Source organism: Salmo salar, chromosome 22, assembly GCF_965601325.2.
Source record: "Salmo salar chromosome 22, fSalSal1, whole genome shotgun sequence".
In the NCBI taxonomy this organism is placed as follows: Eukaryota; Metazoa; Chordata; class Actinopteri; order Salmoniformes; family Salmonidae; genus Salmo; species Salmo salar.
Window position 1 is genome coordinate 14,952,124 of NC_138312.1, and position 108,479 is coordinate 15,060,602.

A 108,479-nucleotide genomic window follows, 5' to 3' on the forward strand; every position below is an offset into this window, starting at 1 on the left:
TCTGGAGGAAACCTGGCACCATCCCTAAGGTGAAGCATGGTGGTGGCAGCATAATGCTGTGGGGATGTTTTTCAGCATCAGGGACTGGGAGACTAGTCAAGATTGAGGGAAAGATGAACAGAGCAAAGTACAGAGAGATCCTTGACGAGAACCTGCTCCAGAGCACTCAGGACCTCAGACTGGGGCGAAGGTTCACCTTCCAACAGGACAATGACCCTAAGCACACAGGCAAGACAATGCAGGAGTGGCTTCGGGACAAGTCTCTGAATGTCCTTGAGTGGCCCAGCCAGATCCCGGACCTGAACCCTATCTAACATCTCTGCAGAGACCTGAAAATAGCTGTCCAACTAGACAGAGCTTGAGAGGATCTGCAGAGAAGAATTTGAGAAACTCCCCAAATACAGGTTTGTCAAGCTTGTTGTCATACCCAAGAAAACTTGGGGTCTGAATACTTATGTAAATGTAATATTTCAATGTATTTTTTTATACATTTGCAAAAATGTCTAAAAACCTGTTTTTGCTTTGTCATTATGGGGTATTGTGTGTAGATTGATGAGGAAAATTAACAATTTAATTCAGTTTAGAATAAGTCTGTAACGTAACAAAATGTGCAACAAGTTAAGGGGTCTGTGTGGTGATTGAGGCTCGAAACAAATTCGACAGTCACAAGAGGGGGACTTTAAATAGGCCTAATGGACATCAAGGGAACTGTAGCCTACTGCTCAGATGGGTTAAAATGGAAACTGAAATCTAAACACTGACTGCAGGTCTATTACCTCTCTCACAGCCTTAATATTAACTCCTGCAGAATTAAGCATTTCTTGCAGTAAAAGGATACACCAAACGTAGGCAAAATGTTCACTTGGGAACAGGAGTGGAGAAATGATTTCTTTCAGCATCTTGAGAGAATGCAAATGCTGTTTGAAACCTTCCTTTGAAATCTTATCAGAAACCTGTTTTGTTGTTTTCACAGCTTTCTATTTTCTTACAAACATCAAACTGATGTAATTTGGAAATTTTGAACAGAAAATCTTTCCTGTTTTTTTTGTTATTGCATTTTCTCCCCAGTCCCTAAATTCCTGGCAAAGATGACAGAGAACGTTACAGATGTCAACTTGATTTATGACATTATTCTGGTTTATTTTGTCTTGTAGGGCAACATATAATGACAGAAGAGAAGCTGCATGTAATTGATTATAGACAAGCCGACTAACAAATAGCCTCGAAAATTATAAGCAGAAATCAAACAACAACAAAAAACCTGCACCCAATGTCAAAAATCGTTCTGCTGTCTTTGATTGTAGCCTACAGCTCATTTTCTATATTAACGGTTTAGGGTTGGGTGCAGGCTTCAGATGTTTTCTTTATCACATAGTCGGGTGGACCTGATGGGTTATTAGCAATTGCGGGCGGGTGCGGTTGAACAAACAGCTGAGTCGCGCACCACTAACGTCTACCGCTGAGTCCAGGTTGAATAGATTGACATACTTTCAAGTTATAGGCCTACAGAACAAACCATTTTATTTGACCTTTTTAATCAATTAGAACAGGATAGGGTTCTTGTTTAACCAAGAAGGAAAACTATAAATGCATGTTCTCACTAAGTAGTGCTACCATAGTTTACACATAGGTGGTAATCTATGTCGCATGTATAAGCCATTCATAAAGAAAAGGCCCTGACTTGATGTACCAATTTCACTATGCCTGGTATCGTCTTCTATATGCAAAATGAGACTGTTTCATCGCATATTCTAGACTCCCTCAATAGGGGTTTGTGTTATGCCAATGATATAAATCAAAGTCTTTGCAGTGCCAAAGAAGTGAAGGCCGTTCTCTGCGTTGGGGGGAAAAGACTTGCGCGTCTTTCTCTACCTCACAGTCTCTGTCCCTCCCTCTTTCACTCTCCTTCTCTTCCTCATACTCACTCGAAGCTCGCTCACTCCCTCATACCACTGCTCCCTTTAAAGCAGGGAATAACGACGGGGCGGAGGCAGTATTGGATTGATTTGGCCGCGGTGCGCAACGTCAATGGTCCACACCTGGATGTGAGTTTGACGGAAAGGTAGGTAGCAACATTTTGCATTGTATTATTTACATTCCAAAGCCTACATGCGCATCCATCTCATCATAGGGAATAGTTTATTACGCTACAATCTCTCCTTACTTCTAAATAAATTGTTGCCGATGCATGAAAAAAATAATAATAATCCACTATTGTTGCTCCCGCTAACGTTGTCCACAACACACACGTCCAAAAATGTACTTATGCCTCGTTTTTTAAATATAAAATGTTGGTAGGCTATAAGGCCATTTGTAGGCTATGCTGGATTCCGTTACTTAGTGATTTTTCTTCTTCTTGATGTAGCCCTACCGCACTATTTAGTGGGATTGGCTACAATCATGTTGTGCAATGGTATTCCATGTGAAAGACACGCTAGACCGAAATGTGTTTCACTATTTTATCTTTTGTAAGGGAGACCATGTCAATGCTTGGTTATTCTGCAATAATTCCATTCCATACGATTTCCTTTATGCTCCTCGAGTATAAAGCGAATATGATTCGGAATATGTTTGGTGGAACATGCCCATAGCCTCATCATCATAACATCCCATATGCGCACACAGGAAATTATGTGAAGGCGATGTGTGGCATGAGGTGATAGGAAATAAACGTTTCATTTCCATGGCGCGTCCTATGGCTCCAGAGGCACAACTTGTAGCGTCAATGACGCGGCTATTCGCCTGACAGCCCCCGCCCTAACTCCTGACAGAATTAATAACAAACCTACTCTTCATCTAGCCATGATGTCATAAAGAGCCAGTAGACCCACACAAATAATGAAGAATAACTCCGATAGATGTCACGTATCTTAAAGGGAGAAAACTGTTTTAAGAAATAGGAGTTCCCAGTAATGAGAATAAAAAGTTGTCATCAAACACATCCGTATACGTTATCAGTATCACAGGGACCGTGTGGTGTAGTGAAGTGAGGGTAGCCTTGAGGTGACTGCCTGTTAAGCCCGAGGCTGTGTTAGCCTACTGGGAATGTTGCTGTGCAGAGGACAGAAGAGAGCACTTTCTATTCTATTCTATTATGGTATGTTCTGTTATATGACCACTCAGGTGGGTGGCATCTTGTTTAAGGCCATGTAGCGGAGTGAATTTAGATAGCTGATTACACAGTCAATCCTTGAGCACTTATGTTGAATACATTGCCAGGTATACCTGCATGCAATTGCTCACACAGTGCTTTCACCTTTTTTTATCATAACGGTTTCACCAGGCATTACAATCCATACCCAGTCAAATGCCTCCTTTTTTATCATCACGGTTTCACAATCCATACCCAGTCAAATGCCTCACCTCTACATCCCTTTGTTAAGCCTGCGTAACAGTGTGATGGCTTGAATCCCACTCACTCTTAAAACTAGCAGACTCTCACTCTCACTCACCTTCATGTTTACCCTCATGGGAGATGCTGTATAGTTTTTGTTGTTGTTTCTGTTCATTTCAGCCCTGCGCAGCTATCTCATAGTATGTCTCTGGTTGACAATTGTCAGTCTTACTGTGTTGAGTACTGCTGCTTGTAACCAATGTTAATTCACACCATCTCTCGTGACTGCAATATATCGATTTGTTTTCGTCTAGGACTTTAATTTGTCTCAGTCCTGCTGTCAAGGCAAATTGGATCTTCTATCCCAACTTAAAGTTAGCACAATCCACTTGCCTGATTTTCCCCAGACATGCCCATCTCACACAGTGCACACACACTCCGCCTGACTGATGCTTATGCACACACCCACACACAAACACACACACACACACACGCACGCGCGCACACACACACGTATGCATAACATGTTGAGACACCGATCCAAATGGCAAACATAGTCCCATTTCACACCCTCTCTGAAACACCCAAACACCGCCAGGGTGCATGTTCAGTCAGGCACTTCTAAAATGACTGTGTTTGACGTTTCTCAAAGGCATTTGTATGAACTGTGGACAGAATATTGAGTGACTGACAGCCCATCACCAATACCCAAATCACTGATTGTTGTGGCCTTTGTCCAGATAATCACACCAAAGAAGGTATTCCTACTGTCACGCTGGTATAAAGGACTTTGGAGACAGGCGCAGGAATACACCATAGGGGTTTTTAATACACCCAAAACAAACACGTCTACAAAACACTGGGCTGTACCCAAACTAAAGAGTGAGGGTAAACCTCGTTGAACTACACCCGTAATACACACTATATATAGCACGCAGCATAACAGCTGCACCAACGCATAGGTACTCACACCACCAACGGACATGGGAACAATAACCGACAAAGACAGAGGGAACATGTATAACATACTAATCAGGGGAAATGGGAACCAGGTGTGTATAATCAGACAGTCCGGGGTTGGTGGTAATGAATCCCGTTCAGTGAAGCCTAGAAAGCCGGTGACGTAGACCTCCAGAACTGGTGAACAGAATGAGCAGCAGTACCGGGGGGATCCGTGACACCGACAGATACCTCTCACTGTGAGGGAGTACAGTGGAAGCATCTGGCAGAAGTTAAATGAAATAACCATTCAGAAGACTAGGCTCTGTTGCATGCTCAGACTGGTCCATGAATGGTGGTGGTCTCACCTCTGACCATCATGCTTCTGAGGCCTTTCTGGTTTCTTTGACAGCAAATACATAAGATCTGGACAGGGTTTCCCAAAAGCATTGGTAGCTCGTCCATTTAGTTTCAATGGAATTAAGATGATCTTGTTGCTATGATGATTTTGGGAATCCCAGCCCTGTTTCAGATCAGATGCTTCAATAAAAATGTAACAACTTTAGGTTCTCATAAAAGGCAAACATCTCTTCAGTGTATTTAACCAACACAAACTACACTGAGTGTACAAAACATTAAGAACACCTGCTCTTTCCATGACAGACTGACCAGGTAAATCCAGGTGAAAGCTACGATCCCTTATTGATGTCACTTGTTAAATTCAATTCAGTCGGTGTAGATGAAGGGTAGGCGACAGGTTAAAGAAGGATTTTTAAGCCTTGAGACAATTGAGACATGGATTGTGTAAGTGTGCTATTCAAAGTTCCCTTTGAACGGTGTATGGTAGTAGATGCCAGGCGCACTGGTTTGTGTCAAGAACTGAAACATTGCTGGGTTTTTCATACTCAGTTTCCTGTGTGTATCAAGAATGGTCCACCACCCAAAGGACATCTAGCCAACTTCACACAACTGTGGGAAGCATTGGAGTCAACATGGGCCAGCATCCCTGTGGAACGATTTCGACGCCTTGTAGAATCCATGCCCTGACGAATTTAGGCAGTTCTAAGGGCAAAAGGGGGAGTGGTGCAACTCTATATTAGGAAGGTGTTCTTAATGTTTTGTACGTTCAGTGTATGTTATGTGTATCGCACTGATACAATGGACATGGTCATTGGTGAGGCTTAGTGCTTTTTTTTTTGGGGGGGGGGGGGGGGGGGGGTGTTTTGTCTTCAGTGGACAATTGACCTCTTCATGGAGCTCTACGGTACTCTTCATAGGGCTGTATTCTACATTACTGTTAACATTTGTCATGCATCATACAGTATCTGACTGTGGCAATCACATTAAGGTGAACAGCTTGCTACTGGAAGTCTTATTTTTATGGAGGCGTTTCATTTGGACAGCTTTCAAGTTGTGTTTAATTTTCGACTGAATGGAATGTTGATTTGGATAGCTGTTGTCTACCCTCCTCTTGAATTTGAACTTGGCACAGGATGGATATTTTGTTGTTATTAGATTGCATTAATGATGCTGCAACATTTACAACAAAGTAGCCATTTAATTCACCAAACCCGGCTAATTAAGCCAAGTATATAATGAAATAACTTGTGTCAATTGCCTTCCTGTGATCTAGCTATGTGAAGAATGCTTACCAAAAGCCTTATCAAATGCGTAAAACGAATACATGTGGTAAATATTTAATCGCTTGATTCAATCAGCTATCCAGCACGTGTTGGTGAAGTCACTGATGTTTAGCCACAGGACATAATCCTCTTTTTGTTTGGGTCTGAAAACTGGAACTAGGCTATGATATAAATGCTCTATTAGGCCCCATTCCCACTACGAGAGACAAAGGAGAGTCTGAGGAGCGGGGTGGCGAAAGCGATTTTTCTACTTTTCATTTCACATTACATCCATGTGTTACCTTTCGTTGTGACTGGTAATTCGTCATCCTTGGTCCGCAACTCAAATTGACCTTATATCAGTCGCCGCTAGCCAGTAAGCACAAACTATTTAACAATTCAAGCTACTTTTCTTCTAAAACATATTACAATATTGAATAATGCAACCAAACTATATTCCAGTCTTGAATAATGCAACAACCAACAAGCATGTGCATTCAATTAAAGGGTTTATTTTCTCGTCCGTACACATTAAATTGACCTACAGACAGGTAACGCCTCAAAAGTCTCAATGTACAGACATTTTCCTTCTTTTTTAAAATCTGTTTAAAAAACATTGCTATGCTATTACAATTTTTACTGTAATAGTGTTGGCTGAACAAGACAATTCTGTTTACACTGCTCTGCTGCTTAGAGGGGGCAACTGTAGGGCGAGTGTCGAGCGCAACTTCTGGAGGTAGCCGTGGAGACGTTACAAGTACACCAGTTTACATTGTAGTATGTGTAGCCGCTTAGATCCAACCTCTTCTGACATTTATGCTCAAATCATCGCTAAGTAGACCTCTATTTCTTCATCTGTATCATCATGTTCTTTCAGCAGTTTCTTCCATCCCAGCTTATTTTTATAGTTTGTTTGGGTTCGTTAAATCCCTCTCTCTTAGCCAGCGCTGTCTTTCTTCCAGCCGACACAGTCCGAGTCAGCAGCCTTACTGGGTAGAGCTGTCAGACAGTAGCTTTGTTAACATTAGGCCTGGAATACTCCTCTGCCAGTTTAGATCTCCCCTGCCCAGAGCACCACTTGCCTGCCTATACTCTTAAAAATAAAAGTGCAAGTTGGAACCAAATAAGCTTCTTGAGAGCAAAGCCATAGTGGGACCATTTTAGGGTCTCTGAAAAATTATAAATGGGATGATTCTTTGAAGAACCATACAAAAATCACAAACCATAAATGTTTTGGCCCACCAGGACTGGAATTCAATAGCCCTGCTGTAGAGTTTTAAGCCTTATTTGCATATTTCCCAGGGTGGATTTTGAGTGAATTTTAGACTTACCAGTACCACCCACGACTGTGTTTGCTAGTGACAGAGGACATGGTTGTTTTATTCATTCACTTTCAGTCTTGTGGCCTTCACCAAATGAGGTCCTAAGAGAATATGTTGTCATTAAAATTACATTCTTTAAGACAATACATATTTCATAAGACCTATTTCTTAACACAAGCCTAGTTTTATCCTAATACAGTTAGTCTGAAACTCATATTTTACAGCCTGCTAGTCATATTATGCTGGCTTGCAAAGTGATGTGTAATTCCTGTTGGAATCCAGCCGGAGTGGGGATATCCAATTTTTTTCTAATTTTTACTCACCTGCATTCAGAATGACTGCCAGGATTGGGAAGACCAAGATATGAGACTGCCTTAATCATCTAAATTGGAACAACCATTTCAGTAATAGGTGCAATAAGTCCAACTAACAGATTGGATTAGTTTAGGAAAATGTATTATTTATATTTGAGTAGCATAAGATGACTCAATCAATCAATGTACATGCAAGAAAATAGATATTGAAACAAATAATTCTAAAAATCAACCTGCAATAGAGCATGCTGGGAAATATGATATTGGTGGGTGTGGTTTTGGTTCATCTCTGGTTATTAACACCAACACTGGAGTTCATTTAACTATTTACAATGTAAAGGCAAGAGTTCTCCAAGGTACCTTACGAGCTGGGGAATAGGCATTTATGAACACTTTTTGTCATTGTACTGAGAGACTTGGATGAAAGAGAACTGCTGCCATGACATCACATCATATCACTCCCCTGACAGCTCTGTCTCTGTCTGTGTCTGTCTCTAAGCTTTTGTATGTCTGTACGGTAAACGTGTGGCACATCTGTCTCACTCTGGGGTCATGTAGATACATGAGTTGGTCGTAGTGTACGTGTGTGTGTTTTGTTAAATGCTTGAGGCTGCTGGAATTTTAGATCACAGCATGCTAACTTAAGCCACCCATAGACTGTTCACTCGACTACTGTCCGGCAAATAGTGCCTGAGCATCTGCTCAGATAGATTCTACCCCCAAGCCATAAGACTGCTAAATAACCACAAGACTGCTAAATAGTTAGTTGCACTGACTCTATGCACATTCTCAAGACTATATATACACTCACACTCACACACTACACTGACACTCACAGAAATCCCAAACACATTCACATACACTACATATGCGCACACACATACACACACATCATATGCTGCTAATCTGTCCTTTATTTGACTCTTTTTATTATCTATCCTGATGCCTAGTCACTTTACCCTGCCTTTTATGTACATATCTACCTCAAATTCCTCATACCCCTGCACAGTGATATGGTACTCTCTGTATTTTGCTTTATTCTTATTTTTTATTTTATTTTTTTAACTTGGCATCGTTGGAAAAGGCTCGTGAGCAAGTATTTCACGGTAAAGTCTACACCTGATGCATTCGGCGCATGTGACCAACAACATATTGTTTTGATTTTCCCTGATTTGCAATTCAAATGAGGAAGTATGAAGCACCCACTGGGTCTGAGGCACAAAGGCAGTGCTCCTCGCTCTGCTCAGTCTTTACCTGGAGACAACCAGCTCCTGTACCCCATGTTAACCTCATAGACTGATCCTACTGCTCATTACCACTTAACAACATGCTGCTTTCAACGTTAGAAAATAGAAGTGCATTATCTTGCTTGTGTCATTATTCATTTATTACAGTATCAAACCAGAGGACATATGAACCCAGATCTACACAGACTTTAGTACGTGGGCTTTACAGTGCGGTGTGTGTTGAGGACAGAGTGTATGCTTTAGTCAGTGTCTCCACTGAGCTGTCATTGCTGCTGGCCCTGTGGAATGTTCCCTGGCTCCGTGTTGTAGTTGGGCGAATCTGGTCACGTCTCATGCAGCGGCGCAGGGACGAGTCGGAGGGAGTCACAGAGACGAGCCACAGGCTTGGTCAGGGACACTGTACTACTGAGAACACACATAGACAGAGGAGGAGACTTTGCTTTACACTGCTCTCTGAGGTTAGGGTGGCAATGCAACGTCTATTCTGGACAGTGTCATTCATGTCGTTGTAAAGTGTGGCGTTTCAGAGTAGTGATCACGTGCTTTTGTCTTGTGAGAGTGGGTGACATAATGTTTTTATATTGTGAGGGATGTGAAAGGATATTACACTGATTGATAGTTGATGTTTTGAGAGATGCCTGTCAAACACCAGTTTGAAATGAGCGATACAGTGTACAGGATAAGACACACCTGCAACGAACGGTAAGCACAGTGTAAGTAGGAGCAATAAGAGAACTGAAAAGCAGATGAAAGGATTGTAATCTCGTTAGTGAGGAAACAATGATGCCTTTAAAAAAGGACAAGGAAAATGTTTCCATAATACCATGGCGTGGAACTGGCCAAGGGGGGAGCTGGATGTCTATTCACGTTCTTGGTTTAGAAAGCTTTCGCTCTGGGATTGAATTAGGCCTTACAAGAGGTGTAGTGGAATCCTTGTGGTCTTTTCAAAATCGTATTACCCCGCAACAGAGTAACTCCCTTGATTTAACGCACGGAGGGCTGTGTTCCCTCGTGGTCAGACTGTTGGCAAACACAGTCGATGGCTGATTTTTGAATGCGATATTAGTCCAATGTTTTATTTGTGTACCACTCCTGGACTGCAGTAATTGAGATGATTTATCTTCATGAATCCGCAACCTTGTTGGTTACTGAAGCTCTGCCATCACAGGTTTTAAGGAGAACCATAGGACTATTTGCTGTCTCTGACCGCTGGGGACAATGGGTATTGTCTTGCCATAGGAAGTCAATAAATGTCTCTTTTTAATGGGCTAGACAGACAGTGTGTTGTTGACGTTTCTAATGACTGCTGGGCAATGAGCTGTCTCTCCTCTCTATGTGTTCTCTCTGGCATCATGGCTCTTTCTCTCATTCCCTCAGTGTTGTCCCTTCACCTCCTACTACTGTCGCTCTGTCTGTCTGCTCAGGAGATATATTTTGTATCATTTTTTTTTTACGTACTGCACTAGCCTCACTGATTCACTGGCACCTCTCTCGCATCCGTCTCTGTTCCGATGAGATGGGTGTTCTACTACTGTAAATCCCAGGGAGCTGCTATTTCATTTCCTTAAGACGGTTTTAGTCCTGTCTTTTATTTCCAGCTTGCCATCATAGCTCGTTGAGTGTGATGGGAAGTGTCACTTTGTCCTTCTGAAGGGGAGGCAGAGCCAGCCCAGAGGGGGAGTGGAGCGTCTGGTCTGTTCTCCAGAGCTGCAGAAGCTCTCTGTGCTCCTGCTGATTGCAGTGAGTCAGCAGGTTCTGAGGCTGGGATGGTTTTCTCTCTCTTTTTTTTCTTACATACCTGCCTCCCCCCCCCACTCTCTCTAAAGAAATCTCCCCTCCTTTTTCAGGGATGAGTCATGTCCCATGCTCTCTCTGATCAAGTGGGATGATGATTATATGTGCATGCTTCATGCCTCATTGTCTTTCAACCCAGCTCAGACAGTGGGGGTGTGCTCTTCTCTTTGTGCTACTGTATCTTACAGCCATCCAGTATCTCAGGGATTCAGTGATGTTGATTGGTGGAGGAGTTGTGTAGCTGTCTGTAGCTCTATGCAGCCAGTGATGTTGGCAGGTAGCCTAGTGGTTAGAGTGTTGGGCCAATAACCGAAAGGTTGCTAGATCGAATCCCCGAGTTGACGAGGTAAAAATCTGTTGTTCTGCCCCTGAACGAGGCCGTTAACCCACTGTTCCTAGGCTGTCATTGTAAATAAAAATTTGTCCTTAACTGACTTGCCTAGTTAAATAAAATAAAAAATGTCACTGCAGAATGTGTTTTTCCTGTTGTCTGTCTGTGACCTCAGCGACGCTTAAACTCTCCACTGTAATAAACATCAGAGATTGTAATTAGCCTGTCAGGAGATGAAATGAGAAGAGCACGTTTAATCAGTGCTCATGTAAACTGTGACATTCGATTCATGCCACGTTTGTTTTTATTTTTTGATGACGGCGAGTTCCCATGATCTATCCACACACTGCTGCAGAAAGTATTACCATCAAACTGGATATTGCAGGGCAGACCGGTTGGATAGGGGCGACATCACATCAATTTGTTAGCTCGTGAGAAGAAAAAAAAACATGTCTTTGTTTTCACTCAATTCCCAGTGCTAGCTTCCCTGGTCAGGATGCTTGTTGATGTTTGTAGGCTAGTCGCCTAGCAGCAGAAGGTGTGTGGAATAGTTAGGGTCTGAGGAGCAGAGGAGAGGAGACTACTCCTAGTCCCGCTGGGCCTGTCTTGTGGCTCCCAAACTGGTCAGACAGGTTGGATAGGAGATCCCGGATGTGCCTCACCATACTGTACTTGGTGTATGCCTGCTGTGTGCTTAGAGATCTATAGACAATGTACAGGATTATTTACAAGCTAACCGATATCAATGTATGTGTGAATGACGTCTGGTCTCAGGTAATTGCTGGTTTGTATGTAGTGTGTGTGACTGTGACAGGGGTGAGGTGTCTGCAGCCTGTTATTATGTCACAGTGCTACTTTACCCCTGATGCCTGACACAAGGACACTCCCAGCTCCTCTATCATGACCATGAGCACAGCAACACACAGTATCTCTCTGCAATCAGCTACCAACTCTGCTCTTTCTCCCTGCAGACAGAACTACACTGCCAACTTTGGTCCTGGAATACTCAAATGGGTTAGCCATATAATTGACTCCAATATGTCAATGGGTGTGAGTGCCTCGCCCGTTAGAACTTATTAAAACCGTACATGCTTCCTATGATTTAAGATTCAGACCAGAGACTCACGTCCAGGGTGAGTTTCATAGTCACATTTCACACATTCGGTTCCTCATAAACAGGGAGATTTTACTGGGGATATTAAAGAGCTGACGTTAAGTGTCTTAGTCAGGAGGACGTTAGACCGTAACCAGTATATGACCTACCGACAGGCCTGCTGTTGAACATCTAGACTACACCACAGCTCCATCCTAAAGGACTAAAAACTGAAACCGAGTGATATGATTTGATAACGGTGTGTGTGTGTGTGTGTGTGGCAATCCCAATCTATTTATTAGTAGACTAACAATGATGTTTAAATCACTTCTCTGCATTTTCTATCAACTCAGAACTGAAACGGGTGAAATGACTTGATAACATCACTGTAGTTTAATTGTGCGACCGTATGACAATCCTGATGTGTTCAGCAGTCAACGACTAGGGGGTTTGTTTGTGTTGTTGTGCTCACTGATGCACTGTTATCAGCAGAAGGAGGAAACAGAGCTCTCAGTTCTCCTTGGCACCTGCATGCAGAGCTAACATAAACCCCTCAGTCGTGAAGAGAGCCCACACAGTGTTGTGGCACTCTCTGAACAGATCGCCGTATTTCTCAACTACAGGCTGTATTAACCGTAATAACTAGTAATTGGTAGTTGAGTCCGTTAGTTAGTGTAGATATGTTAGTACTAGTAGTCGTTAGATAAAGTGAATTTCCCCCATACAATGTAAAGCCCTTTGATCAAGACAAAAAAAAGCGTTATATTAATCGAACCCGTTAATTAGTTTTCATTGTATAGTTCCACAGTTTGAGATCCTAGCATCTGTTCTGCTCTCCACACAGATATTTCTGTGATTCTCTGTGGTACATTGATTCTCATCGTGAAAAAAGCCAAAAAGGTCCTTGATAATTCGTATCATGATGTTGAAGAGTAGCCGCCATGGTACCGCTCTGCTGCTGCATTCCTTTTGGACATTGACACTAGCACACAGCGCTGCCAACTCCTCTACAGTGCACTGATGCTTTCAGCTAGCACTCAGTAGACCTTCTATTCTGATGCACACAATGGTCTTTAAACAAGAGACTGGTTTACTGGACTGACAGTAAGTCTTAAACAGTTAGCTCTTCGGCTCAGTAGTAAAGGCATTGACTGGGTGACTCTTAGTTAGGCCTCTCTGTGTCTAGATGGCAGTAACATCGAGCTCGCCATTCGACCCCTTTACTAGCTCCCTGTCACTGACACCAATAACACACAGAGTCCCTTTAGCTTCCTTTCAGCCATGCTCTGATCCTAATAAGGAGATGAATGGCTCTATACAAACAGGAGAGTGAGCTGAGCTTGGACTGGACCCATGCCCACTGCCAGCCTCTCCTTCTAAAATGTCTGTCTCTCTCCCCCAGAGCGTCTCCTCGCAGACTCACCCGGCCTCTCTACCAGCCTCCCCTTGCTTCGCTCAGCTCTCAGCTTTTTGGGTAGAATGACCAAGTCCCATGTGGCTGGAATCAGGATGTAACAACTAGGGACATGAATGTGGTCAGACAAGAAAGGAGAGAGGGCAGTAGGAACTAATATTGCCACAAACACTTCCTCCCTTCTCCCCCTTCATGACTCTCTCCCTCCTAGGCAGGCAGACCAAAGCATGCTAAATGGGCACCAGCTGACAGAAAAAGCAGAGAATATTTTGTGTTAAAACGCATCTTTAGTGGCTGTCAGCGAATGACAAGCCCCATGTAAGAAATCATTGTTTTGGTGTTTTTAAGAAAATGGAATAGAGTTCACTGGGGCAGTATTTCCACTTGGTAACTGAGCATGTGCCAGTCAGGGATAGGATTTCCCAAGGGAGGCCTTTTCAACTAGTCTCCCATTTAATATAGCTCTGCTTCCATGGTAACTCTGTCTCCCTCATACAGAAGAGTGCTGTTCTCTTTGTTGAATGTTTTATACACTAGCGGTCTTTTGTCGGTCTTAGTTGACATCTTCATTTCTTAATAAATGTGTCAGAAAGGAGTGGTGTCGACTGAAAAGGTGTGCCTGCCACACACATTCATAGCAGAGGTGTTGAATATGAGTGTAATGGTAACACCCCAGAGAATGTACAGTACTGCACACAGAAGCAGTTCATACACTTTTGAGCTTTTCAGATTAGGTTGAAATACAGTATTTTTTTGCCACTGTCCTTGAATCTCTGGTCTTCAGCCTTTTTAAAGGACAAAACTGTAAGCCTTCATACCCACGTCTATCGACTATTGTTGTAAACAAAAAGAAAATCCTTCGTTCCCTCACATACTATGGTATGTCTTGATATGTTCTGGCTTCTCTTCTTTACACATTACTCTAACATGGCATAGGACCCACCCCCGCATGTCCTTCTCATTGGTTCCTTACAACTCCTTCAATACAGTGGCATACCGTCAGCTCAGGGACTGAATGTGTACATCAGGGTTCCCCCAACTGGCAGCCCGTGGGTGTTTTTTATTTGGCCCCCTTATATATATATTTTGTTTTTGTTTCGGACATAAAAGACTGTAAAAACACCAGCAAATCAGCTCCAACTGATTTTAATTTTGGAGATGTGTTCCAAAGTATTCCCACGCATAATAGAGAGATGTATGTGATCGTGTACAAGATTTGAAATGATTATGTTTGAGTCAAATATTATACCTGTTTGGGATTCTTGCGGTCAATTTGCAGTCTACAAAGGATTTGTGGATGCCCCCCTGATCATCCACTCAAGAGAAAATCGGTGCGCCGCTGAACCTAGTTGATGATCCACGGTGTAGATCTTCTATCTTCTATTGAGGTGATGGAGCTGATCTAAATGGACAGCCTTGAATAAGACCCCTTTAATTCCAGTCAACAGACTATCCATTAATTCCATTACCAGCCAAGACATCAGGCAGGCAGTCCTCCTGTGTTCTGTTTGTTTTCAGTGTTGGACTTAATTTTCACTAGGTAGCCTAAGGGTCCAACAGCCATTGTGTATGTAAGCAGATGCTTCAGTCAACACCTGTGGTCACTGCCCACTGTCTAGTCACACAGATGCTAGGCTTTGCCAGCAAGTTTCACAGTTAAAATGTATATAACACACGATTGGCATATTTTGTAATGATTATATGTTTGGCTGGCATTTATTGCAGTCTTTTTTGGGGGGCTACAATTTGATTTTGAGAGTCACTGACTGGAAGGAAATTCTGTGTTCTCGCCATCAATTAAATTTAATAAACTCGTATCTCTGCTTTGAGAGTGATGAAATATTTTTATAGAGTCACGAATCTTATGTTTTCACAGCAACCACAATGATTTGCAAGCAGCTTATGGTCAGTGGATTGCTATTTGCAGCATTATCGTGTGCTGATGACAGACCTACCAATGGCCGTCCAGAGTTTTGTCTGCATAGCCTTTGGCTGCATTTATTTATACAGTATCTGCCTTCTCATAATCATGGCTCAGTCAAAGTAAGACTATCATTACGATTCAGTAAAATCAATCAAACAAGACAACAAACAGATTTAGATGGCTTGAGTATATTTGTGACCGTCCGGCTCAAACAAGTCTTATGTACTGTAGCAAAATTTGAAATTGTGTTTTTTACATTGGATACAAGTACAGACTCAGAGCTACAAAATGGTATATCATACACTACAGTCGAGGAACAATTAGAAAGTAATTACACTTTGAACTACTAACTCGCTACTTCCAGACACAATTGAGAGAAGTACATTACTCAACGGCAGTCAAGCACCCAAGCTAACTGGCTAACATTGGCTAGCTTGCTAGCTACTTCCAGACACAAATGAGAGAACCCCCCCCCCCCCCCCACTCTGACCATTTTACTCGCCCTAGCAGAGCTGGTTAAGCTGTTTTCATGTTATTCAGAGCGTTGGTGACTAACTGTGGTGCTGGCAACAATTTTTTATTATGCTTTTTTGCAGAAGTTTACTGACACCAGCCATATTCAACGGGTGTTGAGCGTTCGTAAATTCATCAGTTATTTTGCACTCTGGTACACTCAGATGAGAGTGCTCTAAAATTGGAGTTGATGGCCAGACTGAATTTACGAACGCACCCGAAATGTACATTACTCAACGGCAGTCAAGCACCCAAGCTAACTGGCTAACATTGGCTAGCTTGCTAGCTACTTCCAGACACAAATGAGAGAAACCCCCCCCCCCCCCCCCCCCACTCTGACCATGTTACTCGCCCTAGCAGAGCTGGTTAAGCTGTTTTCATGTTATTCAGAGCGTTGGTGACTAACTGTGGTGCTGGCAACAATTTTTTATTATGCTTTTTTGCAGAAGTTTACTGACACCAGCCATATTCAACGGGTGTTGAGCGTTCGTAAATTCATCAGTTATTTTGCACTCTGGTACACTCAGATGAGAGTGCTCTAAAATTGGAGTTGATGGCCAGACTGAATTTACGAACGCACCCGAAATGTTTACTTGCATAGTGGAGTCTTTTGTTAAGACACGTATTTAGCTAGCTAGGTAAACAATGAACCATAATCCCAACTCATGACGTTACTACCCTGCATGAATCTGCTGGTAGCTAACCAACCAGGTTCAATGGTAGCTAGCTAACATCAGGTTATAACTAGACAAGCAAATGGCTCTGAAATATGAATAAGAAGATCATACACGTAACGTTAGCTAGAGAGCCAGCCAGCTAACGTTAGCTAGCTTGTTAACAGTACACTTTAACATGAAATGAAAATAGAAATGTGTAATATCTGAAAATATACCTAGCTAGACTATCTTACCCATATACATCATGGATGGATGTGTCTCCTGCCAGATGCCATGGTTGCCCTTAGTTTAAAGATGTAATCCGGAGACAAGTGTTTTTTCTCCTTAGCTATCATACTCGAATTCCACTGATTTTAAAACTCGGTCCTCCAGAAAGTGGAGAGCAACAGTTATGCATTTTTATTTTGCGATACATAAAAGCAGCATTAGACTGGATTACCTAAACATAGACGCGTATTATACGGCATGTCTAACCCACTCATTATCTCAGCCAATCATGGCTAGCGGGAAGATTGCTGTCTTTTTCTGTGGCTAAACCAACTAGGCTCGTAATTTAACAATTTTATTTGTATGTACAGATGGCATACACATTTGTTATTAAGGCACATAAAAGTTCACATGTTCGAGAAGGCATTTCTGCCAAAAAACACATTTAGATTTAAAAATTAGTTTACGTTCAAACGGCTCTTCTGTGAAGTAGTGACCAAACACCTAGTTTCCTGAAACGAGTCACATTTTGTAATTTCACTCGCTAGATCAATGCAGGAAAAAATATTACACGGTAACGGGATCTAGTGTGTCCAATGGACAGCCTGAAATGACCACAGGACCCGTTGATGTGTTAGACCCCTTCTCCCCATGCTTTTTCCTTAGCTGTCACAAAGGCAGTCATCTTGAGTGACCCTCTATGAATATGGTATTGACGTGAAAGGGACCCCGTGCCCAGACCTAGAGGAGACCGTTGATTATTCTAGCGACAGGCTATTCATTTTTTTGTTGTTGTTAGACCTGCACAATGCTGCTTGACTCAAAAACAAGACGTAGACACGAGATCAATTTAAGGAACATGGCAGGAACTTTCGTCTGCTCAATCGTAAATGTCCACCACTAAATCATAGCTCACACTTGGCAGCCAATCGTCAGGAAGGATGATAGGCAAGACCGTAGGAGGTGAGGGAAGCACTCACCCTCTCACAATTCCCCTTTACTAACGGCCATTCTTCCAGTGCAGGGATGGCCAGCTTTGATTGGGGTGGGGGCCACAAAAAAATCTAAACTCATCATGAGGGGCTGCAGTGGCTTGCAGGTCTGTGTACCCACATATGCAGTCTGAGCCGGCCTTTGCCTTTGGGGGCACTAAGTTAAATTATGGGGGCCCACCTTGCAAGCAAAACATTTTAGTTGCCCCCCCTCAACATTGTTTGTTTGTTTTAGGGTTAATTTCCTGCAATTCTACACATTTTGCCATGGGTGGAGAGAAGATTTTGCAATTGTTTAACTATACTGAACAAAAAATAAATGCAACAATTTCAACAATTTCACTGAATTACAGTTCATATAAGGAAATCGGTAAAATGAAAAATTAATTAGGCACAAATCTATGGATTTCACATGACTGGGCAGGGACACAGTTATGGGTGGGCCTGGGAGAGAGTAGTTCCACCCACTTGTGAGCCAGGCCCACCCACTGGGGAGACAGGCCCAGCCAATCAGAATGAGTTTTTTTCCCCCACGAAAGGGCTTTATTACAGATATAGATACTCCTCAGTTTTATCAGCTGTCCGGGTGGTTGGTCTCAGACGATCCCTCAGTTGAAGAAGCCGGATGTGGAGGTCCTGGGCTGCCATGGTTACATGTGGTATGCAGATGCACAACCAAATAAAAAAAATGTACCTTGTGTATTCTACTATTCTAACTCTCAACTGAGTCCCCCCCCTTGAAAGAAAAAAAAATGATATCATTTTCCTAGATTTTTGTGTAAATTGATCTGCGGGCCTACAAAAGGAGGGCCGCTAGTGACATGTTCTGTGGCCGGGGTTGCCATGGTAACACTGATGTAACATTAGCGACCTTTTGGTGGCATGCTGGAGCAGCTGACCTCACAGCAGGACCATGCTCACACGTTACACAATGTGCGAGCTAGTAACCCCAGCTTAGAGGTCTACTCGGCTGAGGAATGTATGAAGGAGTTAATATAACCTACTGAAGAATGAGTCTGACTGGCTTCATGCTCCTCATCGAATGTCACCAGCTCTGTCGATCTCCAAACTGCCACTGATGCAAATATTGTCTGCTGAAACGCTGACCGAACCCATAGGATTCTCTATTACACGCAGCCTTTATGGATTTTTCATTCAGATGATGGTGGAACACACACACGTACACTCCTTTTAGCCTCAGGCTGAGCGTGGGATGACTGTGTGAGCAACGCAGTACTGCTCATGTCAATCTCTTCACCGATGGACGCTGTGCGCTATGATCACTGCTGTGTCTCTCTCTCTTTCGCCTGAATGGATGCTGATCAAGTTACTCCCTGAACACCAGTCACTTTAATAATGTTTAAATATCTTGCATTTATCTCATATGTATATACTGTATTCTATACTATTCTACAGTATCTTAGTCTATGCTGCTCTGACATTGCTGGTCCATATATTTAGATATTCTTAATTCCTTTACTTAGATTTGTGTGTATTGGGTGTATGTTGTGAAATTGTTAGATATTACTTGTTAGATATTACTGCCCCGTCGGCGCTAGAAACACAAGCATTTCCCTACCCCCGCAATAACATCTGCTAAACATGTGACCAATAAAATTTGATTTGGCCAAGCCTCTGGGCCTCTGCAGAAGGACCTGGGGGATTTTCTAGGTCATTTTCAGCAGTGTGTCTTTGTGTGGGTGTGTGTGCGTGTTTGTCTAATGGCACTCTCTCCCCTCCATGGACAAGGCCAACCGGACAAATAGTGCAGTGTCAGCACAACAAGATCCTTTTATCTCAAGGGGCAGGCAGTGAGGCGTTAGAGAACTAAATGAAAGGTGTGTTTGTTTTGGTTGATTGTTGCCCTCTCTGGTTCTGTGTTTCAGCGTGTCACAGGGAGGTACAATAGTCTTTTGTTTCCAGGTGTTCCCTGAGCTGCCTGCCACTGAGTGAGGAGTGCTGAGCTGCTGCAATAGAGGTCATGTTCAGAGCCGTGTGTGTGTGTGTGTGTGTGTGTGTGTGTGTGTGTGTGTGTGTGTGTGTGTGTGTGTGTGTGTGTGTGTGTGTGTGTGTGTGTGTGTGTGTCGAGCTGCAATATAGGTCATGTTGTGAGCCACCATTGATAGTTACTTCCTTCTCATCTTGCCCAAAGCACACCTTTATCCTGGCCTTACTTGAGCCACGCATCACACACAGCCTTCAGTTATAATTCTGCATGTCCCTTAATGGGAAAAAAGCCTGTTGTGTTAAGCAGGCCGTGGTACAAAAAAAAATGTCTGAGATGATTATAGAAGACAGAAACTCAGCCCTATAAGCAAAGATCTAGATAATTAATGACGATGCAGAACGGCATAGAGAGAAGAAGCAAGTCACACCCACCACCACACAAACCCACAACTCATTTCAATATCCTCTGACATATCTCAGTGGGAGGAAACAGTAACCATCATCACTCTGAATGTGGACCATCACTACTCTACAAACATACAATTTCAGATATCAGAACATGGAAAACCCTAGTGTGTCTTGACTAGCAGTTTGTGCCCCTGAGTCAGGTCTTTGGATAATTTAGTAGAGCCTTGGTGAGGGGCATTATGGGTAGCATGTTGGCCATGACTACATGCTTGCCCTCCTTTCCCTTCCTCCACCCCTCTGTCCTCCGGTCTGTGGCTCATTCAGATCAGATTGATGGTTTTTATAACTGGCAGCATTTTTACTAAGGATTCCAATGAACTGGGATTAAGGGCCAGCATACTAAACAGGGAGGTATATATGAGAGGGCTGACTGCTATCGATTCCCTCTGCTTCGATCTGACGAGCAGCCCATGAAGGGAGGGAGTGTCCCGATGGTGACTGATGTGCAGGATCAGGATCAGTCTGAGTTGTAAGCTGTGTGTGGTGCAATAGAGCTGGTGTGGGTGTGTGTAGCTCTAAACTGAACAGGGCTTATTTTGGAGCTGGTTTGGTGTGTGTGTAGTCTGTCGCTCACTGCACAATTGGGTAGGGAGGGGTTGTTCTGGCTGACGGTCTGGAGACAGGGTCAGCCAGGCTATCAGTAAGTCCTCCTGGGGGGTGGGTACTGTCCGGTGAGTAGCGCTCTGTGGAACAGCTTGTTGGCTGTCAAGCAGTCAACTCCCTTTTCTGCCAGAAAGCTCACACACACATACACATAGGCACTCACACACATACACACACACACATGTAGTTACAGGCCCTGCACCGCAGTGACGCATAACCTCAGTGGGAGGTACAGACCACGAGAGGAGCCTCCTCTCTCACTTATAAACACACTACAACGTTGCGACAGGGTGTGTGTGTGTACTGCATGTGTCTCTCTCTTTGTGTGTGTGTATGTGTAAATTACATGGTGCCTGTTTTAGACGGCTGTACTGTTTGTGTATATTTGAGAGGTCCCATGTGAGAAGCTGCAGTACTGTAGCTGTGAGTCGTTTGAGAGGCTGTGAATCTGTTGGCTGGCCCATTGCGAACTACTCTAATGAGTCAATCTCAGTGTGAGACCATGTTATGCAACAGTGTAATGCTTCAGTATGGGCTGTATTTATCTGTCTTTGCAGTTGGGTTCTTGTAGTCTACACTGTTACAAAAAAAGGGTTCCAAACGGATAACCATTTTCGGTTCCAGGTAGAACACTTTTGGGTTCCATGTAGAGCCCTCTGTGGAAAGGGTTCTACATGAAACCAAAAAGGGTTCTTCAAAGGGTTCTCCTATGGGGACAGCCAACTAACTCTTTAAGGTTCTAGATGGCACCTTCTTTTATTAGAGTATATCTGGACAGCTTTGGTGTGTGTTTGGGTGCAACAGGGGGATTTATGCTGCTTAATAAACACATGATTAGCTGGCACTTGTGCAAAGTACAGGTAACTGTCAAAATAAAGGAAACCCCAATAAAGTGTCTTAATAGTGTGTTGGGACACCACGAGCCGCCAGAACAGCTTCGATGCGCTTTGGCATAGATTCTACAAGTGTCTTGAACTTTATTGAATGACACCATTCTTCCACGAGAAATTCTAGCATTTTGTTGATGGTGGTGGAAAACACTGTCTCAGGCACCACTCCAGAATCTCCCATAAGTGTTCAATTGGGTTGAGATCTGGTGACTGAGACACGCGCGTGTGTGTGTGTGCGCACACACACCCTGTGCTCCTTTGAGATCCCTCTTTCACAGTAACTGAGATCTCTTCTTCTGGTAGCCAAATTAATGGGCAACTTGGCATTTTTTACAAATGACCCTAAGCTTGATGGGATTGCCTAATTAACTCGGAAACCACCAGTTCGAAGCGCCTGCTATTTCATTTATCTTTATTTAACCTTTATATACAATGACAGCCTATCCCGGACGATGCTGGGCGAATTGTGCGCCGCCCTACGGAACTCACAATCACGATACAGCCTGGAATCAAACCAGGGTCTGTAGTGATGCCTCTAGCACTGAGATGCAGTGCCTTAGAGCGCTGCGCCACTCGGGAGCCCCTGAGTTTCCTTTATTTTGGCAGTTGCCTATATACTGTGAGTTCAATCGGTCTGTTGTGTGAATAGGCATGGGGACTTAAGGTGGACCAACAATCCCCTGTGGTGGGGTCTGAATATGGGGAATAGAGCCTGTTTGTTTCACACCAGCGCACAGAGCCAGTAGACATACGCTGGCAGAATGTACACATCTTTTACACTGCAGAGGATGAATGTTAATAAAAGCACAATCACTTGTTAATATATGTTCCACTGCTAGCTCAAGGACACCTGCCTCATTTCACCATGCTGCTGCTTTCTAGTGATGGATTTTTATATGTCTTCTGTGAGATACTCTGGACTGGCAGCAGTAGTGGATTTAAAAAAAAATGGCGCAGTACTGCAGTTATTTGGCACATCAATAAAATAAATGTTTTGTTATTCTGTTCAAACATGGTTTGCAGTTTGAGACATTTCAGAAGATTATACAGAACACAGATTTAAATCATTGGTTAGAAGGCATGTACAGTTTGGCTTTGCAGAAAACGATCATGCAGTCCGAACTTAATTTAAAACCTCTTAAAAGTTTGGGCTCCTGAGTGTCGCAGCGGTCTAAGGCATTGCATCTCAGTGCTAGAGGCGTCACTACAGACCCTGGTTTGATTCCAGGCTGTATCACAACTGGCTGTGATTGGGATTCCCATAGGGCAGCACACAATTGCCCCAGCGTCGTCCGGGTTAGGGTTTGGCCGGGGTAGGCCGTCATTGTAAATAAAAAATTGTTTTCTTAACTAACTTGTCTAGTGAAATTAAGGTTAAAAAAAATTATAATTGCTCCGCCATTTCCTGGTTGCTAAAATTCTAATAGTTCAACTAATTTCAGTTTGTGACAAAACAAGCAGTCATTGTGTAGAGAGGATCATTGTACCATCTAAACCGTTGTGAAGTATATTTTCCATAACCAGAAATATTGTATTTTCAGCTGTTTGAAGCTGGTGTACAAAACTGAAACTATAAGTCACAAAAAGGACATTTAAGAACGGGAAGAATAGAAATGGTGCACATAGAACAGATCTACTGCTTCTTAGACTTGCTTTCAATGAGAATTACAGATCTATAACTCAATTCCTATGTGAATTTGGTCGGTCGCCCAAAAAGTTACATATTGTAGCTTCAACAAAGACACAATCTTGTGGTTCAGTTACAGCTTAACGCCTTAAGGCAGACTGAAAACAGTCAATAACGTTCTGTAGATATGTTTATTTGCAAAGAACCCTTGGAGTGTTAACAGGCAGTGAATGACTAACCAGACAAAACAATACTGTTACCTCTGTTTCTGCTAGTCATATTAATTGAATGAGAATGCATGCAATAAGTAGTGCACTATATAGCAAATAGACAGACTTTTGTAGTGACCTTTGTAATGTAATACAGTACTGACTTTTGTAGTGTACTATATAGGGAACAGGGTATGATTTGAGACAGTTAGCTTGCACTTTACACACCTTTCTGCAACATTACCATAGCTCTGAGACAGAGAGTAGTCAAGGGCTTCTGACCTTGTTTTCACCTGCTGTTTTCTGTAAGCTCCCAGCATGCCGCAGTAATGAGAAGCCCAATGGCTGCGATTATTCATGTGAGCTTCAACCTGAGCGAAGGTCACAGGCGTGCCACATGAACGTGCGATAGTATGCCGAGGAGTCGTCCATCTCCTCATTTGAATTCCATGCTGTCACTGTCACTTGTCCGCTCAAGCTTAACATTGTTGTCATCTATCGCCCACCAGGTACCCTTGGAGAGTTCCTCAATGACCTTGGCACCTTGATAAGCTCAATTTCCTGACGATGGCTCACTGCTCTTCATACTTGGTGACTTCAACCTCCCGACGTCTGCCTTCGATTTAATTTCTTTCCAACTCTCTCTTTCCCCTCCTTGCTTCTTTTGACCTCACACTTTCCCAATCCCTCCAACTCACAAGGCAGGCAATACGCTTGCCCTCATCTTCACTAGAGTCTGCTTGCCTACTAATCTCACTGCAACCCCCTCCAGGTCTCTGATTAATTTGTTTCCTTTTCTGTCTACCTTTCCTCCAACTCTAACCACTCAGCCCCTACCCACATGGTCATGCGCCGTCGCAATCTCCACTCTCTCACTCTCTCTCTCCCACTACTCTCTTATCTCTCCATACTGCTAAATCCTTCTCTCTTCTGTCTCCTGATTCTGCTTCTTCGACCCTACTCTACTCCCTTTCTGCATCCTATGACTCGCACTGTCCCCTTTCCTTCTGGGCGGCTTGTCCCTCCCCTCCTGCTCCGTGGCTGAGTGACTCATTGCAAGCTTACAGATCGGGGCTGCGGGCAGCTGAGCGAAAATTGAGAAAAACAAAACTTCCGGAGGACCTTTCATCCTTTCAGTTCCTCCTCTCTACCTTCCTCTGTATCTGCTGCCAAAGCCACTTTCTACCACTCTAAATTTCAAGCTTCTTCCTCTAACCCTAGGAAACTCTTTTCCACTTAATCCTCCACCCCAACCCCTCTCCTCCCCCTCTGCAGACGACTTTGTCAACCACTATGAAAAAAAGGTTGACGACATCCGCTACTCATCCAGCCTATTGAGTCCACTGGTCTCACTCACACAGAACTACCCTACTCCTTGACTTCTTTCTACCCTTTCTCTCCAGATTACATCCTGTGACTAGTGAGGTCTGGCCACCCGAAAACCTGCACGCTCAACCCCATCCCCTCCTCCCTTCTCCAGACTATCTCTAGACACCTTCTCCCATTCCTCACTTCCCTCAACAAATCATCCCTGACCACTGGCTGCATCCCCTCTGACTTCAAAATGGACCGACTTGCTTCCCTCCTCAAGAAACCAACACTTGACTCCTCTGACATCAAGAACTAAAGACCTGTATCCCTTCTTTCTTCTCTTTCCAAAACACTTGAGCGTGTTGTCTCTGATGAACTTTCTCATTATCTCTATCAGAGCGATCTTCTTGACCCTAACCAGTCAGGCTTCAAGACGGGTCACTCAACTTGAGACTGCTCTTCTCTGTGTCATGGAGACTCTCCGCACTGCAAAAGCTGACTCTCTCTCCTCTTTTGTCATCCTCTTAAATCTATCTGCTGCCTTTGACACCGTGAACCATTAGATCATCCTCTCAGGGCTAGGCGTCTCAGGCTCTGCACACTGCATCCTACCTGGCAGGTCGCTCCTACCAGGTGACGTAGAGAGGATCTGTATCTGCACCACATACTCTCACTACTGGTGTCCCCCAGGGCTCGGTTCAAGGCCCTCTCCTCTTCTCTCTATACACCAGGTCACTCGGCTCTGCCATATCCTCACATGGTCTCTCCTATCATTGCTATGCAGATGACACACAACTACTTTTCTCCTTCCCTCTTCTGACACCCAGGTGGCAACACACATCTCTGCATGCCTGGCAGACATCTCAACTTGGATGTCGGACCACTACCTCACCTCGACAATATGGAACTGCTCTTCCTCCTGGGGAAGGTCTGCCCACTCAAAGACCTCTCCATCACGGTTGACAACTTCATAATGTCACCCTCCCAGAGTGCAAAGAACCTTGGCGTGACCCTGGACAACACCCTGTCTTTCTCTGCAAACATCAAAGCAGTGACTCGCTCCTGCAGTTTCATGCTCTACAACATCCGTAGAGTACAACCCTACCTCACACAGGAAGTGGCGCAGTTCCTAATCCAAGCACTTGTCCTCTCCCGTATGGACTACTGCAACTCGCTGTTGGCTGGGCTCCCTGCTTGTGCCATCAACCCCCTGCAACTTATCCAGAACGCAGCAGCCCGCCTGGTTTTCAACCTTCCCAAGTTCTCTCATGCCACCCTGCTCCTCCGCACACTCCACCTGCTTCAAGTTGAAGCTTGCATCCACTACAAGACCATGGTGCTTACCTACGGAACAGCAAGAGGAACTGCCCCTCCCTACCTTCAGACTATGCTCAAACCCTACACCCCAACCCGAACACTCCATTCTGCCACCTCAGGTCTCTTGCCCTCCAACCCCAACGGGAGGGCACCACCCAGTCCAAGCTCGTCTCTGTCCTGGCACCCCAATGGTGGAACCAGCTTCCCCCTGAAGCTAGGATACCAGAGTCCCTGCCCATCTTCTGAAAACATCTGAACCCCTACCTCTTCAAACAGTATCTTAAATAATCCTCCTCACTTCGACCCCCCCCCCCCCCCAAATAAATAAAAATAAATATAAAGAACACTTAACCAGCACTTGCACTTGATTTCCCCCCCCTACGTTATTGAGGAAAAATGTTCTTTCTATGCCTGTGATATGTGGTTGTCCCACCTAGCAATCTTAAGATGAATGCACTAACTGTAAGTCACTCTGGATAAGAGTGTCTGGTAAATGACTAAAGTGTAAATACCAGAGCTAAGCTGTGAGAATTTCTCTAGCAGTCAGGAACTTAACATTTTAGCAGATGCTCTTATCCAGAGCGACTTACAGTAGTGAGTCCATACATTTTCATTTGTAACAGTCCCCTGTGGGAATCAACCCAGAACCCTGGCACTGCAGGTGCCATGCTCAACCAACTGCGCCATACAGGACCCTGTGGCAAGCCATCAGATACAGAGACAGGCATCCACAGTGCCATAATAACAATGTCATGAGAGTATCCACCAGCCTCAATGCAATTAACTGCGTTGAGGAGACCCACTTTCCTTCTCCCATATAGATTTCACACAGCCCTAGTGAATACTACCCCTCTGTGTCAGCTCAGCTGAAGGCTGTTCAGGGTGAAGCTGTACTTTGGTAGAAATCCCCATAGACTGAAGATGATGAGTCACCATTTATAGTTTGGATGGAAATGATCCGCCGATTATGTTCAATATAAACTACATGCATAAACTACATGCATATACATGCGTAAACTACATGCATCTACATCAATCTGACTCCAATATTATGTGAATCAATGCAACAGGCACTTTACGCCTCTGTAGGAGTCTAGTCAAGCTAGCGAGCCTCACATCACCACTTAGTATGAGTATAATGAACATGTCTAACTTGCACCGTTACGCAATTATTAAGAGACCAGATACAAATAGCTAATCCTGGCGACCAATGTTCTAGCAGTAATGTATTGAGGCAAACAGATCAGAGATGTCATGGTGGTACCCGAGCATGTGTAGTATATAGTGTAAATAAGAACTACCAATATACCTACTAAATACTCTGTAAAATGAGGAATACATGTACTCAATTCAGCTAATATAATTTATTAGTCACAAAAGAATTAACACTCAAACACTTAGTGTACATGATACATTACAGAGTACTCAGAGTAAATGACGATCGACTAAATAAGATGTAACGTGCTAACATGTGTCTTCAATTCAGAATAATCTCTAAGAGAAAAAACAAAGTGTGTTATATACGCAGGAGCTTGGCAACAAGTTCTCAAAGTATGAACAAATTCACTCTTCTGTTAACCATGGCTCCCGAAGGGCGCAGCGGTCTAGGGAACTGCGTCTCGGTGCCAGAGTTGTCACTACAGACCCTGGTTCAATTCCAGGCTGTATGATTCAACCAGCTGTGATTGGGAGTCCGCACAGTAGGGTGATAGGGTGGCGCACAATTGGCTCAGGGTTGTCCAGGGTAGGCTGTCGTTGTAAATAAGAATTTGTTCTTAGCTGACTTGCCTAGTTAAATAAAATAAAAAATTCAAGCAGGAGCTTGCCCCCAACCTGAATTAACATTTCTTTGCACTTTGCTAGTAAAAAAATAACCATGAAAACACACCCAGATTATAATCTAATCAACTCAATTTAAATGATAGGAGCATACCCCTGTGTCGCTCCTCTTTGAACTGTCCTCCATCCAATGAACAAAATATGTTCCCATGTAACAATTATCAATAGTACTTACAGTGCAATGAAACATATCATAATTCATAGCTCTTTATGAACTATTGAAACAATCCAAACATGACAATTGAATTCACATAGTAACATTCATTTAGTCTATTTCACGTTTTAATACAGGCCTTGGCAATTATTTTCCATGGAGGGCCACATTAGAGTATATTTTTGCCATCACGGGCCAGAATCATATTGCAGGATTATACGTCAGGTGTATGACTGTGTTGACAGATATATCTACTGTAAATCACATCCAGATATGCTACCTATTTTACTTTTATAACATGCACAGAAATAAACCACATCCATGTTCTTCTTTTGGTAGGTATTTTCATTATTAAACATGCAATGAACTACACGGATGGAAAAGTACACTGCATTCAGCACCAAGGACAGAACTCAATCAGTGTGAGGAGTGAAGTCTCTGATGGGCATTGATTAGAGCAGTGAAGTCAGGTATAGTTTCTGACGTTGCTATGCGCAGGATTGCTGAGAGGTGAGAGTCAGTACGAGATGATCTGTGCATTGACTTGTTATATTTCATCACTGAAAATGTCTGTTCACATACATAGGTTGACCCAAACAGTACAAACATCTTCTGAGCATGACTCCTAATCTTTGGAAAGTTTTGTTCATCGAAGAGATGCATAGAACCTCGTCAGTGACATTGTTTTGAATAGTTCTCCAATCACTGCATCAGACTGAAGATCGATAAGCTGAAGTTGCAGGTCAGTGGGAGCGTTATCCACATTGAAGGTGAAGGGAGAGGAAACCAACAGCATGTCATTTTCCAACACTTTGAAATCCTCAAAACGAGGAGAAAACTCACAGTTCAAAGCACGAGGCAGTGATGTATACTTCTCCAGCCGGTCATCAGGGAACAGACTAGTAGTGTTGGAAGGTGGGTGAGATTGTTGGCTTCTACTTGGCAGGTCAGGAGGAGTAATTTTCCCTTGAAGGCTTTGACAAGGCTGTACATCTGATGTGCAAAAAGGCCCTTCCCTTGTAGTTTTGAATTCAGTTCATTCATGAGAGCCATGATGTCCACGGTGAAGGCAAAATCAGCCAACCATTCTTTATCTTGCAGCTGAGGGAAATCCACATATTTTCCTTTCATTTGCAAAAACTCAGCAATCTCCGACTTCAGGTCCCACACCATTTTTAAGCACCTTCCTCAAACTCAGCCATCTCACGTTTGTGTGGTAAGGGAGATCTGCATGACCCAACTGTCTCTTCCAACAGTGAGACAAACTGCCTGTGGTTTAAAGATTTTGCTCTTATGAAGTTTACCACTTTAGTGACTGTATCCACAACATGGCTCATTTTCAGAGCACATTTACAGAGCACGTCCTGATGAATAATGCAATGCAGGAAAATATGTTTTTATCTGGGCTCAGCTCAACTACTTGATCTTGTATCCTTTTCAAAAAGCCAACGTTTTTTCCTGTCAAGTTTGGGTACCCATCAGTGGTCACACTGGATACCTTTTCAAAACTCATTCCCAGCTTTGCCACACACTCATTAACCTCCTCCAGTCAATCTTTCCCTGTGGTTGTGCTCTTCATTGACTGCACTGACGCAAACTCCTCTGTAATTTCAAAGTCTGTGGTTATGCCTCGTAAGAATATCAACAACGGCACTGTGTCACGTGCATCACTGCTCTCATCCAGGGCCAAGGAGAAATAAGTGAAATCTTTTACCTTGTCTTTCAACTGTTGTTCCATATTCTCTGCGATGTCCTCAACACGCCGTGTTACTGATCGTCTTGATAGGGAAACATTTTCAAACAGCTCTTTCTTGTCGGGGCAAAGTATTGCTGCAGAGTCAATTAAACATTCTTTAATGAATTCGCCCTCAGCGAATAGCTTGCTATAGCTAGCTCTCCCAATTCCGTCATTTGCTGAATGCAGTTTTGTGAAAAGTCCTTGCTGCTTTTGCAACAGATAAAGCAACTCTTTTGATGCACTTGTCCTCTGCTCAGAAGACATATTCCTATATTTCTCTGCATGCTTCGTCTGGAAGTGTCGGGACAAGTTGTAGTCTTTCAAGACAGTGATGCTCTCTTTGCACACTAAGCACACAGCTTTCCCTGATACCTCAATAAAGAAATATTTTGATGTCCACTCTTGCTGGAACACCCTACATTCATTGTCCACTTTCCTTTTCTTTGAAATCTTTGAAAAACTCATTTTTGCACAATTTCGAGCTAGCTACTATTTGTAACTGTGATGTGTGTCAGTCACTGTCTCTCCTTGTGCAGTTGTTATTTATACGTGCCTTCAAAATAGATAAATAATAAATGTCCCACAAGCAGTGGGCATTAAATCATTACACAAAGGCAAGTATTAATTTGAATAACAAATACATTTTTCAAAGCTTTACTATCGCAAATTCTTTTATCTGAGCATGATTCCATGAGCCGTATTGAATCAGGTCGCGAACCGCAAATGGCCCCCGGGCCGGCCTTTGCCCAGGCCTGTTTTAATCTGTCTTCACAACTCCAACAGTGTCTGTGCTCCCAGGGTACTGTGGAAACCTCCCTCCTGGAGAAAGCCCCAGATAAGGTGTGTTTGACCTCTGTGATAGCCCACAAATGGTCAACCATCCAAAGAATGTCATAAACCGTGATTGAGACATCCCGCTGTTCTCCCACGCCAACTAGTTGCCGGGCGCGAGTATCACCTTCTCATTCTTCCACTACAAAGCTCACAAGGTCTCATCAAACACAGAGCAGAGGTTATGCTGGGCCTGAGGCGAGATCTGGCGGTGGACAACATACAAAAGCTTTGGAAATGCTTTACCACAGAAGTGTAGCCTTCAGTGTGAGTACAATAGCAGGCAATGCCTGGCTGGTAACAGATCTGTATGTGCTTGAGCCAACTGCTTTGTCATGTAGTGTTATGACATGCTTGTAGGCACTGTAATTCACATGATAGAGCAGAGGGGTAGGCTAAAGCGCAATCTACTGCCAGAATGATTGCCAATGATGGACAGAGACAGAGAGAAATACTAAGCGCTGTAAAGAGATTTGTTAAATTCTTCTGTCTCAGGGCCATTTCCCTCACTAGCCTCTTTGTCTCTGAGCCTAGTGGAGTAGCTCCCTGGATGTAAGCATGCCTGTTAGCTGTGAAATACAAAGACTTGATCCAGCATGAGTCCTCAGAAACGTCCATGGCTTTCCATGCTACATCACTATACTAGGGGTGTGCCGACCTGACTATAGTCGTACTTCAAATCAAAGCAAAATGTATATGTAACATGGGCCGAATACAACAGGTGTAGACCTTACAGTGAAATGCTTACTTACAAGCCCTTAACCAACAATGCAGTTTTAAGAAAAATACCTAAAAAAAGAAATTAAGTAACAAATTATTAAAGAGCAGCAGTAAAATAACAATTGTGAGGCTATATATAGGGGTACCTGTACAGAGTCAATGTGTAGTGGCACTGGTTAGTCAAGGTAATTGAGGTAATATATTCATGTGGGTAGAGTTATTAAAGTGATTTATGCATAGATAATAACAGTGTAAAAGAGGGGAGGGGGCAATGGAAGTAGTCTGAGTAGCCATTTGATTAGATGTTCAGTAGTCTTATGGCTTGGGGATAGAAGCTGTTTAGAAGCCTCTTGGACCTAGACTTGGTGCTCCAGTACCGCTTGCCATGTGGTAGCAGAGAGAACAGTCTATGACTAGGGTGGTTGGAGTCTTTGACAATTTTTAGAGCCTTCCTCTGACACCGCCTGGTCCTGAATGGCAGGAAGCTTGGCCCCAGTGTTGTGCTGGGCCGTATGCGCTACCCTCTGTAGTGCCTTGCGGTCGGAGGCCGAGCAGTTGCCATACCAGGCAGTGATGCAACCATGGTAAAGCTGTTGAACCTTTTGAGGATCTGAGGACCCATGCCAAATCTTTTCAGTCTCCTGAGGGGGAATAGGTTTTGTCATGCTCTCTTCACAACTGTCTTGGTGTGCTTGGGCCATGTTAGTTTGTTGGTGATGTGGACACCAAGCAACTTGAAGCTCTCAATCTGCTCCACTACAGCCCCGTCGATGAGAATGGGGGCGTGCTCGGTCCTCCTTTTCCTGTAGTTCACAATCATCTCCTTAGTCTTGATCACGTTGAGGGAGAGGTTGTTGTCCTGGCACCATATGGCCAGGTCTCTGACCTCCTCCCTATATGCTGTCTCGTCGTTGTTGATCAGGCCTACCGCTGTTGTATCATCGGCAAACTTAATGATGGTGTTGGAGTCGTGCCTGGCCGTGCTGTCATGAGTGAACAGGGAGTACAGGACGGAACGAGCACACACCCCTGAGGGGCCCCCGTATTAAGGATCAGCGTGGCGGATGTGTTGTTACCTACCCTTACCACCTGGGGGCAGCCTGTCAGGAAGTCCAGGATCCAGTTGCAGAGGGAGGTGTTTAGTACCAGGGTCCTTAGCTTAGTGATGAGCTTTGAAGGCGCTATGGTGTTGAATGCTGAGCTGTAGTCAATGAATAGCATTCTCACATAGGTGTTCCCTTTGTCCAGGTGGGAAAGGGCAGTGTGGAGTGCAATAGAGATTGCATCATCTGTGGATCTGTTGGGGCATTATGCAAATTGGAGTGGGTCTAAGATTTCTGGGATAATGTTGTTGTGAGCCATGACCAGACTTTCAAAGCACTTCATGGCTACAGACATGAGTGATATGGGTCGGTAGTAATTTATTTAACTAGGCAAGTCAGTCAAGAACAAATTCTTTACAATGACGGCCTACCAAAAGGCATCCTGCGGGGATGGGGGCTGGGATTAAAAATATAGGACAAAACACACATCACGACAAGAGACCACACAACACCACATAAAAAGACCTAAGACGACAACATAGCATGGCAGCAACACATTACAACACAGCATGGTAGCAACATGACAACACCATGGTAGAAACACAAAATGGTAGCAGCACAAAACACGGTACAAACATTGTTGGGAACAAAGGGCAAGAAGGTAGAGACAACAATACATCACTCAAAGCAGCCACAACTGCCAGTAAGAGTGTCCATGATTGAGTGTTTGAATGAAGAGATGGAGATAAAACGGTCCAGTTTGAGTGTTTGTTGCATCTCGTTCCAGTCGCTAGCTGCAGCGAACTGAACAGACGAGTGACCCAGAGATGTGTGTGCTTTGGGGACATTTAACAGAATGTGACTGGCAGAACGGGTGTTGTATGTCTCAGATAGGGGGAGTCAGGCCTAAGAAAGTTTAATAAATAAGCAACAACCAGTGGGTCTTGCAACGGGTATACCGAGATGACCAGTTTATTCAGGCAGGTTATCTTAGTGTGCTTGGGCACAGAGTGGTCTGCTTGAAACATGCTTGTATTAAGACTCTGACAGGGAGAGGTTGAAAATGTCAGTGATTACACTTGCCAGTTGGTCAGTGCATGCTCGGAGTACACGTCCTTGTAATCCGTCTGGCCCTGCGGCCTTGTGAATGTTGACCTGTTTAAAGGTCTTACTCACATCAGCTGCGGCGAGCGTGATCACACAGTCGTCCAGAACAACTGGTGCTCTCATGAATGTTTCAGTGTTACTTGCCTCGAAGCGAGCATAGAAGTAATTTAGCTCGTCTGGTAGGCTCGTGTCACTGGGCAGCTCTCAGCTGTGCTTCCCTTTGTAGTCTGTAATAGTTTGCCAGCCCCTGCCACATCCGACAAGCGTCGGAGCCGGTGTAGTACGATTCGATCTTAGTCCTGTATTGATGCTTTGCCTGTTTGATGGTTCGTCGGAGGGCATAGCGGGTTTTCTTATAAGCTTCCGGGTTACTGTGGGGACAACGTCATCGATGAAGCCAGTGACTGATATGGTGTACTCCTCAATGCCATCGGATATGTAACCATAATTGGCAGTTGATAGTCGGATCGGATGATACTCGTGATCGGAAAACACAGAAGTGTTTTAATATGCCTAAATAGATTTTGCACGTCTATAGACCAAACAAGATTCAGATTAGGAGCAGCACGGAGGGTGTGTGTGTGTGTCTGTGTCCTCAATTTGCAGCACGCAGTTTGCTGTCACTCAGTCAGAATCAACGTTTCATCTTTTCTCCCTACCCTCGCCCTGCTTGTTAGATACTATGCACTTTGAGAGCTTACGCAAACGTCTAACCCATTTGGTTGACAATAGTAGCAGGCAGAAGGCAGCATCAAGAAATGATCAGACCGAAACATGCAAGGAGAAGTGGTTGGGTGAAATTGAAGCAAAGCGAGCGGACCAATCAGAGCAGCATGATCAACGTACAGCCCACCCTTCTCTTTACAGACAGGCAAACTAGCCAGTTGAGCTATTTAGAACACGTAGCAATTTGCATTTGATTGAAAGATGTGCGCTGGCACCCAAAATAAAAACAATTCCGATCGCGGATTATAATAAAAAATACCACGCTGCACTTTGGTCCGCTCCTTTCGACAACCGTGACATCCACAGATGAAACAATAACAAAACGTTTGCCCCGCCTCTGTTTTGGTAAAAAGCTGAGGGATGGGCCTGGAGAAATGTAACCACTCTCAGGTTAATAGACAGAGCTATGGATGCAAGGACTGACTATCCATGATATCAAAATTATTGTTTTAACCATGCTATGAGGCTATACAGGGTTTGTTTGCATTCACAATGTTTACAAACATTAGAGAAAAAGAAGCTGATATTTTGAGTTTTCATGGAGTGTGACAGTTGAACTAAGCTCATGAGGCATTTATAAGTTATATTCTTCAAGATCCATTGTCTGTTGAAGAATATAACTTATAAATGCCTCATGAGCTTAGTTCAACTGTGAGAACCCAAAAAATATGCATGTTATAATCTATAAATCCAGAAATGGATGTACCAACTACAGATTGCCCCTTTAAGTCTATCAAAAGTGTTTGAGTTTGAGCATCTGTCCATTAGGCCTGTGTTTAAAAAAAATGTATCAGCATGAATTAGACTGAGCAATAAAAGCCCCACTTTTATTCCATAGGCTGGAATCTGCACTGTGCAGCTGTTGCAAGATTGCATTTTTCACTGGCTGTCCACTGGTTTCAAAAACAATGTTTGATAGGCAGTTTAAACTTCTTGAATTCAACCATTATTGGGTTCAAATACACATTTAGATTTGTGAACAGCCATCCACAACAACCACACAACATAAGGTGCAAATAGCTAAAGGAGAGAGCAGCAGTGTTATAGCCCACAGAAGCCTATTCCTGCTCTTTCCCCGCGATCCATCAAACACATTTGGTGTCATTATAGTGGTCTCTGACTTCTAGTCAGACTCGCTCAGGTGGAACAAACTTAATCTTGTGCCTTTTTTTCATTGCTGATTTAAATGTCATTGAGAAAACAGAAGTGTCAAAGATTTTTTCCAGCAAACATCCTTTCTTAATTTAAAAGTAATCCACAAAGTAATCACCTAGTTTTTTAAAAGTATCTAATCTGATTACAATATTTTTACTGGTAACGTAACGGATTACAGTTACCGTTTTACATGTAATCTGTTACTTCCCAACCTTGCATACAGTACAATATGACTTCAATTTAACACATCCTTAAAGCTGAATTAGTCCATTTAATTTAAATACAATTTTCAATGAACACGTCCACCTATAATCTGTGAGTCAAGGACAGGATGTAGGTGTATGTGTGTGGCTCCTTCCCTCCGACTTGTTTCTGTGGCAGAGTGACCTTGTGTCATAAACGCTTGATTCCACTCACAGATTGCAGAGCAGATGTCACATAGTGCCTGGGGCTGCAGAGATTGGTTAACCAGGTTCCTTCAGGAGTTAGAGAAGGGTGAGAGGAGTGGAAGACAGTTTGTGGAAGTGAGAGATGGATGAAACAAACAGTGTGGTGTGGCAAATCTCATCTAGGAGAAAAAATACAGTCAGTAAGCATTTATCTGGATGTGTTTCAATCAATGATCCCCAGGTCTGAGTTAATAAACTTTGTTTCTGGTGGAACTGAGCGTTTGCTTATCTGTTATGTCTCATTGGATTCAGCTGCTTCTCCCTGAGGTATCACTTCTACACCCTGTGGGAATGGTGACACAGATGTACAGTACCAGTCAAAAGTTTGGACACCTACTCAATTAAGGGTTTTTCTTTATTTTTACAAATATCTACATTGAAGAATAATAGTGAAGACATCAAAACTATGAAATAACACATATGGAATCATGTAGTAACCAAAAAGAGTTAAATAAATCGAAATATATTTTAGATTCTTCAAAGTAGCCACCCTTTGCCTTGACAGCTTTGCACACTCTTGACGTTCTCTCAACCAGCTTCACCTGGAATGCTTTCCATCAGTCTTGAAGGAGTTCCCACAATAACTGAGCACTTGTTGGCTGCTTTTCCTTCACTCTGCGGTCCAACTCATCCCAAACCATCTCAATTTTGTTGAGGTCGGGTGATTGTGGAGGCCAGGTCATCTGATGCAGCACTCCATCACTCTCCTTCTTGGTCAAATAGCCCTAACACAGCCTGGAGGTGTGTTGGGTCATTGTTCTGTTGAAAAACAAATGATAGTCCAACTAAGCGCAAACCAGATGGGATGGTGTATCGCTGAAGAATGTTGTAGCCATGCTGGGTAAGCGTGCCTTGAATTCTAAATAAATCATCAAACAGTGTCACCAGCAAAGCACCCCCACACCATCACACCTCCTCCTCAATGCTTCATGGTGGGAACCACACATGCGGAGATCATCCATTTACCTACTCTGCGTCTCACAAAGACACAGTGAGTCAAAAATCTCAAATTTGGACTCATCAGACCAAAGGACAGATTTCCACCGGTCTAATCTCCATTGCTTGTGTTTCTTGGCCAAAACAAGTCTCTTCTTCTTATTGATGTCCTTTAGTAGTGGTTTCTTTGCATCAATTTGACCATGAAGGCCTGATTCACGCAGTCTCCTCTGAACAGTTGATGTTGATGTGTCTGTTACTTGACCTCTGTGAAGCATTTACTTGGACTGCAATATCTGAGGCAGGTAACTCTAATGAACTTATCCTCTGCAGTAGATGTAACTCTGGGTCTTCCTTTCCTGTCGCGGTCGTCATGAGAGCAAGTTTCATCATAGCGCTTGATGGTTTTTGCGACTGCACTTGAAGAAACTTTCCAAGTTCTTGAAATGTTCTGTATTGACTGACCTTCATGTCTTAAAGTAATGATGGACTGTCGTTTCTCTTTGATTATTTGAGCTTTTCTTGCCATAATAGGGACTTGGTCTTTTACCAAATAGGGCTATCTTCTGTATACCACCCCTACCTTGTCACAACACAACTGATTGGCTTAAATGCATTAAGATGGAAAGAAATTGCACAAATTAACTTTTAACAAGGCACACCTGTTAATTAAATGCATTCCAGGCGACTACCTCATGAAGCTGGTTGAGAGAATGCCAAGAGTGTGCAAAGCGGTCATCAAGGCAAAGGGTGGCTACAAAGTGTGGCTACTAAATAAAATATATTTTGATTTGTTTAACACTTTTTTGGTTACTACACGATTCCATATGTGTTATTTCACAGTTGTGATGTCTTCACTATTATTCTACAATTTAGAAAATGGCAAAAATAAAGAGAAACCCTTGAATGAGTAGATGTGTCAACTTTTGACTGGTACTGTATGTCTATAACATATGTCTGATCTTGTTCGGTCATGTGTGTGAATGATTCCTTATGGTGATATAGGTCCCAGAGCGCAGAGATGATTCATCTTTAACCCTACTTTACTTTCAAAGAGATTTGAGCAGCACATGATCATTACAATGTCACCCCAAAGAGCTTCACTGTTATTATTTGCGGTGGGGTGATGTGGTGCAGCTGCAGAGATGTGCCTCTGCTTTATCGGCTGCTTGCTGTAATGGAGCCGTCAACAGATAGCTAACTGCTTATTATTCCAGTCCTATCAGATCAGAAAGGGCCTCAAGCTTAAGCAGCAGCACCATACCTACTTCCACCCATGCCCAGTGTCTCTGTCCTCATCACACCCACCACAGAGAAGCAGCATCTGCAAAACATGCAGAGTATTAGAATGACTCTCACAGGGTTGGAGTGGACTCTTCTAATAAATCAGTTGTGTACTCAGTGAATGTGAGTCTGAGATCTGGGGACACATCCATCCATCCAGTATCACCGAGTTTTTATTTGGTCCAGTGGACAGGTTGGTTCCTTCCTCAGCCCAGAGACCAGCTCCTTCCCGCTGTACTGCAGACTTTGTACCGTCCGTATGCAGCCCCCCCCACAAAGATGCCCATATGGCATGGCCCTGTGCCACCCTCGGCCTGCCTGAGCAGTGAGCAGTAGGGCACCTGCTCCAAAAGGGCTGTGTGTGGTGTTCCTTTGTTTGTTTGTGTGCGGTGTGTGTGTGTGTGTGTGTGTGTGTGTGTGTGTGTGTGTGTGTGTGTGTGTGTGTGTGTGTGTGTGTGTGTGTGTGTGTGTGTGTGTGTGTGTGTGTGTGTGTGTCTGTAGCTGATTACTGCTTCAGGCTCTGTTGTCATAGTATTTGAGGGATCATTTCCTGGTCATAGCTTAATCTTGTGATTTGATGCAAGAATTGTTGAGCACTATCTCCCATGCCATAGTCTCCTGCCTCCTCTCGTCTCTTCTTCTCCTTTCCTCCCCTCCTCACCATGCTCTGGTTATGTCAGCCAGCGTGAAGTTCCTCACCCACAGTACCCTGCAGTATTTTTCATACTGGTGGAAGAATGGCTGTAGATGGGCATATCAGATACATTCTATAATTTTGGTAACTGGTATCAGGGAATGTCATGAGGAACCTTTCCAAAATATACAGTGCACTCTGTAATTATTGGGACAGTGAAGCATTTTTTCTTCTTTTGGCTATATACTCCAAAAGTTTGGATTTGAAGTCCAACAATGACTATCAGATTAAAGTGCAGACTGTCAACTTTAATTTCAGGGTATTTTCATACATACCGTTTAGAAATTACAGCACACTTTGGAGATAAGCACCCCATTTTAGGTTAGCAAAAGTATTTGGGACAAATTCACTTGTGTATTTAAAAAGTGATGTATTTGGTACCATATTTATAGCACGCAATGACTACATCAAGCTTGTGACTACAAATTTGTTGGATGCATTTGCTGTTTGTTTTGGTTGTGTTTCAGATTCTTTTGTGCCCAATAGAAATGAATGTTAAATAATGTATTGTGTCATTTTGGAGTCACTTTTATTGTAAATGAACACTTCTACATTAATGTGGATACAACCATGATTACGGATAATCCTGTAGGCATCATGAACAATGCCGAGTGAGACAGACAAAAATTGGGGGACTATGTACAAAAAGTACTTTAATTTCTAAACGATTTAAAGCTGTCAGTCTGCACTTTAAGCTCATAGTTGTTGTTTGATTTCAAATCCAAACTTTTGGAGTATAAATGCTTCACTTCCCAATAATTATGGAGGGCACTGTATTTGGAGTGTGTTGCCTGCCCTTACTACACAAAAACTATTTGTGCACTAGTGACTATGTAGGGATTGTGTAGTGAATGTGTAGTTTAGGCTCTACTCAACATTCACAAGTAGAGTTTTATAGTGTTTAGTAGGAAAACCGTAGTGTTTCAAGGTGTAATCAGGTAGAGATTTTTTATACTTGATGTCGGTAGTAAATAAGTAGTCAACACTACAGCCAGACTACACTAGCTTTTCACAACAGCAGAAGAGGTCAAAACAGGAAGTAGAGGTTGTTAGCTAGCTACTGTTTTTGATTCATTCAGGCTGTATCACATCCGGCCATGATTAGGAGTCCCATATGGCGGCGCACAATTGGCCCAGTGTCGTCCAGGTTTTTGCCGGGGTAAGCCGTCATTGTAAATAAGAATTTGACAATCCTGACTGTAATTATCTTCCATCCATCATCATCCTGTCTTTATTAGCCCTTATGCTGGCCCATCTGAAAGTTTAACTTTCCTTTAAGGTTTATGAATACTTTCATGTCGTTGTTTAACCATTTATATACGTTTTTATCACATCAAAAAGATTGCTAGCTAAAGTGGTGTTAGCCGTTAGCCATTTTCATAGAGATGTATTGAGTTTAGCCTAGCTCTTTGCTAGCCCCATTGAAATGTAGCTATGTACCCTCTGTTTTCGTCATGCTAGCTAATAAGCATGTGTGTTTTTATGCAAATGTATGTTCATATATACTTACCCATTCTACTTACCTATTTTGACCTGTTGCCAAGGAGGCCCTTGACATAAGAAGACTGGAGGCCATTGTTGGTAAGAGTAACAGTTGATTGTCTCTTGTCCTTGGCTTTATTTTCTAAAAGGTCACGTGGTGGAGAAATGTGGCTGCAACAAAAAAGAAGATCTGAAGGTTAAGTCAAAGTTGAATGAAGACGAGGCCTTAAATGGATTTACAAAAGTGTAAATATGTATTTTAATTTAAAAAAAAGGCAATTATGTTTGTATAAGCTTATTACTTGTTAGATGATATAACTGAAGTTTGAAACTTGAGGAAATAACATGTGCACTAGTCTAGTAGTGACACAGTAGTAAAACGAGATGTCAATAGTGATTTTGAATAGACAAGCATTAGTAAATGTTTTCAATAGTAATTCAAAAGGGTTTTTGTAGGAAATAATAAAGGACAACACTACACACACAGATGGCAATAGTAATTCAATAGGAATTGAGTAGGCATACAGCAATAATGTGTAGGCATTGTCATAATTCAATACTGAACGTGTAGGAATTGTGTAGGTTTTAAGTAGTTATATAGTAATCATTTAAGGGAGAATTATGTAATGATTTGAGTAGGAAATATGTAGTGTTCACCAGTAGTGAAACACCCCAATTCATTACTACATAAATCACCACTGGTTTACTACACATCTCAAAAGCAATCAAGTAGTAAAACCAGTAGGTTTTGTGTAAATCTTGTGTAGTAGTGATGAGTAGTAATCTAAAATATTTTTTTCACGAGGGTGCTCTCCGTGGGTGTTCAATGCAATGCTGTGGCTGTATTGAAACACACACACACACACACACACACACACACACACACACACACACACACACACACACACACACACACACACACACACACACACACACACACACACACACACACACACACACACACACACACACACACACACACACTCAGCACCACTGTCCTGCTGTTGCTTTGTCTGTATTCTGGATGACTCTTTGTGTTGCTGTGGCCAGCTAGAAAGAGCTCTAGGCCAGCAACATCCACTGAACCAGCAACCCATTTATCCTGTCCTTCTGTGAGCTCTGTATTACTCCACACAGAGCATAGGAAATGCAGCTCGCCCACTCCAGGTTTCTGCTAGACGGTGTGGTGTGACAGCAGGCCATGGTGTACTGGCAGGAGCCAGCTGCCTCTGGGCAGCAGAAGGATGCCACTCAGTTTGTGCCTAGATGGCACTCCTATACCAACCGTCCCAACGGACCCATGTGTCTGCACTGCACATTTCCTATTCAGAGCATACTGCACTGTCATTCTGAGGGGCACCAATGCAAATGTGTACGCATTAACTGTGGCACAAGGTGATTGATTTGCGGTGTTGAAGGCGGTGTTCTGCAAAAAGTTATATTACTGTCATAGAAAATCATCAGATACTTTAATATCTTTATCAGAAACTATTTATTTAGTTAATGCCTCCCCTTACAAACAACCATGATCAGTAGAATTGTTGTCTACATAAAAGTAATATTACTAAAACGAAGTCAGGTGAATAACACTGTCCTCTCTAATTTCGTTTCATATGATAAGGCTGTGTTGCTATGATTAATGATGCCAACACTACATTGATCAAATTCGCATTAGGGAAAAGTGCCATTGTCTGCCCCAGCACCATTGTTACTGTTTTGTTGATGAAAACGGAGGAGAGAAGCTTTCGGAAGCGTAGTAAAGAAATGTGCAGTGCATATTCTGCTGTCCTATTGCATGTGCAATGATGTCCGACCGAAAAAAAAAAAACACGAGTTTGTTGTTAGCAGTAACTTTTTTGTTGTAACATCCCAAATGGCAGTTTCACTAATTAAGGATTCCAGCTTTAACTAAATTCCCCAGCCTTCTCTGATGTTTGAGCCGATATGCTCTAGGGTTCTCCAGCAATCCCACAACAACTCCTGTGTATCGCCCCTGATCCGTCTTGATCCCCTGAGATAAATACAGTAAAAACACGTTGCTATAACTTAAGCCGGCCAGTGAGGCTTCTGACACCCACCATTTTCAGCTTGATTTAGGCTCCCACTACATCTTCTAGGGGTGAAAGGAAATTGGAAAAGCCGTCTTGGTGACCACATGTCACCAGCAGCGGCAGCAGCTCTGGTATGAGAGATAGCTTCTCTAGTCTAAACGGTGCTACGCCCTTCCCACTACTGGAACGTGTTAGCACTCATTCTCTTTTGACTATCATACAGTGTTATACCCAACATGAACAGCTACTCCTAGGCACACATCATTAGCTTTCTCAAGGACATGGATTATGCAATATATTAGCATAGAAACTAATATATTGTAGGCAGTAGGACCATCATTTCCAGCAGGTTTGGGGTCAATTAAGGTAAATAAATCACAGTTAAAAGGTCATTTCTGTCACCCCCTTCTGGGACAATTGTGCACCGCCCTACAGGACTCCAAATCATGGCCAGTTGTGATACAGCCTGGAATCGAACCAGGGTCTGTAGTGACACCTCTGGCACTGAGATGCAGTGCCTTAGACTGCTGTGCCACTCGGGAGCCCACGTGAACTGGAAAGGAAATGAATGGTTCCTTTTGTTTCAGTGTTGCAGTAGGTAATTTGAAATTGTTGACTAAGATGGTATGTCAGCTTGATAGACAGGCAGCCTAACTGCCAAATGTCATTCCTGTTTGTCTTGTAGAGTGGTTGGTAAAGTGGCTTCAGCTCATTTAATTACAATGTTATCTAGATATGTAAGTACTACACAAGAAGACTGGGAGGCACTTTAACTAACCATGTTGTCTAAACTGCCCCAACCTGTATGTTCTTTATCAGCACTTATCGGACACAGGAAATTGCTTCATGTACAGTTGAAGTCGGAAGTTTACATAAACCTTAGCCAAATACATTTAAACTCAGTTATTCACAATTCCTGACATTTAATCCTAGTAAAAATTCCCTGTCTTAGGTCAGTTAGGATCACCACTTTATTTAAAGAATGTGAAATGTCAGAATAATAGTAGAGAGAATGATTTATTTCAGCTTTTATTTCTTTCATCACATTCCCAGTGAGTCAGAAGTTTACATACACTCAATTAGTATTTGGTAGCATTGCCTTTAAATTGTTTAATTTGTTTAATTTGGGTCAAACGTTTCACGTAGCCTTCCACAAGTTTCCCACAAAAAATGTTGGGTGCATTTTGGCCCATTCCTCCTGACAGAGCTGGTGTAACTGAGTCAGGTTTGTAGGCGTCCTTGCTCGCACACACATTTTCAGTTCTGCCCACAAATCTTCTATGGGATTGAGGTCAGGGCTTTGTGATGGCCACTCCAATACCTTGACTTTGTTGTCCTTAAGCCATTTGGCCACAACTTTGGAAGTATGCTTGGGGTCATTGTCCATTTGGAAGACCCTTTTGCGACCAAGCTTTAGCTTCCTGACTGATGTCTTGAGATGTTGCTTCAATATATCCACATAATTGTCCTGCCTCATGATGCCATCTATTTTGTGAAAAGCACCAGTCCCTCCTGCAGCAAAGCACCCCCACAACATGATGCTACCACCCCCGTGCTTCACGGTTGGGATGGTGTTCTTCGGCTTGCAAGCCTCCCCCTTTTCCCTCCAAACATAACGATGGTCATTATGGCTAAACAATTCTATTTTTGTTTCATCAGACCAGAGGACATTTCTCCAAAAAGTACGATCTTTGTCCCCATGTGCAGTTGCAAACCGTAGTCTGGCTTTTTTATGGTGGTTTTGGCGCAGTGGCTTCTTCCTTGCGGAGTGGCCTTTCAGGTTATCTCGATATAGGACTCGTTTTACTGTGGATATAGATACTTTTGTACCTGTTTCCTCCAGCATCTTCACAAGGTCCTTTGCTGTTATTCTGGGATTGATTTGCACTTTTCGCAACAAAGTACGTTCATCTCTAGGAGACAGAACGCGTCTCCTCCTTGAGCGGTATGACGGCTGCGTGGCCCATGTTGTTTATACTTGCGTACTATTGTTTGTAGAGATGAACGTGCTATCTCCAGACTTGTGGAGGTCTACAATTTTTTTTCTGAGGTCTTGGCTGATTACTTTTGATTTCCCATGATGTCAAGCAAAGAGGTTTGAAGGTAGGCCTTGAAGGTAGGCCTGAGTTTGAAGGTAGGCCTTGAAATACATCCACAGGTACACCTCCAATTGACTCAAATTATGTCAATTAGCCTATCAGAAGCTTCTAAACCCATGACATAATTTTCTGGAATTTTCCAAGCTGTTTAAAGGCACAGTCAACTGAGTGTATGTAAACTTCTGACCCACTGGAATTGTGATACAGTGAATTATACGTGAAATAATCTGTCTGTAAACAATTGTTGGAAAAATTACTTGTGTCATGCACAAAGTAGATGTCTTAATCGACTTGCCAAAACTATAGTTTGTTAACATGAAATTTGTGTAGTGGTTGAAAAATGAGTTTTAATGACTCCAACCTAAGTGTATGTAAACTTCTGACTTCAACTGTAGATGATAGCTGTAGGGCAGAGAATGGACTGTAGGATTTTTGGGAAGTGCACCCGTACTGACAGTCTCATTAATGGTCCTCTGTACCTCAGTTGGTAGAGCTAGGTGCTTGCAAAGCCAAGATAGTGGGTTAGATTCCCAGGACCAACCGTACATAAAAGCGTCTGCTAAATGGCATATGTTATTTATATTATTATTAGCTGGGGCGTTATAGAGGCAATGGGCCAGGCAGAATCTGACAATAATGTTGGTTATGAGTGCAACTCAGTTGTGTCCTGCTCGTAACGACAACCAGTTTCTGGTTGAGTTGATGTCATTTCAACCAGGTTTGTCCCTGGGCTGTTATTGTATTTTTGTTAAAGGATATTGTGAGCTAGACAAAATATATTGAATGAGGTGAGGAAAACTGATTCCTTGCCAAAAAATTGTTAAGGCATTGAAGTGGAAGAGAACAGAGAAGGGACTCATTTAATTAATGTGACCATATTTTTTAAAAAAAGAGCAAATGTCAGCACTTCTATTCATTATTCTCAGTGCTAATTTAAAGTAGCACTTTTTAAAGCGGAACTTAAAGGAACAGTCTCTACAAATATCCATAGTTGGACTAGATTTGAGTTCATGATAATCATCTCTTAATAGCCTGGATTTGAATAATGATAATACATTTTGGGGAAATAAAGATAACGTACTGTGTACTAAATTATTAAAGGTTCAATTAGACTAGCAGGGCACGGAAGACAGAAAGCACACGGGCCACAACATTAAAGATGCCAACACATTGTGCTTGTTATTGTAAGGCTCTGGGTGTAGTGGGTGCGAAGTCAGGTGCAGGAAGCAGAGAGTACAGGGTAGTGCTTTATCTGCACACACAGCGAACATAAGCCACCCCACGAAACTACAGGGCGCACACAACACAAATGCCCCAAACACTGGGGACTGAAACAGTCCGGAGAAAACCCACGACCGAAAACACGTCAGACACAAGCGTGCACAGTAGCAACACACAAACAATCCCGCACACAGAGCAGGCGGGCCTACTGGCTAAAATAACCTGACTAATCAGCCCAACACAAAACAGGTGAAACCAATAAACAGAAAGTGGGAAAAAAGGGAATCAGTGGCAGCTAGTAGGCCGCTGACGACGATCGCCAAGCACCACCCGAGCAGGAAAGGGGAGCTACCTTCGGTAGGAGTCGTGACAGTTATTGCATGTCTTTACTAGGATTACACCTATACAGTATTTTAGTATCTTACTGTTCCATACAGTGCTGTGTGTAGAGATGCTAGCAAGCCCTCTCTTGTCATCATGTGTTTATGCTCTGTTCTCCTCCTAGCCCTCAGGCCTCATGGTGCCTGTTCATTGGTTCATGTGCTCCCACACCCACTGCCCTTTCTTTTCACCTCAGGGGCCTAACACACCTGCCACAATATGCCAGTAAAGAGGAACGCATGTACGTAGCATGAACCTAGACACCTAACCCACCTGCCAACAGTACAATACTGTATGCCAGTAAAATGAACTGTACTAAATACTTATAATGCTCTGACATCCAGTACACAATGAGAAACAAGGAGGGGAACCTATACCAAAGGGAGAGGAACAAAGCGCCAAACTGTTGTTTTTCATCACCCCTGCTGCTGAATGGAGACAGATACTGTACAACATAGTCCATATATATATACTGAACAAAAATATAAACGCAACATGCAACAATTTCAAAGATTTGACTGAGTTACTGTTCATATAAGGAAATCAGTCAATATAAATCAATTCATTAGGCCCTAATCTATGGACCTGGGAATACAGAAATGCATCTGTTGGTGACAGATACTTTTGTATATATAGTGTATGTGGACACCCCTTCAAATGAGTAGATTTGGCTTTTTCAGCCACACCCGTTGCTGACAGGTGTATAATCTCGAGCACAACGCTATGCATTCTCCATAGACAAACATTGGCATTAGAATGGCCTTACTGAAGAGGTCAGTGACTTTCAACATGGCACTGTCATATGATGCCAGCTTTCCAACAAGTCAGTTTGACAAATTTCTGCCCTGCTAGAGCTGCCCCAGTAAGTGCTGTTATTGTGAAGTGGAAACATCTAGGAGCAACAACGGCTCAGCCGCAAAGTGGTAGGCCACATAAGCTCAAAGAACGGGACCGCCAAGTGCTGAAGAGTGTAGAGCTTAAAAAACGTTTGTCCTCGGTTGCAACACTCACTACCGAGTTCCAAACTTCCTCTGGAAGCAACGTCAGCGCAAGGACTGTTCGTCAGAAGCTTAATGAAATGGGTTTCCATGGTCAAGCAGCCGCCCACAAACCTAAGATCACCATGCGCAATGCCAAGCATCAGCTGGAGTGGTGTAAAGCTCTCCGCCATTGGACTCTGGAGCAGTGGAAACACGTTTGCTGGAGTGATGAATCACGCTTCACCATCTGGCAGACCGACGGACGAATCTGGTTTTGGTGGATGCCAGGAGAACGCTACCTGCCCGAATGCATAGTGCTAGCTATAAAGTTTGGTGGAGGAGGAATAATGGTCTGGGGCTGTTTTTCATGGTTCGGGCTAGGCCCCTTAGTTCCAGTAAAGGGAAACCTTTACGCTATAGCATACAATGACATTCTAGACAATTCTGTGCTTGGGGAATGCCCTTTCCTGTTTCTGCATGACAATGGTCCCATGCACATAGCGACGTCCATACAGAAATGGTTTGTTGAGATGGTGTGGAAGAACTTGACTGGCCAGCACAGAGCCCTGACCTCAACCCATGCGAACACTTTTGGGATGAATGGAATGCAGACTGCGAGCCAGGCATAATCGGCCAACGTCAGTGCCCGACCTCACTAATGCGCTTGTGGCTGAATGGAAGCAAGTCCCTGCAGCAATGTTCCAACACCTAGTGGAAAGCCTTCCCAGAAGAGTGGAGGCTGTTATAGCAGCAAAGGGGGGGACCAACTCCATACTAATGCTCATGATTTTGGAATGCGATGTTTGACGAGCAGGTGTTGGATTGGCTCTGCCCTGCTGTCTGTCTTCTGTCCCTGGTGTTTCTGGCAGGTAGGAATGTGTTGTTATGGACAGCTCTGCAGAAGTAGTAGTAATCACTGTAGTTCTCCCTCCGTAGTGAGGAGGAGCTGAGGCCACATCGCCCACGGCCAGGCCCCTGTCAGCAGCCATCAGCAGGAGCAGTAGCAGGAAGTGTGTACTGATGAGAGGTCACAGAGGGTTTTGTCTGGAAGGGATACAGCTTTTGTCCAAATTTACTTTTCGTGGCAGGTTAGGAGAACTTGCCCAGCAGGTTAGGAAAATGTAATTAAAAAGGTTAGGAGAAAGGTTAGGGTTAGATAAAATGCAAAAAATATATATAATTTTAACGTCAATTTGACAAAATCTATATCCCATCTAGACTGTCACAGAGCTGTAAGAGTTGGAATGTGCTCAGGGGCAGGGGAACAGGGAACTCAGAACACACGATAGCAACTTGTATTTATCTCAGACATCCAGCGCTTGGCGTTTTGGAAAAGTTCTTACGGCAGTGTTTGAGTGCATTCCATTAGTGTTGAAATGGGTCTGTCAGAATACAATAGTATTGTGTGGGTCAGAGTGATGCTAGTAACATTACATGTCCACAGACACACTTTACACTTTGTGAGTGACACGGAGTTAACTCTTCACACCGAAACACTATATAGTACACTGGGTCTGACGTCATGAGGGAGAGAGAGGAGATGAAAGATGTCACTAGCTGAGGCTATACAGTTTTTTCAAAAAGTCACTATGAATGTGGTTATGCCTCTAAATCAAGTCATGGTACTGTGTGTGTGTGTGTGTGTGTCTGTGGTTGGTTGAATGTGAGCTGGCATCAGGTGATGTGATGGGTTGCCAGGCAGCTCTAGTCTGGCTGTGTGTGTGTGAGAGAGTACGTACTCTGACTCTGAGAGAACCTGACACCTGGCATGGGAGGTCTCTCTCTGTCCTGTACCATCACATCACATGCACACTGCAGGCACTATGTAGTACAGTAGCTGGAGAATAGCGTGTCATCCTTTCGAGATATACCTCCAGTCTCTCATAAGCAGTGAGGCTTTTGTCTTCTGCTCTGCCTCTGTGATACAATTACTCTGTGCTATGGCTATCCATGTCTCTCTTCTCTCGCCTCTTTTCAACATGCCGATATTGGTTTTTCAATATCGAAGCACCTCACTTGATTGCAATGAATCGACGTTCAAATGGCAGAGCAGGCAAGCTAGCTACCAACCAAAGTTCTTGCGTGTGCTAACGAGAGAATTAAGGTGGCGGTAGTTCACGTGGGAGAGATTACCATTCATTCCTAAACCACACAGAACAGAGGAGGAAATCACTCTGCATGCAGTCCTCCTCTACACCATGTAGTTACACCATGTAGTTACACCATGTAGTTACAGCATGTAGTTACAGCATGTAGTTACAGCATGTAGTTACAGCATGTAGTTACACCATGGAAATGGTCAACAGGGATTATTCACTAACTACCACTGAGCAGAATAGATTTGCAATGAGATTTGAGGGGAGGATTAGACTGCCACTGGTATTGTAAAAAGCCCTCCCACTGCAGATGAATGTGTTTTGGCAGGTTCTCACTTGGTCAAAACAGAGATGAAAGTGTGAAGCAGGTTATCAGTGCCAGCGAATGACTCCCACCGGTCGGTCCTCAGAGGAAGGGATATACTGTGTGTTGCTGGGCCCAGATCCTGGTGTCAGCCTGGTGTCTAGACACAGCAGATTGTTGATCCCCCTGGTTAGGGAGCTGTGTGGTCCTGACTGCAGCACAGAGCAGAATAACACTAACGCTTGGCATTCCTTTCTGTTATAATCCCTCTTTCCCCTGCCTATCGTTTAAGTCAATCATCTCCCTTTTTCCTGATTTCTTATTTTCCTGCTCCCTGCCTCTTCCGCTGGCCTCCCGTCATTCTTTCTTCCTCCATCTCTTCTTTCTCTTCAACAGATAGCGTTGTCACATATGCTGATTGGTAGGAGGGAAAAAAAACGTCTGAACTGTTACTATGGCAACTGAGTCTCTGAACTAAGCCAGTCCTCTTCTGCACACACATGCTCTCTCTCTCCGTTCTCTCACTTAGATTAAAGCTGTCAGAGAGAGAGAGAGAGAGAGAGAGAGAGAGAGAGAGAGAGAGACTCTTTGTAATGAATAATTACAAGATACTGTACATCAATTAATTCAAGAGGTGCACTTTTAGTTGTTACCCTAGCACTGCACAGCTGATTCAAATATTCAACTAACCATCAGGCTTTGATCATTTGAATCAGCTGTGTAGTGTTAGGGCAAAAACCAAAACAACCCCCCTTTGGGTTCCAGAGGACCAAGTTTGGGAAACGCTGGCCTACATACAGTATGGTATAGGAACACACGTCAGTCTGCTGCTTTTAGGGGACAATGAACAGGCGTTCTCCTCTGCAGCGGTCCTGGTGCTGCATTTGTCCAGGCCAGGGACATACAGGGCTGTTATAACTAATGAGGTTGAACAGGAAATGAATGTGCACCAATGTGTTCCGAGGGATCCTCCACTTCCCTCTGTGACATCAGTCTGCGTTAATTTGGTAATTAATCTGAATCCATAAATAGATCTCCAGATAGGAGACCCAATTAGAACCTGAGGAATGAGTTGGTTCTGGATGACAATGTGTTGGCTATGTGCGTGTGTAAAAAAAAAATAATCTATTTTTATATATATATATATATATATATATATATATATATATATATATATATATATATATATATATATATATATATATATATATACATATATACATATACACACACACACACAAAAGTGAAGGCGCTCCGAATACCCCCCCAAAATAACCCCCCCACCCCTATTTGTTCTCTGAGCCCTCCTTATCCCTCCCACATACCCACCATCTCCACCCTGGCTTAGCCTACGACAAACGTTCAACAGGTACTGGTAGGGGCAGGTAGACAGGACAGGACCGGACAGGTATCACATTTTATTGGTCACATACACATGTTTTGCAGATGTAACGGCGGGTGTAGCGAAATGCTTGTGCTTCTAGATACAACAGTGCAGTAATATCAAACAATACACACATCTAAGTAAAGGAATGGAATTAAGAATATATAAATATATGGACGAGCAATGTCAAAGCGGCATAGACTAAGATACAGTAGAATAGGATAGAATACAGTATATACATATGAGTAATGCAAAATATGTAAACATTATTAAAGTGACTAGACAGGACAGGACTGAGCAGGTAGACTGGACACAATTTAATAACAAATTCGACATTTGTCTTTGGGAAGAGTAACCGTCTTGCAGTATATTTGGTAAAAGATTGTTGTAGGGGTTGAATCTTGTTTGGTCATGTCAACCTGATTAGATACAGATAAAAAACATACAGTTGAAATCAGAAGTTTACATACACCTTAGCCAAATACATTTAAACTCAGTTTTTCACAATACCTGACATTTAATCCTAGTAAAAATTCCCTGTCTTAGGTCAGTTAGGATCACCACTTTATTTAAAAAATGTGAAATGTCAGAATAATACTAGAGAGAGTGATTTATTTCAGCTTTCATTTCTTTCATCACATTCCCAGTGGGTCAGAAGTTTACATACACTCAATTAGTATTTGGTAGCATTGCCTTTAAATTGTTTTACTTGGGTCAAATGTTTCGGGTTGCCTTCCACAAGCTTCCCACAATAAGGTGGGTGAATTTTGGCCCATTCCTCCAGACAGAGCTGGTGTAACTAAGTCGGGTTTGTAGGCCTCCTTGCTCGCACACGCTTTTTCAGTTCTGCCCACAAATTTTCTACAGGATTGAGGTCTTTGTGATGGCCACTCCAACACCTTGACTTGGTTGTGCTTAAGCCATTTTGCCACAACTTTGGAAGTATGCTTGGGGTCATTGTCCATTTGGAATACCCATTTGCGACCAAGCTTTAACTTCCTGACTGATGTCTTGAGATGTTGCTTCAATATATCCACATCATTTTCCTGCCTCATGATGCCATCTATTTTGTGAAGTGCACCAGTCCCTTCTGCAGCAAAGCACCACCACAACATGATGCTACCTCCCCCGTGCTTCATGGTTGGGATGGTGTTCTTCAGCTTGCAAGCCTCCCCCTTTTTCCTCCAAACATAACGATGGTCATTATAGCCAAACAGTTCTATTTTTGTTTCATCCGAACAGAGGACATTTCTCCAAAAAGTACGATCTTTGTCCCCATGTGCAGTTGCAAACCGTAGTCTGGCTTTTTATGGTGGTTTTGTAGCAATGGCTTCTTCCTTGCTGAGCGGCCTTTCAGGTTATGTCAATATAGGACTCGTTTTACTATGGATATAGATACTTTTGTACCCGTTTCCTCCAGCATCTTCACAAGGTCCTTTGCTGTTGTTCTGGGATTGATTTGCACTAGAAGACAGAACGTGTCTCCTTCCTGAGCGGTATGACGGCAGCGTGGTCCCATGGTGTTTATACTTGCGTATTATTGTTTGTACAGATGAACTTGGTACCTTCAGGCGTTTGGAAACACGTTTAAATGTTTTACTCACGTTGGCTGCAGTGAAGGAGAGCCTGCAGGTTTTGGTAGCGGGCCATGTCAGTGGCACTGTATTGTCCTCAAAGTGAGCAAAGAAGTTGTTTAGTTTGTTTGGGAGCACAACATCACCAGCCCGGGTCGCGCATTCGATATGCTGATACAATTTAGAGAGCCTTGTTTTCAGATTAGCCTTGTTAAAATCCCCAGCTACAATAAAGGATATGTGGTTTCCAGTTTACATAGAATCAAATGATGTTATTTCAGGACCGTCGACGTGTCTGCTTGGGGGGGATATACATGACTGTGATTATGATTGAAGAGAATTCTCTTGGTAGATAATGCGGTCGGCATTTGATTTTAAGGAATTCTAGGTCAGGTGAACAAAAGGACTTGAGATCCTGTATGTTGTTATGATCACACCACGTCTCATTAATCATAAGGCATACACCCCCGCCCTTCTTCTTACCAGAGAGATGTTTGTTTCTGTCGGCACGATGCGTGAAGAAGCCAGGTGGCTGTACCGACTCTGACGTATCCTGAGTGAGCCATGTTTCCGTGAAACAAAGAACGTTACAATCTCTGATGTCTATCTGGAAGGCAACCCTTGCTCGGATTTCGTCTACCTTGTTGTCAAGAGACTGGACATTGGCGAGTAGTATGCTTGGGAGCGGTGCGCGATGTGCCCGTCTATGGAGCCTGACCAGAAGACCGCTCCGTCTGCCCCTTCTGCGGCGCCGTTGTTTTGGGTTGCCGGCTGGGATCCGATCCATTGTCCTGGGTGGTGGACCAAACAGAGGATCCGCTTCGGGAAAGTCGTATTCCTGGTCGTAATGTTGGTGAGTTGACGTTGCTCTTATATCCAATAGTTCCTCCCGACTGAATGTAATAAAACCGAAGATTTCCTGTGGTAACAATGTAAGAAATAACACATAAAAAAACAAAATACTGCATTGTTTCCTAGGAACGCGAAGCGAGGCGGCCATCACTGTCGGCGCCGGGTTAGCTCTGAGATGATGAGACTTGACAGTGAGGCGTAAATAGATAGATGATATTAAAGACACACATACTGTATGTATGGCTGTTTACATTGGAATGGTATCCCCATAGATTGCTACTGCTGCACAATGGTGTGTGTGTGTGTGTGCTGCAGTGAAATAAAAATGTTGGTTTGTATTAATAACCCTATGAGGCACTTTATTTAGGAGGGAGCTGTGTTTGTGAGTGAGAGAGCTTCTTTGCAGTAATTTCTGTGATTCAGCCATGGAGGGAAAACGTATTTAGCGGTGTGGCACAGAGACTCAGCTGGATAAGACAGCCAGGGAGAATTAGTCCCTGGAGCAGAGCAAAGCAGAGAAGTCACACACACTGCCCTTTTGTCCCACAGGAGGGGATTTAATGCCTGTCGATTCCATGCGATTGTTAGTAATGAGACAGCGGAGGTTGAGATGGCATAGAGGAGGACGGATGGTCACAGGGGTCTCTTCATGCTGCTTTAAGCACGCTGCTGCATGGACAGTATGTCACTACCTTAAACCTTCAGCCTCTGTCTGTCCCTTTTGATCCTGAGAGAAGTGGTCATGTTTCTGTCTCTGTCCCCTGGTGATAATGACGGCCGCCCACCGGCCCAGTCTACCTTAGCCACGGTGCATTATGGGGATGTGATTTGTGCCATGAGGGCAGCGGGGCAGCAGGGGTCAGATGGGGATTGGATTAGATACAATCTCCACTGAGGTAGTGTGACACTGAATACAACTGGCATCAGACTGGCTCACCGTAGCCCCAGCAGGGTTGGCTCCATTGGGGATACTGCCATCTCGGATAGGCCATGTTTTTCTTGGTAGAGTGTCAGAGGCGAATGCGTCCCTGTGTCCGATGCCTGTCTAAAAGTGTATACCTTGACAGAGTGGAATTATGGGGGAAGACTAGTAGGGATAATGGGCTTTGGCATCCACCACCTCACATTCCTGCATTCATTTAAATAACCCATCCCTCTGGTATCCTGAATAACAAATGTATTGCTGTATGACTATTGATATCAATTATATATAAAGTGAAGCCAATTCAGAAAGAACTTGAGTTCTCGCCTTAGCTGACACATCAGCTAAGATTGTTACTAGCAATCTAATTGGTGCAATCCCCCCTACCTTATTTTGCGATCCATTTAAGCTAACTGGTTCTGCTCACACATCTTGCTGCTACTGCTAGTATGCATTTGCAATTTTTTCTTCCACCACCACCACCTCAGCCTCCACCTGTTAGGTTCTGTTTTCCTGCTTGGGGATTGGTATAGCTTACCGCACTCACTGCTTTTAGGAAATGTTATATATTGACGCTTTGCTTGGGCAGTGAGCTACCCTGAAGGAGCAGAGCCTATATCGCTAAGACATTCTTAAATAAACGGTTAAACATATTTCTAGTTGGTGTTTCCTTTCTGAAATGTAGTTTTATGTGACCTGTCTGTATCACACAAAGGAATTAGGATGCAATTTCTGTTGTAGGTGCAATTGATATAGCAACTGCGATATACAAAGCAATTAAAACGCAATTGAAATTGCATGCAACATCCAACCCTGTCATACATCACATTATGGCTTCATTAATGATTTGTTTATCCAAACATTTGGTAATTGCAACAGCAGCAATATAGACAAAATGCTGGCTGTACAATTTAGCTAGCTAGCCAAAATGTTACCTATTTGCCAACCATATTTTACCAAGCTAGCTAACTATCTAGCGATGAGCTAAGCTAGCTAGCAAGTGCAGTTCATGTTGGAAAATTTGGGTTGAAACTGGACAGAGAAAGGTCTGGGTTCACTTTTAAAATGAATTTTGTTGATTGCCAGACCATGTACATAAACCATGACTAGCCATGGTGTCTTGAATGTTTTATACATTTCCCATTTGGGGTCTCTTTTGTCATGGTTTGCAGCAGCACTGGCAGCTATGTTGACATGACAACTGATGAGTCATGTAAACGTTTTTCTGCTCACTGATTGGACATTGCATACAGTCAGTTGTTATATCAGTTATTCATGTTATAGTTAGCATAGCTTACTCAATATGTTTAGATAATGACTAGGGCTGTTGTGGTGACCGTATTACCACCACACTGGCAGTCGAGTCTTGACGAAGTCAAATTCCATGTGACCGTTGTGTCACGGTAATCTGCTTTTATGCACTCTGCACATGTGTTGGTAGAATGTATATGGCGCCGACAGACATGACTGCTCTGCTTCTAGCTCTTAAGCAACTTTGCAGTATTTAGTTTTTTTGTGTGTTATGTCTTACATTATTAGCCTAGAATGTTTTTTTTTTGCTTTATTACATACAGCCAGAAATAACCTTTGGATATCAGAGCAACAGTGACTATCCAGCATTAAGTCCAGAAATATGACTTTCCCAAATTGGAACCTATGTTCGTACCCCCAGGGCAATTGAACTTATCCCAGAGGCTGCTCCAAGACACCGCCGGCAGAGAAGAGGTATTCAGAGTGGACTTCTAGTCCCTCCACCGCTTCCAAGTATTTTACTTGCTTATGTTCAGTCCTTCCAGAGAGACATCAGGGACTGCAACATACTCTGTTTCCCAGAATCTTGGCTCTCTCTGAATATACTGTCCACGTCCATACAGCCAGCGGGGTTCTCAGTACATCGCGCAGACAGGAATAAAGAACTCACCGGGAAGAAGAAAGGCAGTGGTGTATGTTTCATGATGTTTCATGACAGGAACTCAAGTCCTTTTTTTTTTTTTTTTTCACTCGACCTAGAATGTCTCACAATCAACCGTATTACCTCCCAAGATAATTCTCTTCAGTTATAGTCACAGCCATGTATTTTCCCCCTCAAGCCAATATCATGATGGACCTCAATGAACTACACTGGACTTTGTGCAAACTGGAAACCATGTATCCTGAGGGCGCATTTATTGTAGATGGGGATTTTAACAAAGCAAACTTGAGGAAAACGCTACCGAAGTTCTATCAACACATTGCCTGTAGTACTCGCGCTACAAGAACTCTCGACCATTGTTACTCTCCCTTCCGGGATGGCTACAAAGCCCTCCCGCCCTCTCTTCAGCAAATCAGATCACAACTCGATTCTGCTCCTCCCTTCCAATAGGAAGAAACTCAAACAGGAAGTACCCGTGCTAAGGTCTATTCAACGCTGGTCTGTCCATTCAGAATCCATGCTTCAAGATTGACTTTATCACACAGACTGGGAAATGTTCCGGGTTGCCTCTGAGAATAACATGACATATACATGGACACGGTGACTGAGTTCATCAGGAAATGTATAGGGGATGTTGTTCCCACTGTGACTATTAAAACCTACCCAAACCAAAAACCGTGGATAGATGGCAGCATTAGCGCAAAACAAAGTACGAACCACCGCATTTAACCAAGGTGACTGGGAATATGGTTGAATACAAACAGTGTAATTATTCCCTCAGTAATGCTATCAAACAGGCAAAACGTCAGAGACAAAGTGGGGTCGCAATTCAACGGCTCAGACACTAGCCATATGTGGCAGGGTCTACAGACGGATTAGTAAGGGAAAACCAGCCACGTCGCGGACACTGATGTCTTGCTCCCGGACAAGCTAAAGACCTTCTTCGCTCGCTTTGAGGATGGCACAGTGCCACCGATGTGGTCCACTCCCACGGACTGTGGGCTCTCATTTTCTGTGCCCAATGGGAGTAAGACATTTAAGCATGTTAACCTCTTGGGGCTATGTGGGACGCTAGCGTGCCACCCGTGGTGCACCCTATCAACAGCAGGTGCATTTCAAGAGCGGCAAATTTGAAACCAAATAAATGTCAAAATTCAAATTTTTCAAACATACAACTATCTTACACCCTTTGAAAGATAAACATCTCCTTAATCTAACCACGTTGTCCGATTTCAAAAAGGTTTTACGGCGAAAGCATAAAGTTAGATTATGTTAGGAGAGTACATTGACAATAGCTGTGTGTAATGTTTTGTCAATTCAAAGACAGGCGTCACCAAAACCATAAAACCAGCTAAAATGATGCACTAACCTTTGACAATCTCCATCAGATGACACTCCTAGGACATTATGTTAGACAATGCATGCATTTTTAGTTCTATCAAGTTCATATTTATATCCAAAAACAGCGTTTTACTATGGCGTTGATGTTCAGGAAATCATTTCCCTTCAATAACCGGCAGTCAAGTCAGCACCACAAATTAAATAATTAAAATGAGAAAACATTGGTAAAATATTATATTGTCATTTAAAGAATTATAGATTTACATCTCTTGAACGCAAAATGAACCCTAAGTCACTGTGTGTTAGATAGGCAATGACTTGAAAAGACGACAAGCATCAGATTTCCCACTTCCTGGTTGGATTTTTCTCAGCTTATGCCTGCCATGTGAGTTCTGTTATACCCACAGACATCATTCAAACAGTTTTAGAAACTTCAGAGTGTTTCTATCCAAATCTACTAATAATATGCAAATATTTGACTCTGGGCCCGAGTATTAGGCAGTTTACTCTGGGCACGCTTTTCATCTGAAATCGAAAATACTGCTCCCTATACCTTACAAAGCTAAGTTCCTGACTTATGTCTTGAGATAATTTTTCAATATATCCACATAATTTTTTTACCTCATGATGCCATCTATTTTGTGAAGTGCACCAGTCCCTCCTGCAGCAAAGCACCCCCACAACACGATGCTGCCACCCCCATTCTTCACGGTTGGGATGGTGTTCTTCGGCTTGCAAGCCTCCCCCTTTTTCCTCCAAACATAAAGATGGTCATTATGGCCAAACAGTTCTATTTTTGTTTCATCAGACCAGAGGACATTTCTCCAAAAGTACTATCTTTGTCCCCATGTTCAGTTGCAAACCGTAGTCTGGCTTTTTTATGGCGGTTTTGGAGCAGTGGCTACTTCCTTGCTGAGCGGCCTTTCAGGTTATGTTGATATAGGACTCATTTTTACTGTGGTATAGATACTTTTGTACCTGTTTCCTCCAGTATCTTCACAAGGTCCTTTGCTGTTGTTCTGGGATTGATTTGCACTTCTCGCATCAAAGTACGTTCATCTCTAGGAGACAATGTGTCTCCTTCCTGAGCGGTATGACGGCTGCGTGGTCCCATGGTGTTTATACTTGCGTACTATTGTTTGTACAGATGAACGTGCTACCTTCAGGCATTTGGAAATTGCTCCCAAGGATGAACCAGACTTGTGGAGGTCTACAATTTATTCTCTGAGGTCTTGGCTGATTTCTTTTGATTTTCCCATGATGTCAAGCAAAGGTAGGCCTTGAAATACATCCACAGGTACACCTCCAATTGACTCAAATGATGTCAATTAGCCTATCAGAACCTTCTAAAGCCATGACATAATTTTCTGGAATTTTCCAAGCTGTTTAAAGGCACAGTCAACTTAGTGTATGTAAACTTCTGACCCACTGGAATTGTGATACAGTGAATTATACGTGAAATAATCTGTCTGTAAACAATTGTTGGAAAAATGACTTGTGTCATGCATGAAGTAGATGTCCTAACCGACTTGCCAAAACTATAGTTTGTTAACAAGAAATTTGTGGAGTGGTTGAAAAACAAGTTTTAATGACCTCAACTTATGTGTATGTAAACCTCCGACCTCAACTGTATATACTGTACTCTACTGTATTTTAGTCAGTGCCACTCCGATGTTGCTCGTCCTAATATTTATATATTTCTGAATTCCATTCTTTTACTTTTAGATTTGTGTCTGTTGTGAATTGTTAGATACTACTGTACTGTTGGAGCTACGAACACAAGCATTTCCCTTCACCCGCTTTAACATCTGCTAAATATGTGTGTGTGACCAATAAAATTTGATTTGATTTAGTACCCAGCTCGTTAACAACCATTAGGTTGCTAATACCCTGGTACTCACCACTCTGACATCAATGAAAATGCAATAGAATATTACATCAAACACTGATCATCAAAACAGTATGATCCTTTTAAAACTCACCTCACTTTGATGATCATTTTGAAGAAAGAAGATCAACAACAGGTTGACAATTTGTGGAAAACATGGTCTGAATTAAAATGTTTGTTTCTTTATACAAACGCCTCATTTAAGTGATAATGCCCTAGAAGCTGGTGTTTGGCGGATATATTGGCACATGTGTTGTTAGGACCGAGACGACTAAGTCGAGGCAAACCATGCCAATATATCCTCCAAACACCGGCTTTGAGGTCATTATTACTTTTATACAACAGGTTACCCACATATTCAAATAACGATTGACATTTGTTTTGATGAAAAAGTTATTTTGATTCATTTATTCATGCTATTTCATCCTTCCACAAGATATAGACATAAATCTAGGGTTGCTAAGGCTGGTTGTTCATTCTATTGGTTCGGTTGCCAGAGACGTAACCCGGTAGTTCAGTCTTTTTGTTCTGTATCTATGGACACGACCCAGTCATTCTTTTTAAATGTTCCATTGCCATACTGGGTGGAAACATTCTTATCCCTTGCTTGCTAGCTAGTCAACTACCGCTAAATTACAGTCACGTCAAAAATCCACCAGAATAACAGCAAAGTAGCTGCATTTGCGTTTGTTTAAGGTGTTTTCTAGTGACATTTATTTGGATACATCCATAAAAAGGATGCCCTGATTTTGCCTGGCATAGAAAATGTCCTCTCTCATCAGGACGCTATTGTTCAGAGGAGCTAGCCAACACAACTAACACAATCACTTGAAACTGAAGCTGGAAAGACAACAAACTAGCTGCACTTCATTTAGTTTGACCTGTTTTCTATTAATAGTTCTTTGTATATATCCATAAAAATGATGCTGATTTATGATTTCGACTGGCTGAGAAAAGCTGCCTACCAGTCTGTCTCATCCCGATACGTTCATTAATATGGGGCAGCTGGAGATCGAATTTGAATATTGAAGGAATGTTGCAAATGTTGGACAGACAGACAGCAACGTTTATACAAATCTCCGCTGTTGAAAACTAAATGTTAGTCTAAAAGAAATGTGAGATAATGTCTAGATGCTTTTTATAGTGGAGATCAAGTTTATAAATTGCCTGGCTGGGCTGATGAGCCAGTGTGGTCCCGTGTGGCTCAGTTGGTAGAGCATGGTGTTTGCAACGCCAGGGTTGTGGGTTCGATTCCCACGGGGGACCAGTACGGGGGGAAAAAAAGGTTTGAAATGAATGCATTCACTACTGTAAGTCGCTCTGGATAAGAGTGTCTGCTAAATGACTAAAATGTTAAAAATTTGTATTGCGTAATCAGATGGAACAGAGTAAATGGGCATTTTAATGTCATAGATTTAGCTGGTGGTAAGTTGTGGAATTTAAATAATTTTTTCTTTATGAAATTGGGGAGAAAAAGGGTTAGTTTCCAATTGGTAGTTACAGTCTTGTCACATCGCTGTAACTCCCGTATGGACTCGGGAGAGGCAAAGGTCGAGAGCCGTGCGTCCTCTTAAACACAACCCAACCAATCCTCACGGCTTCTTGACACAATGCCCGCCCCCGCCTTAGTTACTTTTCACAATGAGGGAATGTTTGGCCTTAACCTGGAAGCCAGCCCCGCCAATGTGTCAGAGGATACACTGTACACCTGGCGACCGTGTCAGCGTGCATGCGCCCGGCCCGCCACAGGAGTTGCTAGAGTGCGATGGGACAAGGACATCCCTGCCGGCCAAACCCTCCCCTATCGACGCTGGGCCAATTGTGTGCCGCCCCATAGGTCTCCCAGTCGCGGCCGGCTGCAACAGAGCCTGACTCAAACAAGGATCTCTAGTGGCACAGCTAGCGATGCGGTGCCTTAGACCACTGCACCACTCGGGAGGTGGAATGTGCTTTTATCCAATCAGCATTCAGGATTAGACCCACCCGTTGTATAAAGTCTAAAAGCCTACCACATATTAAGCACGGCAGAAAACCATTAAACGATGCTGTTGGTTCATTGATTGTGCAGGGCAGCTTACAGAATTAGCCTACAATTATAGTGAATTTGTATTTGATTTTGAATAGCTTAGTAATAGGGCATTTTTTGTATTTTCATAATTAATAAGCTGACACATGACCTTTTAGCTACAGAATATCTCACCACTGTGCGTTTCCATCTCCTGTTCTCTCTCCTTCATCCCTTTCTCCATTACGCAGAGAGAGGGGCTCTCAACAGTTTCATGAAATATGTTTTGCTGTGAAAACATGTTGCTATCGATGTTTCCAAACAGATTTCACTTGGTTTGGCTGCAGGAACAGGGTTGGATAACCCATGGCATACAGAGTTTGGGTGGAATATCACCTGTCGCGCTGGGAGAAGCTGCATGCTCCTCAAACAGTTGTTGATGGATGGAGTGAAAAATAAGTGCATTATTAACCCAGACATTCCCATATGCAATCCCGTGTGAAGCAGAGTTTTGATGGTTGCCACTAATAAGAGGGGGATCCCAGCTGCTACTATATTTATTTCTCAGCTGCTAATATTAATCACAGCTCAGCATGATTGAAATCAAACGGGAAAGCGGCCTCCATTCGCTATTCGAGTGCATACGGATTACATTTATTTTTTTCCCCCTGACTCTGTTCCTGCCCGTTTTGATTATGGGCCATTCTAAATCAAAACTAATTTTACATATTAGTTAAGACAAGATTAAATTGAGAATAGTCTGATGGGTGAAAATATGATCACTTGATGAGAGAACAGCGTGTGCAGCCATAGGCAAGGAACGGAGCGCAAGCTTGTTTTTGCGGTTTTTTGGTTCAAATCATCAATAGCCTATAGTTGCATCACGCAGCCCATATACATTTTGATTTCTTAGACATTCTAAGGTTTGTATCATTCGCAACTGAAGTTGCCAAATACATCTACCCTATAGGACCTGTTTCAAATGATCACTTTTACACTCAAAATATCCTTTCTATTTTATTAAATAATTGCACAGGACTTAAGCATATCTTGTCTGCTAAATGAACTAGCATACAGCCCATGGCATTTCACATAGTCAGATCACATATAGTAAGCCTGTTCTGTTAACCTGAAATACATTTTCATCATATCATAGTGTTTCTTTAGACCTGCCTAAAAAAAAAAAAGATTTATTGTGATGGTGTATATTAAATTGATTTATTTGACTTTTGAAATGTAGATGTTCCAAAGGTGCGCATCAGCAGCTGGTATGCGTGGAGGCCTGGAGATGCTAAACGTGTTTATGTTAATAAACGGTCAGTTACCGTGAGCCCGGCAGTCATTTTGTATGACAAGCTGACAAAATGTCATGACGCCACAGCCCTAGTAATGACCACTACCATTAGTCTTTAGTGAGGATACCTCACTGTTTAATTCTACACGCTCACAATCATAACTCTATTGAAGTTACCAGCGGCTCCTAGAGTTAACAACATTCAGTCCACAATCTTGCATGCAGCTAAATTAATTACAGGACTTTCTCTGTGATTGCATCGTCTCAACTGCTGAAGCACTGCTTGCCTAAATGGAAGACGATTACCTGAATGAGAGATGTCTTAAATGAAGTGAATGTCCTTGATGACAAGGTGGTTTTTAGCAGCCAGTCACCACAGGAAGCAGAACGATGGTGGCGGTCTGCAGCACAGTTTATCTGTTACAGCCTCTGTTTGCTGTATATGGCTCTGGAGGCCAGAGAATAATGGAGGCCAGAGAATAACTGCTACCACTAAAGAGCTGCATCACATTAACCTATGGCATTTTGAAATGTAATTTTGCGATGTCATACCTTGCCATCGCTGCTGCCTGAGAAATACCCAGTTGGTACAGGCACCTACTTGCATACTGTTTGGAAAACTCTCTTTTTGTGTCATGCAGGTCACTTTGCTTTTGTTTTAAGAATTAAACTAAGAATTAAACTATAATGTATTTTTTGTGTGTTTTTTTTTTTTTTTTAGGTTAAGGAGAGGTTGCTATGCCAACAGAGCCTGGCCCTGAGTCAGAGGTGAAGAACGCAGCAGAAGTGTCCTCCCAGCAGAAGGGGGCAGCAGCAGGCATGCAGGACTCTGCTTCAGACGGCAAGATGGCTAAACAGGTACGTAGGAGAGCACAGGAAGTTCAATCTACAGTATAATTAGGGCCTTGTGTTTTTTGTGGTGAGATCACGTGTAATCTTCGTCCTACATCAACCGTTGACAGACATTTACACACATTCAGTGATGTCATAATTATAATGTAAACTATCAAAATAAAGAAAGTCGCACACTCCATATATAAACTCCCAGCAATTTAATGGGTATTTACCAACGTTTCGGCATCACCCTGAGGAAGGCACAGTGATGCCGAAACGTTGATAAATACCCATTCAATTGCTGGGAGTTTATATATGGAGTGTGCGACTTTCTTTATTTTGATAGTTTATAGTTTATTCGCCGTTAGTCAGCACCTCCACACAAACAAATTTTTCTTGGTGTGTGCCAGCTCATGTTTTTTAAAGTCATAATTATAATGGACATCATTAATTTACTTCAAATTTCACCTGTGACTATATAACGTCCCTCTGTAGGACCAGGACTCCAAACTAATCGACGACCACAGGGAAACAGACGACGTGTCAGAGAAGACCACCCCATGCAAGACCCCCAAGTCCCCTCAGAAGACTTCCAAACGGCCAAAGACTGTTCCCTTCAAGGTCACCCTACTGGACACCTCTGACTATGAGGCGGGGATTGAGGTAAGGAATCTCCCCCCAGAGGAGTGCTATGTTTTACTATTGCAGGCCACATTTCCAAGTCCTGGAAGGAACAAGGCAAAATATGTTTGTGTGGTTTTACCAGCAGATGCAACTAGTTTCTTTACTTTCGGACGTTATGTCTTTGTTGTGATTATGTTATAGAGCTGCAGAGTGCAGATAAAGCCGGCATAAAGCAGATGACAGACAGGGTGTCATGTTGGGAGCTCTCCGTGGGGCAAGGGTAATGCAAGGTTATACCATTCTCTGCCACAGACACACATTCCAATCATTAGGATTAGTGACACAGAGAATATAGTGAAGGAAAAGCAGGCTCTCTCGCTTACAATGGCTGTTATTACAGCTCCATCACCAAAAAAGACGTCTTCATGCTGGTAGAGAATGGTCACTGTAGTCAGGATCCTCTCCCTGGCTAATCTGTACCAGCCTACCTTTTAGCAATGCAGATGTATTTACATACACTAGTGTTACTTTCAATTGTATTTGGTTGCACAAAAACAGTCCACGAGAAGCCGGATGTTAAATACAATTCCATTTCAACTTACTGTGCCGGTGGGCAGGACGGTTGGTCATTATGACGAGAGGGGGGATTAGAGACAAAATCGTATTATTTAAAAATACTTTTCAAACGTGGGCCTGTTGTAGACCCACTTCCCCTCTGCTTATCCCATCTCCAAATAAAAGTCCCCCCCCCAAGTTATAATACGATCGTTTCGATATTTTGTCTCAAATTCCTCCTGTATAGTCCGACATGAGGTAAGCAGAGACGAAGTGGGTCTACAACAGACCCATGTTTGAAAAGTCTATTTTATAATACGATTGTTTAGATGTTTTGTCTCAAATGACCCCCTTCATAAAGACCAACCGTCCTGCCCAAGTAAGTTGAAACGCAATTGTATTTAACTTCCCACGGACTGTTTTTGTGCAACCAAATACAACTGAAAGCAATGCTAGTGCATGTAGAAATGAAAGCACCTAGTGTCAGCCAGGAAGACAGGCTTTGCCACGCCCCACTGCCCTCTCTTCCCTCTTCCATGGCCCCTCCTAGACATAAATATACAACATGGCAGAGCAGAAATACTGGACACTTTGAGGGTCAGAGGATATTTCCCTTTTTGCCACATAAAATCCCTCAACAAAACCCAGTGACAGAACAAATGGAAATCTATGCTCGTTACATTGCGACAAAGGTGCAGTCAAGGAGAAAATAGAATATTGCGTTATCGTGAGCTGCCCTTATAATACTTCATTTAATGCTAAGGTGTGTGCGTTTGTGTGATGTAAGAATCTCAAGAACATTAGCCTCGCTTTCCACCAACCTTTCTCAAAAGAAGAAATAGCAAAAATAGTCAAACAAATACTCTCAAGCCACTCTCAAACCTTTTGTTGCTCTCAACACTGGAAATAAAACTCCACATTATGATTACCAAAGCCTTTATGCAATGAATTGTCCTTTGCTTCCCTTTGTACTTACATTCATTACTACAGAATGATGTACATATCGACCCCCCATTTTACTCATCATATTGACATAACAAGCTGCTGCAGTACAGTGTTTATCCAAACCCCTTACCTCACTCCCGGCTTGCCTCCGACCCCCTTCCGGTGTTTAATTGGTGGGTTGGAATGTCAAGCCAGTCCTATCAAACCTCCTCCATGCTCCAGGAGTTGATAATAATAGCGTTGAGGGAAGGCAGGCACCACTCTGACAATTCTCACTGGAGGAGGTGCCCCATCCAAGGGTTAATTAGCCCGTCTCGTCATGACTGCTTGGCTCTGGCTCCCCAGGGGCTGCAGGGGGAGAGGGGGCCGCACCCTCCCATACTTCCCTCACCCCTTCCTTCAGCTCACTAGGGCATACTCTATCAGGCCATGCATGGATGAGCTGCACTGTGTTGTTGTGCAGAATGGTGCTATTGTTGGCGCCATATGTTTTATAGAATACTTTGTGACTCTGACAATGAGTTTGTTTGTACTCTTTGCCAATACTTAAGTGTGTTACTTTCTCCTGTGTTTCTTTTGTGGGAAAACACTTGTGAGGAAGTTGTCAAGGTGGAGTTGAAGTAATTACACCGTGAAAGAGAGTATCCATGGACAAACACCTCAGTGTCTTAGTCACCGGCGTATTAAGATCAGACCCTACAACCACGTCTATGTCTTCTCTCTACAACCTTGCCATGGGGACGGTGTTGAATGAGATGGGGAGAGTTCATAAGTGCTTCCAGAGTATTATCCCACCATCTTTTCAACCATAATGAGCCAAAGACACACTCCCAGGAAAAGTAATAAATACTGAATACTAAAACTCCTCCTAGCTCTGGCCTTGAGATATTAAGGAACCAAAAACGAGAGGGATGGAGCACACATCTGCATCTGTTTCCCTGGCAACGGTTTGCTCTGTCTCCCTGTCACCGCGGAAACCAGGCTCCAGGGAAAGCGCCGAGCCGCACAGACGCTTACTACCAGGGGAGCAGGACGCACAGCTCACACACACAGCTCACTAGCTACGTACTCCAGGGAAAAGTGTGTGTGTGTGCGCGTGAGTGCTTGTGTGCGTGTATTCAGCAGCACCTTCCACCCATAGTCTGGACTCTGGGATTGAAAGACCGGGGCACCATGTTACTCTGATGGAGTCAGAGTAATGTTATTTTTTTTTATGTGTGAATGTCTTCTTGAATTTACACAATAGTTTTCCCCCTCTATTTGTTAAAGTTACATCAATGTACTGCATATCATCGCTAGAATGATTTGCTAAAGTGCCATCCTATCAGTTGTCTCTCTCCTTTTGACATCTGAGTAGCTTTGATAACTACATTTCCACACTTCTTCAGTCTGTCCTTCACAGGAATGTGACAAGAAGATGAACCATTTGGATAGGGTTGAGTGGCATTGGATATTGCACTGTTTGCAATATCATGCAGAAAGCAATCTTCCTACAATTCAGTGTTAATTTTCCCTGTCAAGTATTTGATCAATTCTGACTGTAACACAGCACTCAAGGGCAGAGCTGTTCTAGCCTGTAGACAGCAACAGATAGCAACTGGTGTCAAGATGGCTTCCCTATCTGGTTGGGGAGAGAGACACATTTTGTTGCGTTGATTGATACATTTGCAGTTACATGACACTCTTAATACACTTCCAAGAATACAAATGTATGCACGTCAACATAACCATGCAGTGTTGTTATGCTTTAATCAGTGAGGCCAGGTCACATGGTCAGAAATCTACTGAACCTTGATTGACCCTTGATTGTAATGACACGTGTGTCTGTGTGTTTCTGCAGAAGCACTGCAAAGGACAGGCCCTGCTGGACAAGGTGTGTGAGCACCTCAACCTCCTGGAGAAGGACTACTTTGGTCTGACATTCAGCGAGGCGGACAGCCAAAAGGTTAGTGCCTTGTCATGTAGCCTCTGTGACCATTCATGTACCCCCTCTCCTTCCTTCTTCTTCTCATGAAATACTGTCTTCGGAACAATCCCCATTCCTCTCAACATAACAACAGAAGACACAGCAGGCTCTGGCAATAGGGAGTCACTCCATTAGGAATTGGAAATGAAAAATGTGCATGCTCAGTCAGATTCAGATCAACAAGCAATTTATACAATTTAAGATAACATGGCGCCCTAAACTCCTAAGAACACATTTGAACACTTAATCATCATCAGCCTACATTAGACAGCCTGATTAGTGCTCCGCTGACGTCTGTACTTTTGAGAAAGGGTAATTGGAGTAGAATGGGTGTAATTATGGTTATTACGCAACTGGCTAAGATTTAGCTCTGAGACCAAATTGAATGGCCATGATAGTCAGCCTGTATTAAGTGGTATTACGGTTGTTTCGAGGATGTGTGTGTTTTGGGTCTACCCTTCCTGTGTACACCTCACCTTCAGGGCAGGTATTGCAAATGGCAGTGATTGTGTAAAGATAGGATTTGGCATGTTGAAAGAGAACGGCCACTAAGGTGAGACAAACACACCCGTCTCCTGTCACTAATAAAAGCTTGTATAGGTCTCAGTAGTTACAGAATGACATGTTGTGACCTGATTTGTCCCAATTGGTTGAGATTTTTGAGCCCGTTCTGTCTGGAGAAGAGAAAGTAGTGTGTGTGTGTGAGGCAAACGTGGTAAATGCTGAAAGATTTATCTCACAGCATACAGTTGAAGTCAGAAGTTTAATACACCTTAGCCAAATACATTTAAACTCAGTTTTTCACAATTCCTGACATTTAATCCCAGTAAAAATTCCCTGTCTTAGATCAGCTAGAATCACCACTTTATTTTAAGAATGTGAAAAACTCAGTTTATTAGGTATACCACTCCATTCACCAAACTGGTTTGCTCCTACAAACAGTGATTCACGTGGCCATGGCTTGATACAGTTGAAGTCGGAAGTTTACATACACCTTAGACAAATACATTTAAACTCAGTTTTCACAAATTCCCTGTCAAATTCCCTGTTTTAGGTCAGTTAGGATCACCACTTTATTTTAAGAATGTGAAATGTCAGACTAATAGTAGAGAGAATGATTTATTTCAGCTTTTATTTCTTTCATCACATTCCCAGTGGGTCAGAAGTTTACATACACTCAATTAGTATTTGGTAGCATTGCCTTTAAATTGTTTAACTTGGGTCAAACGTTTCGGGTAGCCTTCCACAAGCTTCCCACAATAAATTGGGTGAATTTTGGCCCATTCCTCCTGACAGAGCTGGTGTAACTGAGTCAGGTTTGTAGGCCTCCTTGCCACACACACTCTTTTTCAGTTCTGCCCACAAATGTTCTATAGTATTGAGGTCAGGCCTTTGTGATGGCCACTCCAATACCTTGACTTTGTTGTCCTTAAGCCATTTTGCCACAACTTTGGAAGTATGCTTGGGGTCATTGTCCATTTGGAAGACCCATTTGCGACCAAGCTTTAACTTCCTGACAGATGTCTTCAGATGTTGCTTCAATATATCACTGAATTTTCCTTCCAATTATCCACATAACCTAATATCCACAGAATTCTCCTTGGCAAGTCTGTTAGATGTCCTAAACGACTTGGCAAAACTATAGTTTGTTAACAAGAAATTTGTGGAGTGGTTTAAAAACGAGTTTTAATGACTCCAACCTAAGTGTTTGTAAACTTCCGACTTCAACTGTAGGTACCTCTGAGAGAAGGTAGGCCCCCTCTTCAATACCAGGCATATCTGAGGGCAGCCTTTACTGTCTGGGGTCCTCGGTGACTCTAAGCCAAACAATACTTGATTGAAATGTCTTCCTCAAACTCCTCTCTGCCTCTCTTTGAGAATATTATGCCCACACCATTTGGGGAGAACATCTATTGTGTTTATGATTGCTTTGTGAACTTTGACTGCAGTGCATCCTGGCAGCAGAACGGTGAGAACAGTTGCTATTCCTGCTGGACTGCTCTACAGAGAGGAGACAAATGAGACAGTGCCTTTTAGTTATTGAGTGGTATTTGGCCCAGGCCGACATCAGAGAGATTCAGGAGGATAATAAATGACTGCTGTTGATTATGGTGCTTAGCACGCTGATTAAACACCAGAGGACCTCACTTGGGTTGTGTGTGAGTGAGAGCTTGTTAGTGTCTGTGTGAGTGGATTTCAGTTCATTAAATGCAAACCTCATCGGCCAAGTTGTGTGCGTGAGCGCTGCAAAATAATTTCACCCACACCAAGAGCTAAAATAGAATTTGGTTCTATTTGAGACATACCACACGCTGCAAGTCCCCTCCTTATTGGATATCAGTAAGATACAAACCCACGTTGATGCTTGTTTGACAAACAAGGAGAGATTAATTCAAGAACTAACTAAAAACTAACTAGGTTTCTCTTTTTATGTGTGGATTAATCGTCGGAGTAGAGAAACACGATTTTATATGTCTCTGGGTCAAAATTCTACAAAGAACCATCTAAAAAGAGGAACATGTGCATAACAGGTAAAATAACAACCCAATGTTTATCTCTAAGGACAAACCAGGCCCCCAGTGTCCGGTCTGGAGCGTGACGCCCAGAGCTCTGCTGGTTGGCTACTGCGTAGCATGCTAGAGGTGCCAAAAGCCCTGGTCTGCCCTAGAAAGCCTATGTAAATTACAATCACCAGAATGGCCAAACAATGTTTTTTTAGACGGCCATTTTGGCCTGTAAAATGTGTTTATTATGATCAAGTTTGATCCTCACAGTGAATTATTTGAAAGTTCGCTACAAATCGAGATATTTAATTAAATAGTGATCCATTCTGACTACTACATTTGTGACTTGGACCACCTGGATTTGGTCTTCTGTAGCAAAATTAGAAAATTCGTTTTATTTTTACATTGGATTAAAGTAGAGACTCAGAGCTACAAAATAGTATATCATACACTGCATTTTTGAGGAAGAATGGGAAAGTAATTCTGCTTTGAAAGTTGATAAACTTGTTTACTCACTTTTGAGAAAATGGCCTTTGAATGTTCTGGTATCTAGTGAAGAGCTCTTCTTTGTCTACACCCATTCAGCATCGTTCACACCCCCTTAAGCTTTAGCCCCACCCATCTCCTTTCGCTCTCGGAGAGTTCAGAGCGCACACTTGATGCTCTGGCCGATGATTTGTTTACCTCTGGATAACATGAAAATATGCTAACCAGCTCTGCTGGCAACAATTATATTACGTTTTTTTGCCGACGTTTACTGACACCGGCCATATTTAACGGGTTTTGTACACTTTAGCTAAGACATGTAGCTAGCTAGGTAAATGATGAACCTAGCTAGGTAAACAACGTGTAAGATCAGACACGTCACGTAACATTATCTAACGAGCCAGCCAGCAAACGTTAGCTAGTTAAACAACAATGAACATAGTGCAAAATCATGCCGTTACTATCCTGCATGAATCTGCTGGGAGCTAACCAACCAGGTTCCATGTTAGCTAGCTAACATTAGGCTCTAACTAGCAAAGCAAACAGTTCTGGGATACTAATAATAACGTCATACACATAACATCAGCTAGGGAGCCAGCCAGCTAATGTTAAGGTTCGGAAAAGGGTTAGGGTTAGCTAAAATGCTAAAATTGTCCCTGATGCAACTAACATATCTAGCTACAACCAGGCCTGCCCTGAGAACAGACTTGGTTTCCATTAATGCGATGCTGCGAAATTGGCAGGAACACTCATGGTTTTCCAAAGATAGTATTGGAGACTGCGGTGCTGTTTCAACCTATTCCACTCCTGATTTTACAGTGATAGAGTGATACTGTAGCTGCTGCCAAAAAGACTTTCAACATTATTCAGCAGCTGGGATGTGCCACTCAGGCTCAGAAAGCTGGGAAGCTCACTGTCAGTGGTCAGGCACATGGCTGCCTGCACTATTATCCATGCAATAGGCGTATTCACACTTCCTGTTCAACTAACAGCACATGAGCATGGTGTGATTGTCAAAGAGCAGGCCATGACCTGAGAGATTTCACAAGGGACAAGAGGGTGTGCATTGAATGAGAAAGCGTTATCAACACAAGGCAGGAAGGAGAGTAGCTGTACAAAACTGTGCCTCTTGTGGCGAACGATGTCAATGTACATATCTGGTGTGATACGAGCTAGGATAACTGGCCGGTGGTAATTCACTGTCAAAATGGGCTGCCAGATGCTGGGACTGACACTCTCATTTCCTCATACTGAAAGTCTCAGTGGGGGAGGGTTCCTCCTGCTTCCTCCCTCTCCTCCTCATTCCATTGAACCATATGTACAGTGATGGCTTTCACTAGAAACACCATTTGCAATTAGAGCTGCGTAGTGAATCAGAGCATGGCAACAGGGTGTGCATTAGCCACGTCTCTCACAGACGCCTGTGAATGCTCTCTCTTCTGTCTGTCCTTCAGAATTGGTTGGACCCCTCCAAGGAGATCAAGAAGCAGATGCGCAGTGAGTATCCTTGGCCCACACGTAGTATACGCAGCACATTGCACAGACACATCACACCCACACACAGCGACCGAAAACACAGTTATTATTCAAATACTGTTTGTTTGTAAATGGAATCTGCTAAGTACTTATGCAGTAGAATGAGAAGCTGTAGGTCCATTTAAGACAATATAATGACTTTATGTTTAGTATAAGCATGTTTCTATGCTATTGTTGTAGCCTTTTGCCGTAATTAAATGTTCTCGGACACTTTTATTGGTGATTTGGCTATGTCATACATGGGTCACACACAGGTAGAATCAGGAATTCCCCAAGGAAGCTGTCTAGTCCCCTTACTTTTTCAATCTTAACTAACAACATGCCATTGGCTTTGAGTAAAGCCAATGTGTCTATGTATGCGGATGACTCAACACTTTACATGTCAGCTACTACAGCGACTGAAATGTCTGCAACACAGAATGTGTGGCAAGGAATAAATTGGTGCTAAATATTTAAAAAACTAAAAGCATTGTATTTGGGACAAATCATTCACTAAACCCTAAACCTCAACTAAATCTTGTAATAAATAATGTGGAAATTTAGCAAGATGAGGTGACTAAACTGCTTGACGTAACCCTGGATTGTAAACTGTCATGGTCAAAACATATTGATACAACAGTAGCTAAGATGGGGAGAAGTCTGTCCATAATAAAGCACTGCTCTGCCTTCTTAACAACACTATAAACAAGGCGAGTCCTACAGGCCCTAGCTTTCTCACACCTAGACTACTGTTCAGTTGTGTGGTCAGGTGCCGCAAAGAGGGACTTAGGAAAATTACAATTGGCTCAGAACAGGGCAGCACGAACGTACACAGAGAGCTAACATTAATAATATGCATGTCAATCTCTCCTGGCTCAAAGTGGAGGAGAGTGACTTCATCACTACTTGTTTTTGTAAGGTATTGACATGTTTAATTCCTGTCTGAACTACTGGCACACAGCTCGGACACCCATGCATACCCCACAAGACATGCCACCAGAAAGGAGTCTTCACAGTCCCCAAGTCTAGTACATACTATGGGAGGCGCACAGTACTACATAGAGCCTTGACTACATGGAACTCTATTCCACATCATGGGTTTTGTGTTGTAGATATGTGGTAGTAGAGTAGGGGCCTGAGGGCACACACTTAATGTGTTGTGCAATCTGTTGTGAATGTATTGTAATGTTTTTAAAATGGTATAACTGCCTTAATTTTGCTGGACCCCAGGAATAGTAGCTGCTGCTAATGGAGGTCCATTATAAATACAAATACATCACCTCAGTAATAGATGTCCAGTCAACATGGGCAGTAAACTCATCCCCTCTCCTCTCTGTCCTCAGCTGCTCCCTGGCACTTTGCCTTCTCTGTCAAGTTCTACCCTCCAGACCCCTCCCAGCTCACAGAGGACATCACCAGGTACTGTGGTCCAGCAGGGCAGCATGAAGAGGCACCCATATCATTTTCACACTGTATAAAAATTCAGATCATTAGGTACACCACTCCATTCACCAAAATGGTTTGCTCCTACAAACAGTGATTCACGTGGCCATGGCTTGATACAGTTGAAGTCGGAAGTTTACATACACCTTAGCTAAATACGTTTAAACTCAGTTTTCACAAATTCCCTGTCAAATTCCCTGTGAAATGTGAAATGTCAGACTAATAGTAGAGAGAATTATTTATTTCAACTTTTATTTCTTTCATCACATTCCCACTGGGTCAGGAGTTTACATACACTCAATTAGTATTTGGTAGCATTGCCTTTAAATTGTTTTACTTGGGTCAGGAGTTTGGGAAAAAACGGATTCAGGCTACTAATAATACAGATTTAATAGGGCCCTATATAAAGTATACACACACACACACACACACACACACATATATATATATATATATATATATATGAATCTGAATACTTTCCGAATGCACTAATATATATATTATATATATATTAGTGCATTCGGAAAGTATTCAGACCCCTTCACCTTTTCACATTTTGTTACGTTACAGCCTTATTCTAAAATGGATTCAATTGTTGTTTTTTCTCATGAATCTACACACAATATCCCATAATGACAAAGAAAAAACTGTTTTTTTTATTTTGCAAAAATAAAAACTGAAATATCACATTTACATAAGTATTCAGACCCTTTACTCAGTGCTTTGTTGAAGCACCTTTTGATTACAGCCTCGAGCCTTCTTGGGTATGACACTACAAGCTTGGCACACCTGTGTTTGGGGAGTTTATCCCATTCTTCTCTGCAGATCCTCTCAAGCTCTGTCAGGTTGGATGGGGAGCGTCGCTGCACAGCTATTTTCAGGTCTCTCCAGAGATGTTCAATCGGATTCAAGCCCGGACTCTGGCTGGCCCACTCAAGGACATTCAGAGACTTGTCCCGAAGCCACTCCTGCATTGTCTTGGCTGTTTGCTTTAGGTCTTTGTCCTGTTGGAAGGTGAACCTTCACCCTAGTCTGAGGTCCTAAGTGCTCTGGAGCAGGTTTTCGTCAAGGATCTCTTTGCAATTTGCTCCGTTCATCTTTACCTCGATCCTGACTAGTCTCCCAGTCCCTACCGCTGAAAAACATCCCCACAGCATGATGCTGCCACCACCATGCTTCACTGTAGGGATGGTATTGGCCAGGTGATTAGCGGTGCCTTGTTTCCTCCAGACGTGATGCTTGGCATTCAGGCCAAAGAGTTCAATCTTGGTTTCATCAGACCAAAGAATCTTGTTTCTCATGGTCTGAGAGTCCTTTAGGGGCCTTTTGGCAAATTCCAAGTGCGCTGTCATGTGCCTTTTACTGAGGAGTGGCTTCCGTCTGACCACTTTACCATAAAGGCCTGATTGGTGGAGTGCTGCAGAGATGGTTGTCCTTCTGGAAGGTTCTCCTATCTCCACAGAGGAACTCTGGAGCTCTGTCAGAGTGACCATCGGGTTGTGAATGAAGCTTCACCATGGAGCTGTGAAGGGAACGGCACCTCCATACCTTCAGGCTCTGATCAGGCCCTACACCCAAACAAGGGCACTGCGTTCATCCACCTCTGGCCTGCTGGCCCCCCTACCTCTGAGGAAGCACAGTTCCCGCTCAGCCCAGTCAAAACTGTTCGCTGCTCTGGCACCCCAATGGTGGAACAAGCTCCCTCACGACGCCAGGACAGCGGAGTCAATCACCACCTTCCGGAGACACCTGAAACCCCACCTCTTTAAGGAATACCTAGGATAGGATAAAGTAATCCTTCTAACCCCCCCCCTTAAAAGATTTAGATGCACTATTGTAAAGTGGTTGTTCCACTGGATATCATAAGGTGAATGCACCAATTTGTAAGTCGCTCTGGATAAGAGCGTCTGCTAAATGACTTAAATGTAAATGTAATGTAAATGTTCTTGGTCACCTCCCTGACCAAGGCCCTACTCCCCCGATTGCTCAGTTTGGCCGGGCGGCCAGCTCTAGGAAGAGTCTTGGTGGTTCCAAACTTTTTCCATTTAAGAACGATGGATGCCACTGTGTTCTTCAGGACCTTCAATGCTGCAGAAATGTTTTGGTACCCTTCCCTAGATCTGTGCCTCAACAAAATCCTGTTTCGGAGCTCAACGGACAATTCCTTCGGCCTCATGGCTTGGTTTTTCCTCTGACATGCACTGTCAACTGTCCAATCAATTGAATTTACCACAGGTGGACTCCAATCAAGTTGTAGAAACATCTCAAGGACGATTAATGAAAACAGGATGCACCTGAGCTCGAATCTCATAGCACAGGGTTTGAATACTTATGTAAGTATTTCCGTTTTTTTCTAAAAACTGTTTTTGCTTTATCATAATGGGGTATTGTGTTTAGATTGAGGAAAACATTTATTTAATCCATTTTAGAATAAGGCTGTAACATAACAAAATGTGGAAAAAGTGAAGGATTCTGAATACTTTCCGAATGCACTGTATAAGCTCGCAGCATGCAGTCTCTCATACTTACAGTGTCAGTTTGCACATTAAAATATCACTGTCAAATAACAAAAGTTTGTGTTGAAAGACTTTGTACAGTTGTAATAATTTCAGTGCATATTTCACAGCTGTCAAAGAGTTCCAAATCCCACTCTACTTAGAAGGATTAGCTACATTTGGAATTCCACTGACTGTTATGGATTATCTTCTCAACATTCTTGTTGGAGCTTTGGCCAGGCCTTTTTTAACGTCTCCTTCTCCTTCACAGGTACTACCTGTGTCTGCAGCTGACAGATGACATGTTGTCAGGTCGTCTGCCCTGTTCCTTCGTGACCCACGCCCTGCTGGGTTCCTACGCCGTACAGGCCGAGCTGGGAGACTATGACACCGACGACCATGGCCCCGACTACGTCAGCGACTTCCGCTTCGCACCCAATCAGACGCGAGAGCTGGAGGAGAGGGTCATGGAGCTCCATCGTAACTACAGGTAGGAGTTATGGTTATGTCCAAGAGTATAATCTGAATACCAGATAATGATAGGGCCATGACTAGGGTCTTGTAGGTTTTCCTGGCCAGGTCACATGGTCAGAGAAACCTCTAGGCCCAGTTAGGTTTAGTTCAGTTGCATTTTTGTAGTAAATCCATTTGAGTTATATCTCCATCTCCCATTCATATGGAACCATTGGAGCCTGCTGATGAACCTTTGCGCAGACCGTGTCCAACAACATACCATACATATGTTGACAAATGCCACCACATTGCCCTGGTCTGTCATGGCTGTCTACATGGAGGCCTTGCCAACACTGTCGATACTTCCCAAGTCTCAGGGTCTCCCCCATCCCTTTCCTGGCATGGCCCCTGGCTTGGCTCTTGGCCAAGGAGTTATGGTAGAAAGGTGGAGGGAGAGACATGGGATTGAAAATATCATTCTTATCATTTTGAGTATTCAATTGGTTCTCCCGTTCTCCCATTTTTGGTTTCAGGGGTATGACTCCAGCTGACGCAGAAATCAACTTCCTGGAAAATGCTAAGAAGCTATCCATGTATGGGGTGGACCTTCATCATGCCAAGGTATGCTGTTACATAAGACATTTTGTGAGTCTAAGTTTCTATGTGACTGTGCAGGATTATTTATTTGGTCTTTGGCTGCTCCAGGATTCAGAAGGGATTGACATCATGCTGGGCGTGTGTGCCAACGGGCTCCTGATCTACCGCGACCGCCTGAGGATCAACCGCTTCGCCTGGCCAAAGATCCTTAAGATCTCCTACAAGAGGAGCAACTTCTACATCAAGATCCGGCCTGGAGAGGTAAGCTGAACCAAGTTAGTGGCTTCTCTGTACATTCTTAGAAAAAAAGGTTCCTAAAGGGTTCTTTGGCTGTACCCATAGAGAACCCTTTTAGGTTCCAGTTAGAAAGAGTTCTACATGGAACACAAAACGGTTCTACTTGGAACTAAAAGGGTTCTACCTGGAACCAACAAGGGCTCTTCAAAGGATTCTCCTCTGGGTGTAGATGAAGTCTTAGCCCCTTTCAAAATGAACATGAGACATTAACATTTATGCAGTATGCACCCCATCATTTCTGTTATAACTGGAAATGCGTCCTGCTAAAGATTGTGAGGAAACGGATGTGTGGTTTTCCAGAGAGCTGGAAAATATTTAGGTCCCCCTAATTTTGCTGCTCCACAGGCTTAGAATCTATAGCGTGCCTTTCTCGCCCAGTCTCTATTCAGTTCTTGCTGCACTGCAGCCTCAACCTCTGCAGCCTGGTGAGCTCAGCCCCAGCCCAGAAGCTCAGCCCATTGTGACAGGCTGTCTGGCCAGGGCTGCTAAAGTGACAGAGGCCCACAGTGAGCCTGTGGAAGAGCAGGATAAAGAGAGCCTTTAACACTGCCAGTGCAGCTGCAGCAGCACCCAGAATAGAGGGATGAAAAGTATAAATATAATCATGAAAATTGAAATGCTACCCTCATGTTTGTCTCCACTGTTTGAAAATGGTCATTTCTTAGCCATTTGCTTGGCTCAGCGCAGGAATCTGTCTGGTGGTTGCAGGGCTGGAATTTCAGGGAGAACAGATTACTAGTGTACATACTTGGGAGTTTTAACCTTGCTTGTCAGTCATTTGGCTTTGGAACAGGTGTCTGTGGGTTTACAGAAGTGAACAGTTTCACACTGTGTCTGTTTGTTTAGAGCTTGTTTCATCTCCTGAGTGACAAGCAGGCCGATTCAGCGAATCTATCTGAAAAGCATGAACTTCAAATTGTGACCGTTTGGAATAGGAAATAAAGTGATGATACATTACAAAGTTGTTTTTTAAGAATGTATCATGTCATACAAAACGGCAGTCTCTTCTTCATACACACATACCTGCTCCTCTCTCTCTTCCCTCCTTCCCTTCCTTTCGGACTTCCCCTCTCCCTCTCCCTCTCCCTCTCTCTCGCGAACCAGTACGAGCAGTTTGAGAGCACTATTGGCTTCAAGCTTCCCAACCACCGGGCGGCTAAGAGACTATGGAAGGTCTGCATCGAGCACCACACCTTCTTCAGGTAAGAGCAACTTCAGGTATCTAAATCCCCTCCCTTGTAGCCCTCTTGTACCTCTGTTACGTTACCCCATGCAAGCCATTTCTCCTTAAGTCCTCTTGATCTTTAGGCAGCCAAATATAACCAAACACCACTCGCTTCAATCGTGTTCCCATCTCTCTATAGCTTTTTCCCCAGCCGCTTCCAGCACCTGCTGTCTCACTGGCCGGGGAAGCTCAGGAGTGATTAGAGCACAGCTTTGATCAGGGCTCTCTCTCCCTGTAGGCATCATCCACAGCAGGCTTTTTGTTCCACAGCAGCCAGCACTACACTGAGGCTCGGTGTTTCCTTCTCTGTTTTGTGTCTTCGTCTTCATGTTATGACTTGTGTTTCTCTGCCTGTGCTGCCTCAGGTTTTGAGGAATTCACTGTAAGGGGAATAAGCAACCATGTAGCCTAGTGGTTAGAGCGTTGGGCCAGTAACCAAAAGGTTGCTGGATCGAATCCCTGAGCTGACAAGGTAATAATCTGTTGTTCTGCCCCTGAACAAGGTAGTAAAACGACTGTTCCCCGGTAGGCTGTCATTGAAAATAAGAATTTGTTCTTAACTGACTTGCCTAGTTAAATAACAAATAAAGTATAGAGCAAGGGTCCTAAACTTTTTCACTAGGAGCCCCACTTCTAGCATTTGGGAACATCCTGCGCACGCTCATGCGCCACGTCTTTTTCTATGGGCACAAGCACTGTTCATGATGCAAACTGTTCACAGCCCTCTTGTTGGTGGAGAGAATTTTGCAGGTTTAAATTCTTATTTCCTGCAATACTACACATTTTGTCATGGGTTGCATGGAAAAGTTTGCCGTTTTAAGCAAATTTTCTCGTAATTCTATACATTTTGCCATTTCTATGTATTCATGTAATATCTGAGGAACTGAAAGTCTGAAAAACTATGTGCAAAAAAAAACCTAACTGACATGGGTTAGTTGATCTGGACATTTCTGACAAGTTATAAATAGCTCTGACTGATATGACAAGAGGAACTGATGATGCACTACCCAATTTTGAAATTACACCTTGTGCATTCTACTATTACAACTTTGAAGAGTACGTTTAAAACTGGACTGAGTTTAGGAACCACTGTATAGAGCAATGTTTTCAAGCAGGTCCTGTTGCTCTAACACAAGTCCAGTGCTCTCAGCATTTTACAAAGCCGTTTACTACATTCAGTAATTACTCTCATACTTATATCTGGTATTTCTCTTAATAGTATTGCTGTGAAGCAAGGATGGTGAATTTCTCTTTCACCAGTATTTTTAAGTTAACCCTTGTTGTTTTTATAACGTTGCAACCAAAATGCCACACAATCAGACAATGAAGATGTTCCTGAATCTTGATTCTCCAGGTTAAAGTCTCCAGAATTAGGGCTGATGAATTCCTCTCTGTCTGTGGACTATAACACCTCCAGGTTAGTGTCTCCAGAGCCTCCTCCTAAGGGCTTCCTGGTGATGGGCTCGAAGTTCCGCTACAGTGGGCGAACACAGGCCCAGACCCGGCAGGCCAGTGCCCTTATAGACAGGCCCGCGCCACACTTTGAACGATCCACCAGCAAGAGGTACCTGCTGTCCCGCAGTCTGGATGGAGGTAGATACCATGGTTGTGTTACTCAAAGGCTACTCACACAAGTGACAATTATGCAAAGTGAATTATATTATGAAATATCAGTGGCTATGGGATATTTTTTAGATGCGGCTATGTATGTATATCTAGTGCTGGATTGTTCCCCTGTAAAAAAAAAACTGTCCCACTGTGCCTTTGTCTAACCAGCAGAGTTCTCCCGGCCAGTGTCGGCCATGTGTGAGAACCAGGATGGTCTGTCCCGGCACTGCGTCAGTGAACACCCCCACCTCCACAGCCCCTCTGGGGACGAACAGGAGACTGAACTGGAACCACCCAGTCTGGAGCAGGACCAAGAGGACCATGAGGAGGATCAGGATGAGGAACGGGATCCTGAGGAAGACCAGGACCAAGAGGAGGCGGGTGTCACCACCCCCAGCAAGAAGAAGGAGATCAAGGTACTGTTAGGTGAATGGGAGGAAGGGTTGATAGGGTAGATGATTTATGATACCGCGGTTGTCATATCTGGTTCAGAGGGTAAATGGCCCAACCTCGCATGGTTGACAGATCTATATGTTTTAGCCAATTCCTCTAACATTCCTTAGGAGTTGGATAAAGCACAAACAGATCTGTTGACCCAGGCTCAGCCTACTTGTCCCGACTTGCAATGCAGGAAAGTTCTCCTGTAACAGGGTGATCAAATTAGGATCCTGCATCTGTATGGAAGCTTAGAGAGTCACACTGCTCGTGTGGAGATCATGTTTTTGTCAGGGTGGATCTGTATGTCTCAGTGAAGATGGTAGTGACTGCAAGGGTGCTGGAGTGTACCGCTGGAACTTTTCGGGTCGCTGTGACGTTCCCTGCTGGGGTTTAAAAAGCTAAAGATTTGTCAGAACTAACTCTGCTCCCTCTCTGCCACTCTTTGGCTCATAGGCTAACCGTTATGGCTCACTATCCCCACTAACTGTTGTATCGAACCTTCACTTCTCTCTCATAATGTCAAGCCAACTTAACCTCTCCTGCTGCTGTTCTTTCTTGCTTTCTCTCCCTGTCATTCACTAACATGCTCTCTCTCTTTAACCCTCGCTGACTAAAGGAGGATGCTGGGTCCCCACTTGACAATATACAGGAGGTATTTGGTGTCTTGTGCCCTGTCTGTCTCTCTGTTAGTCTGTCTGTCGGTCAGTGAGATTGTTCTTTGCCTACCTGTCTTGTTGTTTAGTAATCCTGCATATTCCTGTTAAACTAGCAGTGATTGGCCGACAGTGAGTCATCTTCTGCACCGTGTTATATTTGTTTGCGCCCAAAGTATTACATTGAAGCTGCAAAGCCTTCATTTTCTGCTGGTAATGCAATATTTTATTTCCTTCTAGAATGAACTACGGTTTTGGTAGAGCTGTATTTTTAGTTAGCATGAGGTGGTGCTCAAATCAAATAGACCTGACAAAGTTCCCCAATGATCATTCAACTATCAGAACAAGAGCCTAACTACAAGGATTTTACAGGCAATTCAATGTGAACATCTTAAGTCAGCCTGCATGGTTGTGTATGTGTGAGTTCCTTGTTTGTGCTTCTGTGTGTTTGTGTCTACTGCTGCTGCTGTCTTGTGTCCTGTCCGGGTTGCTCAGTCCTGCATCTGTCTGCCTGCCTGACCTCCTTGACTCACCATCTCTGCTCTTCCTCTCTGTCTCTGCATCCTCCCCCGCTCCCCTTACCCCGCTCCACATGCCCCTGTCCCTGCTCCTGCCCCAACTCCGCCATCTCAGTTGGACCAGGAGACAACCCCTCGACACAAGGAGGTACAGCTCATTGTGCTGATGATCTATCCAGAGTTGGAGTCTGTTCCAGGTCTATTCAATTGGACATTGACATTTCTTCAGCAGTTAAAATCAGTTCTGTAATTGACTGGAATTCAGATGGAATTGATTTCAACCCTGGTTCTGTCCCAGTGCTTCATGACCCACTCAACTGAACAAGTGGTCTCTACCAAAATCTCATGATACTATTTGCAGAGTATTGAACATCATGGAACACTGCAATGTATGACTAGGACTAGGGGAGAAAGTGCACTGAAGCTCCATTTCCTCTCTAGGTGCCTGTAGCATTAATGTGATGGCCCTATTGTTGCATGGAGATGCAACCAGCCTTCATATGAATTAACAGCATTCACTTAAGTCAGCCTTCAATTGATAGGCAGGTACAGTCAATGAAAATGAATATTAGGCAACAGTAGACTAGCTAGCTAGTCACTAAGATGATTTATTAGGGCATTCAGTTGTTTTAATTTTGTGTTTGTTTCATTTTAATAAACAATCCAAAAAGTTAGATAATTTAATTTCCGTGGGTTTTAATAGCATCCCAAATGCCATGTTCATTAATAGACAGACTACTGAACAGAATAGCAATGCGATAACAGCCCACAAACAATGCACTTGATGCATGTGCTGAATCACTAAGTATTAAGACACATTAGTTTAAGTCATTGTGTCTTTTCTTGTGTGCTGCCTGCAATATTAATGTCACTTTGATGTATTATTTCAGATCACGTTCCGCTCGTCCATGCATATCAAGTCATAATGCAATTGAATTGAGTGACAGTGTGATTACTACAGTGGTAATTGATATAGATGTCAAATGAATGTATATTTCTCTCTCCTTCTCTCCCAATCCTCTCTAATTATCATTATCTATCCCCTTTTATTCAATACAGTTTTTGGATAAGTCGGAGGATGTCTTATTGAAGCACCAGGCCAGTATCAATGAGCTGAAGAAAGCTCTGAGGGGGCCCAACAGCAAGCTGACGAACCGTGAGAAGCGTCTGTCAAGAACGTCCCCAGGCGGCACACCCGAGAGGAAGGCTGTGAGTGTGGGATAAGGGTGGTGAGGACCAGCGGTCCACTGGAGCACGGGTGGAGGTTGAGAGATTCACAACCTTTAACCTATGTACCAATTCTCTACTGTATGCCATGAATATATCACTGATAATGCCTTAAAGCTGCAATATGTAACTTTTTGGGCGACCATGACCAAATTCACATAGAAACGTTAGTTCTAGATCTGTCATTCTTAGTACAAGCAAGTACTTTCGGCTTTGTACACCAGTTTTAAACAGCTGAACATACAATATTTTTGGTTATGGAAAATACACTGCTCAAAAAAATAAAGGGAACACTTACACAACACAATGTAACTCCAAGTCAATCACACTTCTGTGAAATCAAACTGTCCACTTAGGAAGCAACACTGATTGACAATAAATTTCACATGCTATTGTGCAAATGGAATAGACAACAGGTGGAAATTATAGGCAATTAGCAAGACACCCCCAATAAAGGAGTGGTTCTGCAGGTGGGGACCACTGACCACTTCTCAGTTCCTATGCTTCCTGGCTGATGTTTTGGTCACTTTGAATGCTGGCAGTGCTTTCACTCTAGTGGTAGCATGAGACGGAGTCTACAACCCACACAAGTGGCTCAGGTAGTGCAGCTCATCCAGGATGGCACATCAATGCGAGCTGTGGCAAGAAGGTTTGCTGTGTCTGTCAGCGTAGTGTCCAGAGCATGGAGGCGCTACCAGGAGACAGGCCAGTACATCAGGAGACGTGGAGGAGGCCGTAGGAGGGCAACAACCCAGCAGCAGGACCGGTACCTCCGCCTTTGTGCAAGGAGGAGCAGGAGAAGCACTGCCAGAGCTCTGCAAAATGACCTCCAGCAGGCCACAAATGTGCATGTGTCTGCTCAAACGGTCAGAAACAGACTCCATGAGGGTGGTATGAGGGCCCGACGTCCACAGGTGGGGGTTGTGCTTACAGCCCAACACCGTGCAGGACGTTTGGCATTTGCCAGAGAACACCAAGATTGGCAAATTCGCCACTGGCGCCCTGTGCTCTTCACAGATGAAGCAGGTTCACACTGAGCACATGTGACAGACGTGACAGAGTCTGGAGACGCCGTGGAGAACGTTCTGCTGCCTGCAACATCCTCCAGCATGACCGGTTTGGCGGTGGGTCAGTCATGGTGTGGGGTGGCATTTCTTTGGGGGGGGCCGCACAGCCCTCCATGTGCTCGCCAGAGGTAGCCTGACTGCCATTAGGTACCGAGATGAGATCCTCAGACCCCTTGTGAGACCATATGCTTGTGCGGTTGGCCCTGGGTTCCTCCTAATGCAAGACAATGCTAGACCTCATGTGGCTGGAGTGTGTCAGCAGTTCCTGCAAGAGGAAGGCATTGATGCTATGGACTGGCCCGCCTGTTCCCCAGACCTGAATCCAATTGAGCACATCTGGGACATCATGTCTCGCTCCATCCACCAACGCCACGTTGCACCACAGACTGTCCAGGAGTTGGCGGATGCTTTAATCCAGGTCTGGGAGGAGATCCCTCAGGAGACCATCCGCCACCTCATCAGGAGCATGCCCAGGCGTTGTAGGGTCATACAGGCACGTGGAGGCCACACACACTACTGAGCCTCATTTTGACTTGTTTTAAGGACATTACATCAAAGTTGGATCAGCCTGTAGTGTGGTTTTCCACTTTAATTTTGAGTGTGACTCCAAATCCAGACCTCCATGGGTTGATAAATTGGATTTCCATTGATTATTTTTGTGTGATTTTGTTGTCAGCACATTCAACTATGTAAAGAAAAAAGTATTTAATAAGATTATTTCTTTCATTCAGATCTAGGATGTGTTGTTTAAGTGTTCCCTTTATTTTTTTGATCAGTATATATTTCACAGCGGTTTAGATTGTACAATGATTCTCTACACTATACTTGCTTATTTTGTTACATAAACTGAAATTAGGCAAACTATTAGAATTTTAGCAACCAGGAAATGGTGGAGCGATTTCTGCGTAGTGCACCTTTTTAATACTTCTGTTTAAACTGCCCTAACGTTTGATGAAGAGGCTGTGTATGACTGACAGCATTGATATTCCAGTCTTACAGTTGACTCTCCTAGAACCCAGTATGCTTGGAGGTCAACAGAGGAGAACATGTTTTTATTCACAGGGAAACAGACAGTACTGGGGTTTTGTGTTTGTGTGCTTTTGAAATAATCTACAGTCTGATGTGAAACCAATAACTGTCTTTTTGACCATGACTTTGAAGGACAATAATAATTCTTCAAGGTATTGTAGGTGGTTATTTATTGTAGATACAGTTGAAGTCGGAAGTTTACATACACGTCAGCCAAATACATTTAAACTCAGTTTTTCACAATGCCTGACATTTAATCCTAGTAAAAATTCCCTGTGTTAGGTCAGTTAGGATCACCACTTTATTTTAAGAATGTGAAATGTCAGAATAATAGTAGAGAGAATTAATTATTTCAGCTTTTATTTCTTTCATCACTTTCCCAGTGGGTCAGACGTTTACATACACTCAATTAGTATTTGGTAGCATTGCCGTTAAATTGTTTAACTTGGGTCAAACGTTTCGGGTAGCCTTCCACAAGCTTCCCACAATAAGTTGGGTGTATTTTGGCCCATTTTTCCTGACAGAGCTGGTGTAACCTCCAGCATCTTCACAAGGTCCTTTGCTGTTGTTCTGGGATTGATTTGCACTTTTCGCACCAAAGTACGTTCATCTCTAGGAGGTAAACCGTTCAGGATGGAGACACGTTCTAATGGCTGTGTGGTCACATGGTGTTTATACTTGCGTACTATTGTTTGTACAGATGAACGTGGTACCTTCAGGCGTTTGGAAATTGCTCCCAAGGATGAACCAGACTTGTGGTCTACAATTTTTTTTTCTGAGGTCTTGGCTGATTTCTTTAGATTTTCCCATGATGTCAAGCAAAGAGGTACTGAGTTTGAAGGAAGGCCTTGAAATACATCCACAGGTACACCTCCAATTGACTCAAATGATGTCAATTAGCCTATCAGAAGCTTCTAAAGCCATGACATCATTTTCTGGAATTTTCCAAGCTGTTTAAAGGTACAGTCAACTTAGTGTATCTAAACTTCTGACCCACTGGAATTGTGATACAGTGAATTATAAGTAAAATAATCTGTCTTTAAACAATTGTTGGAAAAAGTACTTGTGTCATGCACAAAACCGAGTTGCCAAAACTATAGTTTGTTAACGAGAAATTTGTGGAGTGGTTGAAAAACGAGTTTTAATGACTCCAACCTAAGTGTATGGAAACTTCCGACTTCAACTGTAGATATTGCTGCAGACTCAGACCCAATCTATTGGATAGTGTGATGGTACTGCTAAAATATACGGAACAAAAATATAAACGCAACATGCAACAATTTCAACAATTTTACTGAGTTACAGTTCATATAAGGAAATCAGTCAATTGAAATAAATTCATTAGGCCCTAATCTATGGATTTCACATGACTGGGTAGAGGCTCAGCCATGGGTGGGCCTGGGAGAGCATACAGTAGGCCCACCCAGTTGGGAGCCAGGCTCACAGATTGGGGAGCCAGGCCCAGTCAATCAGAATTAGTTTTTCCCCACAAAAGAAGCCGGATGTGGAGGTCCTGGGCTGGCGTGGTTACACTTGGTCTGCGGTTGTCAGGCTGGTTACTGCCAAATTCTCTACAACAACGTTATAGTAGAGAAATTAACATTAAATTCTCTGGTAACAGCTCTGGTGGACATTCCTGCAGTCAGCATGCCAATTTCACGCACCCTCAAAACTTGCGGAATCTGTGGCATGGTGTTGTGTGTCAAAACTGCACATTTTAGAGTGGTGTTTTATTGTCCCCAGCACAAGGTGCACATGTGTAATGATCATGGTGGTAATCATTATCTTGATATGCCACACTTGTCAGGTGGATGGATTGTCTTGGCAAAGGAGAAATGCTCACTAACAGGGATGTAAACAAATTTGTGCACAACATTTGAGAGAAATAAGCTTTTTGTGCGTATGGAACATTTCTGGGATCTTTTATTTAAGCTCATGAAACATGGAACCAACACTTTAAATATTGTGTTTATATTCTTGTTCAGTCTAGATCATAAGAACACATTGAATTAGAAAAAAATGAAATCATGTTCTGCGTTTATCATTGAAGGAGGGTGTTTGTGGTCATACGCACATCCTTAAAAACAAAGGTGCTGGGCTAACAAAGACCACTAGTAAAGAACAAGAAGGCCCGCACATTGTTGAAGCTTCCAATTCACCGCTTTATTGACGACGGATCTTCGTTTGTAGTAAAATCCCTGTTTATTTAGAGATGGTAGAAAAGTGATTCTGCAATAACTTGAAGAGAAGATGTGCAAAATCTGGAGATTTACTGAATATGAGGCATTAGAGCAACAACCATCTCAAACGTCTGCCCACCTTGATTGCCTGACAGTTAAAAATCTTCCCTTTGTGTCAGAATGCAAAAGCCCCTGCCACTTTGATCACTTTCACATTGTGATTGTACTGTTAAGATACAAAGATAGTACTCTCCAGTGTAGCTCTGTCAATGCAGTCTGTTTCCAGGTATTTATGTAGTCTACTGACACGTTCACATCTGCTCTCTGAGAACAATCAGATTATAGCCATAGAGATTATCATCAGACGTCCTCGAGGGCATGAAAACGCCATCTGTCATGTACCTACATAGATCTGAGGGAGCGACGCTATTGTCCTGATTTGAATAATGACAACGTGTGGCCTGAGAAATCTCTCTATCCTGGAGGAGTCCAACTCGGAGAGATTCAGAGGAAATCATAAAGCCTTTGATGTAGTTGCAAATGTTATTTTTGCATTGCAAATACCTTCTCAGTTGGTTATGTGGATTTGGGAGCTGCAATGTGCAGGTGGAAGCTAACTATGCCCATGTTTCGTTATTTGATTCAAGATTCATCTTGATTGGCTCTTAGATTTCAGATAGGACTTTGATTCAGGAGAGTCGTACAGTATTTTTGGAAAATCCCTTGTCTCCCTAGCCCCTTGAATCAACATTTCTTCCCCCTTTCTATCCTTCACTTTCCTTTTCCCCTTTCGCACGAAATTACCAAAAGTTGGATAGTATGCTGTGACAAAGAACCATACAGTTGGGGCTCATCTAATAGCTGTTCTCCTCCCTCTCTCTTCCCCCTCCACACCTCTCCTGGCGGGTAACGCTCGGCCCCCCATCAGGTGGGGGGCAAGGACCCAGTAAACAGCTTCTCTGTAGAGGGCTTCTTCCAGAAGACTTTGGTGACTTCCCCAGAGGTTGCTCTTCACTTCCTCTTCCTCTCTCTTCTAACTTCTACCTCATAACATTCTGACTGTACTGTAGTTGACCATTTATCTGTAATGAAACTGTGGCCTGGTACCATTTTATAGAAATACTGCTCACTCAGATATATCTGATATCCCTTGCATCTTGTTGTAATCTGACCTGCTGCAGTCATTGTGTCTGAGAAAATATTTTAAGAAATGCAATAACCAACATATACATTTTGATGTAAAATGTAACATTTCGATGTATGATTGCAGCAATTGAAGCAGAAATGATTAGCAGATTACAGTCTATGAGCATGCACCTAGCATCTACATGGAGGATTGTAGAGGATCTATTTGTACAATAAAAACACATCTCTTTACTGAAGCTGTTAACCTATGTTACAGTTCAGTTGGCACCTCTAACTGTGTTTAATCTATATCAACATGTAGGGCTCTGAGGAGTGGGTATTGATTGAGAAACAAGACACTTATCAACAGAACCGTGACTGGAAGGCCGAGGAACAGAACAAAGCTTCCACCTCGCCTCCCCCATTAGTCCCGGATTCCTCTTGGGAAAGGAAGAAAGAACTGGAAAAAGAGACAGAAGTAGCCAAGATGATTCATGTCGAGGCTACAGGGGAGGATGGGCCAGAAATGATAACAGATATTGATAACTTTCCTTTGCCCAAAACCACAAGGGAAGCCCATGATGAATGTTCTGAACCGCGGCTGACTAGCAACAGCCGGTTCATGGTGGAATTAGCTGAAACCACTGAATCTTCTGATGATGATACACAGTGGAAAGTACCTCCAGCAGATGACTCTGGTGCAAAGAATGACATAGTCTCAGACCCAGACCCAGTATCAACCCCAGTCCCATTCCGAGACTCTAAGAAGGATCATCAACCCCACAGACACAGACAAAAGAAGAGACCTAATAGTTTAAACCTGGGAATGTCAACAGAATTCGTCTATGAGAAAGAGGGCGCCGGCTCGAACGGCGAAGAAGACAATGAGGGATCAGACTGGGAGGACAGTCCTACAGAGAAGACAAAGGTGGGACTAATAGACCGCCCTGAAGACAGAACAACGAGAGAGGAGCCAGACGACCAGTGTTGGGGGACGAGTGTGCTGATGAAAGATGAGGAGAGATCACCAGAGGCAAAATGGACGGAGAAAGTGGTGTCTGCCGCTGTGTGTGAAGATAACAAGATGGACCACATTACGTCAATAGGAGAAGACAAGGAGACTCTGGGAAGTGCTGTGGATGATCCGGCAGGGTGTGATGAAAACGACCAGGCTATGAGCTTCATCACCGATGAAGTCCAGCCAGCAGATGAAGTGCTGGGCTCTGTCAACGGTCCTGATAAGAAAGAATGGGATAGTTTAGCAGAACAGGTTAAAGAGTTTGATCGTAGAGAGAAGAGCATGACTGACAATAAAGAACACATAGCAGAGGTCAAACTGAGGGTGGTCAAGACCCATGAGCGAAAAGCCAGTAACTCTGGGGGGGAGGACATGGAAGGTCTCATGTCAGAGGTCAGGGGTCAGAGAAGGTCTTTTCAAAGACTATCAGGCAGCAGTCAGTCAGAAATAACTAGGATCGTTCCTCTCAAACCCGAAAGGTCAAAGAGCTTAGCATGCAAAGATGAGCAGGACAAAGGGAGTCAGGAGACTGAGTCTGAGCTGATTGGAGTTTTTAGAAGAGAGTACAGATGGTCAGGGGGTTTGTCAGAGGGACCCTCAGACATCAACCGGAACGACGCACCCACCTTTCATCCAACATTCACCCTGCCTACATCATTCATAACAACCAACACTAGTCCAGCAAGACGGACTCACTCCCCAACCACGTCACACAGAGAAGCCACACAGATACAGGGCAGCTTCTGGGGTCTGGAAGGCTTGACGAGAGTCGAGGCTAAAACTGAAGAGCTGGTCCAGGAACAGAGCAGCACTGCCTGTGACGATCCCTTTCAGGTGGCTAGAGAAGCCATAGAGAGTAATCAGCTTCTCAGCTTTAAGGCCTCAGTTCCAGCTCCAGCTTCAGCGATTCCCAGAACAGCACCTCCTGCCCCTCCAGTGAAAACACGGAAAGCCAGAGAGTCTGGACTCATACTCCGGAACATCAACCGCAATGCTAGCAGGGAGCCTGGCCTGGATGCTGCCAAGAAGAGACACTCGGTAACTTGGCTTTTCAGTCATTTGGAAGCAAAAAGCATCGCATGAGCTTCAGACTGACCCGCACACTCCCATTTTCTTATTTTCCTGTTTTCAGTGACTTGAATATACATGTAACTTATATGTGCCTGTATATGAAGAAGGGGGTTGTGTATAACTTATGAGACACTTGTTTTGGCTGCGTCTCATTGGCTGATGCCGCCATCAATGCATTTTGTCTGCTATGAGTTTGGATCCTCCCCATTTAGCCCCCCTACTCCTCCCTGCCTCCCTTCACCCTTATGCTTCACAGCAAACCTGAAACACAACTGCTTGCAAATCTGTAAAACTCACAACAGGGCTATGGTAGAGATTGTCAAAAAGACGAACACAACTTTTCATGCTTTTGCTCTTGGCTTCTATTCCCCCTCTATTCACATTTGAACCTTGATGTTCCTTCCAACTAACCCTCTAAGCAAGTCTCTTTCGCAGAGGGTTGCAGGGAAACAAAGGCTCTTGCATATTGCCATGGCGCTGAGTTTTTTTTGCACTTCTCCTCTATGCTGTTTCCAAGCTGAAATGTGGAGGAAGGCATGGACTTCAGACATGGTTTCATACATGTTTTTCAGCTCAATTGACTGTTACAGGAACTGTATGAGAAAATGAGAGAAACATGTCATTATCACCCATAAAGGCACTCTATGTTACATATACTGTACAGTATGCTCATCAGTCAAATGTCGGCCATTAATCTCCTGACCTCAAAGTTACTTTTTAAAGAAAAAAGTAGTTTGGTTAATGTAATGTAAATATTTGACATGTTTTTTTTTTATATGTTTTTTTCCCCTTCAAAATATCAACTTCATTAACATGAAAATGATTAACGGTACCTTATTGGGTAATGATTATTTATAAACCAGATCAAATGCTTTACAAGGATCATACATTGGATGCTATGTGCATTCTTGTAAAGCAAAGGACCCACCCAGACTGTAAAAAAAGAGGCAGGCAACAAGCCCTCAAGCAGCAATCCCCAGGCTGCTGTACTGTAACTACACAGACAGACTAGCTTTCAGAAAGAGACTCACCACTTTCATTTCACAGTTGGTGTCATTAGGTGCTTGCATGTATTTGGCAGTGGAATTAATATAATTAGAAATTAGGACTGGGATCAAACAGCTTAAATCATTCCCTGCGTTTAATCTGAGTCTAGGCCCAGGACACTTTGGCATGATCAGGCATGGAATGAGGTGTGAGATCACTTTGTAAGCTGCCTCACCCAAAAACTAACAAACACCATGTGAGAGCACCAGCCGTTCTGTATACTGGGTGTTAAAAAACAGAATGGGCTTCCAAGCATATAAAATCAGTACAAGCCTGCTTATTTTGACTTCAAAAACTGCCTTTATGTCATTGAAACCAAACACTATTCTTTGGCCATTTGAGCCCCTTGAAATTCAGTCTGCGTGGTTTGCGTCATTCTATGATTCTGTCCTTGGCCAATGATTGACTGTTGCCGTGCTGCTACGGCTGTTCTACACTATCAAATCTTACAACCTGTCCATAGAACATTCTGTACGACACTCTAGTTTATACTAATTCCAAGTATGACAACTGGCTTGACATGGTGGGTTCATTTCTCTTGTCCAAGCTGGTAGTAAGCGTACTTCTTTTTTTGTACTCACAAATAGATGGAAGGGGGAACTGCCCTTCTATGTTAGAAACGTGCTGTTTTGTTGTTCTAACGGTCTGTTAGTAGAGACCCAGTCTCTCTACTGATGTCTAGTAGTCTGTCTCTCCAGCTTGGACTAACCTCTGGCTGCTCTCCTTCTTCCCCTGCTTTCCCTCCGCAGGAGCCTCTCTCCACTCTTGCCATTTATGAAGATACAGTAGATGATGCCAAGGTCACTTTACGTTTTGAATTCAACCGCATGCCTCACCATTTTCCCATTTCTCCCCTGTGGTAAATTAGTCACTCACTCCCCATTGTCTTCCTCACTGTCACACATGGGTAACTCTGTCATATGAGCAGCATACATAGAGGCTGAACCCTGACTATGCCACAGGCTACCCTCCATTACGTTCAAAGTAATTTCCTCTGTGTAAGACTTCCCCATTTATCTCCTCTCGTCTCCATATACGATGTGGCAAATTGCATGCCTGGAGAAGGTTTTTATGATCGATTTTTATGATAATATATACATGTATAATAGGTATCAGGGCCTCGGAAAGATCCTACATGAGTACTTATGCACACCTCCAGGCCAGGGCATATTCCCTTCTAGAGGATCATTCATCCACTGTCCATCATCATCATTATCATCCCCTCTCTCATGGTCACTCCCTGCCCTGAGCTGCGGCCAGACTGGCCGTGTGTTGTGATTTTGTTGTGGCGGCCATCTTTCTGTAACCCCCTCTCTCACCCAGAGGGAAAACTGGGAGAGGAGGCCTCGGCCGGGCTCCACCTCGGAGGAAGACCACGAGCGTGACACGGTGGTCTTCATGAAAGAGACCCAGTTGGGCATTGAGAGGAAGTGCTCCAGCATAACGGTCAGCTCCACGTCTAGCCTGGAGGCTGAGGTGGACTTCACCGTCATCATGGACCTCCACACGGGCGTGGAGGATTTCTCCAAGGGCCTGTCTGAGCTGGGGGAGAAGGAGCGGTTGCCTGAACGGTTGCCCGAGGTGGGCCGGGACGACTTTGAGGAGACCTCCAGGTTCTATTCGGCCCGTCTCATGGGCTCCCATGACATGTCCGCTGTAGAGGAGATGCCCCCTGTGCACCGTGAGGAACGTGTGCGCCATGAGGTAGACACAATGTACCCCATCCCTGATCCTTGCCACTCCCCGTCTCCTCCCTCCTGCTTCTGAGAGCGAATACTGCCTTTAAAGGGATACTTCATTATTTTTTCAATGAAGCCCTTTATCTACTTCCCCAGAGTCAGATGGACTCGTGGATGCCATTGTTATGTCTCTGCATGCAGTTTGAAGGAAGTTGATAAATAGCGTTGGTGCAATTGCTAACTAGGTTTAGTGAAATGACTGGAAGACCATGGTGACTGCTAGCATGCTAGTACGTACCATCGACTTCCAGTCATTGCGCTTATGCTTGTTAGCATTGGCTCGCGAAACTACCTCTAGCTTCCTTCATACTAGATGCAGAGACGTAGAAATGGTATCCATGAGTTCATCTGACTGGGGAAGTAGATAACTTCGTTCCTTTAATGAAATCACCAGTCACCTTTTCTGTTGGAACATTTTCAGTTGCCATTTTTTTTGTTTGTTGATGTTTTAATTTTATGTTTACATGTATTACAATTATTTGTTATATTTTTGTTTAATCTTTTGATTTTGTTTATTTATTTTCCTATGGTTTGTCCATTTGCTGTTTTGGTTGTTTCAGATTATTGTGAAATGTGTATGTTTTCTTGTATTTTCCCTTCCATTGTCAGTCATGCTTGCTTTACTAAATGTTTGGTCTGAAATGAAGTGATGCACAATTGATAATGTAGTGTATGACTATACTTGTATTGCTTCATTGTCTGTTTGAACAGTATTGTAATTTTTTTATAAGAAATGTATTGTAGTTGAACTAAGGATTAACATGGTCAGTAACATGTCAAGGCCACAGCACGTACATTACAGAATATGCAGTATTCAGACATCACGTAAGTAAGATTCAAATATGATGGATTTTCATGTGTCTTTCAAGTGATTCAGCAACCCAAAATTATTTCCAACATACAAACATAGAAAACAACATACAGTATTTTGATTTGTTTAACACTTTTTTTGGTTACTATGTTATTCCATGTGTTATTTCATAGTTTTGATGTCTTCACTATTATTTTACAATGTAGAAAATAGTAAAAATCAAGAAAAGCCCTTGAATGAGTAGGTCTGTCCAAACCTTTGACTGATACTGTACTTCGGGGCTCAATTTTAGGACATTTGTTAAAGATTTGTTTACCGTCAGGTAATATTGACGACGTTGGAGAAGAATAGACTGTCTATGGTTGATGAAATCTTAGTGTACCTGTCTGTTTCCTCCTGCTGCAGCCCCCAGTAGCCAGGAAAGACCCCAGTGCTGTTAGCGCTGCCCAGATGCTGAGGAAGGCCGACACTAAGATGGAGACACACACCAATGGGTCAGAGGTCACCAGCACCAACATCATGGACATGTCCGAGCAGGTACACTAGATCAGTCTATGCGTATGGACTCACTCCTGTCCCTCTGTGTTTTGATGTTTGATTTAGCCTGGTACAGTAGTCAAATCTGTTTGTGCTCTAGCCAAGTCCTTTGCCAACAAACATGACAGATGAGTTGTCTAAAGCACAAACCGATCTACTACCAGATAAGTGCTATCAGTTTAGTGTTGTAATATTGATCATATATGCCTCACATGCGATCCGGGACTATACATTTAGCCTATTTAAAATGTTTTCTGACTCCATAAAGATATGTTTGCAATATGCAAGAGACTACAGTTGAGATACAGTAATAGGCAATCAAGAAAGGTCTGAGAATGGAATTCTTAAATATAAGTGCATTTAATTAACATTGTAAAATGACTGAAATCACATACAAGGCATAAACCTCAAGTTACAAAGCATTGACAAGCTTTGTATTGACGGCATTATTCTCAGATTGATCAGAGAGGGAGAGAGGGGGAGAAGTCATAGCCTGAAAGGGCATGCCCCAAGAGTCCATGAGGTGGAGAGAGAAAGAAAGAATGAGAGAGAGCATGAATCTCACCAGCGCAGGCCAGGAACAGAAAAGAAAGAGACAATGACCCCTTTATAAGATCTCAGTTTGGATTCAACATTTGAGTTGTTGAACAGTAGCATTACAAAGTGAAATCAGATATCAGACTTAAAGGATGTTATCACACAGAACCTCTGTCACCCAGAGGTGTGACAAGGGGGTTGGTGAGATAATGCCGCATTCCTAAGACAACACAAAGGAAATCCTTGCATCCAGTTGATAAGAGTCACTTTGGTACCAGTGCAGATTAGTGTTACCAGTGCTAGTGCATGCTAATGATCAAATGACAAATGTAGCAGAGTGGCCCTACAGTTTGACCAGAAGGCATCTGAAATTATCTTCAGCGGGAAATGGAAACACTGAGTGAATAAGACAGTAAGACCATTTATAGGTTAATTTTTACCCCATCAATATAGTTTTATATTTTTGTAAACAGAAGGAAATGTAATTAGTCATTTAATATAATCCTAATATAGATGATAATTGTTCTCTCCGTAGCTCTGCTGTACTGCAGCTCTTGATTCAATTGAGTGACATATTCTCACGACCACAATGACTTAAAGGTCCAAGGGAGCCATTTAAAAAAAAATCTCAATATCAAATCATTTCTGGGTAACAATTAAGTACCTTACTGTGATTGTTTTAAATAAACAAAAATAGCTTCTTAGCAAAGGGCAATTTGTCAATTTTGCTAGGACTGTCTGGGAGTGGTCTGAGTAGGAAGGGAAGGGAAAAACGGAAATGTAGCTGTTATTACAGAGAGGTTTGGAACTCTCTTTCTTATTGGTCAATTAACACATTTACCCCATGGTGATGTCACCATGGAAGGCCAAAATCAAATCATGTTTTTTAATGCATTGGGACTTTAATAACATTGTTATAGAGGGATAAAAGTATTGACAGGACATTAAAAATAATTATGAAAGCATGCGGGAGTTCCATTCATCTCTAATGGCAGAGCATGGAGCTGTGCCGGTCCCAAAGGTGCCTGATTAAAATGTAATTGGTGCCTCTGGTGTGTCATTCATATAATGATGAGGATGAGCTGTGTTGGAGCGGGTTTCTTTGAAGTGAAAACCCAAGTCAGTGTGTGTTAAGCATAGAAATTGATTGACTTGAATACACTGAGTGTATTAAACATTAGGAAGACCTGCTCTTTCCATGACATAAACTGAACAGGTGAAAGATATGATCCCTTATTGATGTCACTTGTTAAATCCACTTCAGTCCGTGTAGATGAAGGGGAGGAGAGAGGTTAAAGAAGGATGTTTAAGGCTTGAGGCAATTGAGACATGGATTGTATGTCTGTGTCATTCAGAGGGTGAATGGGCAAGACAAAATATTTAAGTGCCTTTGAACGGGGTATGGTAGTAGGTTCCAGGTGTACAGGTTTGTGTCAAGAACTGCAACACTGCAGCGTGCAACACAATATTAGGAAGGTGTTCTTAATGTTTTGTACACTACGTGTAGGTACATAGTCTTCTAGATAACAAATAGCCATATCAAGTGTGTTGAGCCTCTTTGGCAGATGTGCTCTTGATTTGGAGTAAGCAACGATACAGTAGCGTTTGTGTGTGTGTATCTGCAGCAAATGGAGGCTGACATCAACTGTAACGAGACAAAGGTCTCCAGCAGCACTGACGTGGCTAAGCCACCAGAGGGCGACCTGGTATGTATCAGACACTCTATTGACAATAGCAGAAAGGCTTGAAGACTATGCTCTGCAAGCTCTGGCTGCAGTCTGATTCACTACCCTTCTCCCTGAACTGCACACTAATTCAATCCCCCTGGTGGATTTGAAAGGAACTGGACTGGTGTAAATATGGTGCTCATGGGGGAAAGGGTATAGAGAATCACTCAAATCTGCCATGACAGGTTTTGCATGTGCAAATAACGGGCTGCACATTTAGAGAGTATATTTTGCCAGTTTGTTTAGTTTTCTACCTTAATATTGCCTCACAATTTTTGCATGTGCATCCTTTTAAAATAGGCTTGTTATAAAGACTTCTCCCCCCTTCTAAACTGTGCCGAGTTACACGTTTACAGTATGTTTTACTGCTACCACATAATTGGCTTGGGTTATCTATGGCACTTAATATTTAAATAAACTCCAATTTGTATCACAGTGCCAACAAACATGCTGTAATGATAATGACAGGAGGATCTGTTGGGTTGAATTTTGCTAGTTGGTACATTACCATGTTGATACCATACTTCTGTATCAAATTGTTACGCTACACTCCTGCTTGGCTGCCTATTGGCTTTATAACTTGCTTTATAAATTCATCCTAATACCTTGCTTCTGATTCACTACGGTCATGGTAGCTGCATGCAATCTGGTGATCAGGTTTGAGGACTGCTTGTTCCCATATGGACACATTGCTCTTCTCCCTGATTAGTTTAATCAGCATGAACATGATGACTTCATCCCTTCATCCAAGTGACATTTTCTTTCCTCCCTCCCTCCCTCTCCTCATCCCTCTCTTTATCCCCAGAACCAGAACCAGGAAGTTGGCAGTAGGAAGGAAGTTCCTCTCCCCAGTATAGAAAATGGCTCCCATGTAAGTACACAATTCACCTTACCATCCTCCACCACCCTCCTCTCACTCAATAGACTATGTTACTGTACTCTGACTCCAGAAATGTAGTCCTATACTGTAGCTCTTGATTAATTTTAGCTGACGCAGTGATAAAGGTTCCCATGAAACAATGCTCTTGTTTGTTGTTGAATTGAAGCAGTGTCTGTGATTCACTGTATGTTGTCATGTAGAGAGAAGTGGGTAAAGATGCAGTTGTATTTTGGCTGGGCTATACCTTGAACCAGCAGCGTAGTGTGTGTGGGTGGGTGTGTGTTTCTGTGTGTTTGACATTGTGTTCAGGGTTTAAATTGGGACTTTGGAGGTGGCAGAGCCAAGGTTAGGGTTTTGCTAGGGTTAGGGTTGAACCAGGGTGTGGACATGAAGCTAAGGTTAGGGCTAGGGTTAGGAAAGCGGCTAGGGTTACGCTAACTGCTGTAAGTATAATGTATTACCATTCTAGGGTGAGGGTTAGTACTTTTATTCTACTTTTTATCCTACTCCTATATGTAGCCTTAGAAATAAGGTTAAGGAAATCAATAACTTGCTAACATCAAATACTTAATTTGATGATACAGCAGTAGCTATACAAGGATGTAACATGTATAGAAGAGACATGGATGCAAATGGGGAGGTGTTGCTGTATGTGCTTAGAGAAGATCTTATGTCAAGTGTTATTGAAGTGTTGTGGTTGCAGGTTCATCTGGCATATTTAAAGCCTTTTCTTTGGGGGTGCTGCTATAGGCCACCAAGTACTAACAGTCAGTATCTAAATAATATGTGTGAAATGCTTGATGGTGTATGTGATGTAAACCGAGAGGTCTACTTTCTGGGGACCTGAATATTGACAGGTTTTCATCAAGCTTTTCGCTTGAGAAGTTTCTTACTGTAACCAGTGCCTGTAATCTGATTCAGGTTATTAATCAACCTACCAGGGTGTTTACAAAAACTACAGAAACAAGATCACTCGCATGTATAGAACTTTGTTCTAAAGCTGTATCCATACCCTTTGGATGCAGTGATCACCCTATAGTGGCTATATCCAGGAAAGCCAAACTTCCAAAAGCTGGGCCTAAAATAGTGTATAAGAGATGAAACAAAATATTTTGCTGTGACTCTTATGTGGATGATGTTAGAAATATTTGTGCGTCTGATCTGCATCCAGATGGTGCAGTTGATGAATTTATGAAATTGCTTCTTCCAATTATTGATTAACATGCACCTGTTTAGAAACTGAGTGTTAGAATTGTTAAGGCTCCATGGTTTGATGAGAAATGTAAAAAATGTCTGGTTGAAAGAGATGGGGCAAAAGGAGTGGCTAATAAGTCTGCCTGCACATCTTACTTGCTGACTTACTGCAAATTGAGAAATTGTGTGACTAAGCACAACAACAAAAAATAAGAAACTGTATTATGAAGCCAAGATCAATGATATAAAAATACTTTGGAGTACTTTCAATTAAATTATGGGCAGAAATACAATTTCATATCCATCTTTCATCGAATCAGATGGCTTATTCATCACAAAACCATTTGATGTTGCCAGTTATTTTAATGATTACTTAATTGACAAAGTGAGCAAACTTAGGCAGGAAATGCCAACAACGAACAGTGAGCCATCGTATTCATGCATAAAAAAACGAATAATGAAAGAAAACCATTGCAAGTTTGAATTGTATATTTTTGTAAAGTTAGTGTGTGAGAGGTGGAAAAATGATTGTCATTGATCAATAATGACAAACCTCCTGGCGTTAACAATGTAGATGGAAAGCTGTTGAGTCTATAGCCACTCCTATCTGTCATATCTTTAATCTGAGTCTAGAGCAAAGTCTTGGTCCTCAGGCCTGGAGGGAAGCTAAAGTCATTCCTCTACCCAAGAGTGGTAAAGCTGCCTATCAGCTTGCTGCCTGTTCTTCGCAAACAGTTGGATTTTTTGTTGTTGACTAAGTACAAATAAAGCAACACCTCATGGCAAAACGTCCATGTGACCTACAGTACTTGTTGTGTGTATGTACTAACTGATAGATGAGCACACACACACACACACACACACACACACACACACACACACACACACACACACACACACACACACACACACACACACACACACACACACACACACACACACACACACACACACACTACATGTTAATGTTTATTAAATGTATTTAAATTGTAAAGTCTTTTGTCTGTAATATATTTTTCGTTACGTGTCGGCTAATGGGATCCTAATAAATGAAATCAAAAATCCTTGTTGGACCCATAAGGTGCTGGAGCTAGGCTCCATCTGTCTCTCTTTGACCCTTGCTCCGGGTAGCTCCGGCTCAATCCAACCACTGGTTGTGTGTGTTTGTGTGCATGTGTTCGTAGCAGCTGTGCTGATAATGTAAGTGACCCTTCTTTCTCCTAATGACCGTGCTGCAGGTGAAGGCGGGCACCCTGGGGAGAGAGGCCGTAGTGTCCCCGCTGACAGTCACCGCCGACAATGTCACCTCAGCAACCACAACTCAAGTTACCAAGGTAACCCCTCGTGTCTCCTCTGCGACCGTTTAAAAAAAAAGGTCTTGACACTTCCTCTTCACTTAATATTCACTATAGACCTATGAAAGGTCACAATCGTTATCTGATCAGTAGATTGATGTTGACTGTGTTGTGTTTCAGACAGTGAAAGGTGGCTACTCCGAGACCAGGATTGAGAAAAGGATCATCATCACAGGAGACGATGATGTGGACCAACATCAGGTGAGGAACAACAGTCACAGCCGTTACTAAGTTAGAAGCACTGTAGAAATGCATGTCATTTGTATGGCATCTTTCATGGACACTCAAAGACACCAATATTGTTGATTGAGGTGCAAATGAATAGTGTCCATTTAATGGGAACAGTGACCTTTATCACACAGGCCCTCGCCATGGCGATACAGGAGGCTAAGCAGCAACACCCTGACATGCTGGTGACAAAAGCAGTGGTTGTCAGGGAAACAGAGTCTCCCGCTAAGGAGCAACATAGGAAATCGGAGGTAGGTGGAGCTGCAATGTAAACATCACTGTCAAGACACCGTGGTATTGCCTCGATAAGTAGGGAGATAGTGATAGACAGTGTGTTTGTGTGTGTGTGTGTGTGCGCGCGTATGCATTTATTTGTGAATGTATGCCATACAGGCTATAGGTGGCTTTAAATATGCCATAGCTCACTCGTACAGTATGTTCGACATGGAAGTCAATCATGTTGTTTAAAATGCAGGTTACAATCTATTGTCATGATTCTTGCACTGCAAGCAACTCTGCAGAGTGGTCACTAGCTGGCAAAGCCACAAAGTCATCAAATCAGATTTAAACCTAACCATAACCTTAACCACACTGCTAACCCTGATGCCGTACCCTAACCTTAAATTTAGACCAACATTTTTACGATATAGGCAATTTTGACTTTGCAGCTGGCCCATCTAGTGGAAATCGCTCAGTTCTGCCTCCAGGGAAAGATTCATGATGACAAACCTCAATTTGCGTTTAAACCATCTTGTTTATCCCAGTGTCAGTCTGTTTCACAGAGCTCTGTGTTGTTCTCTCTCTGTTTCAGTCCTGATATCTCATGGTGGTTCCTGGGAGTGGGGTCAGGAGCCCATCAACTCCCTGACTCTCCCCACTCCACCGTTGCAAGAGGACTACAGTAACCTACCCACAGTGTATACTACAATACAATAGACAGCTCTCCTTGAAATAATCTCTGTCTCCTCTACAACAATATACGCCTCCTCTCCTGTCCCTTTAGCCAGAACCGACTGTGATGCCGCCTCTGACTCACCCTCACCCACCAACCACTCTTCCTCTGGAAAATGCCATAGAAAATGCATAGTGTTCGTACAGTAGACCCCCATGAGGTCTAACTCATGGTTTGTGAAGAATAGGGCTACAGATGTAGGATCTTAATTGTGTGTGTGTGTGTGCGCGTGCGTAATGAAGATCCTACACCTGTATTTGGTCGTGAATAGGGCTGTTTAGCTCGGGGATCGTGAGAGATCAGTATAATGGTTCTGGTATTCTACATCCCCAGACAGACTCTGTATGTACAGTACAAACATAATGGCATGTTAATGGTTCATCACCCCCGATCAGCATAGTTCAATGAAATTATTAGCGACGACGATGTAATCCACAAAAAAATCTGATTGACCTTTCCCCAGAACACATTGACTTACCTGTAAGTACTGGTCATTTATTCTTAAGGAACTCAATAGCCCACCCCCACAAATTGCTGTAATATATGGTCACCGTGGAGATGCCTGCTCTGTGCTGACATCATGCATGAAGCATGGGGACTGGGTGAGTGGAGTGTGAGGAAGGGGTTTGGGGGGAGGGGTGCTCTGCAGGGGCCAGTAGTGAGGGTCAGCCTTTAATGCTTGTTGTCACCAGCGTGACACATATAGTCAACAGCTGTCTTACTAGCTTTTTAAACATTTTTAACAATAGAACAATCTAATTTAAAGTCCAGTGTTTGCTTATTTTCTGAATATAAATAAAAATGTGTCGATTTAGCGTCTCATACTCACATGCATGATTCTAAGTAGTCGAGGGAATGAACGATACGATACAGAGCTGTCGTTGAACTGACGTCCACAGGAAGTGCTCAAGAAGGATTCTGTGGAATATACTTCTGCAACGTGTAGACACTGCATGTCCAGCAAAGGTGATGGGCCTATACTGATAGGAGAGTCAACTGAAGAAATACGTGGACAGACACTTCTACAACATCAAGAGACTATGAGTTGGGACTCCGCTTGGCATTCAGGGTGCATTACTACTACTACAGGCTCTGACGCTCGTTCTCTGGATTAATACAAACAGAATCCTTCCACACCCCCTTCTGTGCTCCTCTCCTCATCCTGTTCTCCTTCAGTCATCATACTGTTATACTTTCAGTCGCAAATGCTGGTCACGTAGTGCAAAAGTCAAATCATACCCATTTCCCCATGTAGTGCACTACTTTGGTCAAAACTAGTACACTCTACAGGGAAAAAGGCATCATTTGAGACAAAGCTATAGTCTGGTCAAATGAGCAGTTTTTAATATAATGTTTTACAGTATCTAATTATTTTATGAAGTGTGAGGATATGTTTGATTTGATTTTTTTTTACTTTCGTTTTTAAGTTATGGTGTATGAGTTCAACATTTGTATTTATAAGAGTGGTGGTGAATGTGAGCCGGCGGGTTTCTTGCCTTCCCTAAAAATGATTATTACGTGTGTGATTCCTTTTTCTGTACCTTCACAGACAAAGCCTGGATTCATAGTGTGACACGTTTAAGGCCAAACTCCATCATCTTCGACAGATAGACAGGCGGGGAACCTGTTTCAGAACACCTAGCAAGGCCTCCATAGCCCTGCCTGGCCAAATCTGTATACGTGGCCAAATCTGTATACTCTCTGGATAATAACTCTAAAGCTATATTCAACAGCTGCATATACATTCGTCAGTCAGTCAGTCTGTCTGAGAAATCAACAAAAACTATGCTGGAACAAACTGTTGAATAAATACTATGCATTGTTCCCTGTGTGGACTAACTTTGAAAATATTACTGAGGAGAACCAGATTCATTTTTGGTGTGCCGCTCTGCTCTCATCTCCTACAGTATATGATATTGTTTATTACAGCGGTCAATCTTAACTGCTTGTGAGACTTGCAATAACTGTCTCTTTGTAGCCACCTCGCTATTGTAATCCATTATCAATCTATTTAAAAGAGAACTGTGAACTCTTATGCATATAAAAAGCACTACCAAAACGTTCCAAGATGGAGTTGAATCTAAAAGTTGAGTTCTGCCACCGTGTTCCCATGGCTTTGTTACCGTGCTTGGCATAATTACTCCACTCTCACTTCACCCTGAAGTAACGGAGAAGATCCTTTGAACTTTGTCTTAACTGCTGTAAAGTTCAGTCTCTGTGAAACAGAGTCCCTAACAGTTATTTTGTATATTTTATTTCATTTTATCTGGTCAAATGACACTGGATTCATGTTAAGGCACTTGCTTGCAGCGATAGGCAGCAACGATATTGTTAGAAATGTGTGTTTTTTCTATACTGGACACACACCTTTGAAAATTATTACTTGCTGTACAGTATAGACATTGAGGAAGAAGTTGCTCTGTATAGCTGATGTGCTGTTTTGAAGGGTGGGAGGCATATTGTATGTATGAACATAAATACTTCTATGTGTGCATTTCGTTACAAATATACTGGAAGAGTGGTATGAGGTTGTGCACATTTTGTAGTAGAGGATTCACAAATGTGCAATGTTAAGACTACAGACTACGTGTAAGTACTAATGCAGTGCACTTGTTATACTGATGATGGGTGCCTTACTGTTGGAGTCACTGCCACTGGAAACCATGGAAGTAATTATTTAGCCTACCAGTGTGATCTACTGACATTTCAGCCATCCACTCTCCATGTGGTTTTGAGGTCATAACCTCATAAGGTCCAATAGAAGAACTGCGTAAATCTATATATTAGCTATGATACACTGTTTCAGTGGTAGGAATAATACGAATTGGAACAAAAATATATTGAAGAGCAGAAGGATTACAAACAGTCACAGGCCCCAATAGGACAGAACTAACTGGCTGATTCCATAGGCTCACATAAGGCACTGTCCACCCCACTCTTCCTCTTCCACCCTTCAATTCACCTCAACCTGTTTGTTCTACATCCCCCCTAGTGCTTGGTGGTTTGTGTTTGCTGTATTTGCGTTCAGTCTAAATGGAAAACATACATACGTAAATAAATAAATGTCTCAATGCTATTTTCATTGTCTCTGCGATTTTCATGAGGAAGACAAATGCTGCAAGATCATGTTGTGGAAACTGGTAAAGGGCTTGAGGCGGTAACATTTAGTTTGTTTGGTATCCTGCATTGCCATCTTGTGGCCCTTAAGAGAACTGCAAATGGGAATAAAATTACAGAAGGACAATACTCAGTCAAGCATAATCATCACTATCCTCAAATTGATTAAAATATCGCTTAATGGTTATAGTTCTACTGTTACTGCCAAGTGCCATTTGTTCTATTGTTGCTTCGTATTTTGAACATTTTGACTGTCATTTTGACTGTCAACTCTTTTATGTATACAATCTATGCTCTAAGGGGGGAATTCTGAACCGAGTTAATTAAGCCCGCATAAATGGAACGTAATTCCCTTTTTATGCACTTTTCCCTTTTTATGCACTTTTCCCTTTTTATGCACTTTTCTATCTAAGAGTATTCTGACTTTGAACTTAAGCTTGAGGAGCGCGTGCTATTCACCCGCTATTCGATTGAGGTGGAGATCAACGAAATGAAGGCGTGGCAGAGGTGTGTCTACAGATTCTGATCTTGACAGACACATTTATCAACATAGAGGTCTTCGATCACTACTCTGAACTGACAAAGGGGGACCTGAACATCTCATTGCAGAGAGCAGCTTTACCCAACTCTGTGGAGACCGAAGGGGCCTCCAGTGTTATCCAAGCCTGAGACTGGGTTTTTCATTTGCAAGTCTAAATTGAATTAATGATAGATAAATCGGAAGTTTCTGCATGAGTGCTTAGTAGATAAACACGAGAAAATGTTACTCACTCTATACATACAAAGAGGCCCAACCTAATTTATTTTAATACAAAACACAATGCGGAATTCTATAACCATCACCAGTAATAAACCTAAGGGCACAATGGAAAACAGCATCTAGTGGTTTAAGTGTAGATGCTGCTTCATGCATATAGATAATATCCCCATAATCTAAGATAGACATGCATTGCCTGCTGTTTGAGGTTTTATGCTGGGTTTCTGTATAGCACTTTGTGACATTTTCTTTTAATTTCTGACACATTAGTATCCAAGATGGCATAGCAGTCAGACGTCCTTTGTCCTCGTCTTGTCGTATCCCGTGTATATATATATTTACATATTTTCTTCGCATATCTTTTTATATATTTTTTTCTAAAAACTCAACTTCAAAACACTCTCCTGCAACCCGCCTCACCAATTTAAAAAAAGAGAAGTATTATTTACCTGAAATCTGAAATCCACAACAGAAGCTAGCCAGAAGTTAGCCAGTTCACTAGCTAACGTTAGAATTCAGCTAACCACGGTTGGCGGTCATCAGCTATCCCTTAGCTCGAAAAGCTATCGCCAGTTTTGTACAACGCGACTCAGACCAGAGCATTCCGGACCTATTTTCTCTCCATTTCTACCGCAAGCTCTGGACATTTACACCTGGATCTTGCAGCTAGCTAGCTGCTATCCGAGTGACTATTGGCTAACGTCGGTCCCGGAGCTAACATCAATTATTCCGGAGCTAGCCAGCTGAAGAGTTCCATCAGCCACTCCTGGGCTACAATCACCTATCCGGACCCGTTTTACTGCCGATGTGGAGCCCCATCGGGCCTTCACGACTGGACTTCCGACGTTATCTGCCCGAGGAAGTTATCCAACTGGCCCCTCCGTCGCGACATAACCGGAACACCCATCTGCGGCCAGCTAATCATTAGCTGTCTTATCGGCTGCTATCTGAATAGGTCTATCGGCCAATTTTCTTGGGCCACTATAACTATTTTTCCAATTGGATTGGTCCCCTCTACCACACGGAACCCCAGTAATCTACCAACGGAAACGCACGAGGTGGCTAAAAACTGACCATCTTCTGTCAACTTGCTACCCATGGCCCGGCTAGCAGTCTGAATCGCCGTGACCGCAACCAACCTCACTACTCACTGGACCCTTTTGATCACTTGGCTAAGCATGCCTCTCCTTAATGTCAATATACCTTGTCCATTGCTGTTCTGGTTAGTGTTTATTGGCTTATTTCACTGTAGTGCCGCTAGCCCTGCTCATTATACCTTATCCAACCTCTCAGTTCCAACACACACACATGCGATGACATCACCTGGTTTCAATGATGTTTCTAGAGACAATATCTCTCTCATCATCACTCAATGCCTAGCTTTACCTCCACTGTATTCACATCCTACCATACCTTTGTCTGTACAGTATACCTTGAAGCTATTTTATTGCCCCCAGAAACCTGCTCCTTTTACTCTCTGTTCCGGACGTCCTAGACGACCAATTCTCATAGCTTTTAGCTGTACCCTTATCCTACTCCTCCTCTGTTCCTCTGGCGATGTAGAGGTGAATCCAGGCCCTGCAGTGCCTAGCTCCACTCCTATTCCCCAGGCGCTCTCTTTTGATGACTTCTCTAACCGTAATAGCCTTGGTATCATGCATCTTATCATTAGAAGACTCCTCCCTAAGTTTGTTCAATTCACTGCATTAGCACACTCTGCCAACCCGGATGTCCTAGCCGTGTCTGAATCCTGGCTTAGGAAGACCACCAAAAACTCTGAAATCTCCATCCCTAACTACAACATTTTCAGACAATATAGAAAGGCCAAAGGGGGCGGTGTTGCAATATACTGCAGAGATAGCCTGCAGAGTTCTGTCCTACTATCCAGGTCTGTACCCAAACAATTTGAACTTCTACTTTTATAAATCCATCTCTCTAAAAACAAGTCTCTCACCGTTGCCGCCTGCTATAGACCACCCTCTGCCCCCAGCTGTGCTCAGGACACCATATGTGAACTGATTGCCCCCCATCTATCTTCAGAGCTCGTGCTGCTAGGTGACCTAAACTGGGACATGCTTAACACCCCAGCCATCCTACAATCTAAGCTTGATGCCCTCAATCTCACACACATTATCAATGAACCTGCCAGGTACCACCCCAAAGCCGTAAACACGGGCACCCTCATAGACATCATCCTAACCAACTTGCCCTCTAAATACACCTCTGCTGTTTTCAACCAAGATCTCAGCGATCACTGCCTCATTGCCTGCATCCGTAATGGGTCAGCGGTCAAACGACCTCCACTCATCACTGTCAAACGTTCCCTGAACCACTTCAGCGAGCAGGCCTTTCTAATCGACCTGGCCCGGGTATCCTGGAAGGATATTGACCTCATCCCTTCAGTAGAGGATGCCTGGTTATTTTTTTTAAATGGCTTCCTCACCATCTTAATTAAGCATGCCCCATTCAAGAAATTTAGAACCAGGAACAGATATAGCCCTTGGTTCTCTCCAGACCTCGCTGCCCTTAACCAACACAAAAACATCCTGTGGCGTTCTGCATTAACATCGAACAGCCCCCGTGATATGCAACTTTTCAGGGAAGTTAGAAACCAATATACACAGGCAGTTAGAAAAGCCAAGGCTAGCTTTTTCAAGCAGAAATTTGCTTCCTGCAACACAAACTCAAAAAAGTTCCGGGACACTGTAAAGTCCTTGGAGAATAAGAGCACCTCCTCCCAGCTGCCCACTGCACTGAGGATAGGAAACTCTGTTACCACCGATAAATCCACTATAATTGAGAATTTCAATAAGCATTTTTCTATGGCTGGCCATGCTTTCCACCTGGCTACCCCTACTCCGGTCAACAGCACTGCACCCCCCACAGTAACTCACCCAAGCCTTCCACATTTCTCCTTCTCCCAAATCCAGTCAGCTGATGTTCTGAAAGAGCTGCAAAATCTGGACCCCTACAAATCAGCTGGGCTAGACAATCTAGACCCTGTCTTTCTAAAATTATCTGCCGAAATTGTTGCAACCCCATTACTAGCCTGTTCTTTTGTGTCGTCTGAGATTCCCAAAGATTGGAAAGCAGCTGCGGTCATCCCCCTCTTCAAAGGGGGGGACACTCATGACCCAAACTGCTACAGACCTACTGTGGGGGAAAAAA

The 108,479-nt window shown here is 43.1% G+C and overlaps 1 protein-coding gene across 10 annotated transcripts; it reads left to right on the forward strand.

Moving 5' to 3' along the window:
• Window positions 1–1,906: 1,906 nt before the first annotated feature.
• Window positions 1,907–104,513, forward strand: LOC106582844 (band 4.1-like protein 1). Of its 10 annotated transcripts, none has more exons than XM_045705794.2 (26): window positions 1,908–2,062; window positions 63,279–63,415; window positions 63,887–64,054; window positions 67,356–67,460; window positions 71,926–71,968; window positions 73,330–73,405; window positions 76,196–76,414; window positions 76,911–76,998; window positions 77,083–77,235; window positions 78,376–78,473; window positions 79,914–80,089; window positions 80,276–80,520; window positions 81,159–81,194; window positions 81,829–81,861; window positions 82,773–82,922; window positions 88,145–88,219; window positions 88,664–90,397; window positions 92,227–92,277; window positions 92,801–93,181; window positions 94,433–94,564; window positions 96,727–96,807; window positions 97,634–97,699; window positions 100,141–100,236; window positions 100,378–100,458; window positions 100,620–100,736; window positions 101,297–104,513. In XM_045705794.2, the coding sequence occupies exons 2-26, from the start codon at window positions 63,296–63,298 to the stop codon at window positions 101,300–101,302; spliced, it is 4,530 nt and encodes a 1,509-aa protein (XP_045561750.1). In that variant the 5' UTR covers window positions 1,908–2,062; window positions 63,279–63,295; the 3' UTR covers window positions 101,303–104,513. The 10 variants fall into 10 exon arrangements, with proteins under 10 accessions (XP_014021824.1, XP_045561750.1, XP_014021828.1 ...); XM_014166354.3 differs by having other exon boundaries at window positions 1,909–2,062; window positions 80,273–80,520; XM_014166349.3 differs by having other exon boundaries at window positions 1,907–2,062; window positions 76,911–77,235.
• Window positions 104,514–108,479: the final 3,966 nt, after the last annotated feature.

Excerpts from the sequence above, each read along its gene's own strand:
- LOC106582844 (XM_014166347.3), top strand. The coding sequence starts at position 63,296 with ATGCCAACAGAGCCTGGCCCTGAGTCAGAGGTGAAGAACGCAGCAGAA. Across the intron at positions 64,055-67,355 it reads ACTATGAGGCGGGGATTGAG|AAGCACTGCAAAGGACAGGC; the intron begins GTAAGGAATCTC and ends GTGTTTCTGCAG. Across the intron at positions 78,474-79,913 it reads GAGCACCACACCTTCTTCAG|GTTAGTGTCTCCAGAGCCTC; the intron begins GTAAGAGCAACT and ends TAACACCTCCAG.